General features: G+C 41.0%; 3 protein-coding genes across 3 annotated transcripts; all 3 read left to right on the forward strand.

Moving 5' to 3' along the window:
• Positions 1-4,093: 4,093 nt before the first annotated feature.
• Positions 4,094-70,965, forward strand: LOC149298035 (myelin protein zero-like protein 3). Its single transcript, XM_089487897.1, has 4 exons — positions 4,094-4,142; positions 68,773-68,939; positions 69,986-70,196; positions 70,799-70,965. The coding sequence occupies exons 1-4, from the start codon at positions 4,094-4,096 to the stop codon at positions 70,963-70,965; spliced, it is 594 nt and encodes a 197-aa protein (XP_089344023.1).
• A 26,196-nt stretch (positions 70,966-97,161) lies between these two features.
• On the forward strand, positions 97,162-109,938 carry LOC149298036 (sodium channel regulatory subunit beta-2-like). Its single transcript, XM_089487996.1, has 5 exons — positions 97,162-97,228; positions 104,649-104,812; positions 108,818-109,028; positions 109,409-109,605; positions 109,915-109,938. Exons 1-5 carry the CDS (start codon positions 97,162-97,164, stop codon positions 109,936-109,938), a joined length of 663 nt encoding a protein of 220 aa, XP_089344122.1.
• A 6,806-nt stretch (positions 109,939-116,744) lies between these two features.
• Positions 116,745-130,527, forward strand: LOC149298037 (sodium channel regulatory subunit beta-4-like). Its single transcript, XM_089487898.1, has 5 exons — positions 116,745-116,859; positions 126,172-126,353; positions 129,548-129,791; positions 130,147-130,276; positions 130,443-130,527. Exons 1-5 carry the CDS (start codon positions 116,745-116,747, stop codon positions 130,525-130,527), a joined length of 756 nt encoding a protein of 251 aa, XP_089344024.1.
• The last annotated feature ends 2,041 nt before the right edge of the window (positions 130,528-132,568 follow it).

The following is a 132,568-nucleotide window of genomic DNA, read 5'->3' on the forward strand; positions in this document are numbered from 1 at the left end:
GAAATGAGACAGAACAACATAGCCAACTTAGCTGACAGTTGCCGCAAGGACAATTCAGAATTAGGGGGCCAAGAGAGAAAGAAACGCAGAACCAGAGACACATCCCAAGTAGAAGAATACCTGGGTCGAGGCGGCCGAGCAAACCGGATACCCTTAAGAAGACGGCAAATCAACGGATGCTTGCCCAGAGGGACCCCGTCAAATCCAACATGAGCCGCGGAGATCGCCGAACGATACAGGTTGACTGTCCTGTAAGCGCGTCCCAACTCAAACAAAGAGGTAAGAAACAGGATAACAGAGGTTAGAGGAGCTGAAAAGGGATCCAGACCCCGTTCCAAGCACCAAGCAGACCAAGCTTGCCAGGCTGCACCATAAGACTTGTGGGTACCTGGAGCCCACGCTCCGGCCAGGAGCCGCTGAGCCGAGACCGAAAGGCCGGCGGACTGTCCGGATTCCCGGAGACCAAACAAGCCAGGAGAGAAAGACTGCCGTCTAGAATCAACGGGTGAGGAGCCCCTGCAGGGTCCAGAAGAAGAGGAGGCCCGTGAGAACGGAGCAACCGCGGCACCTCTACCAGAAGGTCCAGGAGACTGGGGAACCAAGCCTGGGAGGGCCAAAAGGGAACCACGAGCACCAGAGTGACCTGTTGCCGGCGGACTTGAAGGAGTGTCCTGGGGATCATAGCGAACGGAGGAAAAGCATAATGTCGGCCTTCGGACCAATCCTGAAGAAAAGCGTCCACCGCCAGCGCGTCCGGATCCGGCCGCCAGCTGAAAAAGAGAGGGAGACGTGAATTCAACCGGGAAGCGAAAAGATCGATGCGGAGCGGACCCCAGAGCCCCATAATAGAGGAGAACACCCCCCATTCCAGGGTCCAGTCGCTGGCGTCGGAGAGGTAGCGCGAATTCCAATCCGCCACCACATTGGAAAGGCCGGGAATATACTCCGCCTGCAACGTGATGTTGCGCTCCAAGCAAAAGGACCATAGGTCTTTGGCCAAATCCGCCAGGATGGCCGACTGGGTGCCCCCCAGACAATTGATATAGCGCACTGCAGAGACATTGTCCATGCGCAGGCGGATACAAGAATTGATGTGATCCTTGGAAAAACTCCGTATGGCAAACGAGCCCGCCAAAAGCTCCAGGCAATTGATGTGGAGACCCGTCTCCATCCGGGACCAAGGACCGCCCGTGGAGATCTCGCCACATCGCGCGCCCCAACCGTGCAGGCTGGCGTCCGAATCGATTGACAGATCCGGGGCAGTGCCGAAAATTGCCTTGCCGTTCCAGGCGGACATGTTGGCCAACCACCAACGTAACTCCGCTATGGTAGAAACATCCAAGGTGACGAGATCCGCATAGGACGCCCCCGCGCGGAGATGATGGATCTTGAGGCGCTGCAGAGCCCTGTAATGGAGAGGGGCCGGAAAGATCGCCTGGATGGAGGCTGCCAGGAGGCCGATAATGCGGGCTAAGTGGCGCAGCGAAACTGACCGCAAACGTAGAACCCTCCGGATCTCCTTCTTGATGGAGTGGATCTTGGAGACTGGAAGGCGAAGAACACTGTCCACGGAGTCCACGACGAACCCCAGGAACTCCAGTCTTCTGGACGGGATGAGGTGAGACTTGTCCTCGTTGATGAGGAAACCCAACTGTTGGACCAACTCCAGCGTCCACTGGGTGTGCAGGTGGAGGATCTCCCTGTCCTGAGCCATGAGAAGCATATCGTCGAGATAAATAATCAGACGAACGCCCCGAGACCGCAGAAGTGCCACCACAGGCTTGAGCAGCTTGGTGAAGCACCAAGGAGCTGACGAAAGACCAAAGGGGAGACAAGTGAAACGCCAGGAGACATTGCGCCAGAGAAAATGAAGGAGATTCCTGGAGTGCTCCGCCACGGGAACCGTGAGATAAGCGTCCTTGAGATCTATTTTGACCATCCAGTCGTGCGACAACAGGAGATCCCGAAGGAGATGGATGCCCTCCATCTTGAAGTGGCGGTAGCGAACATAACCGTTGAGGTGACGGAGATTGATCACCGGACGAAGGCCTCCACCTTTTTTGCGCACGAGGAAGATATTGCTGAGGAAGCCTGGGGTGTCCGGGGGAACCCGTTCTATGGCGTTCTTCTCGGCCAGGGAGAGTATCTCGGCATCTACCAGCGCTGCATCGAGTCGGGAGAAGTGGAAAGGCCTCGGAAGGGAAGACATCTGGGGAGACCCGACCAGCTCGATGACATAACCCTTGACCGTCTGTAGCACCCATGCGTCGGAAGTGACAGCTTGCCAGATCTGTAAAAAATGGGTGAGTCTGCCCCCGACAGGATAACGGGAAAAATGGTGAGATAGAGAGGAACTTACCGGATGGACGGCGGGTAAACTGGGATCCACGATGACCTCTGGAGCGCCACGAGCGTCCGCGTTGTGGGAAGAACGGCTGTCTGCCGGAATAGGCGTCCTGAAACTGGGGCCGCTGAGAGTGGAATGGAGAATAGGAGCCTCGACTCGAGCGAACCGAGCCCGTGAAGGAGCGGCCGGACAGACGGCTCCTACCTCTGCCGGCCCTGGGGGAAACCCGAGGGTTAAAGACTTTCCTCATAGAGGATTGAGCCTTATCCAGAGCCGTGAAGGCCCCTACATAGCGCCCGAGGTCTTTAATAAAGGAATCCCCGAACAAGAGGCCCTGGGCCTCGCTACCCATCTCCGTAAGGGCCAAGTTTGACAATTTTGGCTCAATCTTAAACAGAATGGCTTTACGCCGTTCAATCGATAGGGAGGTATTTGTGTTGCCGGCAATGCATATCGCTCGTTGCATCCAGCCACGGAGAACCACAGGGTCTGGAGGGGAACCGGAGGCCACCCATTCTTCAATGATTTGGAACATCTTGGTCAAGGGACCGAAGATATCCAGCAGCTTATCCTGCGTGGCCCTAAGGGCTGATTCCAGGCCTTTACGGGGGTTCCACCCTGACTTAGCCAAAAATTGGACCATTTTAGGGTCAACAACAGGGGTATCACAGACCTTGCCCGGGATAATGGGTCGCGGGCATTCCGCGCGAAGCTTACTGCGCGAACTCTTGCTTAAGGGCTTACGCACCCTGGATTGCAAGTAGCGGGCCACATGGTCAGAAGGAACCCACTCGGCGGAGCGGGGATGATGGAGGTCCTCAGGGTCAAAATATGGCTCACCAAATTGATCAAGGACTGCCGTGTCCTGAGTTTTTGTAAGGGGATCTGACTGCGAGGAGCTAGCCTGCGCAGCAACCTCAGAAGGTGGTGCAGAATCATTAGTTAACTGCTCCTCCATACTGGAGTCAGATAAATCCCAAGCCTCCTCAACAGCATCTGAATCAGAGTCAGAAGAGCTAGAGGACAGTGCCCTGGCACTCCTCCACTTCCTCGCCTGTTCTGCCCGGCGGGTAAGGGCTCTTTTGCGTTTGTGTGGAACGCTATCATGGATGGCAAAATCATCATCTGTCTTAGAGGTTCTGGAGGCAGATATATTAGTATGGTGAGATTTAAAGGACACCTTCTTTCCCCCAGCTGACTTATGAGAAGGATCAGAGGGGGGATCAGGATTTTGCACAGACATAGGCAAGGATTTTTTAATGGCCTGAGTCAGAGAAGCTGACAAGGCCGTGGTCATAGAGGACATTGCAGAAGCAATGGCCATAGAAACAGAGTTATTCAATTCTGTGATAGGATCAACAGAAGGTAAATCAGCCATTTGATCCTCCCTGGGAGAGGAATCAATGTCGGACAACACCTCAGATGGGGGTTGTTGCCCAGCCATAGCAATAAAATATATAGGTATGGAATCAGGTAAATGGTAGGTATAAATGTATAACAGGGATATGCCCCTTTAAGAAAACGGCAAAGAAAAACGCAAGAGGAACAAACGAACGAAAACAAATGATCCTGCAGAGAGGAGAAAACGGAAGGAGCAAATAAATGCACGGCAAATACCGGACTCTCAACCCGAGGCTCCTAACCACCACACGACCGAGGACTAGAGTAAAAACCCGCGAAACGTCGTGGGAGGAGCCAGGAGTAGGAGTAGACGGACGAGAAGAAGAACGTCCGCGACGCACGAGGATGAAGGGGAAAACCCCGATCGACGGAAGCAAGCGCGACCGCCGAAAGGGTAAGAAAGAAAAACGAGCCGGCGAACCGTTACAAGAAAAAACCGCCGGCGACGCGACACACCGCACGAGGCACACAGTGGGAAGGAAGGGGAAAGGGAGAGGCAACCAGAAGGGCCTCTGAGCGCCCGGCCCGACCGGGAGCCCGGGAGCGGCAAGCCAGGGGGAAAAAACCACAGGTACACAACAAAGCAATAAAATAAAATAAAATAAATATAAGTGCACAATCGGCCAGACCACGGGAAAATCCCACCAGGGAAACCCGCAGTCCAGACCACCGATAAACACCAAAAGAATGCAATATACAATAATTAAATAAATAAATAAATAAAAATTAAATATAAAAGTAAAAGTAAGGCAATGATGTACTTATCTGCTGTCTGGGAGCAGCAAAGAAAGAGAGAGGATTTTGGGATGTGTGTCACCTTTTATGGGATGCATGTTATGTGGGAGGGGTTATTATATGTACACTCCTACTTGTTTTTTCTATTCACTGTTGTAGTTTTTCTTTGCTGCTGTGTGGGAGTAAAGAAAGGGTTAATGCACAATATGAGCCTCCGTGTCTTGACTTAAAATTAACAACCCTTTAACTAAGGGACACTGCCTAAAGAGTAGAGCCCAGATACTCTCCTATATTTTTGACAGCTTGTCTGAACTGAAAATTGATAAACTGGTATAAAAAGAGGACAGAGGCCTTGTTATATCCAGATACCTCTCAACTTAGTTAGAAATTTGGAGCACAGAGACTGGAAATTATCTTTGGTAAATGGCCACTTCACCTCCAGCTCAACATGTAATTACTCAAGAATTTATGGTAAATTTAATGGTGTAGTATTATAAAAAAAAATCAAGTAAGACATAGAGACAAACATGGCCCAGATTCGAGCTGAAGTACAAGATTTTTCAGTTATACTTACTAAACATGAAACCTTAATATAAAAAATCAAGAAGACATTAAAATTCTTCATGCTACAAATCTGGCTCTGGAGGAAAAAAAAAATAGAAGCTTAGAGCTCAAGATTACTGATCAGGAAGACCGAGTCCGTAGGAAGAACATCAGATTGAGAGGAATAACTGATCTAATTAAAAATGAGAACTGGGAAAAATACTTTAAAGACTTTATGACTATGTATATCTCAGAAGAAGAACTAGGCCCTTATCCATTCAAATGCTTTCACAGACCGCAGAAACCAAAAATGATCGAGCCAACCCATTCATCAGATTTAATAGTAAGATTTACTGGCTTTTACATCCAAATTGAAATTATGCAGGGGATAAAGAGCAACCTCCCTAAAAGGGACCCCTATGGGGAAATCCAAATTTTTTCAGATATCTCAGCAGCATCACGGCAAGCTAGAAGATCTTTTTCAGACCTTACTGTTATACTGAGGAACAACAATATTCTTTACAGATGGGGCTTCCCCACAGTATTAATAATTACTTATAGTGGGAACTTCCAGTACCAGCAAAATGTGTAAAAAAAAAAAAAGTTTATTATTTTGAGCAAGTGCTAAAATTTCTAAAAAAAATCTCAACATAGAAAGAGTTAAAACAAAAGCACTTCAAATACCCAAGGGGTGTCTAATTTAAAAAAAAATGGCTTGATGGGGTAAATTGGAGTGGCCGGGCTCAAAGATAGGGCATAGATACAGACTGACCAAAATAGAGAAAAAAAGCGCACTTCTCAAATGTGGGATTTTAAATCTCAAACAACCCGACAAACTCATGCATGTGGGGTATCACTGCACTCGGGAGATGTTGCTGAACACACATTGGGGGCATACCAGGAGCTATGAATTCATTCCTGAAGTACAATTTGTGTGGAAAAAAAATACAAAATTAAATTTTGGCAAAGGCAGGTGATAGAATCTCATGCATAAAAGGGTTAAAATACCACCATTTGAAATACTTTGTGGTGTCTAGTTTTCAAAAATATATGGTTTGATGGGGTAAATTGAAGTAGTCGGCTTCAAAGATGTTCCAAAGAGGAGATAGAGGCAGATTGACCAAATGACCACCTGAATTACGCATGTCCCAAAAGTAGCCTTTTACCAGCCAATTTACCAGCGATGCGCACAGACAACTTCCGTCTCTCCCCTCTGCTTCCGCTGGGGCTTCTGACAGAGAATCGAGGTCTGCAGAGGATCATCCTCTCTGTCAGCCTCCGTTACTACCATTCACTTTCGCTGGGGCTTCTATGAAGCTGCAGTGAAAGTGCCTGTCAGCAACAGAGGTTCACAAAACACCAGGGAGTAGGGAGAGAGGCAGAGCGGTGTATGAGAGGGGGGAGGAGTCAGAGGGGTGTATGGGAGCCACCCTCCCATACACCACTCTGGCTCCTCCCCCCCATACACCACTCTGCCTCTCTACCCGGCTCCCTGGTGTCTTGTGAACCTCCGTTGTTGACAGGAGGCAGAGTGGTGTGTGGGAGGGGGGAGAGAGGCAGAGTGGTGTATGGGAAGGGGGAGGAGGCAGAGTTGTGAATGGGAGGGGGGAGGAGGCAGAGTGGTGTATGGTGAAGGGGGAGGAGGCAGAGTGGTGTATGGGAGGGGGAGGAGGCAGAGTGGTAAATGGGAGGGGGAGGAGGCAGAGTGGTGTATGGGTGAGTTATAGTGGTGTAGGGGGGTATAATGAATTTCAGGGTAGCAGAGTGGTGTATGGGGGTGTAATGAATTTCAGGGAGACAAAGTGGTATATCTGGGGGAGTTAGAGTGGTGTATAGGGGAAGGTAGAGTGGTGAATCACGGAGTATAATGAATTTCAGGGTGGTGCAGGGCATTTATGAGGGGCGGATTGGCATATCAGGGAGCACAGTGGCATATAGGGAGGTATAAGGCATAAATGGGTGCGAGTGGCATATTGGAAGTTATAAGGCATATCAGGGGGCACGGTGTCATATAGGGGGTATAGGGCATATCGATATTAGGCATATCAGGGGGCATAAGACATATCTGGGGGTAAAAGGTATATCAGGGGGCTCAGTTGCATATCACTGGCATATAAGGAGGATAAGGCATATCGGGGGCACAGTGGCATATCGGGGGCACAGTGGCATATCGGGGGCACAGTGGAATCTCTGGCATATAGGAGGTATAAGGCATATCTGGGGGCAGAGTGGCAAGCTGGGGCTCAGATGTGCATAACTGGGGGCAGTTTGGTAAATAAAAGAAAATATAAACAAGGCATTTTTCTCATAGTTTTTATTAAATATGAACATATGAATTACATATTAACATATGAATTAATATTTACTTATAACTTTGTATTAAAACCTAGTTTGAGAAACACTGTGTTTGGGTTCTTGTAGCTTTTATTATTATGTCAGTAAAATAAGAAGGTGAATAGAGAAATGCCATTGTGATAAAGAGATGAAAGTGTAAATTGTAAGTTTTTTATCACATTATTTTAAATAAAAAACATTTTGCATTTTTTTATCTGATTAATCGAAAAAATAATCAGCCAACTAATCAATTATTCAAATAATCGTTAGTTGCAGCCCTAGTCTAAACGATGTGCTTTAACAATTCCCGGCAAGGGAGATTGTTAAAGCACAGCGTGCAGACGTGCCGGCAGCGGAGGTTGTTTACGCGCATCACGGTGAACGTCTGCACGATGCGTTTTACCCCCAGCGGGGGACATCTACGCAATACGGCGCTTCCGCTGAGTGCCAGCACCGGGAGTTGTATACGCGTATTGCGTAGATATCCCCCTCTGGCCCCGCAAGACACCCAGGAGTCTGCTCTGGTAAGTCGGGGGGGGGGCAGAGTGGCAGCATATCTCGAGGGGGGGAGGACAGAGTGGCAGCATATCTCGAGGGGGGAGGACAGAGTGGCAGCATATCTCGAGGGGGGGAAGACAGAGTGGCAGCATATCTCGAGGGGGGGAGGACAGAGTGGCAGCATATCTCGAGGGGGGAGGACAGAGTGGCAGCATATCTCGAGGGGGGAAGACAGAGTGGCAGCATATCTCGAGGGGGGGAGGACAGAGTGGCAGCATATCTCGAGGGGGGGAGGACAGAGTGGCAGCATATCTCGAGGGGGGGAGGACAGAGTGGCAGCATATCTCGGGGGTGGGGGGACAAAGTGGCAGCATATCTTGGGGGTGGGGGGGACAGAGTGGCAGCATATCTATTACAAAACGTTTTCCTTAAAAAAGCACCAAACTTTTAGGGTGCGGCCTATATTCGGGTGCGGCCAATATGTTGGTGTCTGTCAGTATATTGCTATATGTGTGTATGTCAGTATGTTACTGTATGTGTGTAAGTACTGTCTGTCTACTGAAAAGTCTATAGTCTATATTTTCTAAAGACTGTAACTCAGGTACCTGGTAATTTGAGTGTGGCTACATCTGGCCTTTTAAGGGTTAAAAAGTGCAGGCTAAGCCCGGAGCCTGGAGGAGTCATTTGGGAGCAGAGCAGGGGAACATGCTGCCAGACTGCCTTTAAGACAGTTGCATTTAAAATGGTAGGTGGACAAGCTGGCCAAAAGTAGTAAGCGAAACTACAAGGTTTAGTAAGTGTTGAGAAGAGCAAGATTTTTTTGTTTATTTTTTTATATAACATTGCCAAGGAGTGTGCAAACTACTGTGTGGTTATGTCAAAATTTCAGACACCATGTCAGCCTTAGTGATGGCTTGACACAATATATATATATGTAGTTATACATAAGGTTGGAGTCAGTGTATGTGTTGGTGTTGAATAGTGTGAGCATGTATGAGAGAGTGTGGTGTTAGTGTGTGTGTGCATATGATGTTGTGTGTGTTACTGTATTGCATTAGTATGAGTATGTATATCTGCATGTAATGTTATAGTGTGTATATTGGTGTATGGGGATAGCACGTCTATGCATGACTGTATCGTGTCAGCATGTGTGTGTTATTATAAGCTGTTAGAGTTTGTAAGTGTATTGTGTTAGCATGTCTGGGTGTGTCTCAGTGTATGACGTCATCTTTTTTTTATGTTTATGTGTGAGCATATGGTGTTGGAGTGTCAAGGGTTATCTTAGGTTGACACCATGGAGGGGGAGAGAAAGAGCAGGAGAGAGAAAGAATATGTGTGTATGTAAGTACTGTGTTAGAGTGAGTGGGTCTTAATGCAAATCTTTTTTCTAAATTAGTATTCCAATTTTAGGGGGTCATCTTGTAATCAGGGTCTTTTTATAAGCAAGCAAAATACGGTACTTACTGTCTTGACCTGTAAACACAATGTGTAATAAGTTATTTAATTTTCATAGAATTTCATGGAATGTGATCGTAAGTAATCGTTGATAGCCTCCTAAGCGTCCAGGCAGATTTTGACATCTGAGGAGGCCCCTACAGCAGATCTCATTGTTGCTGAATGCCTCCTCATTGAGGCATTACAGTAACACTGTTTGGTCACTTTCTACACCTTTTTAAAGTCATGATGTGCCAGGCATGTCAATCACCAACGGGATGTTTTTCAGTGACAATTGTCGTAAAGGAGTTAAATACAGAAAATCCAATAGGAGAAAGCATTTATTACTTACAACATCAAAAAACAAGATTGTCAACCCCCTCAGTCCCCTATAGACGTTATCAGTACGTCCATAAAACGCATTTCAAGAAACACATATGGACATACTGGGACACATCCCTGCCACTTCATGGGAGATCAGGCTGTACTCCCCCCTGCCAGCATTCTGCTGCCTGATCTCATGTAACAGCTGCGGTGCAAACACCGGAAAACTGTTACATTTTGAAATGCCCGATTGCGTGATTGTGTATTCCCTTCCGGGTCGCGTCACTGCTGAGGATTTCCGCTCGCTACGATGAGGCACAGATCACAGACATTATGAACTCTATGCAAGTCTGCGAGGACTTGCATAAAGATCACAGTGTCATCGGTGCAGGTGGAAAATTAGAGTTGCAATCCCATCATACCTAATGTAAAAATTCTACGGCTTTGTAAAGAATAATGTACACCGTATACTATGTTCTCTATAAGTGCCGGAAAAGTATGGAAATTCTAAATAAATTAGGTATTTCTTAAATCAGGACACCTGAATTGATAAACTTGGAGGAGATTTTCTAATACTTGCTTCCAGTACATGAAAATAATACATTTATTAATATTTAAATAATATATCAACTGGATACAATATGAAGAGAAAATACACTGCATTTGGTGTCAATTTTTAATGTCTATATTGTGCAAATTGCGTATACGATTTAATCTGTAACATAAGATAACATCACAGCAGCTTACCTGGTTTGAATAATAGTCATCCCATTCTTTTTTGTTTAGGCACTGTCCCTCCTGGTTGCAAATAGCTCCAGCTCTACATATGTCATATACAAAAGGTAAACAATTGTTTGTGTCACCGATCAGTTGACGCCCTGGAGCACATGGACAACAGCTGTTACTGGGCTGAAATATAACACGTGTTCTATATATGATGGTTTGCATATTTTGCGACACATGGACAACAGCTGTTACTGGGCTGAAATATAACACGTGTTCAATATATGATGGTTTGCATATGTCCCATCAAGTACTACCTGAAAACACCTGTCCTTGGTCCCTGCACACACATGTAATTTGGACTTCCTCTAGATCCACATGAAAAAAATGCCTTTTGTATAACAGTGTGGTTAAAGAAATTCACAGGACAGGCTATACCACTGGATGAATGCTCCTAATTTTACCCCAGGACTAAAAGTACCTGCTGGGCACGGTAAACCTTTACACCATCATCAGAGCAGTAGTGACCTATCGCAGAAATATTACATTGAGTTATATATTTACATGGCAGACTCAGGCAATATGAATCCTTTGTGGAACCTCTTCACCAATGTCTGTAGATGAGGGTGGTCTTGATTTTCTTTGTGGATTTATAGTTAACAGTAAGCAAGAAAGCAACAAAAGAGGTAAAGATCCTAAATAAAGCAAACTTGTGAAAACTAAATTTGGGAAAGCAATGAATGTTTCAAGACTGTATGAGACATTTTCCAGGCATAAGTTAATAGAAGACACATCTTGGAGCCTATATATAACCATACAAAAAAAGAAGAAACAAATTATTAATTAAAATAATAAATTATAATGCTCAAATTAAGGAATTTAATTGTGGCTTGATAATTAAATCTAAACTATTTTTCAATAGTAACCATGTAGGCACATTTAAGGACATCAATTATCACTAAAACTACTTTTTTGTTTTTGACTCAAAATTAGAGATATTACAGAAACTAGAAAAAATAGCATTGGTATTTTTTTACATGGGTATCTGGTTGTTTGTCTTTGTTGCAATTATTAGTGAACAGTTATTGATCAGAGCAGAAGAGCAAAAAAACAGACAAAAAAGAAAACATAACTTATGGATCTTTAGAGAACAGGATATATACCAGAGGGGATTTATTAGGGAACCTAAATTTTATCTAAACGTCCAGTATTTTATTTAGCCAGGTGCTATACAGTTTTAAATCTTCTACCAGATAAATCAATAGACCAACTCAAATCTCTTTCCATTGAGATCTAAAATAATAACTCTATAACTCTATACTGTGTCGACTGGTAAGGAGAATTTGATTTCCAATTTTTGGCAATAATTATTTAGGCAGACATTAAACAATGAATAGTCTCAAAAAAAGGAGGATTGATTCTGCAGACATAAAACAGAAAATAGAGGAGTTAGCCTCTGTAGTGTTTCCTTGGGTCATTGACCGAGGGAAAGACTTCATCTCTGTAATTTACACAGAAAGAGGGCTTGGCTGACCAGCGAGAGATAACAGTATGAAAAAAAATAATTACCAATTAAAATTAATTAAGTCTATCATAATATGCTGTAATATTACCATGTCATCTCTTGTTATGAACCACATTACATCATAACAAAGCCATAGGTTAGTATTGTGAAACCCATAAGGAAGAGAAAAAAAAAGGAACAATAATAATGTACTTAAAATTAATCAAATCTATCATAATATGCTGTGGTATCACCGTGTCACCTCCTATTGTGAAGCACATTTTATTAGTACATTTCATCAATTTAACCTTTTAAAGCTATTAGTTAGTATTGTAGAACTTAACTCTGTATATAAAAGTCTATAAAATCTTTTCAGTTATTCACATAACCATGTCTTCTCCGTGAGAAAAAAAAGAACATTATTAATGTACTTAAAATGAATTTCATCATCACACAGCCATAGGATAGCATTGGGAAACTCACAAAAAAAACCCCCACAGTAAAAGTGTGCTTAAAATTAATTTCATATACCGAGATATCCTATGATATCACCGTGTCTCCTCCTATTATGGAGCGCATTTCATCATTTGATCTTTTTTAAACCTGGAATTTATATTGTAAAACTTAAGTCAATAAAAATCTATATTTTTTTTCCCAATTGTCCTAACGCCTTGAATACTCCTATTACAGAACAATTAACTAAAAAAATAAAATAAAAAAATGAAGTACCAAAAATTAATTACATATAACATATTATACTGTGATATCACCATGTCACCTCCTATTATTAACCATTTTACATCATCGCATTTCATAGATTTGATCTATCTTAAACCATAAACTAGTGTTGTGAAACTCTCTAAAAAAAAAAAGAATGTCTTTAGAATTTTAACCTATATAAGGTGCTTGAGCCAATGTTTTTACTAATTTTTAAATTCATATTATTACTATTCATATACTAACCAAAGAATTTCATATACTAAGCATATTAAAATATTAAATAATTGCATATATAATTGATTTAACGTGATATTGAAATCATTGATAACATATAGGAACAGATCATATTTTATCTCCACCCGTGAAGATTGTAAGTGCTCAGTGCCTATAAGTATTCAAATTACCGTATTTGCACGATTATAAGACGACCCTCCCAAAATCTGAATATTTAGGAAAAAAAGAAAAAGTCTGAATATAACATTACCCTATAGGAAAAAAGTTTTACTAGTAAATGATAATTCATGTAAACTGTTTTTTTTTATAAAAGATTAAAAAACTATGATTATGAAAAATAAATATTTTTTGTTCTTATTTCCTTTTATATGCCACTGTGCCCCATGATATGCGTTTTAACCCTCTATATGCCACTGTGCCCCATAATATGCCTTTTAACCCCCTAAATGCCAAAGCAAAGGTATAAGGCATTTCAGGAGGCAGAGTGGCGTATAGAGGGTTAAAAGGCATTTCTGGAGGCAGAGTGGCATAAAAGGGGTTAAAACGCATATCTGGAGGCAGAGTGGCATTAAGGAGGTTAAAAGGCATATCATAGAGAACTCTGCCTACAGAAATGCCTTATGCCCCCCATTTAACACCCCCCCAAACTTACCGGCGCTTCTGACTCCCTAGTGTGTAGTCGGGGCAGAGGGTAGACGTCTACCCGATTCGCATTGGCAACTTCCGCTGCAGCCGGAAGGAGGACGCAGACAACCCCCGCTGCTAACGGCAACCCGCTGCCCCGACTACATGCCAGGGAGTCAGAAGCACCGGTAAGTTTGGGGGGGTGTTAAATGGGGTGCATAAGACAGGAGGATCCAGGTCCCCTGCAGCGCTGCGGGGGATCTGGAATAAGACGACCCCGATTATAAGACGAAGGGTATTTTTCAGAGCATTTGTTCTGAAAAACCCTCGTCTTATAATCGAGCAAATACGGTAAATAAAATCTCTGGTAAATTACTATACTAAGATTATATTGCACATTTTACTTAGTACCTAATAAATAGAGATATAGTATCATTAATATTTTAACCCATATAGTGTAAAGTCAGAAATTGTTACTAAATATTAATTGTAATTTATATTTTATATTAAATATTTATCTGAATAATTTCACTAAAATATAAAAAAGAAAGATATTTTTTCCCCCATTTATAAAGTGCTCCATGCATTCGTCTTCCTAATTATGTCTCTAGTATTTTAACCCACGTTGTATAAAGCACTGAAATCAATAATTTTGTTTATTTAATTACTCTGTAAAAAAAAAGAAAAAAAGATTCAATTTATAAAATACTCAGTGCCACTCATCTTCTCAATTTTAATACTAGCAAAATCCTATACTCTGCTTAATTATGACTCTAGTACCTGAATATAAAACTAATATAAACTGTAATTAACGTCTAATCAAATTAATTTCGTTAATCTGTAAAATTAAAATGTCCCATTAATAAGTGGACGGAGCCACTATCATCTCCACCCAAATAATAATTTCCCTTTTATAAAGTGCTCAGCATTTCATTTTTAATACTAATAAAATCTGATACTCCTATCGAGTATTTTACCTAATTGTATCTAATATTTTAACCCAGGTAGTGTAAAGTGCTTAAATATTATACCCACATAAATTACAATTCATATTTAATCAAATTAATTACTCTATGAAAAAAGTGCCTCATTAGAAGATGCAATACTTCATTAACAGACAAGAGAGAAAAAAATGTCACGCACTGAAAAATTAAATTCCATAGTACAATCTTTTCTTTTAAAGCATTAGGATCTTTCAGATGGTATGTATTGTCTCTGTAAAATACCAGGATTGCAGTAGGAAATGTCCATCTATATCTAATTTCATTTTTTCTAAGGGTTTGCATTACGTCACAAAACTTTCTTCTTAAATGTCAAGTTGCTAAAGAAAAATCTGGAAGTATTTTTAGTTAATTATACTGGTCTGAAATAGAATTCAAAATTCTTTTTTTTTAAAGCTAGAACAATATTTTTTTTTGTAAAGATTTGTGAATCTTATAATCACATCTTGTGGGAAGGAATCATCCACTCTCTTTGGTCTTTGTAGCCTGTGAAAGCTTTCCATATATTGTGATCCCAAATGTTCTGATTATGTGAAAGAACTAAAAAAATCCCTTCAAAAAAATCTCCATCTGATCATCTCAAACTGATTCTGGAATGCCTCTAAGGCAAATATTTTTATGCCTAGAGGGGTCTTCCAATTCATTCACTTTATTCTCTAGACAGTGGATTATTTTTTCAGTCAGACCATTTTAAGAATTGCAGATTAGTATTTTCTTCTTGTATCTTGTTAAGCTGTTTACCTGCAACTCTAGTACTTCTGCTAAGTGTTCCATTTCTTTCCTTAGTTCAGTAGAAGTTTTATCTATATCGTGTTTCAGTTTGTTATTTAACGAGTCCAGCATTTGGGCCAATGTCTGATGCAAAATCCCCTATGGGGAAATTTCTTCCTCAGATACATTCGAAATGTTAACTCCCATAGGTTCCAATGGTAAAGATTTTCTTGATTTTGTTGCATCTCCAGAATCTCCACTTATAGATTTCCTTGATCTTGTCATTTCCATATCTAGTTGTCTTGGTGAATAAAAATTACTGATAGGTGTCAGCCTCCATTCAGGCCGCGGAGCTGCTTCTCTCTAGTGTCCCCTTTCTCGCTAGAGTTCCCCCTTTGCTGTGATCTATTCCTGTATTTCCTTGAGCTCTGACATTTGCTTCTGACACTTTGATTCCAGTGCTGCTCTTAGCTTCAGTTTCCTTTATAAGGTGTGCCCCACCCGTTTGTTGTTTGTCTCAGTCTGCAGTTAAAAGGTATGTCCTTCTCTGTTCTGTGTTTAGATTCAATGTTACGTTTAAGCTTATTGTTTATTCAGTAGGCAGGGTTTACTGTTAGGACCCACCAAATATTGGAGTACTTTGGCGTAGTGGTGGGCTAAGCATTCTATGGCCATATGATGTGACGGAATTTCCAATTGTTATCACATAGTCCTAGGCTAGTTCCTGCATTAATGTTTGTCTGTCTCTTATGTACCTTTTCCCTGAATCATCGGAGGATTTTGGTTCCTCTCTCCTTTCCCCATGTCCCAATAAAGATGTCATATCCTTGCTTAAAGGAGAAGCATCTGAGGATCCCGGCTCCTCACTCCATCCCTTGTAGCCCTTGTTCCCTGTTCTTTTGTGGTGTCATGTATCATGTATGTCTTGTCTGGCTTTGTTTCTTGCTCGGTCTTCCTGTTCCTTGCTCTGTCCCCCTTGCTTGCTATGATCTGCTGTTACTCTGCTTAGCTTCTGCACTCCCAGCCTGCAGAATCCTGCACATTCATCTGGAGAGCTATGTCTCATGCCTGCTCTAAGGTGCCTGCAGGATATCACCACTTTTTGCTTTGTCCTGGACAACATCAGCTGCTATGTCAGGGCGCTGGTATGTGGCTGCACAACCCTAGATGCCCACCCGGGAGAGTGCAGTCACCTTGCACCGTGCAGTCACCCTGCACCAGGCCCTGTCCATCTCCGCTACTGCGCAATTTCTCCTGAACTCCATCTTTGGGCACTCTGGGTCATTACAGTCATCGGTATGGACCCAGTCCCTGACAATAGGTTTAGTTTTTTTCCAAGGATTTATCCTTCTATTTATTCCTTTTAGGTGTCATAGCGTCTTCAACAAATTAAAAAAAAATCCCTTTTATCCCGTGATTTTTAGTGTTATAGACCCATTGCATCTTTATCATACATATTCTGTTTCCTTTTTCATTTTATATAATATAATTATTTAGACAATTTCTTCAATTCATTCTTCAAGAGCATCATATTATGTTTTTTTGGTAAATAGTCTGTTTTTCTCTCCTGAGTCTCCTGACTTGAAATAATAATGGTGTCCTCCCTCCTGCACAGCACCATGTGCCAAATAGCTACCACCAGCCGACTGTTTAAAAACGGGTCATTGCAGACGACGAAGAGGGAAGGAAAGAAACCTCGGTTCAGATGGTATCTTCCCTATTACTTTGCACCAGATGTCTAGTTGCTACCACCAGCCGGAGACAAGAGCAATGAGCCTCCGTTCAGGGGAGCCTCGTTCGTACAGCTCACTACAGGTACTCACAGGTAGTTCAACAAGTAGGACCAGAGAGCTCTCGCAGCGAACGGCAGACTCTCACCACCGGAGCAGAACGCAGGGCGTGTGTGCACGTGCTTTCACATCATCACGTACTGAGATTTTTGTTTCTAAAGAGTCCACTTTTTATTTAAGGTTCCATTTACTTATTGAAGAGTTTTTATTTGTAGCACCAGAGTATTGGGTTTATCTTCATTAGTTTGAATCCTATTGGTAAGGCTATTCATTTCTTTTTTAATATCTTGAGCATTAGTAGCCATTTCGGTTTTTAATTTATTTATTATTGATCTCAAACCAGCACTAAGAATATCTGGAGTGATTTTATCTTGTTCCTTAGAGAGCTGAAAGTCTGGAGAATATTGTAAAGTTGATCGTTCGGTTTCAGATTTATCTGATTCTCTAGAGGTTTGTGGTGAAAAAGATTCATTTTTCTTGTTTTTCCCTTTGGTCTTCCACCTACTTTAATTTCTAAGGGGTTTCTGGAAGTCATTATAAACCAAAGTTGTTCAGCATTAAATAAAAACCATAAGTAAAATGTAAAAGAAGAGAAAAAGTCTTTATTAACGTTCTTGACTTCTTTTTTTAAATTCTTCCATTTATGCTCTTTATTTCTTCATCCCCTTCCTCACCTCTTCTTTTTTTATAAAGACCAAAAATAAAATGATCTTACCAGGTATTGAATAAATGAGGGAAAGAAAAGAGGAGAAAAGTAGATCATCATTGTTTTGGTGCTTCTCAGAGCTCCTTGTCTACAGTAGGGGTTACTTGCAGGTCTTATTTCGCCACCTCCTCCTCTTGCTATGCTCCATATGCACTGAATGGCTTCTCCAGACCTTTGGAGCACTGCTTTCCACGAGCAGGTCTCGGTCAGGTCGGACACGCCGAAAGTCAGCAGGAGGATCGCCCGCTTAGTCGACAGAGCTCTGAGGACACAGGAAAGTTCCGGCCACCACCCTTCTCAAAGGAGCTGCAGTGCTTTGTATCTTAGCCGGTTCCCATCAGCAACTCCTACCATCCGGTCAGTCAATCGACCCGCCTCTGAGCGTGGACACGCAGCTACATCGTAGTCTCGCCTCATCCGAGCGACTGGGGGGGGGGGGGGACACAAAAACATTGTAAGCCACTTCAGAATATGATGGTGCTATATAAATCAATAAATCATAGAAATAACAATACCAGAACATGGTTAATAGGGACAGTAATTGCTAACTACCTCTTCCTCCACCTTGCTTATGTCCAGAACTTTATTGCTAAACTTGTTGGGCCTCCATATAATCAGATACCCATTAAAACAATAACTATGCCCACTTTTAAGAGATGTGAAAATTCTGTCCATGTTACCTTTAAAGCTTTCCTGGTGGACGAATTCCTCAGATGCCCTTATTTCTGGCACAATTTTCTCCGTGTTCACAACTTTATTTTATATTCCAGGAGCAACAAGTTTCTGTTAAATAAATGGAAACTAAGCGATATGACGTAGCCTTTTTACACTGGCACCAAATGCAGAAAAAATACATTCTCTGCAGAGATCTCCACTGAAAATTTGATTTACATTGAAAGCTAATAAGGACCTTTCAGATATGCATGAAGCGGAAGGTACACCGAGCTTTTTTATTAGTAAATCATAGTCTTTGTTACATTTTCAGAACAATCGAGTAAGCAAATAGATTAATTATGAATAGCTTTCAAGAATGGCGGTCATTTTGTAAAGTTAGAAATAAAAAAAAAAAACAGTTGTCAGAAAGCATACCAGCTTGCCCCCCCCCATATGCCACAGCTAGTGAAATGGGAGAAGCATATGCCGCCAATCATGTTTAACTAGCGTTCCTCTTGCAAATCTTTACCAGCAGACAAGAGGATGTAATGAAAACCTAAAGGCATAGTTCTCATATTAGACCAGGGGCATCCAACATGTGGCCCGCGTGAGATCCGCAGGCAGGGGAACCGGGATTGCAGAATCGCAAGGGCCCTTCTGCTTTCCTGTGGGTTGCTCGCACAGCAGTGTCTTTTGTAAATACGGTAATAGATCCCTAAAAGCTTACCCAGCTTACGATTATAAGACGACCCCTCAAATTTTGGATCTTATTGGGGAAAAAAAGAAAAGGCCTGAATATAAGACGACCCTAATGGGAAAAAAATCAAAACCACTGTTTTTGTGTTTTTTTCTTTTTTCTTTCTCACCTGTCAGTGGGAATAGCAGATCTATATGTCCCATCAACATGTCCCATCAACTTGTCCCATCAACATGTCCCATCAACATGTCCCATGCTCCTCAGTCACGCTTAAAGGGGTCTGGGAATCATGGGAAATGTAGTTCACTAGGTTGTGCCCCTAATTGAACCAGCTATGCAAATCATTCCTACCTGACAGTCTATGCTCCTCTTCACAAATTGTGAACAGGAGCACAGACTGTCAGGTAGGACTGATTTGCATAGAATCATAGGCACAAAACGTAAAAAACGAAGCTGGGTCAGGTGAGAACAGCGCGACCCACGCATCTGTTATGGTCACAGCTTCCGATTCGGCCGCATCGGAGGATGCTGAAGCCGCGGATTACGGAGGCGGCGGCTGCTGCCGCGGATTACGGAGGCGGAGGCTGCCGCGGATACGGAGTCGGCGGCTCCCGCGAATACAGAAACGGCGACGGCTGCCGCGAATACAGAAGCGGCGGCGGCAGCTGCCGCGAATACAGAAGCGGCGGCGGTGGCTGCAGCTGATACGGCGGCGGCGGCTGCCGATGGAATTGTGAGGTATCGTGGGGGATGATCTGAGGCCTGATTACAAGACGACCTCGATTATAAGACGAGGTCGGTTTTTCAGAAGTTTTTTTCTGGAAAAAACCTCGTCTTATAATCGAGCAAATACGGTAATTATGTGCATTCTTTAATTTGTGTTTTTTTATTTTTTGATTGCTGTAATATTTGATTGTTTATATTGTCCATATATTTATATTGTATTGTGTAATTATTTTTGCTGTCTATATTTGTTAAAGCATATATTTTTATACCTATTTTTTCTTGTATCAGGGGGGCATAAGACATATCAGGGGGCACAGTGGCATAAAGGGGCTATAAGGCTTATCAGGGGGCACAGTGGCATAAAGGGGCCATAAGGCATATCAGGGGGCACAGTGGCATCTCAGTGGCTATAAGGCATATCAGGGGGCACAGTAGCATATAGGGGGGTAAAAGGCATATTAGGGGACAGAGTGGCATATCAGTGGAATATAGTGGGCTATAACGCATATCAGGGGGTATAAGGCATATCAGGGGACAGAGTGGCATATAGGAGGTATAAGGGGGCACAGCGACATAAAGAAGGGTATAAGGCATATATGGGGGCAGAGTAGCATATAGGGGGTATAAGGCAATTCTGTGGCAGAGAGGCAAGCTGGGGGTGAGATGTGCATAACTGGGCAAAAATGAATATTTACTAGTAAAGCTTTTTTTGGTATTTTTGGGGTTCTTGTTAAAATATATCTTTAATTATTATGTCAGTAAAATAAGAAGGCTAATCGTGAAATGCCATTGTGATTGAGATAAAAGTGTTAATGGCACATCTTAATGTAAATGATACGTTTTTATTTTAAATAAAGGAAAAATTTGCATTTTTTTTTTTTTACCCGATTAATCAAAAAAATAATCGGCCAACTAATCAATTATGCAAATAATCATTAGTTGCAGCCCTGTTATTTAATTTGGTTATACAATTTTGGTGTGTTACTTTTATTAAAAGTGTGGGTTTTTTATTTTTAAAGATGGGGGGGGCATTTTCTGTTTCGATCCAGAATTTTCATTTTGGTGCATCCCTAGAATAAATAGAACTATTTAATTTTTACATATCCAGAGACAAAACGCTCTCCTGAATTTGTAGTCACGTCAGAGGACAAAACTTTCCAGAAATTAGTGAGAAGCATTGTAAAGGATTTTAATTTGCATGTTTTATTAAAGGCCGTTTTTTCTCTCAGTGAAAAATGAGTGCGGCCCCCGAACATATACATTTCTAAAGGAATGGCCCGCTGCAGGAAAAACTTGGCCACCCCTGTATTAGACCATGCTTTTGCTTTATTGAGAGGGTGGTAGATTTGTGGAACATCCTACCGTATTTCCCCATGTATAAGACGCACATTAATGCTGGGGCCCAAATATGAAAAAAACATTCTTACATAAAGTTATTGAACTCAAGTTTTATTCATCGTAAAAGTTTATACTCATCATTCTCGTCACTCCCACCCATTAAGTGCCCCTAAATTAACCATAAAGACCCCATTAGCCATAACTACCCGTAAATTAACCCTAAAGACCCCATTAACCATAACTGCCCCTAAATTAACCCCAAAGACCCCATCAACAATAACTGCCCCTAAATTAACCCTAAAGACCCCATTAACCATAACTGCCCCTAAATTAACCCTAAACACCCCATTAACCATAACTGCCCCTCAATTAACCCCCACCTCCCCTAACTTTCAGCACCCCAAATATTAATTTTATACTTACTGTTAGATAAATTGCTGAGCAGTGCAGATGCGATAAGGGGCGGGGCCAATCAGTGTGACTGCAGGGAGGGACTGGGAGCTAGCAACTGCTGTGGGGGAGTTCGGGGCGGCATTTTTTGCAATTTACGACTACTGTATAATACGCATCCAGTTTTTAGACAAATGCGGCCCGCGAGACCTTGAGGTGCGGCCCGTGTGAGATTGGCAGCCACGGCAACCGAGATCACAAGGGCCCTGCTACTTACCTGTGGGAGGGTCTTTTGTACTGCACAGAGGAAGAGGAAACCAGCAGAGTCACGTGAATGTACTTGATATCACATGACTCTGCTCCAGTCCTACTTCCTCTTTGCAGTGCCAGAAAACACAGAGGGAGGCCGCGCCCCCTGCTGAAGTCTGTGAGCTGCATCGAGAGAGCTGGAGTGTAGGTAAGGGGGTGGGGAGGGTATTTGAATGAGTATGCGTGATTGAGGGAATGAATCTGTGAATGAATGAATGTGTGTGTGATAGCATGGATGTGTAAGTGTTGGAACCTAGGCATGATGAGACTGTGATTGCTGTTAGCAATCACACTCCTATAATGCCAAGTCAGCCAGTACATGCTGAAACCTGGCTAGCTGCCCCCCTTGTGTATTGATGCTGCCAGCAGTATGGGGTCTGCACATCCCTTACAGCCACCCTGTACCAGCATGTACTGGCTGACTTGGCATGATAGGATTGTGATTTGTCCAATTGTGGTTTGTTACTTACTTTTATTAAAAGTGTGGGTTTTTTAATTATTCTTAAAGTTGGGGGGTCATTTTAGGTTTCGGCTAAGTTTTGGTCCAGAATTTTCGTTTTGGTGCATCCCTAGAATAAATAGAACTATTTCATTTTTAATTATCCTGGGTTCACTTAGCGTATGTAATCACAAAACTTTCTAGGCCCAGAAATCAGTGAGAGGAAAAGTAAAGGTTTTGTGTCATTTACTTTTTTTTTATCTGCATATCTTATTAAAGGCAATATTTTCTCACATTGAAAAATGAGTGTGGCCCGCGCACGTATACAATTCTGGTGAAGTGGCCCACTGCAAAAAAACTTAGACACCCCTGGGTTAGACATTAAGCTAACCTGAGAATGAGAACTGGTTAAATTCTGAGTCTTTACAACTGGAAAACTGGCAGACTAGATGGACCAAATGGTCCTTATCTACTTTCAATTCGATGTTTCTGTAAATAATACATGGCACACATTATAGATACCAAGTAAACTTAACCTCTGCAGTATACTTAAATGTTTTATTTATTTTTAGTTTTTTGAAACATAGAAGGATAGAAACAGAATTTAACAGCAGTTAAGAACCATTCAACTCATGAAATCACTGAATTTCCTCATTGTACTAGCCTCTACCACCTCTGCTGGGAGTTTGTTCCATTTATGTACAACACTCTCAGTAATGTTAAATGTCCTTACGTTACATCTAAGCCTCTGACTCTTGTTTTAGACTATGACCTCTTGTTCTAGAATTTGCAAAAGGAATAAAATGTAAAGAGGTCACACAGTTATTATTAACAGTTGTGCATTAAGGTTCATATGATGGCTGGAATGTCCCTTTAAGACATAATCAACTGTGTTAACTCCACTTGTAACTTACTGAAATAATATTGTCGCAGAACCCCAATAGTGTACCAGTGATACCCAAGTAGATTATAATGGTACAAAATGGACATATTGGGGTTAAAGCTTACCATAAGCTACTTTGACATGATTTAGAACCAATGAGAGGCAACAAAAAAGTTTAGGGCTGCAACTAACGATTATTTTTTCGATTAATCGGATACAAAAATGCAAATTTTTCTTTTATTTAAAATAATGTAATAGAAAACTTACAATTTACACTTTCATCTCTTTATCACAATGGCATTTCTCTATTCACCTTCTTATTTTACTGACATAATAATAAAAGCTACAAGAACCCAAACACAGTGTTTCTCAAACTAGGTTTTAATACAAAGTCATTAGTAAATATTAATTCATATGTGAACTATTTTTCATATTTAATAAAAACTATGAGAAAAAAAGCCTTGTTTATATTTTCTTTTATTTACCAAACTGCCCCCAGTTATCCACATCTGACCCCCAGCTTGCCACTCTGCCCCCAGATATGCCTTATACCTCCTATATGCCAGATATTCCACTGTATATATGCCAGAGATTCCACTGTGCCCCCTAATATGCCACTGTACCCCCGATATGCCTTATACTTCTTATATGCCAGTGATATGCAACTGAGCCCCCTGATATACCTTATACCCCCCTGATATGCCTAATATCGATATGCCTTATACCCCCTATATGCCACTGTGCCTCCTGATATGCCTTATAAATTTCAATATGCCACTAGCCCCCATTTATGCCTTATACCTCCCTATATGCCACTGTGCACCCTGATATACCACTCCGCCCCCCATAAATGCCCTGCCACCCTGAAATTAATTATACTCCCTGATTCACCACTCTGCCTGCCCCAGATATGCCACAATGAAATTCAGAGCTCCCATACACTACTCTGCATCCTCCCCCCCTCCCATACACCACACTGCCTCTATCCCCAGCTCCCATACACCACTCTGCCTCCTGCCCCCTCCCATACACCACACTGCCTCTCTCCCCGGCTCTGTTATATTTGACGTTGCCTTCTAATCAGACCTCAAATAGATTGTTAAACTAAGGTCAAGGAGGTAGAGTTGTATATATGGGTATATAAGGCATATCTGGGAGGCAGAGTGGAAAATAGGGGGTTAAAAGGCATATGGGTGGGGTAGAATGGCTTATTAGGGAGGCAGAGTGGCATATAGGGAGTATAAAGCATTTCTGGGTAGGCAGATTGGCATATAACACATCTGGGGCAGATGTGCATAACTGGGGGCAAATAAATGGAAATAAAAACAAAAATGGTTTTTCAATCACAGTTTTATTCGGTCCCTAAACCCATTGAAAACAATGCATTTTGAGCCCGTACATGTATGGGCTTTGTCATTAAGGGGTTAACATGAAAAAAATAGTTTAGATGTAAATTAATATTTACTAGTAAAACCTTTTTCCTATCGGGTAGTCTTATATTCAGGTTTTTTTCTTGTTTTCCTAAATTAATATTCAAATTTTTTGGACAATAAGGCTTAGTGCATTATTGTGGTTATACCCTAGGGAAAATCCTATTTTATAGATCATGGGTGTCCAACCTCATGATTGCCAGCCTTCCAGCTGCTGCAGGACTACATCTCCCATTCTCCTCAGCCAGCCCCCTTAGCTGAAAGAGCATTATGGAAGATGTAGTCCTGCAGCATCTTTGTCACACTTACTCCTCTACTACAGTCAAAGGACATGGAATTATAGGCAGTATTTAGTGAATACCCATATTATATCATTCTCACACAGAAACAAAGAACAATTATAGAATTAAGATGTGCACCCAAGATGTGCAAACAGGCATATAAACATTTAAAGTGCTTCAGTCAGGGGTCCTTTAAGGTGCTTTACATTACTTCTGTTAACGACAAGACTGTTTCTTACCCATAGTACATTTTGGGACAAAGGCTTTCTTTCAGTGTTGCTGTTTAGCTCTAATTCTCTTCTTTCTCATTGTGTGCAACTACACACATTATTGTTTGTTTTTTTAGGACAAGCAGGACTTTCTTTAGATACCATTATTTTTATCATATCACCTAATATATGATAGAAATACTACAAAAAAATGATAAAATATGGTGATTTTTTGTTAAACAAATTACTCTCTCACTTTTTTGAAAAATCTTTTACTTATCTGCAAAAACTAACGAAAGAACCTGCTAAGTAGACTCTACTATTTGTCCTGAGCTTTGAAGTACCCAATGTTTTTATGGGTTTTTTTGCGCTTTTTTTCTACACATTATGGGGCAATAAGTACCAGTACTGTTTTGCCATTTCAAACCCATTTTTTCCCAAAGCTGGTCATTCTGCCCCATGTGCTATTTTGGGTATCTTTGAAGCTGGCCAATGCAATTTACCCCATCAAATTATACATTTTTTTAAACTAGGCACCCTATGGGCATTTATAATGCCAATATTTTATTCAAATCTCCGTTTATTAAAAAAAAGTAACATTGCATAGTTCAAAATAGGGCTGCAACAACTAATCAATAAAATCGATAATAATCAATAATGAAAATCGTTGCCAACAAATTTCATTATCGATTAGTTGAATCGATTTTTATCGATTATAAAATGAGGGTTTCTGAAAAATACCCCTCTTCATATAATCCGTTTCAGTGACGCACAGCAGCAGTTCGTACTTACCCGCCCCTTCCTTCTGCCAGAACCACATGGCTGTGACACTCATCTAACTAAGTAGAAAATTAATATTTGGGCTGCTGAAAGTTAGGGGAGGTGGGGGTTAATTTAGGGGCAGTTATAGTTAATGGGGTGTTTAGGGTTAACTTAGGGGCAGTTATTGTTAATGGGGTGTTTAGGGTTAACTTAGGGGCAGTTATAGTTAATGGGGTGTTTAGGGTTAATTTAGGGGCAGTTATAGTTAATGGGGTCTTCTCTTCAGGATTAATTTAATGCTGAGGACTGAGGGTTAATTTAATTAATTTAATAAAGTTAACTTAAGGTGCAGTTAGAGGTAAAGGGGGGCAAACTGAGGGGAATCTAAATCCTGTGGGCAGTGAAGATTAATCCTGTATTTATTTATAAAAGTATTGTGTCTGTGAACGAGTCTGCAAATCCTATGAGTGCACTATGGCATATCAGGGGGGTATACGGCATACCTGGGGAGGATGGAGTTATAAGGCATATAGGGTATATAAGGCATATGTGTGGAGGGCAGTGTGGCATGTTACTTTATTAAATAATTTTAAATAAATGAAAAATTTAATTTTTTTATCCGATTAATCGAAAAAATAATCAGTCAACTAATCGATTATGAAAATAATCGTTAGTTGCAGCCCTAATATATATATATATATATATATATATATATATATATATATACACACACACACATTACCATATTTTTTATTTTATTTTTTTTACTAATCACACTGTGATTAGTGAGCTGGGCTCCATTGACTTTGCATGGTTGAATGCAATGACCTGCATTCAACCTGCAGGAGGAGCTCAAGAGTCATTTTTTTGTGGGGAGGGCTTTCCTACCCAGATCCACGGTCAGCCCCACTTGTGAGGCTTCCATGGATGCTGAAAATCCGCCGTTGTCATTGTTGCATTGCACCGCAAGCCCGTACATGTACGGGTGTTGTCGTTAAGGTGTTAAAGTCCTTTGCAGTTTTTCTGTTACAGTTTGAAATGCCCGATCGCAGGGAGGAGAGTGAGAAACCATGTTTCTCATTAGGAGGGTGCTGAGCAGGCCCAAATGAAACATACGGCAACTAAAGCAAAACGAGAAAATTTCACGCTTGTAAACTATAATGCACACAGTCCAGTTTGTGCACTGTAATGTCCAGAAAACCACAAAAAAACACTATGCATGTGGGGTATTTCCATAATCAGGAGAGGCTGCTGCACAATTTAGGCTGGATTTCTCTGCCGTAACGCACAACCTGTACAAAAATCCTAAGAATACTACAAAATACTTAGTGTTGGTGAAAAAAGCACAGGAAATAATTTCTGCGGCCACCTTTGACAACAATTGGTGGCCAAATAACTGCATGAAGAATGCCCAAATACCCCTGATAGGATAGTCATGTTTGTCTGCTTTAGATATATATATATCCTTTTGTGGGTATTTTTGGTTTATTTGTTTAAAATTACAGTTGCAGTCCTATCATACCTAATGTAAAAATTCTATGGCTTCGTAAAAAATAATGTACACCTGATAGTATGTTGCCCATAAGTGCTGGGAAAGTATGGAAATTCTATATAAATGAGGTATTTCTAAAATCAGGACACCTGAATTGATAAATTTGGATGGGATTTCCTGTCACTTTACCTGATTTTGTGAGATTTCAGAAAGGATTCAGAAGAAAAAAATCAAAATTTCTCATCCTAAATTTTCTGCTAATTATCTAACTATGTTATCAAAAGAAAGCTCTATCTCTCCTTGAAAAAACAATATTATAATATGGGATTTAAGGGGTTAAAGTGCTGTATGCATTTCTGTTAAGCTGCTTGTTGTTTATTTCCAAGAATTACTGTATTTGCTCAATTATAAGACAAGTTCTGAAAAACATCCCTTGTCTTATATTGGAGGTCGTCTTATAATCTGACCTCAGATAGGAGTCTGACTACAAGACTAAGATCCAGATCCCCCGCAACGCTGCAGGGGACCTGGATCCTCCTCTCTGGCAGCCGGTGGACGCCTGTGCGATGCGCGTAGGTATCGGAGGTTGTCTGTGTGCAACCCGCAAACGTTCACAGGCTGCCGGTTGTGCACATACAACCTCCGCTGCTGCCGTCACTTCCGCAACGGCTTCTATGGGAGAAGACTGGCATGACAAGACCTTCTGTCATAGAGGCCGGGGCAGAAGTGCCGGCAGCAGCAGCGGAGGTTGTCTGCGTGCATCGCACAGACCTCCACAAGCTGCCCCCACTAGACACCAGGGAGTCTGAAGCATGGGGGACAAGTCTAGGTTTGTATTGGTAAGTTGGGGCGTGGGGGGTAAGTAAGAGTGGCATGGGGTATAATAGTTTTCTGGAGGCAGAGTGGCATAAGGGGGGATTAAAAGGCATGTCAGGGAGACAGAGTGGCATATAGGGGGTATAAGGCATATCTGGGAGTGCAGAGTGGCACATAAAAGGAAACAAAAAATAATTTTTCTTAATCAGTTTTTATTAAACATAGAAAAATAGTTTCCATGTGAATCAATATTTACTAGTACAACATTTTTTTCCTATAGGGTAGTCTTATATTCAGGCTTTTTTCTTTTTTTCCTAAATTAATATTCACATTTTGGAGGGTCGTCTAAATTAATATTCAAAAAATGTTTTGGGGGGGGTCGTCGTATAATCGGGATGGTCTTATAATTGAACAAATACGGTATTTGGTGAGGTTTCAGGGAAACTTTAATAGATTTTATAACATCCATATGTAGGAATGAACAGGGCCGGCCCAAGACATAATGCCGCCTGGGGCGAAGTTTAAAATGCCGCCCCCCCATTATCTACCCTTCCTATTATCTACCCTATCCCCCCCCACTTTGTACTTACCTTTCAGTCTCCCTGCTCGTTCTCGGTGCTGGCTTGTAATGCTGAGCGCCGGAAATTACGTCATCTTCTGGCGCTCAGCATTACAAGCCAGCACCGAGACTGAGCTAGAGGGCTCGCAGAGGAGAGAGAGAGGGGCGCCGAGCGGGTAAGAGATAACCACTCGGCGCCCCTCTCTCTCCTCCACGTTAAAAAAAAAAAGGCTTGGGGAGGCAAAGTGCCACCCCTTCAAAAGTGCCGCCTGGGGCAATTGCCCCACTCTGCTCCATGGTAGGGCCGGCCCCGGGAATGACTATAATCTCAAGTTTACCTTTAACATACAGGAAAATAATATGTAATTTTTTAAGCTTGTAATTTTCCAGCAGACTCTGGAGTTAAAAAAACAAACAAAAAAAAAACCTTCCATATTGGTTCAGAGGTATAGACATTGGTCTGTTCCTAAAACGTGCTAAAGTGTTAGGCGGTAAAGTAGCAGAGAGGGATGCACCGATATATATATATATAGATGCGCCGAAAAGGGCATTATCGTCTAAATGCGGAAATAATAATTTTTAAAAAACGGCCGAAAATAATTGTCCGCAGGGGCCAGGCTGCTTACCTGCGCGTTGATCGCACACACTGTGAGAACAGCATCTCCTGTACCGGCCAGGAGAACTGGAACCCAGCACATCACATGACTCTGCACCCTTCCTTCTTCCCCTGGGGCGGGACAAGAGAAGTTGCAGAGGGAAGCAGCTAGGACCCTGCAGAAGAGTGAGAGATCTGCAGTTCAGGTAAGGGGGTGGGAGAGGGTGTATGAGCAAGTATGCATGAATGAATGTTTGTGAACAAGTGCGTGTGTTAGTATGGATGCGTAAGTGTGGGGGGGTAGCATGGCATAGGGAGGCTGTAATCACACTCCTATCATATCATATATATATGATATTGTTGATTTTTTTTGTCCAATTTTGGTGTGTTAACCACACTCTTAATAATAGTAAGTAACACACCAAAACTGGACAGAAAGACAGAAACTAACACACATATATATATATATATATATATATATATATAAATATAATCAGCAGGGCTGCAACAACGAATCGATAAAATCGATAATAATAATATTATTAATTTTTTTTTACGCCTCAGCGTAAGTGAAGGGCAGTAACGGAGGCTGTCTGTGCGCATCGTTTAGACCCCCACCGGCTGACAGAGGATCATCTTCTCTGTCAGCCGGTGGGGGGTCTGCATCGCACAGACAGCCTCCGTTACTCACCTTCACTTACGCTGAGGCTTCTATGAAGCTGCAGTGAAAGTTCCTGTCAGTAACGGAGCCGGGTAGAGAGGCAGAGCGGTGTATGGGAGGGGGGAGGAGTCAGAGGGGTGTATGGGAGCCACCCTCCCATACACCACTCTGGCTCCTCCCCCTTCCATTCGGCACTCTGCCTCTCTACACGGCTCCCTGGTGTCTTGTGAACCTCCGTGGCTGACAGGAGGCAGAGTGGAGTATGGAAGGGGGGAGGAGGCAAAGTGATGTATGGGAGGGGGAGGAGGCAGAGTGGAGTATGGGAGGGGGCAAAGTGGTATATGGGAGGGGGAAGGAGGCAAAGTGATGTATGGGAGGGGGAGGAGGCAGAGTGGAGTATGGGAGGGGGGAGGAGGCAGAGTGGTGTATGGGAGGGAGGAGGAGCCAAAGTGGTGTATGGGAGGGGGAGGAGCCAGAGTGGTGTATGGGAGGGGGAGGGGCCAGAGTGGTGTATGGGAGGGGGAGGAGCCAGAGTGGTGTATGGGTGAGTTATAGTGGTGTATGGGGGGTATTATGAATTTCAGGGCATATAGGGGGTATAAGGCATATTGATATTAGGCATATCAGGGGGGCATAAAACATATCTGGGGGTAAAAGGTATATCAGGGGGCTCAGTTGCATATCACTGGCATATAAGAGGTATCTGGTTTGCTGTCCTGAAGTGGAGCCGATCCCTTGATGAAGTTCCTGAGGTGGCTTTGGAACTTCATCAAGGAACTTCATCAAGGGATCGGCTCCACTTCAGGACAGCAAACCAGATGAGCTTGATATCTCTCTACTAAATGTGAGTGCATTACTGCATAGCACATATATTGATTGCAAAGGTATCACCCTATTAGATATTTCTTGTCTTGCATACACGTGGAGCCTAGGAATCAACACATATACCGAGGAGTGGTTTTGATATACGCGCTAAAAGCTTATCCACACTGTAAGTGCATTTATTGAAGCTTTGTGCCGGAGTTACATTGTTTTTACTGTATCACACTATATTTTTTCTTTTTCTTTTTTATTTTTATATGAGCTATTCGTGATCGCGGGTTTTTAAGCGCCCCTAGACAGAAGTCAAATTTGTATTCCCTTTTTCAACATTCCGTGGAGAGTGTTCGTAGGGTTGCAGCTATAGACCCGATCTCAAGAAAGGAAAGTATTTATTTTTCTTTCTCTTTCTTTATTCTCACTTTTTTGACACTTGGTTCCATTTTTTCACGTCCTATATAAGAGGTATAAGGCATATATGGGGGCAGAGTGGCAAGCTGGGGGTGAGATGTGCATAACCGGGGGCAGTTTGGTAAATAAAAAAAAATTTAAACACGGCTCTTTTCTCATCGTTTTTAATAAATATGAAAAATAGTTAACATATCAATTAATATTTACTAATAACTTTGTATTAAGACCTAGTTTGAGAAACACTGTGTTTGGGTTCTTGTAGCTTTTATTATTATTTCAGTAAAATAAGAAGGTGAATAGAGAAATGCCATTGTGATAAAGAGATGAAAGTGTAAATTGTACGTTTTTTATTACATTATTTTAAATTGAAAAAAAATTACATTTTTTTATCCGATTAATCGAAAAAATAATCGGCCAACTAATCGATTATTAAAATAATCGTTAGTTGCAGCCCTAATGTAAAGCACTTTAAAGGACCTCTGAATGAAGCACTTCAGTGGACATCCATAAAGCACCTTAAAGGACCTCTGACTGAAGCACTTTAAATGTTTCGATGCCTGTTTGCACATCTTGGGTGTGCCTTTCATTTTGTAAGTGATCTGGACTTTGTTTCCCTGTGAGATTTTGAAGATACTGTGCCATTGGTACCGCTCTTCAGTTTAGATTATCTAGTAAAGTACATCATTTTGACATGAGCCTGTTTGCACAATTCCCTTTGTGGGTGCACATAATATTATTTGTATTGGACATTCTACATTATTATTGTTTCTTTTCCGTTCTGTTTGCGTGTACAAAGATCTTAATGAGACACCTCAGGGTTTTCTCTGCAAAACATGTTTTATTTTTCTCATTATTTCCTACGGGCATTCACAACAAAACATCTATAATTTAGCTTAGTTTTGTCTGAAAATCACTTTTTATTTTCAAGCATTATATCCTATGGCCATTCCCCCCAATACTGTCAATTACTTGTCAATCCACAGAAAACAGCTATAATTCAACGTAATCTGAGTGACTGTACTAAAGGAATATGTGCCCCAATGATCTATATAAAATGTCTCATGGTTTTGTCTGAAAACTATGTAAAATACCTTTGATTCTTGCATGTGCCATCTGCACATCTTCACTCCAATAAGATATATATTTCCACTATTAGGTCCTTGCCTGATCACTTCATGTCCTGCTCAGGCTTGTCCTTTCTGCTGAAGTGAAGATCCCACCTTTTCCTGTGGGGGGTGGGCTCATTGATATGGCTGTGATTGATGGGTCCAACAACCTTTGAGGTTTTGTATTTTTCACGTGTGCTGACACCATTTTGATTTGTCAGTAGCAGTTACTGAGTGTTGAGGGTTGTCAGTCTGCGATAGTGATGGGAAGTTCGGATCATTAAAGTGAATCGGATCATTTCGATTCGTTCACTGAAATGATCCGATTCATGATCCGGATCTTCGGATCACTCAGTGTGTCTGCACGGAGTTACTGTTTTCCAGTAACTCCGTGCAGGCACACTAACGATTGGCCCCGCCCCTTTCATTATGAATCCTCCCCCCTGCCTCCAGTGATGTCAATGAAGGCAGAGAGTCGTTCAAAGATTCGGATCTTACAGGGATCCGAATCTTACAGTGATCCGGATCACTGTAAGATCCGGATCATTGTAAGATCCGGATCATTGTAAGATCCGGATCATTGTAAGATCCGGATCATTGTAAGATCCGGATCTTTGAACGACTCTCTGCCTTCATTGGCATTGTAATCATTCAGAGAATGTCACCATACTGTTATAAATAATACATTCATAATCACTGCCCCCAGGATTTACATTCCCCTTTACCTGCAACTGCACCTTAAGCTAACTTTATTAAATTAATTAAATTAACCCTCACCATTAAATTAACCCTAAACACCCCATCAACCATGACTGCCCTAAAATTAACCCTTAACACCCCATCAACCATGACTGCCCCTAAAATTAACCCTTAACACCCTATTAACCATAACTGCCCCCAAATTAACCCTAAACACCCCATTAAGCATAACTGCCCCAAATTAACCCTAAACACCTCATTAAGCATAAATGCCCCTAAATTAACACTAAAAACCCCATTAAGCATAACTGCCCCCAAATTAACCCTAAACACCTCATTAAGCATAACTGCCCCTAAATTAACACTAAAGACCCATTAAGCATAACTGCCCCCAAATTAACCCTAAACACCTCATTAAGCATAACTGCCCCTAAATTAACACTAAAGACCCCATTAAGCATAACTGCCCCTAAATTATCCTTAAACACCCCATTAAGCATAACTGCCCCTAAATTAACACTAAAGACCCCATTAAGCATAACTGCCCCTAAATTATCCTTAAACACCCCATTAAGCATAACTGCCCCCAAATTAACACTAAAGACCCCATCAACCATACCAATTTATTAGGTAATTTATCTGGAGTACATGCAATTAATTTAGGGGCAGTTATGGTTAATGGAGTATTTAGGGTTAATTTCAGGGGCCGTTGTGGTTAATGGGGTCTTTAGGGTTAATTTCAGGGGCCGTTATGGTTAATGGGATCTTTACGGTTAATTTCAGGGGCAGTTATGGTTGATGGGGTATAAGGGTTAATTTTATGCTGATGATTGAGGGTTAATTTAATTAATTTAATAAAGTTAACTGTAGGTGCAGTTATAGGTAAAGGGGGGCAAACTCAGGGGAATCTAAATCCTGGGGGCAGTGTGAACATTATTAATGTATTTATTTATAAAAGTATGGTATCAGTGATTTTCTCTGAATGATTCGAATCTCTGTAAGATTCGGATCCTTGTAAGATCCGGATCCCTGTAAGATTCGAATCATTCGACTCTTCGGTTCATTCGACTCTTCGGTTCATTCGACTCTTCGGTTCATTCGACTCTTCGGTTCATTCGACTCTTCGGATCATTCGACTCTTTGAACGAATCTCTGACTCTATGAGTCATCGTTCCTGTGAGAATTAATGAGCTGTAACCTGACCCCAGAGTGCTCTGCAGATGACTCACAGCTCTAGGATCAGGTTACAGCTGCATGATGATTCACAGACTGAACCGCTACAAACGAATCGTTCAGTCTAGTGAACCGACTCATCCGGATCACTAAAAAGAACCGGATCAAATGAACGATTCGTTCATGATCCGGACATCACTAGTCTGCGACAGTTAGTTAGCAGAGGCTGAGACTGATGCTTAATCATTGCTCATCTGCCATACTGCAAGTTAATGCAGAAAATGTAGTGGGGCAGATTGGAGAAGATGTAGTGTATTCATTATTAAAAGCTGTCTAGCACAGCAGACATTATTTGTGAGGGATCCATGTTTAAAGTGGGATTTGTTCTGTGGAAAAACAGGTCTTATAACTCTTATAATATGACAGCTAATTTCATCCCCATCACTATAATCAGCCATATTTCATGCTTTGTATGGTCATACTGTTAAATTCTGCAGATTCTGAATTACTGATATAAACAAACAGCCTGTTCTGTATAGCAGATAATAGTGGGGGGGAAATGCACTAATCACAACTTTATACCTCAATGCTGACATATGCAGAGAAAGCCCATATAAACAGAATGAGACGGAGATTATACCAAGGCAAGGCGTGTTGAGGAATGTTATATACCCTAACATTTGCACGGACTGTTACATTTTTAGTATATTTTTTCAATTTATTTGCTTATTTTAAATAAATAACCTGTTGCACTTTAACAGAAATGCATACATCCCTTTAAAAGGCCCTAATTTGAAGAAAAGCTGCAAAGCACTTAATAAGAAGCAATGTAAAGTAGGGCTGAAACAACTAATCGATAAAATCGATTTTTATCGATTATAAAAATTATAATCCGACCTCAAACAGAGATCGGATTATAACACTAGAATCCAGATCCCCCGCATCTGCCATACTGCAAGTTAATGCAGAAAATGTAGTGGGGCAGATTGGAGAAGATGTAGTGTATTCATTATTAAAAGCTGTCTAGCACAGCAGACATTATTTGTGAGGGATCCATGTTTAAAGTGGGATTTGAGCCACACAAGAGGTGTTTGTTCTGTGGAAAAACAGGTCTTTCGGCTGCCCGGTGAATGTAAATTATTGTTTGGTAATGCTTCCTTATTTCTTCATGTTCAGCGGAGGGGTTTATATCACCTTTCTTATCCCCCACCATAACATACATACAAAAAACGATAACTCATTAAAAATATTGATAACAAAATAAGGGATTTTACTGTACTAATACCCAGTTTGTTGTTTAAATAATAAATATTGTTCCTGAGTAGAATTTATTAAAATAGTTGCCCATTTACTTTACCAACCGAACCTCTAGTTTGTGGAAAAAACCAAAGTACCGTATTGGCTCGGATATAGGCCGCACCCTAAAGGTTTGGTGCAATTTTATAGAGAAAATACACATTCGTAGAAATAATAAAACAGTATTTTACCTAATACACAGGATTACATGTATTTTAACAATTTTGGTATCTATTAAGCAGTTAACCAACATAGGTTTTATACAGACATTTGGAAAACCATTTGAAGGTCCCTCGACCCTTAATTCATAATGCACCATAGAAATTCACCTGTGCCCCCAAAATATGCCACTCTGCCTCCCCAGATATGCTTTATGCCCCTAGAAATGCCACTCTGCCCCCCAGGTATGTCACTCTGCCCCTTGATATGCTTTATGCCCCCTAGAAATGCCACTCTGCTCCCTAGAAATGCCAATCTAATCCCTAGATATGCCACCCCCCAATTTACCAAAGCACCCCCAGACTCCCTGGTGTCTAGCAGGACTGGGCGGTGGGGGCTTCTATTATTAAAAAAAACAAATCTATTAATAGTGAAAATCAGTGAAAATGACCAATCTTATCACTATCGGTGGAGATAATGTGAATAAATAATTAATATTCAATATGTAGATGTTTGTAAACAGAGCAGCTAGTCTTGGAGAGGTGTGGAATTCCTCCTGACAAGGGAAAACCTATGGTGACAAGAAATTAACTAAAGAAAGACAAAATATTAAACAAGTAAAAAAAATGTTAAAGATACATTTGAAACAAAAAACATTAAAGACATACAATAATAGACAATTTTTTTATAAATACTAGGGTTAATATGCCCAACGAATATAGGGTTAATATGTCCACAGAATTGAAGTAAACACAATCAATAAACAATAGAAGAAAAAAAATTAATAACTCACTGCAGAATAAGTTATGCCTGGCCAGGCTGGTGCCAAATGCAGGACGCTTTTCGTTAATAAAACTTCCTCAGCTGCAAAGAAATGGAGCATAACTGACTCTACAGGGACGTTGTCTATTTATTCAAAAGTATCACGATACAAGACATGTACCGCAAGACTTACATAGTGTCACAGAGGGCATTGACGTTGTCTGAAAACTAGGAGGAAGTCTCACAATAAACAGAATATAATTCAAGACTTCCGTGGTGTCATGGTAACTATAGTAACCAACGCAGTGATTCGCATAGCGAGGCACAGCTTCGGAGACTAGGAGACCATGCGCTATCCAAGCTCCGCCCCTCATACACATTGGAAGCCGGTAGTCATAATAGATAAATATTATTTGAACAGATAATTTGATAAATACACCGAATAAATAAATAAATAAATACATCTACATAGACAAATAGGACTAATGGATTATGAGAGTATCGAATAAAATAGGGGTTGATCTTGAATAAACAAAACTTTATACGTACTTACAACCACAAATATACAGTATGCTGATCATCAAGATAAGTATTTATAATTCATTATCTGGTGATCAACATGTATGCAAGGTCAAAATTTATTTGTTTGTCTATATTAAGAAGCAAAAAAAATAGACAATAATTTATATAAATACAAATTAGTAGATAGACTGATTAAAATATAAATATACCAGATAGACCATTGATAGTTCTAGACTTTATATATAATCACAGTCACATATACAGAGTGTGCAAATCAGCAAATCAGAGTAAGACTCATTGTTTCACGATTAACAAACTATAAAATCATAATTCATTAGATCATCTGAATTATATACAACCAATATAAAAAATATATACAATTTTAATAAATATAATAAATATGATCAATAAATACATTGCATATAATGTGTGTATAATATATATATATATATATATACATAATTCATTCTCCCATAATTCTAATGTAGATATAAATATAATCAAATATACCAAATTGATCACTAGGGCTGCAACTAACGATTATTTTAATAATCGATTAGTTGGCCGATTATTTTGTCGATTAATCGATTAATCGGATAAAAAAATACATTATTTTAAATTGAAGAAAAATTGCAGTAAAAAACGTACAATTTACACTTTCATCTCTTTATTGCAATGGCCTCTCTCTATTCACCTTCTTATTTTACTGACATAATAATAAAAGCTACAAGAACCCAAACACAGTGTTTCTCAAACTAGGTTTTAATACAAAGTTATTAGTAAATATTAATTCATATGTTAACTATTTTTCATATTTAATAAAAACTGAGAAAAAAGCCTTGTTTAAATTTTTTTTATTTACCAAACTGCCCCCAGTTATGCACATCTGACCCCCAGCTTGCCACTCTGCCCCCATATATGCCTTATACCTCTTATATGCCAGATTCCGCTGTGCCCCTGATATGCCTTATACTCCTTATATGCCAGTGATATGCAACTGAGCCCTCTGATATACCTTTTACCCCCAGATTTGTTTTATGCCCCCCTGATATGCCTAATATCGATATGCCTTATACCCCCTATATGCCACTGAGCCCCCCTGATACCTTTTACCCCCAGATATGTTTATGCCCCCTGATATGCCTATATGCCCTGAAATTCATAATACCCCCCATACACCACTATAACTCACCCATACACCACTCTGGCTCCTCCCCCTCCCATACACCACTGCCTCCTCCCCCTCCCATACACCACTCTGGCTCCTCCCCCTCTCATACTCCACTCTGCATCCTCCCCCCTCCCATACATGACTTTGGCTCCTCCCCTCCCATACATCACTTTGCCTCCCCCCCTCCCATATACCACTCTGCCTCATCCCCCTCCCATACTCCACTCTGCCTCCTCCCATACTCCACTCTGCCTCCTCCCCTCCCATGCATCACTTTGGCTCCTCCCCCTCCCATACTCCACTCTGCCTCCTCCCCCCTCCCATACACCACTCTGGCTCCTCCCCCTCCCATATACCACTCTGCCTCCTCCCCCCTCCCATACTCTACTCTGCCTCCTGTGAACCTCCGTTGCTGACAAGACACCACGGAGCCGCGTAGAGAGGCATAGTGGCGTATGGGAGGGTGGCTCCCATACACCCCTCTGACTCCTCCCCCCTCCCATACACTGCTCTGCCTCTCTACCCGGCTCCGTTACTGAAGGCACTTTCACTGCAGCTTCATAGAAGCCTCAGTGTAAGTGAAGGTGAGTAACGGAGTCTGTCTGTGCGATGCAGACCCTCACCGGCTTACAGAGAGGATGATTCTCTGTCAGCCGGTGGGGGTCTGCATCGCACAGACAGACTCCGTTACTCACCTTCACTTACACTGAGGCTTCTATGAAGCTGCAGGGAAAGTGCCTTCAGTAACGGAGCCGGGTAGAGAGGCAGAGTGATGTATGGGAGGGGGGAGGAGGCAGATGGGAGGGGGGAGAGAGACGGAAGTGAGGAGAACCCAGGTCCCCTGCAGCGTTGCGGGGGATCTGGATTCTAGTGTTATAATCCGATCTCTGTTTGAGGTCGGATTATATAAAGAGAGGAGTTTTTCAGAGCATTTGCTCTGAAAAAAACCTCTTTTTTTTAATCGATAAAAATCTATTTGATTAATCGATAATGAAAATCGTTGACAACGATTTTCATTATCGATTATTATCGATTTTATCGATTAGTTGTTTCAGCCCTAGATCTCCTAACAAATAGTTTTTGGGAAATTAATAACAAAAAAAGGGAAGACTTCTTATATGGTAATAAAAAACAAAAAAGGAATGAGGACTTCAACTTTGCTTTTCTAACTCAGTATAATGACAAGGCGTATCATATTAAAAAAGCCATAAACAAATGTTGGCCCATACTCCAGGGTGATGTCATACTTCAAGACCACCTTCCACATTAACCGAAAATAATTTATAAGAAATTACACAATTTGAAAACCATTATAGCTCCCAGCGCTCTTCCAAAAGAAGACCCAAATAGAGATGAATCATTTTTATCATACAAACCCCTTGGTTTTTTTTCGATGTGGCAGATGCAAATTTTTAAACTTTCAAACTTTTAAAAAAGAGGGTTTAAATGTAGATTTCATTTAAGATATATATATATATTTATTGATTTTATATATTTATAATATTTATTTATTTATGATAATAAATTATTAATGAATTTAGTGATATTAATTTTATACATAAAATGTTGTAAAATATTTTTTTATATTAATAAATTATACAAATAATTATTTAATATGTTATTTAATAAATATAGATTTAATAATTTTATGAATTGAGATACAAACTTACATAATATATAATTAATAATATATAACATTTGTATTCTAATCATGTTCTTACTATAAATTATATCCTATTTAATACCAATGGCTATTTTTATATTCAATTAACTTTTTATATTAAATTTTTTACATTTAAAGAAATCGGCATTTATACTTATATTTATTTCTTATGCCTGTTATTACTCTTTTACACTTACCTGTCTGCACCTTCAATTTTATATATACTTTTAGAAATCATGTGTACACCTATATCTTCCTTTTTACCATGGCTGCTTTTTTAGTGTTTAGATTATAAATAATCCACTAACACTTTCAAACATTTCAATATCGTTTTATTAAAACCCCTTTGTTTCTCGTCCGGCACTTCGTTTTTCTTTTTCTACAAGCGGCTTGTCCCTATCCACACGATTGGAATAACGTCCGTGCGAGAAGAAGCATTTTCTTCAGCTTACGTGATGTGAACAAGAAAACTTTATTTACAACTACAATTGCCGCAACATCAGCCGGATCAGAGAGACGATAGAACGCACTGACGGGGCTGCAACAACGGGACGAAGCAACAGAACGACGTCACCACGTCATCAGGAAATGATTTAAAAACGGACTCTTACCCTGGGCTGTTTCATCTTACTTTTCTCCTGAGGAAGCCGTTTATTAATACGGCGAAACACGTTGAGAATTGATTTTACTGCATTTTATATTATCTTTATGATATCTTCGGATCCAGATTCACCTGTGGACGTTTGAATTTCGTTCGAATCTTAGGATTCACACACTTTATGGCTGGTTTTGCATAACATCATTTGTGTTATGCCACCAATTTTGTAAGTGCTTTTACTCTTTATCATTAAAACTTGGATAAACGATACTGCACCATTTGGGTCTTTGTCTATACATTTCCAGATTACAAGAAGAACTCAAGCCTTTTGGTCTTTATTGATGAGCTTCCCATACTGCTACACTTGTGAGTGCACTGCACACCTACACTATTAAGTGTATACATTTTTTACTGCACTATTATTGTTATCTTTGTTTTTTCCCATATGTACTTGCGCCCCAATTTTGTGAAGTCTATCTTATACACTGAAGGAGTGTTTTTTGTTTGGGAGCTGCAGAACGTGAAGGAGAAATTTTTATTTACCACTAATTTGTCACTCATTAAATTTTGGGGGGTGTCAAACCATCAATTTTATTTAGACCATAGATTTCAGAAGCCTCTTAAATAATCGCAAATTTCCTATTTAAAGACATCTCTCTTTTAACTCTACCTTTGTTGTGTATCTCTTAGAATATCCATGTGGTCTCCAATACGTTGGACGAACATGTAGAGCTTTTAAAAAACGTCTATATGAACATAGATATAATATCAAACGCGGATGTGATCAACATACAGTGTCTAAACACTTCAAAGACTTCCACCAGAAAGATGATTCATTGTTAATAGCGTTTGCAATAGAACAAGTGGTTTTAGGTCCTACATTTATCTTGCTGATTTGCATACTCTATATATGTGACTGATTATATATAAAGTTGAGTCAAGATCTATCAATTGTCTATCTGGTATATTTAGACTATAATCAGTCTACCTACTTATTCTTATTTGTATAATTTCTTATTTATTTTTTTGCTTCTTAATATAGACAAATAAATTAATTTTTACCTTGCATACATGTTGATCACCAGATAATGAATTATACATACATCTTGATGATCTGCATACTGTATTTGTGTGCTTGTAAAAGGTATAAAGTTTTGTTTATTCAAGATCAACCCCTATTTTATTCGATACTCTCATAATCCATTAGTCCTATTTGTCTATGTAGATATATTTATTTATTCAGTGTATTTATCAAATTATAATAAATATCTATTTATCTGTTCAAATAATATTTATCTATTACGACTACCGGCTCACAATGTGCATGAGGGGCAGAGCTTTGTCGGTTACTATAGTTACCATGACACCACGGAAGTCTCACATTATATTCCGTTTGTCAATGCCCTCTGTGACGCTACGGAAGTCTCGCAGTACGATGCCAGACACTGCAGCTAAAAGAACAACCACCCTACTGTGGCCACCAAGGTCCAGTTAATAGGAAACGTACGTTGTGACTAAGGCCAATATTAAAGTAAGAACCTTAAGCAATGACTTTGTGAAAATAGACACTGTGATTCGTATGCTGGTAGAAGAACCTACAGCTTAGGCACACACTATCTGCTTAATGCCAAAAGCCTTCATCCTTTGACCTATCCATGAATACTTTATAAAATGAACCTAGGTCACTGATGCCAAGCGCAGGTCTTAAATACAACAGAAGGCTCTTAGGTCAGGCATATAGCCATATCTGGGAAGTTTTTAAATGAGCTGACCACAAAACATAAAATATTAACCCAATAGCCCATTATGAAGATTCACGTTAGGGACTCTCCAAATGAGTTACTAAATGGCTGTAACATTCATGGAAACCTTGACTTGTAATTATTTACACTTAATTGAGTGTACCTGTGTTCACTCAATACCTTACTGTTAGTAAAACCACCAATTAAAAGTCATGTATGATCACAAGAGTATAACATAAGAAGGAGACAGCTTCAGACTCTGTGACCCTGAGAATATGCTCTTTCACCCTAAGGCCCTGATATAGTGGCAAAATACATAATGGTTCCCCGGAATGAACATAGCTGTATAGACTGCTTGAAATAATACAGTCTACATGGAGCATTCCAACTTGGTTCTCAAAGAAAAACTTGATTGTGTAGTGGTTCCTGAAATCCACCTGGTAAACTAATAGATCATCATCTCCATGAAAACATTTAGAGGTGCCCCATGTAAGCACCTACTTAAACTATGCATTTGATTTTCCTGCAGCTATATATATTAGCCTTTGGTGCACTGCTCCTGAGGAAAAGGCTTAAAAATGCTAGTGTAGTCACTGCCATCATTGTTGTTACTGTGAACATTACGTCTGTGCCCAAGTCTGATCCTTTTGAGCATCAGAAAACCATTTAACCACTGCAACCAAGACAAGCCACATGAGATGTGTTTTTGTGAGGGTCCCCCATGAAAACTAGGCCCTATGTTGGTTTGTAATCCATCACTTGTGTAAGTAGTATTGTTGCTGTCAGTTTACAGTCTTCCCCTACCTATAGTATACACCATCAATAAGCACCAATTGCTTTCCCAGTTTACCAGCAACCCACTATGACATGAATAGAAACAATGCACTCAAGTGCCCACAATGATTGACTGGAGTTCATCTCTTACTGAGATGATATAGAGTGGTGGAACTTCATTCTAGTAGTTCCTGATCATGGCAGCCTGTTTCCAATAGTCCTGGCTCTGCCAAACCAAAGGCTATAGCAGGAATGAGTACCTGCTCTATGAACTTGTGTGTGGGTCAGCACTCAACTGGTGGTACCTGTACTTACTGTACATTGGTGCATGCTGCCACGATTGCATTGCTGAGCAAATGTGTAACCAGAGGTCACGTGACTCTGGTTTGCTAAGGTGGCATTTGCTTTGCTTACATCTAAACAGAAGTGGTGAATAAGTCTACGTCTGCCTCTAAAATGACAAAAACTTTAATTTTACGCATATCAGATTAGCGTTTTTTATATGACATTTAAGCCTGCAGTAAGAAGTCTATAAGCTATCCACAATACATGTGTACTGTTGTGGTGGGCATCATTTTGTTGCCATAATTGTCGTTAGTGTCATCCTTACTGGGGTTCACTTTTTAATATTTCCTCACGTCTTATAAACAAGATTTTAAATAAAGCAACATCCAATTTAATAAACTCCTAGAGAAAAGTATTTTCACCTCTATTCGTTGAATTGAGTTCACTTGACACAACTCACATTGCACATCTCAACAAGCTAAATTAATGTTTACTAACATTTAAGTTCTGTCAACCTGATGCAAGTGAATGTTTAGAGTAAGGTGTGTCATGTTGGACACTGGCCAATTTTCTCTATCATGCGCGCAGTAGATAAGGGTAGAATCCAAACCCTGCCCTTAGTGTACATTGACCCTGTGCCAGCAGTGTGTGTGTGAGGGTATATTAAAGCCAATTATAACACAATAACAATGATTACTAGATTTGGGCACCAGGGGGCTCTTCGTGTTCGTCTTCGTGTTCGGGGGAAAAAAAATCTTCGTATTCCACGAATATTCGCCCGTTCCTGTCTTCTTTTCGGGCGAATATTCGTGGACATTCGTGGACATCGTTTCATCTTCGTTTTCTCCCGGCTGCATAGCAGGGGTTAATACGGGGCTAAGAACACATCGGAGCAGCAGCAGCAGATGCGTTCGCGCCGTGAAGGTACGTGTGTGCGACTCTATTGGTCACCGGAAGGGGGCTGGTCTGGCATCAACAAATGAATTGCAGAACTGCAGAATGCACTTCATTCGTTGATGGCAGGCAAGCCCCCGGCCGAAACGACCAATAGAGTTGCACACACGTACCTTCATGGTGCTATCCGAGGTGTACACAATACACATTGCCCGAAACTGAGGGCCAAGTTCCTCCGAGCAGTTGTCTTGTCTGAGACCTAGACAAATGCTCCAAGGAACTTGGCCTCCTTTTTATCATACAAAGTCACACATCCATAGATGTGTAATAAAAGAATAGGGATTATTTTACATTTTTAAATCGATTTTGGACCACTTTTAAATACATGCCTAACATTTGCTACCTATTTATAACGGCATACTTTGCAACAACCCAACTTTTACTGGACAGTACTGGAAAAAAGCAGGACTGTCCACAAAAATGTTGGGTGTGTTGGCAGGTATGCGAATGAAAAAATGTTGGACAAGAACTAAAAAATAGCTTAGGGTTGATGTACGGTTATGTTTATGTTTAAGATTATTAGCAGTGCACTGTTTTGGTTAAAGAAGTATTATGTCTAAATAATAATTTAATTTTAATGGGTGTTAAAAAAAAAATAGGGGTTTGTTTAATTTTATTTTAAAGTAATATTTTTATTATTATTTAGTTTATTATATTTATTTAATGTTGTAGTGCTACACTACCCAGCTATACCTACCTACGTGCACTAGCATACCTAGTTTAGCTAAATTTGATGGGACAGCACCGGAAAAATGCAGGACTGTCCACGAAAATGTTGGGTGTGTTGGCAGGTATGCGAATGGGAAAAATGTGGGACAAGAACTAAAAATAGCTTAGGGTTAATGTACGGTTATGTTTAAGAGTATTAGCAGTGCACTGTTTTGGTTAAAGATGTATTATCTCTAAATAATAATTTAATTTTAATGGTTTCACCCCAGGGCAAAGCATCCAAACAACTGTCAGTCCTAGACGTTAGGCAGCGGACTTCCAGAGCTCAGACACAAGGCCCTAGCGTAAGCTGGCTTTTTTTGGCTGCAAATCAATTCAAACAGAGTGTATGTTTTTAATCAGAAATACAAAAGAAACCTCCAAATATTTCAAATAGCCACAGAAGGTACACTTTTGTATAAAGGGGTGTGATTGGAGTCATGGATATGAAAAGTGGGTTCATGGAAACTTTTTATGCGACTGTGGCCAGTTTATACTATATATATATATACCGTATTTTCAAAAGTCGGGGGTCGTCTTATACGCCGTGTTTACTTACTTACAGAGCCGGACCGGAATCTCTAGGGGAGGGGCTAGCGGAGAAGCCGCCTCCCCTGGGCCGGTCTTCAGGGCCGCGCCGAGGTAGCTGCAAGATCGTGATCTCCCCAACTAGCCCTGATCAGCAGGCACCCGAACTCCCTCTAACTAGCCCAACATTAGGGAGCTCGAGGTCTGGCACTTCAGACCTCGGCTTCCGTGCTTCCTAATCAGTACGCGCCGGCTATTGATGCCGAGCGCGGGGATGACGTCATGTCCTGTCGCTCGGCATCAATTGCCGGCGCGTAGTGATGAGGGAGCAGTAACGCAGAGGTCTGAAATGACAGACCTCACGCTCCCACAACTGGATGGAAGACAGAAGATGAGAAAGGGGCAGTGTATGTGTCTATATGTTGGTGGGAGATGGTCAGTGTATGTGTATGGTCAGATGTGTGTAAGAGCAGTGTAGGTATTTGTGTATTTGTAAGCCGGTGTGTGTATATATATATATATATATATATATGTGTGTGTGTGTGTGTGTGTAAAGACAGGGGTGTGTGGTGAGGGCAGTGTATAAATGTGTATGTATGGACAGGCGTATGTTAGTATGTGTAGTAATATATATATATATGTGTGTGTGTGTGTAAGGGCAGTGTATGTATGTATATGTCTGTGTATGGACAGGTGTGTGTAAGGGCAGTGTATGTGTATATGTGTGTTTGTAAGCTGGTGTGTATATGTGTGTAAAGGAAGGGGTGTGTGAGGGCAGTGTATGTCTATACATGTGTGTGTGGACAGGCATATGTTAGGAGAGCTGACCCACCCAATCAAGCAGGCTTTGTATACAACAACCAGCCAATCACTGGTAAGGTACATCGCTTGCCATGATTGGCTGGTTGTTGTATACTGGGTAGAGGGGTAGTCTTATACGGCGAGTATAGCCCAAACTCTATATTTTAACTGGAAAAGTTGGGGGTGGTCTTATACGCCCAGTCGTCTTATACGCCGGAAAATACGGTATATATCAATGGGAGTTATGCTGTACCACCCTCAGTATCAAAGTGTGAATAACTCGCTGGGTTTGGGAAATTTTTTTAACTTTTTTATTAACGCAGCAGTTCCAATACCATGAATTTTCTTGTTATTTAGTTATCTACTCCGAATAACCTCTGTATAGATATAATGGGGGCACAATTTTCTGTTCTCGCCTCAGGTGAAAAATAGAGCTAGCTACGGCTTTGCCCCTCTCGCTCAGCTGCTTCATTAAAGTCATATTGACGGATGTAACTGACACATTTAGTGTAATGCTGCTAGAGGGCCAAAGGTATCACTGTTTGGGGACAAAGCTGGCACTGTGGGAATTGAGTGACATGATACATGGTGAAGTCGGGGGGGCCAAAAAAGTGGAAAATTATATATTGTGAGATGAGGAACAATAGAAAATAGTTCTGCCTGTCCTAGCATTGTAGGGTCTTCTGCACTGCTATTTATAGAAGTTATAAGGATAAATTATGTAACAGTAGTTCCCCCCCACTGCTATCCAGATGTAATCTTGGGTGCCTAGGTCATTGAATGAGACTAAGATTACATATACAGAAAACATAGCAAAACCTATATGTAAGTTTTGCGTTAAAATGCATTGCCTGGTCTTTGGAGAATTTCTTTCGAGAAAAGGTAAATTAGTGATTATGCTAAGTAAAGATTTATTTCTGTGTTGTTAGAATATATTTTGAGAGACTAATTCAGTTATTTCTAAATTCCCAGTGTGGTACCCGTACAAGCATTTAGCTTGGACACACAAGCGAATCCTGAGCTGGGGCGAATCTCCTAAGTGACATCTCTAAGTGAGGAGTTACAAGCAAAGAAGGAGTTAAAAAGCAAAAAGGAGTTAAAAAGCAAGAAGGAGGGTAAAGTATAAATCCTTGTGATTGCATATAATATATTTATATATATTTTGCGCCTTACTGTCTGTTTTTGCCAGTTATTGGAGCTATCCCCATTGCCAAGATGTCCTCCATGTTTGACAATGCGGTCAGGTGTACATCTTGCTCAATGTATGCAATCCTTGAGCAGCGCTTCGAGGGTGCATATTGCTGTGCGAGATGTGTGCGGGTTGCTCATTTGGAAGCACAAATCCTGAGTCTAGAGGAGCAACTGGCAACACTGAGATCTATTGACAACTTGGAGAGGAGTCTGCTGCTCACTGAGCAAGCTCTCTCGCAGGTAGAGGTGGGGGAGGATAGTGGGATGGAGGTACAGGACAGTCAGGCAGCTAGCTGGGTTACAGTTAGAAGGCGGGGTAGGGGGAAAAGCGCCAGGGAGGCTAGTCCTGATCTAGCACACCCCAACAAGTTTGCCCGGTTGGCAGATGAGGGGGATGTTAGTTCAGAGTTAGCAGTACTGCAGCAAGTCACTGCCTCTGACCACCAGAGGGGTGTCTGCTCCAGTAAGGAGGGAAGGAGGAGCGCAGGGCAGGCCAGACAGGTGCTGGTAGTGGGGGACTCAATTATTAGGGGGACAGACAGGGCGATCTGTCACAAAGACCGGGATCGCCGAACAGTGTGTTGTCTGCCTGGCGCTCGAGTTCGGCACATCGCGGATCGGGTTGACAGATTACTGGGAGGGGCTGGAGAAGACCCAGCAGTCATGGTGCACATTGGCACCAATGACAAAGTGAGAGGGAGGCGGAGTGTCCTTAAAAATGATTTCAGGGACTTAGGTAGCAATCTTAAGGCAAGGACCTCCAAGGTAGTATTTTCTGAAATATTACCTGTACCACGTGCCACACCAGAGAGGCAGCGGGAGATTAGGGAGCTAAACAAGTGGCTCAGAAGCTGGTGTAGGAAGGAGGGGTTTGGGTTCATGGAGAACTGGGCCGACTTCTCTGTCGGATACAGGCTCTACGGTAGGGACGGGCTGCACCTCAATGGGGAGGGTGCAGCTGTGCTTGGGGAGAAGATGGTCAGAAGGGTGGAGGAGTGTTTAAACTAGGGAAAGGGGGGGAGGGAAACTACAATATAGAAGGGGAAGATAGTGTAGATAGAGAGCTGGGGCTTATAAATGTACCTGGGGGTGGAGCAGAGGGAGGGGTTAGAATAGTTAATAGGGATAGGCTTCATAGGGAAAAAAACCATACACCTCTAAATTGTATGCTTACTAATGCCAGAAGTCTGACCAATAAAACTGACGAACTGGAGTTAATAATGTCTGAATAAAATTATGACATAGTGGGTATAACAGAGACATGGTTGGATGATAGCTATGACTGGGCGGTTAACAGGGGTATAGTCTATTCAGGAAGGATCGGAAAAAACGAAAAGGGGGAGGAGTTTGCCTTTATGTAAAGTCCAGCCTAAAGGCCACACTGCGGGAGAATATATGTGAGGGAAATGATAATGTGGAGTCATTATGGGTAGAAATATATGGAAAGAAAAATAATAAAATACTGATCGGGGTTTGCTATAAGCCACCAAATATAATGGAAGCAGCAGAAGATCAATTATTAAAGCAAATAAACAAGGCAGCTAATCACAATGAGGTGGTTATTATGGGGGACTTTAACTATCCCGACATAAACTGGGAAACCGAGACCTGTGAATCTCATAAAGGAAACCGGTTTCTGACCGGATAATTATCTGTCCCAAATGGTACAGGACCCGACCAGAGGGGGCGCCCTACTGGACTTAATATTAACCAACAGACCTGACAGAGTAACTAATGTGCAGGTCAGGGGACATCTAGGAAATAGTGATCACAATATGATGCATTATAACTTGTCCTTCAATAAGGGAACTCTTAGAGGAGCCACAAGAACTATGCACTTTAGGAGGGCAAAGTTTGATCAACTAAGAGAAGCCCTTAACACTGTAAATTGGGAAAATGTCCTCAAAAACAAGAGTACAGACGCTCAATGGGAGATTTTTAAGAATATCTTAAATTCTCACTGTGAAAGGTACATACCGTATGGGAATAAAAGAGTCAGGAACAAGAGAAAACCAATGTGGATAAATAAAAATGTAAAGGGGGCAATAAATGGCAAAAAAAAGGCATTTAAGCTACTAAAACAGGAAGGCAGTGAGGAAGCACTAAAAAGCTATCGGGAAAAAAATAAAATATGTAAAAATCAGATAAAAGCAGCAAAATTGGAGACAGAAAGACTCATTGCCAAAGAGAGTAAAACAAACCCCAAAATGTTCTTTAACTATATAAATAGTAAAAAGGTTAACAATGAAAGCGTTGGCCCCTTAAAAAGTAATGAGGGAGAAGTTATAGACGGGGATCAGGAAAAAGCTAATCTATTAAATATATTCTTCTCTGCTGTATTCACAGAGGAAAATGAAATGCCAGGTAATATACAGCAGGATGAGATAAATGCCCCAGTACATGTCGCCTGTCTAACCCAGGAAGAAGTGCAGTGCCGCCTAAAAAAATCAAAATAGACAAATCACCAGGTCCAGATGGCATTCACCCCCGCGTTCTAAGGGAGTTAAGTAATGTAATAGACAGACCCCTATTTCTAATATTCAAGGACTCTATAGTGACAGGGTCTGTTCCCCAGGACTGGCGCATAGCAAATGTTGTGCCAATATTCAAAAAGGGGACAAAAAGTGACCCGGGGAATTATAGGCCTGTTAGTTTAACTTCTGTTGTGTGTAAACTGTTTGAGGGTTTCCTAAGAGATGCTATTTTGGAGTATCTCAATGAAAATAAGTGTATGACTCCATATCAGCATGGGTTTACAAGGGATCGGTCCTGTCAAACTAACCTGATCAGCTTTTATGAGGAGGTGAGCTCAAGACTGGATCGGGGTGAATCGCTGGATGTCGTATATCTTGATTTTTCCAAAGCATTTGATACGGTGCCACATAAAAGGCTCGTACATAAAATGAGAATGCTTGGGCTGGGGGAGAATGTGTGTATGTGGGTAAGTAACTGGCTCAGTGATAGGAAACAGAGGGTGGTTATTAATGGTACATAGTCTGAGTGGGTGACTGTTGCTAGTGGGGTACCACAGGGGTCAGTTTTGGGTCCTATTCTTTTTAATATATTTATTAATGACCTTGTAGAGGGATTGCATAGTAAAGTATCAATCTTTGCAGACGATACTAAGCTCTGTAACGTGGTTAACACAATAGAGGACAGCACACGATTACAAATGGATCTGCATAGGTTGGAGGCTTGGGCTGGGATGTGGCAGATGAGGTTCAACACAGATAAATGTAAGGTTATGCACATGGGGAAGAAAAATCCAGGCTGGGAATATGTATTAAATGGGAAAACACTGGGGACGACTGACATGGAAAAGGACTTAGGAGTTTTAGTTAACAGTAAATTTACCTGTAGCGACCAGTGTCAGGCAGCTGCTGCTAAGGCAAATAAAATCATGGGGTGCATCAAAAGGGGCATAGATGCCCACGACAAGGAAATAATTCTACCCCTGTACAAGTCACTAGTCAGACCACACATGGAATACTGTGTACAGTACTGGGCACCAGTGTACAAGAAATATATAGTGGAGCTGGAGAGGGTTCAAAGACGGGCAACCAGAGTAATAAGGGGAATGGGAGGACTACAGTACCCAGAAAGATTATCAGAATTGGGGTTATTTAGTTTGGAAAAAAGACGGCTTAGGGGGGACTTAATAACTATGTATAAATATATAAGGGGACAGTACAGAGATCACTCCCAGGACCTATTTATACCCAGGACTGTATCTATAACAAGGGGACATCCTCTACGGCTGGAGGAAAGAAGGTTTCTACACCAGCACAGACGGGGGTTCTTTACAGTAAGAGCGGTGAGATTATGGAACTCTCTGCCAGAGGAAGTGGTGATGGTAAACTCAATAAAAGAGTTCAAAAGGAGCCTGGACGTGTTTCTTGAAAGCAATAATATTACAAGTTATGGATATTAGATTAATAGGGACAGAACGTTGATCCAGGGATTTATTCTGATTGCCATATTTGGAGTCGGGAAGGAATTTTCCCCCTGGTATGGGGCAATTGGCATCTGCTTCATAAGGGTTTTTTGCCTTCCTCTGGATCAACACAGTAGGGACACAATATGTATATAGGTTGAACTTGATGGACTTTGGTCTTTTTTCAACCTTATGAACTATGTTACTATGTTCCTACAGAGGGCCACTATCTATTAAAGAGAACAGTCAGGGTACAATATCTACTACTGCATCCTGGTTTTGTAGATTGGCATGGATTCTTTTGTCTGAGAGTCATGTGAGTGTGCTGTAGACTACCATTAGGTGTCATACATTGCTTAGCAGTGTTTTATTAAAATGATAAACAATAATCCCTCATGTACTACTCTTTTCCTTTGGTTGGCTTGTTAGGACGCAACACTGCCCTAACACTGATTTATGAATGGGACATACTAAAATAGTAGGAAAACACTCAGGACCCCAATGTAGAACCACACAGTGACCATTTAATAGCATTAGCCACTGGAATATGTATTTGTGCTGACTGTAGAAGTATGTATTTTGAACTAGTTCACCAGGCTAGTACAGCATACTCTTGTGTCAGCAGATGGCAGGCTTGTTCTGATGCCTAGAACCAGTCAAGCCACAGTAACAGAGCAGCTTTGTGTTTGAAACGTACGTTGAAAGGACTCATGGAGCCCTTGTTAAAGCAGAGCAGAGTGTTACCTTGTAATTTACTTTTTTAATCCAAAAGCAGAGAGAGATTAATCAGAATGCTTTCACTACATTTATTTTTTGTTCCATCCCTGCTCTTTTGCTGAAGGGGACATCCCAAGATATTTTGGACAATACAATGCTTCCAACTTTGTGGTAACAGTTTGGGGAAGGCCCTTTTTTATTCTAGCATGACTGTTCCCCAATGCACAAATCAAGACCCATAAAGACATGGTTGGATGGGTTCGGTGGGGTTGAGGTCAGGGCTCTCTGCAGCCAGTCAAGTTTTCCCACATCGAACACCTTTGGGATGAACTGGAACAGAGATTGTGAGCCAGATCTTCTCATTCAACAGCCTGACCTCACAAATGCTCTACTCAAAGGCGCAAAAATTCCCACAGAAACTCTCTAAAATCAGAAGAGTGGAAGCTGTTATAGCTGCAAAGGGGGACCAACTACATATTAATGTCTGTGTATTTAGAATGTGATATCATCAAAGTCCCTGTTGGTCTAATGGTCAGCTGTCCCAATACCATATAGTGTAGGTCTAACTGTTTCTTATTATGAGGTTTATAGTTATGTCACCTCTCGAAATTTGCTGTTTAAGGAGAAATATTTTGCTGCCTATAACATTTTATGATATCTAGTAGAAATAAGTACTTTGTCTTTGTCTTGTACGGTAAGATCAGAACAGGGGTTTGCAGAAAACTGAAGAAAGTTGGTAATTATAGATGTGTGGAAAACAATTTAATGGGTGTTTTCTGGTTACCTGGCTGGTGCATTTAGGGCCTTTATCGTTGTGCTGAAAACTAGGAAGTTATAGATTGCATGTACACATGCTACTCTAAAGCATTACATTCAGCACTAGCCCTGATACAAGAATATTTCCTGTGCTCCTTCCCCACTTGGTCTTCAAACACATACTCTGAGGGGTAGAAGGGGATGCAACTCTTTTCTCCAGTGGGATATCTGGGCACAGATCTGTTTGTTGCTCCCATACAACACTGTCAATGATGTCATGATGATGACACAGTAATCACAGTGCCAATTCAATGGTATTTTGATTTGTTAGAACTAAAAAAATAGCAGATGCGTGAAAAGTCCAACCAAAAGGAGAACCCTTTACAATTTCTACTAGAGCAATGTCAGACAATGAGCTGTTTCAATATTTTGAAGAGATCAAACTCTATATTATAACACATTTTCTTTTTCCATGTTTTAGTGTACCCACACAAATTCTGTTTTTTTCAAATACAGGTAGAGTTTTAATCTTTATGCCACTCTTGTTTTAGTCTTTCATTTAGTGTGAATAACAAAATAAAAAATATATTTTTTTAAATTTTACTTTTTCCACAAATTAAATGCCACTAATAACAAATACCCCCAATCATGTCCAGCAACATCCCCTGAGTAGAACACTATCTTACATACTACGTTATTTCTACTTAACTCTGAGCTTTGGATTGGGGCAAATTTATTATTTTTAATGTATATTTCTAGTGGGAGGAGTAAGAGGTGCATGGGAACCTATTTTTAATTTTATTCTGTTTTAATAAATTTTCTTAACTTTTAGAGTTTTTTGACTGGAGATCCCTTGGGGGTCTTTAAAGAAGTGGATCTCTCTGGAACTTGATGGCACCCCTTATGGTGTCATGGTGACATCACTGCAGTCAGTTTATGACTTTTTAATTTTATTTCATTTTTATTTTTTAAATGTCTCCATCTTTTCACTTTGATCCCTACTGCTGCTAATCACAGAGCTCCATTGCCCTGCCCCCTGTTCTTTATTGGGACCAATGGAGGAAACTGTAAAATTTGGCATGAAAATGCATTCGTACACAAACTAAGTCTAGTCCTAAGGTCACAAAGTAATAGTAATAATCAAAATATCCAAACTGAACCTTTCAACTCCATGATACCACTAAGCATTATAAAGGGCCAATTTCTACAATTAGGGCTGAACTGACTCTCCATCCACAGTTCATTGTTAAGGTTTAAAGAGGAGAAGGGGATTATATTTTGTGACCAATAATTTGCCAGGTATGTCACAAAAAATGGTCCTTCGGGACTTAACATATCTGGTATATCAATGGTTACAATTGCTCACGCATCACCAGAAAAATGCTCCCTTAAATACTAAACATTTTTTTTAATTTTTGAACTTTTGGTTTATGGGGAGTGAACATTTTTTTTTAGATTTTTCATATTTCTAATGGGAGAGTTATTAGGTGTTTGCACCTATTTTTACATGTTTTCATCTTTTTTTATGATTATTTTTTTACTTTTTAAAACTTTTTGGAAATCCCTTTGGGGTTGCAAGTAGTTAGCAGCAGTGACTGCAATAAAGCCTTGCCTGATGCGCAGAAGAGGAGAGTTTTGTTTGAGGCCTGGAAGCAGCACAGCTGGCTATGCACTAAAGAGACAATCTAAGGTTGGTTTAGTTTAGACCCTGATTAGTAAGGGGCATCTATGTTAGTAAGAGCTCAGATGAATTATGCTTTTGTTTGTAGGGATTTTTGGGATGTATGGTCCTGTTACTAACTGCTGACGTGGATTAACAATAAACTGTGGCTGTATAATTCAGCAAGACTGTGGCTTTAATATCCTAGATATCCTGTTTGCAAGGAATTGGTACCCTGTGTGGGTGCAGGATCACACCCCTTATGATGTTATTACGACATCACTGTCGTCCGTTCATTTACTATTTGTTTTATACTTTCTATTGTTTGAAGAGGGAGAAGCTCTATAGCTGTGTACTTCTGATCACAGTACCTGTATCATTCTAACGCCCCCTCATCAAAGGTCCCAGGAAGGTCTGGATAGACCCTCTGAAATTGTTTTACACTTGTTGTTGTTTCTAGCATCGCCATTATATTGGCTCCTGCTAACAGAGGAAACTCCAGGCTGTCTAATGACCGTCAGATCTACTATCAGGGTACAGGGATTGTGTATATCCTATGGTCACAAAAGGAGTTTGGTTACATTAAAATTAGTAGTGATTTTTTAATATATTTTTTTTTTTTTACTTATGGTGGAAGAGCTATGGGGCAGTCTTTTAGAAAATGTTTATTTTACTTTTTCATTTTTTTGCACTGTTCCCAGTATGGCCCGAGATCATTTGGGGATCTCTCACACATGTTACATGTCAGTGATGTCACTTGCCTCTGAATAAACTTTTTTTTTTTTTTTACTTCATTTACTTCCTTTTTCCCCCTTTATTTAAAAAAAAAAAAATCTGTTTGGGCTGATCACAATTAATGCAATCAACCAACAGAGGGAGCAATGGGATAGCCCAGCATGGTCTAGAACAGGGGCGTCCAACATGTGGCCCTCGAGGTGCGGCCCGCGTGAGATCGGTAGCCAGGATCACAAGAGCCCTGCTTCTTACTTGTGGGTCTATTCTCTGCTCCAGTCCTGCTTCCTCTGTGGGGAAAACGAGGGAGGCCGCGCCCCCTGCTGAAGTCTGTGAGCGGCATCGAGAGCTGTAGAGCAGGTAAAGGGGGTGGGGTAGGTTGTGTGAATGAGTATGCATGATTGAGGGAATGAATCTGTGAATGAATGAATTTGTGTGTGTGTGATAGCATGGATGTGTAAGTGCTGGAACCTAGGCATGATGGGACTGTGATTGCTGTTAGCAATCACACTCCTATCATGCCAAGTCAGCCAGTACATGCTGAAACCTGGCTAGCTGCCCCCCTTGTGTATTGATGCTGCCAGCAGTATGGGGTCTGCACTTACAGCCACCCTGTACCAGCATGTATTGGCTGACTTGGGATGATAGGAGTGTGATTGCTAACAGCAATCTGCTAACAGCAATCACAGTCCCATCATTTACTGGTTGCCTGGGTATAAAAAGAGTGTGTTTGCTGTTAGCAATCACACTCCTATCATGCCAAGTCAACCAGTACATGCTGAAACCTGGCTAGCTGCCCCCCTTGTGTATTGATGCTGCCAGCAGTATGGGGTCTGCACTTACAGCCACTCTGTACCAGCATGTACTGGCTGACTTGGGATGATAGGAGTGTGATTGCTAACAGCAATCACAGTCCCATCATGCCTAGGTTCCAGCATTCACTGGTTGCCTGGGTATAAAAAGTGTGTTTGTTGATTTTTTTTGTCCAATTGTGGTGTGTTACTTTTAATAAAAGTGTGGTTACACACTAAAATTGGACAAAAAATACAATGCCCAGCCAACCAGTACATGCTGGAATCTGGGTATGCCTGAGATTGCTGTTAACAATCATAATATATAATTTTTTTGTACAATTTTTGTGTGTAACTTACTTTTATTAAGTGTGTGGGGGAGTCACTTTCAGTTTCGGCTAAGTGAACCCTGAATTTTCGGTTTTGGTCCAGAGTTTTCATTTTAGTGCATCCCTAAAATAAATAGAACTATTTTATTTTTACTTATCCAGAATCCTGACTTTGTAGGCCCAGAAATCCCAGAAATCAGTGAGAGGAAAAGTAAAGGTTTTGTGTCATTTACTTTATTTTAATCTGCATATCTTATTAAAGGCCATATTTTCTCTCAGTGAAAAATGAGTGCGGCCCTCGCACGTATACAATTCTGATGAAGTGGCCCACTGCAGAAAAAACTTGGACACCCCTGGTCTAGAAAGACACTGCTGAGGCTCTCCAGTCGTCAAGTGAATTTCCAGTGGGTGTCAGCACCTACCAGAAGGGAATGCCATATCACGTGATCAGATATTACTTGAATGACAGCGTAGCGGCGAGCACCATTACACATGAGCAGTCAACAGCAATGCTGGCTTCTCCTGACAAGGGAGAGTGCATGCAGTTGATAGACATCCTGATCTCTCGTGTAGCGGCAGGGTTAGGCCGTACCTGTATTTTCTAATGGGCTTCTTTCCACAAGTTTTAAGGACGTACAGGTACATTCTAAGAGGACTGAAAGGGTTAATATGATTTGATCAGCTAAAGGCTATTTCTATTTCTACTGACAAAAGTGCCCTAAACAAATTTTGTTCGTACACCAAATGTAAACAAACACAAAATAATTTTCTCTTTAGTGTGCTAAAATATATCCTGTTGTGTCTTGAATTCTTTAGAAATAATAGGTGTCATCAGGGAACTGAAATAATATGAATACATTTTTTACTACATGTTTTTTTCTCTACTAAATTTGTCAATTGAAATTCTGTGAGCCTGAACACATTAAATGGGTACTTGCAGTTTGCTGCAATGCAGTCTCAAGAGATAAACCGGCAGGCAATGCTCTTCTGTATCCTGGTTAAGGGGACACATTTACATTTCATACAGGGAAGAAAAATATACAAGGAAGAAGTATTGAACATCATTTGGTATATAAACTACAGTTGGGTGTGTCACAATTAATAATAATTATAACAGCTAGACCAAGATGTAATTTCGGCATATACACCATCCTTTTCCTGACAGCATGAAGCTATTGAGTCGGTGCAGCAGTCGGAAAATCAGGTTCATCCTGTTCGGAGATGATTAGTGGAAAACTCCATAAAACACCAACTCATTGTGATCACCAACTCATTGTAGGCACTCAAAGTTGTTAGCACAGTTTGCCTCATCCGGCTATGTTCCCTACAGGAAGTTTCATGTGTTTCAGCTTTGGCTTTAAATCTATTTCAGGTTGAGAATAGCTGGACCAGCTTTAATTTGTCAACTTAATCATCTTGTACAAACTAATTACAACATTAAAAACCTTCCTGTTTGCAATAGCGAAGTGCTGGAATTGAAAAACACTGTTCTAATTACCGTATTTGCTCGATTATAAGACGACCCTGATTATAAGACGACCCCCCAAAATCTGAATATTAACTTAGGAAAAAAAGAAAAAGCCTGAATATAAGACGACCCTAAAGGAAAAAAGTTTTACCAGTAAATGTTAATTCATGTAAACTATTTTTTTTAATAAAAGCTATGATTGAGAAAAATATTTTTTTTGTTTTTATTTCTTGTATTTTCCAACCTGTCCCCCAGTTACGCACATCTGCCCCCAGGCTTGCCACTCCAATATGGCACTGTGGCCCATGATATGCCTTTTAACCCTCTATATGCCACTGTGCCCCATGGTATGCCTTTTGACCCCCTATGTGCCACTCTGCCTCCAGAAATGCCTTATACCCCTATATGCCACTCTGCCTCCAGAAATGCCTTATACCCCTATATCCCATTCTGGCATTTAGGGGGTTAAAATGCATATTATGGGGCAGAGTGGCATATAGGGAGGTATAAGGCATTTCAGGAGGCAGAGTGGCATTAAGGGAGTTAAAAGGCATTGTATAGAGCACTCTGCCTCCAGAAATGCCTTATACCCCTATATGCCACTCTGGCATTTAGGGGGTTAAAATGCATATTATGGGGCAGAGTGGCATATAGGTGTATAAGGCATTTCAGGAGGCAGAGTGCTCTATTAAATGCCCCCTTAACGCCACTCCAGAAATGCCCTATGCCCCCATTTAACACACACACACACACACACACACTCTCCCCTCCCCTCCCCTCTCAGCCCTCTCTTACCGGTGCTTCCAGCCGGGGCAGCGGGTTGACGTCGCCTTCTGCTGCAGCCGGAAGGAGGTGGAGTTGGCAGCGGGGGTTTGTATCCGTCCGTCGCGTATACTTTCCCCGGCTGTCAGAGATCAGAGTTCCCCGCACCGGTGCGGGGAACTCTGATCTCTGACAGTCGGGGAAGGTTTGCGCGACGGACGCAGACAACCCCCGCTGCTAGCCACACCTCCTTCCGGCTGCAGCGGACGTTGTCTACGCGGATCGCGTAGACGTCAACCCGCTGCCCCGGCAATACAGCAGGAAGCACCGGTAAGTGTGTGTATGATGGGGGGGGGGTGAGACAGGAGGATCCAGGTCCCCTGCAGCGGTGCGGGGGATCTGGATCTTAGTCTCCTAATCAGACTCTATTTGAGGTCTGATTAGAAGACGACCCCGATTAGAAGACGAGGGGTATTTTTCAGAGCATTTGCTCTGAAAAAAACCTCGTCTTATAATCGAGCAAATACGGTAAGTGTTTTCAGAATACTGAAAAAAATTGCAACATACAGCAGACGTAAGTTAATGTACTTCACTAATCCAATTTGAGGTCTTTACTAACCTTAGCAAAATGTATGTTACTTCTACAGAATGAATATATGCTGAAGATCCAACATTCACTGGCACAGAGTCTTGTTATTACAACTAAGGGAAAATATTCAGGCAGTGCCATATAGCAATTGTACTATAATGGCTACCTAGAGCGCCATAAACCAGCAGGACGCATGGTCCAATGGTTGTCGTCAGTGGCGACTCAAGAAACAATATATAGGGAGTGCACACAAGATACCACAGTCAAACTGGGGGGGCATTAATAATTTCCACCATTAAATCATACCACTGAAAACACACACACACACATATATATATATTGCCAAAAGTAATGTGCTATGGAATGATACTTTTGTTATTGGACAATACAATACTTGATCATTCAACATGGGAAGCCTGAAGCCACAATTCAGTACGACTAATCCTTGAAATCCTTTAAACACAATACCTTAACTTTTCCACTAAATGATTTCAGGGCCTAATATTAGTCCCTGCTGCCGATATATATATAAATATATATATAAATATTAGACCCTGCTGCCGATAGGAGGTATAGATCAACACATTAACACACAAACCCAGCTTTGCATGTATAGATCAATTGAAATTCACTTGTGATCTCAGCACTGAATGTATATATCAAATAAACAGAATCAGACATACAAATCCTGTATTTGCAGGTATACAATAATAATATATGAAATGTAGCATTGCAGGTATAGATCAAATAAATACATGGAAACAGCATTGCAGATATTAATCAACTGAGCAAGACATACAAACCCTGTATTTGCAGGTATACATAAATAATGTATGGAAACATAGCATAGCAGATATGGATCTACAGAAGAACACACAAACCAAGCTTTGCAGGTACAGATCAATTGGAATTCACATAAAAACACGGCGTTTTCCCCACAGAGGATCACAGGTTGCACACCCCAACCACGCTGCCCACATAGAACCTGGCCAGCACCCAGATAACACACATAAGATTTGCCATCTTTGTCCCATATACACCCTGCCTGTGCCATCCTGTTCCCCAAGGCTCAAACATCCTACTAGTGCCATCTTTGCCCTTCCACAATTATACATCTATGATACACACAATCACATTAACTCATGCTCTCCCTCATTTAGACAAATCATCCACATATTAACTCATGCTCTCCCTCATTCAGACAAATCATCCACATATTAACTCATGCTCTCCCTCATTCAGACAATTCATCCATTTTAAGAAACTACACCCCTTGGAGCTTCAAATGAGGGGCTACATGTATTTCTAGGACAAAAGTTGAGTGCACAAATAATGATGGAATATGTCGCTTTGGCTTGAAAATATGTTTTTTCTAACCATAACGACATGTTCATTTGTGTCTTGCGCACTCCAGGTTTGTACTAGAAACACATGCAGCCCCTCATTTGATGCGCCAAGGGATGTCGTTTTTGCAAACGTGTACTTTTTGTGCCATAATTTAACTTCCTACGTGAGCAGTAATGCCACGTCAAGGCTTCAACCCTAATTACTGATCATTCACACGCCTTTCATATGTCCATTCACTCGCAGAAGCACACGCCATTCTTTCTATACATTTATTCACAGTAGCACACACCATTCTTTCCCCTTACAATCCCAAAGAAATCATGGTAAAGGGAGAAGAAAAAAATCACTTTTACAGCAAAAATAAGTTTTGCAGTAAAAATGCAAGGCGCTCCAGGGATGAGATGGTTACTCACGTACCACACAGGCTAAATGGCTGATTTTAATAATATTTGCAGTTCATCAGGATTTCAAAAATTGCCTCCCTCTACCGTTGGCTAAATTTAACCCCATGATCAAAGGGATCATAGGATTAAAAATTAGTATCGGCCATTTTTAAAAAGGGAATGTGACTTTTTATAGCTATATGATCGCTGTGGTAACATTGGCTACCACAGTGATCATTTAGCTAGAATACTTAAACTTTTTTTTTTTTTTTTAAATTTAAACTACTTTATGTTTAAATAATTTAATTTGGGGGTCTCTAGGCAATTTTGATCTTTTTTTATCTGCCTTTAGAGACCCCCAAATCATTTTTTTTACATTTTTATTTTTTTTAACTTAATATTTTTTATTCTTTTTTTACAATCTATATACCATTGGAAAGGTGAGGCGACTACCTTTCCAATGGTATATGTTGGGGGTATGTAGCTGCTTAGATGCCTGAGATACAGGCATCTAAGCAGCATGCCCCCATACCTCTTTAACTGACAATTGTCAGTTGTTAATAAAGTTGCGCGGTGACGTCATCGCGTCATTGCTCGAGACGTCACCGGGCAGATCGGGTGTCCCCGGTGATGCCCTTCAGTGTGAGGAGCAGATCGCCGGGGTAGGTGGTGATGGAGGTCCACAGACCTCCATCAAGGTAAGATAGTGCTAGTGACGGCATGGTGCCGTCGTTAGCACCTGACTGGGACTGCTAGCGACGGCACCATGCCGTCGTTAGCAGTCAAGGACTGTCCTGGGTAGTTCGGCGGGGGGGCAACAGGGGGGGCAAGGAATAACCTAGGGGGGGCAATTGCCCCCCCCTTGCCCCCCCTGTAGCGACGCCACTGGTTGTCGTTTATACAGAGAGGAGCCTAAAGCCATTGAATGCGGTTGAAGCATCTCCCACTCACTTCACGCCATGTGCCACATGGTAGCCAAGCCAAAACCTGGGTCTGGAAGGGAACTGAATTGAAGCCACTGACTGGAGCACTTACTGTGTGGCTGCAACCGCTTGATTGACATGCTAAGATATCCTTATTTACGTTTTGTATTTTCAGTGATTTGGGGAAAAGAGCGGTGATGGGTGGTATGTTTGATTTTATTTTGAAGTATTGGATGTTCCTGCGGGAAAAGGTAGTTGGTAATGGAAGGTAATGGAATTATGATCATATTACTAATGTGGTCTAGCTGGCTGGCTCACTCTACTGGAGTCAATCAACAGTATTTTTATACAATTTTGAAGAGGCAACACTCATGACTCTGTGTAAAAAGACAAAGGAAGTGAAAGAGCATCAGAACAGAACCCAGAATGTGATGGTGATATATTAATAATTAATATTAACATAGTTGATGGTAAATAAGTGTACATTTTTATATATTTTTTTTACATAATTCCTTGGAAACTGTCAAAACTATTATGTAGAAATTGCATAATATGTTTTTTTTTCAATTCAGTCCACTAGAACAACGTATAAGCCAAAACCAGAAAGGAAAAAGAAAGTGAAGAGGGAAGGGACTTGGCAATCCCCATTAAAAGAAATTTCCAAGATTAAGCTCCACAACACATTTTATTAAAAAATAATCAACGATACAGAAAAAATATCATACAGCAGTGTTACACCTTACTACGGCTGATGGGAGACCACATGAGGCTGCAGGAGCTAGTAGGTTAAAAATATCAAAAAATGTCTTACTTTGTCAGGTACACGACCACATTCCTTACAGCTTCACCATAAAAGTCACTACCTGCATAGGTGGCACCACCACATAAACAGATTATATAGACTTTTCTGTAGGTGAAGAAAATGACACATGATTCCATGATGCTTTTTACAGTGAAGCACAGTCCAAGAATATTTTCTAAATGTGAACATTCAGCCAATTTCTCTTTTATAAATGCACAGCTTAAGTATTTTTACGTGACGTTTTGGAACCGAGTGGTGCTACAAGCTTTATGATTATGATTACAATGTTGAGGTAGGACTGGCTGTGTAGGGTTACTGTAGCTAAGAGGACAGGTGAGATTACCGGGACATAACTTTGTGGCATACAGCTCTATATCCCAGAAATATAAAATACAAATACTTAAATCCTACCAGATAATTCAGAAACATGAAAAAGAGGAGACAGGGGCATGAAACCCTTTAAATTATCTTAAGTATATATAGTATCATAGGGTTAATTTTAAATTTTGAACCTTTGTATCCATTTTTCATACATGAAAATTAAACATTGTAACAGTACAGCCAAACCAATGACAATATACATTACCATGTACACCAGAAAGGCCTTCCATACATACACAGTTGTGATCAAAGGTTTGCATACCTTTGGAGAATTGGTAATCTATGTACCATTTTTAAAGAAAACATGAGTGAGCAGACAAACATTTCTTTTATTTCTTATGGGATATATTTCAACTGCAGGTTATAACAGAATGGCACAATCATAAAACAAAACTCAGCAACAAAGAAACAAATGAAACGACCCCTGTTCAAAAGTCTGAATATCCTTAGTTCTCGTTTAGCATCAATGACAGCATGCAGTTTTTTGTAATAGTTGTCTATGAGGCCCCAAATTCTTGCAGGTGGTATAGCTGCCCATTCTTCATGGCAAAAAGCCTCGAGGTCATGCAAAGTCTTTGGTCGTCTTGCATGAACCGCATGTTTGAGATCTCCCCAGAGTGGCTCGATGATATTAAGGTCAGGAGACTGTGATGGACGCTCAAGAACCTTCATCTTTTTCTGCTGTAACCACTGGAGATTCAACTTGGGCTTGTGCTTTGGATCATTGTCGAGCAAGAGCATCCAATGCGCAGCCTTCTAGCGAAAGAATGCAAATTGTCTGCCAGTATTTTCTGATAATACACTGCATTCATCTTGTCATCAATTGTCACAAGATTCCCTGTGCCTTTAGAGCTCACAGACCCCTAAAACATCAGTGAGCCACCACCATGCTTTACAGTCGGTTTGGTATTCTTTTTGCTATAGGCTTTGTTGACCCCTCTCCCTACACAGCACTTATGGTTGTGACCAACTTACAGTGTGTCAGAAGTTGTGAGGTGCGTCAAGGTGTTGTCAGCATGTTGTAACCGTGCTTTTTTTTTTTACAGCATTAGCGTAGTAAAGGCTTCTTTCTGGCAACTGGACCATGCAGCTCATTTTTGTTCAAGTATCGTTGTATTGCGCTCCTTTAAACAACCACACCGTCTTTTCCCAGAGCAGGCCGTATTTCTCCTGAGGTTACCTCTGGGTTTTTTTCTTTGTGTCCCGAACAATTCTTCTGGCAGTTTGCGTCAGAAATCTTTTTTGGTCTGTCTGACCTTGGCTTGGTATCAAGAGATCCCCGAATTTTCCACTTCCTAACAAGTGATTGAACAGTACTGACTGGCATTTTCAAGGCTTTGGATATCTTTTTATATCGTTTTCCATCTTTATAAAGTTCCATTACCTTGTCACTCAGGTGTTTTGACAGTTATTTTCTGCTCCCCATGGCTCAGTATCTGGCCTGTTTAGTGCATCCACATGAGAACTAACAAACTCATTGCCTAGTTATACACAGACACTAATTGTAATTGTAAAAAGCCACAGGTGTGGAAAATTAACCTTTAATTGCCATTTTAACCTGTATGTATCACCTTGTGTGTCTGTAACAAGGCCAAACACTCAAGGGTATATAAACTTTTGATCGGGGCCATTTGGGTGATATCTGTTATCATTATAATTTAAAAAGGAGCCAAACTATGTGATTATAAATGGCTTCATATGATCACTAGCCTTAACTAAAACACTTTTTTGCATGATCATATTTTCAAAATCAATGCCAAAAGTTCACAATTTCTGCCAGGGTATGAAAACTTTTGAGCATAAATGTAGATCAGCAAATTGTTCATCCAGACAACCCCCCCAAGCAGTCAGGGCATCTTTGTCTTCTATTGTCAGATGGTTATTTTAATTGCATAGCTCTGCTTCCTAAAACAAACATTTGTTGTAATGTATTGATCTGTATGTTAATATAGCATTCTATTAAAATAGTTATTTATATAGCTGTGCAACAATAAAACACTTTTAAATAATCTGTTAAGAGTTTCCTGTAGCCTAGCTGGGAGTGTTTATGTGCTGTATTGGATTTGAATGCAAACGGCGTTAATTGGTGTTCTATTGACTATGCTTTTTAGATGTATGTAAAAAGGGTGGGCAATTGATAACACATGAAGGACTGGATCAAGGATAGGTAAAGATATCCTTTAACTGGGATATCTCAGGCATTGTGCTATGACCGCCTTGCATAATAGTTAAAAGCACAGTTTGCAGTTCCAGTGGGCCCCACTAAAGAAGAATGCAGAGTAACCCCTTCTTTACTGAGGGTATTTACTTTTATTGCATTATTACATTCTCTGTCTTCAACCAGGATTCCCTTTTTTATTTTTTAGTGCACCCACACAAATTATATATATTTTTTGAAGGACAAATAGAGCAACCAGTTTAGTTGACCAAAATACCACAAAATATATTAATGTGTCTTGAACTGGATGCAGCCCACCATGCATAAGTTTTTCTATGGGTTTTGGAAGTTATGGGCACAGAATGGGACAACTCTTTGGGGAAAAATGTTTGGTGAAGCCTCTGTCTCATGTGTATGTTTTTGGAGCATAAACAAGCCGGGGTATTTCACTAGGAGCATTTGAAACTTCTCACGCAACCAGTTCCAATTCCTGGCAAAGAGAGACGTAACGCCAATTTCCAGAAAATAGTTGGGGGGCAATCCCCATATACATTTGGAAAAGAGACACAATAGAAATTTAAAGAGACCTCTCAATTATCATATACATTAAAAAGCATTTGGTGATTGGAATGCCTCTATAGATTAATGGGATATTTGAACATGGCTATTTATGTTACACATTAAGTGCCACATGGGCTTGCCAGGTCTGACCGTTAGTAAAGGTCGTATTCAGCTGCATATTTTGGCCTAGGGTGACAGGTCTAGACGACTCCTGTGCTGGGGCATCGTCAGGAACCCAGTCAATATGCCCAGATTTTTGCAATGGATTATATACGCTGGGTGCTGTATTCTTAACTAACCCAAGGATTTCTAGCTTCTTCCAGCACAATTACTGAACTGTATTTCAGGCTCCCCATTTCTGCAGGTACTTGCCAATGCCCCCAGCACATACGTGGAAAGGAGTCTCTGGCATGTCAGAAAGGCAGCAATAAAAATAATAAATGTGTGAAGGGTTAAAGGAAGTGTTAGACGCGGGACTGGATAACTGCTGGCATCTTGCGTATATTGGGTTAATTAATATGACATGTGGGTAGCCACCAGGCAGAGGCTGACCACTGGCCCGTTCCACTAGCTGTGTTCCAGGCTGCGCTGCCTACGAAGACCAAGAAGGGCAATACAAACTAAATCCATGTATCCATGAGGTAATACTGCTGGTGACGCAGAGCTGACTGAACGCACGTCTACCTGCTACCTGTCGGAACACGGTATGTTGGCGAAGCGTCACTTCCGGTTTACTACCTGAGACGATCACCTGCCTTCCGAAAGTACAAGTTCGAGCTGTCGACGAGTTTCGGGTAGGATGTGGATTTGGATCGTGACGCTTGCGCTGGGTAAGTGGATCGGAATTAGAGAAAACCATCGCCAATACATTCGGATTATTAGTAACTATCGCTCCCTTCTCGCGCTCGCCGCACCTGGACTTTATTGTAATGTCTCTCGCTTTTGGTCTTTCCTAACTTGGTCGGACTTCTTAGTGGTTTTTAAGCTCTGTTTGTGGCCTCCCCGGGTTAGTGAGGAATGTAGTGGAGATCCGCCCCATACAGTGTCCTGGTTCTGGGGTCCGCGGTGGGCAAATCCGGATTGAGGTCAGACAGAAGTCTTGATACATTCTCCCCAGCCGGGATTCTGCGGTAAGAAATGAGTGATTTCTGGCTACTGGAATATGCCCACCTCCAGCTGGGATAAAAGCCCGACAACTGCGGTTCAGCTCCCAGTGGCTGCCGAACGTATTTTGCTGTTCTTCATCTGAATTATGCTTTATACAGGGCCGGCTCTCTCCCTTTAGAGAATAAACAGTTCAGTCTTTTCCTCAACCCCTCTTCACATACCCCCCATCCTGGACAAACCCTAAATAGTCCCAGTGTAAATAGTGTGTGTGTGTGTGTATATATATATTTATTTATGCCACTGTATCAATGAATATATCCCTGTCCCCTAATGAGTCCCAGCATAGTGTCTGTATAATATATATGTGTGTGTGTATATATATATATTCCACTGTATCAATGAATATATCCCTCTCCCCCTGTCCCCTAACAAGTCCCAGCGTAGTGTCTGTGTGTGTGTATATATAGATATATATATATATATATATATATATATATTATACACACAGACTATATCCAATGAATATGGACTGTGTCCCGTAATAGTCCACCCCATTAGTGGCCGCAGAATGTAATCTCTGTTGCAGCTTCTGTCCCCTCTGTCTTGTCGCCTGCAATAATGATGCCATCTGTATTGGTGCCCAATCTGCTAATCACAGAGTCCACGACTGAGCTGTGTCATACAAAGCAGAACCCTGTCCTGGGTGCAGAGAGGTGTATTCACTAAAGCCTACTTGTCTGTAGAGTTTGAAGGAGATTTGTGGCTTAAACCCTGTGACTTCACTTACATGAGGAAGGTCCAAGCCCAATACATTTCTGCTCCCGGAATGGCTCTGTATAATGCATCTTTAACCCTTTGAGTTCCTAGGGTCGGGGCGCATTATTACATTTAGTCGGCAATCCTATACAGAGCTAAACCCTTTAACGCGGGAGACCTATGCATTGTTTGGAAGGAACCTACTTTAGGGTAAACTGTGTATACATGATATACTGGTAAAAATACATAAAATTCAGCCCCCTCGTATTTCCCCATCAATTTCAAAACCAATAGTAAAAGTAGTTTCAACAGAATAGTCTTCTTTAGAAGCCCCTGGTTGTTAATGTATCCAATAGATGAGGTGGTATTCCCATAGATTGCACACACAGCCCATGAAGTTGAGGTACACGGTATATAGGTAGGGGTTAAATTCTTAATGCTCAAGACAGACTCTTCGCAGAAGATGTAACCTTTCTGTCTTGAGGACTACAATGCATTTTCATAATTATTGTAGCTGAGAGTGATAGGAGTTGAAGTTAAAAACGTTTTCTACCTACTTGGCTGAGTGCTTGGGTAGCTCTTTGGGTGAAAGGGTTAAATCTGACAGGTATGGTGTATTATGCATTGTACAGGGCCTGCTCAGACCTTGTCGTGTTGGGCCTTCATAATGAATAAAGGAGTGAGTTGAAACCACAACTTTCTTACAAACTCTCCATTTAGTGAATAAACCCTCCAGTGTCTCACACTGACCCTACCGCCTTGCATTAACGTTTTGAAACAAAGTGTTTCTAGTAAGCGACCGGTATGTGGATCTGTGAATAAAAAGGCACTCTATTATGCCATAAAAGGTGATCTTCTTTATAAGTATTAGGCTATTAAAAAGTAACTACCATGTTGGAAGCGACAATATTGGATCTGCGACAAAAACTTCCGGAAATCTGCTCATTCCTTTTTAATGCGTCGTATAATACCACAAGTCTAGATGTTGTACCCGTCGTGTCTGTGGCCCCCTTTTTCAATCGCCCTCTACAGTTGCATTGTCTGATCTCGCAAATGGAAAAGGCTTTGTTGTTCCATATTTCCTCCACTCCCAAGAATTATACACCCCAAAAACTGCCCATGGCCGGAATCCAAAAAGCTTTAATTAGAAGTGAGTTTAGGACTAATTATACTTCTATGTAACTAGCGTAGGCTGCTTATGGCTTTGGCACGTAGACTAAATTGTGAACATTAACACTAGCAGACAATATTACATAACAGCATTCATTCCTCCTGTATGAGTCCCTGATACATCCCGGTTGAAAGTCCAAATAATATAGAAATAAACCCAAATCTTTCAAAGGAAACGTAAAACTCAACTCTGTTATTTTCTGTTGATCTGCAGGGCTGCGGGGTGTGTTGTGCATGCAGATTCGCATGGAAAATGCTGCTTATGGAGTGGTTGGAGGCTCCGTGAAACTCTGGTGCAGCTTCTCCTCACTCTATCCCATCTCTGAACATGTCTCGGTGGACTGGAGCTACCGCGTTCCAGATGGGGGTCCGACTGTAACTGTGAGTAGTCTGATGGGCCAGTGGGTGCAAAGTAGAAGAAAACATTGTTACAGATAAGAGTTTTTAATTTTCTGACGAGCAAGGATTTGTTTTATAGTCGTAATTTAAAAAAATGTATGCATTTTTGAAGAATTGGTTCTGCAAGTTTCCTTGACTTCTATACCCCCGCCGCGTTCCTAGATACACACAGGTGACCTGAAACAAAATATCACAAGGTAGGGTTATGTGCCAAAAGTATATCCACCTCACAATCTAAGAATATAATATTTTGTCCAAGTATGCCACCCTTTTTACATCTCTGGTGCTCCCGCTTTTGTGGGTTATACCCATACCCAACAACCTGCATCATCATCGTTGCTTGGGTCATAGTCCACAATGTCCTATTTGCCATATTTTTATTGTTTATTGAAATGAAATATTTATATCCATTTGTGTGGTTTTTTTTTATTTTATTTCTTTATTTATTGACACACGTTTCTTTTAAATGTCTAAAGGGTGAGTTGTTGGTGGCCTTCCTATATTTGTAAGGATCCCATGTGCATTAAAACAATGCCAGACTTCCCCTGCAGATAGAATGAATTCATTCTGAATGGCATCTCCCCTAGCTGATCGCAGGCACAGGGCATTAAGTGCAACCAACTTTGAGATGCTTGATGGATAATGGAATAAACAGTGTGACTGCTTTTGGTAGCAAATCATGCATAAGTGTCTTAATTCCCCATTCTTGTTATGTGTTCTGGCAATTCCAGTTTATGACAGTGATTCCGGTTACTGCTCCGGTATTAATATGTGACACATCCACTTAAAACTAATGACTACATCAATCCTCATGCTTGGTATGCCTATGGAAAATTAATATGCATTGAAATATACAGTCCTGCTAATTATGATCAATCTAGTGTATATTGAACCATTTGATTTAATTCATGTATGGCCTATGCTGTGAATAGAGAATAGTAGTTCTGTATAAACTGAATGAACATTTTAGGAAGTTACAAGCTTACCAAATTAAGGACTAACCGATAAACCTTTCTGCTCTCCTTTAGCTCTTACACTACCAGTCCGAAGCATACCCTATTTTGGATGGACCCTTCAAAGATCGTGTACAGTGGGAAGGAAATGTGAAATCTGGTGATGCCTCTATCTCACTGAGTGACCTGAGACTGACAGATAATGGCACTTTGTACTGCACAGTGCGAAATCCACCAGATGTCCATGGAAATGTTCCACAGACCAAGCTAACTGTCACCTTGGAGAGTACGTATACACGTAGGGCAAGAGGGGGCAGTTTAGTTACTCCCTTAAAATATTCGCAGTTGTGCTTTGGGTGATGAAGGGGACAGAAGAAAGTGTTGTGAAAATATTGGATACACGATTTTGAATATGCCTGCATCAGTGTTTTGTTGGTATTCAGGATTATACATAGCTGTACACCCAACATAAAGGTGAAGAGTTACCACCTACAAAGTGGTACCTTGTTAATTTTCAATGAGGTACACTTTAAACTAATGTGTCTATGATAAAACACCATGATGTAATCATACCGAAGAACTGCGGGTGGTCCTGCTGATGTTGGTGGGTGTAGGGAAGTGGGCAGGGAGTGGGCTTGCCACAACGCAGCTCCCGCGACCACACAGACACCCAAACGCAGACATAAACAAAGAGAGGCTCTGCCACGCCGACACACAAACCAGGACAGTCTCTGCCACATCAGGTATGGCTAAAACTCAATGGCTTACTCGGTTACGTCAGGAGAAAAATCCGAGAGTTACATATGCATGTCACAGCTTACAAATGCAAATGTTCCCTTTTGGGCATTTGAAATCAATATTAAATGTTCTCATTTGTGCATCCTGCAGGCATTCACTTCAAATTCAGCACAGCTATCCTGCTTTCAGCTTTGGTGTTCATCCCTTCAGCTCTGGTCTCATTGGTGCTGCTCATTAGGATGAACAAAGCCATTAAGAGGAGGAGATCTCGGACTCAGAAATGGAGGAAATCGCCTATTGAAGAATGCCGAGAGTGAGTGAGACTGTCTTATTTTGCAGATAATTTCATGTTTCCGTGTACGTCCTCTTTGAAAAAGTCTCTGAGTTCTTTGGGCTTCTTTGGTCTTCTTTTAAATGATATTCACTAACCTAGCATCTTCTGATTAGGGTCACTTGTTTGTCGTTTGTCACAATGTTTGCATATGTTTTTGTTTAAAATGAGCCTTGTCTACGTCTTTATAACTCGTGTAGATAACTGACAAACATTTATCTCCAGCTATTGTTCCAGGAGCGTAACACCAGAGAACAACCAATGGAAAATATCCTAAATATCTACTAAAAACTCCATCATTGTACTTGTCTCCTAAAAGTGTGTGTGTGTTGGGGGAGGGGGGGAGACACAGACCTCAACCACGTGGGTGAAGGGGGTTAAAAGTTGCCAAATGCCCCATCAGGATTCAAGACAGAAGCAAACAATCCTAAGATTTAGCTCAAGAAAAGGGGCCATGCAAAAATAAAAACATTAACCCCTTCGCGACCTTTGCCGGTTCAGGACCGTCATGACAGGAAGGTCACTAAATGACCTTTGACGGTCCTGAACCGTCAAAAAATTAAATAAGCTTAGAAAGTGATCAACGATCACTTTCTTCGCTTAAACGGCGTTACTGTAATGCCTCGATGTCGAGGCATTCAGTAACGCCGAGATCGGCATCGGGGGCCATGTCTGGCCCCTCCCTGGGGCGTCAACAGCCGCCATACATTGTATGGCGGCGGACGCCCGTTTTAAAAGCGTTCTAAACTTAAATGGTGTCGCTGGAATGCCTTGATCAGGAGGCATCCAGCGACACCAAACACTTACCTTTGGATGGGCTGTGACCGCTCCAGAGAGCGGTCACAGCCGCAGCTCCCGGTGATCTTCGCCATCAACAAGATGGCGGCGGCCCGGGAAAAAAAATAATAAAGAAGAAAGAGTTCGCTAGACGGTCTCCTGACCCTCTAGAGAACTCTGGCTCCACTTGCAGGTTGAATACAGGTACTGCATTCAACCATACAAGTCAATGGAGCCCAGCTTTCTAATCACAATGTGATTAGTAAAATATTCAAAAAAAAAATAAAAAATGAAAAAATAAAATAAAAAATGTGCTAACATTTAAAAATAATTATGCAGTGATGTCACTTGATGAACCATCCAGTACCAGCAAAATGTGTAAAAAAAAATATAAGTATTAAAAAAATAAAATAAAATAAAAAAATAAAGTTTATTATTTTGAGCAAGTGCTAAAATTTCTCAAAAATCTCAACAAAGAGTTAAAATAAAAGCACTTCAAATACCCAAGGGATGTCTAATATATATAAAAAAATGGCTGATGGGGTAAATTGGAGTGGCCGAGCTCAAAGATAGGGCATAGGTACAGACTGAACAAAATGGAGAAAAAAAAGCGCACTTCCCAAATGTGGCATTTTAAATCTCAAACAACCCGACAAACCCATGCATGTCGGGTATCACTGCACTCAGGAGATGTTCCTGAACACACATTGGGGGGTTGTTTGACAGTGACATATACCAGAACCTGTATATCTATAACTAAAGTACAATTTGTGTGGAAAAAAAAAATAAAAAAATTACTATTACAAAGTTTGACAAAGTGTAGTTCTATAATTGGTGCATGGAAAGGGTTAAAATAACAGCATTTGGAATACCCTGGGGTGTCTAGTTTTCAAAAATATATGGTTTGACAGGGTTAAATTGAGTTAACCAGCTTCAAAGATGTTCCAAAGAGGAGATGGAGGCAGTCTGACCAGATTTGTTAAAAAAGATTTGGAAATCATAAAACGCTGCTTGTACTTATTGCCCTATAACTTACAAAAAACAGCAAAAAAACATAAAAACATTGGGTATTTCTAAACTCAGGACAAGTAGTAGAATCTATTTAGCTAGTTTTTTTACTTGCTTTTTTAGGTGAGTAAAAGATTTTTCAAATAAAAGGCATAAAATGTTGGGGTTTTTTTCAATTTTTCACCGTGTTTTTTAATTTTTTTTATAGTAAATAAGATGATACGATCAAAATAATGGTATCTGAAGAAAGCCCATCTTGTCCTGAAAAAAACAATATATAACTTATGTGGGTACACTAAATGGGTGATGAGAAAATTACAGCTGAACACAAGCACCACAAAAGTGTCAAAACAGCCTCGGTCCCACAGGGTACAAAACGAAAAATGAGCCCGGTCCTTAAGGGGTTAAAAAAAAATAACCCTGGTTGTGTGGGAGCGCATGTATGTATTAGCACTCCGCTACAGATAGATTTTTATGCAGGGGGAGCTTGTAAATCACCTTGCAATCCCCTGTTGTTTTTCCAACACGTACTTAGATTAGTTGTCTGCTTTCTTTTTCAAAAGAAAACGCCATACACTCAACTCATGCATGTTCGCTTGCTGCCAGCTCGCAGTTTAGTAAATTGAAGCAGTATTTGCTCTTGATGGCATAAAAGGAACATCTATTCAGCTCCGAAGGGTATCTAAATGTGTACCTTACAATGGCCACAAAGCTGTAGAACTTAAAATTGTTATCTTTACTTTTATTTTAATGAGCTTGGTCTTTCTCAGATGAATGATCTCCAATAAAAGCTCTTTCCCAATTTCTTCAAATGAAGAAGTGTTGATGTTTTTGTGGGCTGTGTGCCTGAACACACCATTTAACTAACTCTATTTAAGAGTTGGCCCTAAGTCAACAGATATACATTTTCCAATGTATATGTATCGTGTGTGTGTGTGTATATATATATATATATATATAATTATTATTATTCCAATCACTATGTACATGGTTGCTCTTTGTTGGGATTCCATAGGGCCATATTGGATAGTTGGTACTATGCTATATTGTATATATTAGAATCTGAGTTCCATAATCGTTAGATAAAAGCATGATGCATATAATATAGAAAATGCATTTAGTTCACCGGGTGACACAAGCTGCTCCAGCCATCTGTGTATCATAAGGCAGAGTATCCAAGATGCAGATTAACCTTAACTATACCAAAGCTGCATAACAGAAAGTATATACCCCAATGCAAACTTTAAGCAGTCTTCCCAATTTTTTTTTTTACAGTCTTAAGGTCTCTAATGGATGGCTTGCAGAGCATCGCATAAATGGGTTTGACTTTTGCCGATATCAAGTAATTTTTTTGTGTATTACATTGTATGTAACAGTGCATCAAAGTTTCCTGTGTATGCTGGGCCATAAATAGCTGTATATTTTATTACCGGCAATGCATTGTAGGACCTCACTGTTGACCATCATAGCTATTTCCACCTACTTCCTTTCTTTTGTTTGTCACTTTGATGCATCTCATTTTGCATCTTTCTTTGCGTGATTTTGCAGTTGCAGATGTGGGGATAACACGGCAATCCAGGATCATCAATCAACCCCTGGCTGCTTAGCGCGCTGTTATCAATGTGGGGTGAGTTGTTTCTTCCATTTTTTTCCCTTGGTGTTGGTTGGTATCTTTGGTACCTGCATTGCAGCTGCCACGGTTGTCTACTGTTACACAGAGCAGCTTTTGTGTCATTAATTATTTAACACAGTTCCCAGGAGACCTTTTCCTAAAGCTGACGGCAAAACAAATTACTTCCAGTAATGGGGAGGAAAAGCTTTATCAAGTACAGTATAGTCATTATGGACGATACCTGCTGTTTCTGCAGTTTAATATTTAAGGGATGTCTCTTTTGAGGCAGAAAAGCACCTGGTTGATTTTGTAAAAGTTGTTGGTGTTGACCGTATTTATGGTTATCTCCAAGTAGAAAGGTAGGGAGTCCTTCAAAGAAAGTGGTATGAGCAATATCTTAAGGCACGGAAGGAAGATATGGCTATTTTTTTTTCTGTAGGCACCTCTGTATCCTGTTTCTTTATGAAAACAGTACTGAAGGCCTGTCAGGGCCAATATAGAGGAGCTGAAGCTTGTACACTATCCAAACTCATAAAGATGCTTGCGTAGTAGCCAATCTAATATGTGTATAGTCAAGCCTAGGACAGCAGACCTCGAGACTCTCTGTATCTGGCAGCTGCGCTTTGTAAATGCGCAACTTTATCAGAGACAATGTGAGGCTGTGTGATCAGTATTAAAGCCCACCGAGTCCCAGACACTGGTGTCATGCACAAGAGTGTGGGATCTGCTTATTATTTCTGCACTCTGTTCTCTTATTCTTTCTGCTGTCACTGATCCCTCTCCTCTCTGCTTTGTTAAAACAAGACTTACCTTGTTTTTGATTTTGGACCTCTCCGATGAGGTTTGATTTTCTGTATCTGGTGTAGGTTGCTTTATGTATACTATATTGTATGTTTTATGTCTTGCTTGTTTGCAATATATAATGTGTTTATGTACCATAGTAGCGTGATCGTATGCTTGAAAATGCATATGATGGCTGGAGTGTCCCTTTAAGAGACTTCTCCGGCTGGTTATTAGTGAGAGTTGGCTTGAGCAAGAAGATAACTGATCCATTAACTGGCGTCTGCAAAATCTATTAAGGGTAGAATAGATTGGTATTGAGGGCTTTGAACGTAAAGTAATCATGAATGCCAAGCAGATGAAAGAAGTCTGCAGAAGCACACTCAAATTTATGTATTCCTATTTAAGGTAAATATATTGGGTTTTAGACATACTCATCCTGTTGAAAAGCAACTGACGTTTTATTCCCATGATTCCTTTTCTAGGTTGGATTTTTTTGTTCCAGAGCTTATGTTACATAGAGTTACAGACACGCAAATATTCCCCATAGTTATTTCTGACCATGCTCCAGTGTGTCTTGACCTTAAACATAAGTCCCCCAGTCAGTTCTCCTTTAATTGGAGGTTTCCCTCCAATCTATTTCACTCAATTTTGGTCCTTTCTAGAACAGGAATGGCTTAATTATGTAGATGACAATTTTGAACGCGTGGATGATATTAATTTACTCTGGGAGGCTTCCAAGTTGATGTTACGGGGACATATTATTAATGTTGCGGGATGCAGAAGGGAGGCTGAGGAAAAGCGGTTCCACTTGAGTCAGGATCTTTCTAGGGCTTATTCTATGCTATACGCTACTCTGAGGAACAGATATTTCCGCTGGGAAGCTTTTGGCTAATTTAGCCAAGCAGTCCACTTTCAAAAAGCACTATATTACCCGCTTGAGGGGTCCTCCATTCTGCCACAGCCGGGTGGTAGGCCTTTCTCTGCTAGGGAGAGGGCACTTTTGCTGACTATATCGGCAGTTAGTAAGAGAGTCATTTTAGCCCAATGGATTCAATCCAGTCCACAGAGTCTAGATATGGCTCTGAGTCGGCTGGACTTTCTTTTTCGTATGTATTGGCTGGAGGCGACCCTGCATAGAGAGGTGAAGGATGAATCCTTTTTCAAAAAATGATCCGCGTTTATTGCTATTAAGGATGAAACTATTACGTTTAGACTCCAGATATTGCGTGGAGCCCCAACAATTCAATCGTTTCAGCCCTCTTGATCTGTATCTGCAGTGCTGTGGGTCATTATCTCTGTCCTTCTGTTGTCCTTCTATACTATTTCACTGGCTTGTATTGTGTGTTTTATTTTTTATTGCTGTGTTTGTTATCGCTGTTTGACTTTTGTATTTTTGTACTTTTGTTTTGGCTCGTCTACATTGTAAGTTTTTTATATGTACTATCCTCTGAATAAAAGTTTAAAAAAGGCAATACACCATAGCTTTTATGCCTTGCCAAGTGCTTAACATGGCTGATACAGAACCAAATATCTTTCACACATGATTTGCTGTATGTTTATGTTTACATTGTATGTCCTTTTGTGCAGGCGGTGGTGTACTGTTTAATGTTTGCTGTAAAGTGTAAATATTCACTGTGATTGAAACAGCTCACAGAAGGTCTTATCCAAAGTACTACATTTAGAATAATAATTCCTATGCATTTTGAATGTCCATGCCCCCCCCCCCGAAATAGTCATGCAACATGTAGGCCCATTCACGCTATTCAGATATATGTATAGCAATTGCCTGTGGACACTATACCAGGGAACATGTTGAAAGGCTTAATTGTCACAATCACGGAAAATGACTTGAATGGTATTGCCGTAAAGAATGAGCCTGGTATGGTGCTTGAGCAGGGAAGGTCACCTAAAAGTTTAGTACTGACAGCAATGGCCACCTCCAGGTCTGCAAGCACAGGAAGTTTATTGGTAGAAAATTATTTAGAACCAGCTGTTTGAGTACTGTATTTTATACTTAAGGTGGAAAATAAGCCCAATTCAAAGCTTCTGGGACCTTCATGGATATCAGGATATAGAAATGCTTTCTCCTCAAACATCCTCACCACCTTCTCTTAACATTACAAAATTAACGCACATTCTCATCTGAACAGATTAGGACAAGGCTACATTTTGTCAGACTTGGTCTAACTGGTGGCAGACAATCTCTTATCTCTGTTTATTTTATGATATTTACAGGAATATGATGATGACTGAAACAAATCTGTGCCGTTAAGAGATGTCTTTGAAGATCTTATGAATTTAAAGGACTCATGAAGAGGACACCAAGAAGGAAAAAAAACATGGAAGTCAGAAGCAATGGAAGACAGATATATTACCTGTGTTTCTTGTACTTGAGATCGGTCATACATGCAAACTATGATTTCTGAGTGTTTTTCTGGAGAAGAATTCTGAACGGCATCTTTTTTCCGCTCAGTTATTCTCAAAAGGGATTTTTTTTCCCTCAAGAATTATTAACTTTATTATGAATTGACCCCCCCCCCATGGCTACTTAAGATAGATGTTTTTTATTTAACTATATCCTATATTAAAATGATCTGAATATTGGAAGGGTTACCCTGGGGTCAAATGTTGCTAGGGACCCCAGTGCCTTAAATTACACAGACACAATGTGTTTTCTCAGTATTCTGATGTGGCTCCACAAAGACAGCATTTTTTTTGCACTATAGAATGCTTTTGATGTTGGATTTACACTGTGGTGCTGTGCATGAGTGTTTTGTCATTAATTTATACGTATGATAGAATTATATGAAATCAACCAATACATTCTGTTAATCTACTGCTTAATGACTACTGAAGTAGTCTGTAAATTTCCCTCCCTATAATTATATCTAGAATTAGATTTTTTATTTTATTTTTTTTACTAGCGTGTAAAATAACTTTTTTTTAACTGACTGCTGTTTGTAAATAAGACGCCGATAGTGTGCTGTTACAGGCAAATCCTCTGCATTCCACACCATTAAATATATTGTATTAAATGTGTGCTTCTGAATTCTGCAATCGGATTGAAAGTTAAGTGCAGAGGTAACTAAACTTTTGACTGTAGATAGACTTTTGCGTGTTCTACATGGGCTGCTGTTGCATGTTATGTGACCAAAAAAGGATTCTTAAAGGTTATACGAATTATACCTATTACAACTTATGACATGCATTTCCTTTCCTGCTGCCACCATAGTCTCTTATGAGGAACATCCCTCTCCAGATGACACCCTTTGGTATTGAGAAATGCAATGATCTCATGTTATACATAACTTCCAATGTACGTTACATTTCATACACAAGGTCCTACCAATCTGGGATATTTATATAAGCACTATACCTCACGTTTGGAGGACTGTTGGTGTTTCATTGGCTGCAGGCTTCTTAAAGTGAATAATCTGGATGCTGCTCTTGTGCAGTCTGCTCCTGCCTCTGTTTGACTGATTAGAGAGTACAGAAAACACAGCTGCATTCGAAAACCCAGTACAAAATTATGCCCAGGCTCTGTATCTCCTACAGCCTCCATGCCTTGGTATAGGTTTTTTTTTTGTTTTTTTTTGCCCTCTTTGCTAAAATATATACAGTATCTGCCTCCACCAAGTAACAGCAATGGCGGGAGGCTAAAAATCATTCCGTCATTGGACTCTTCTAGTCTCATCTTGCTGTATTCCACTATAGCTTGCCTTCTCCCCTCCTCAGTATAACTGTGTGGCATCTGTTATTGCTTGAGTTAACACTATCACCAGCCTTGTCTGATATAAGAAAATAAATGCAGTATAGATCCTCAATTTTCTACCATAGGTTATGTTTGATGTTTGCCATAAATCTAAATTTGATTCATATGATGCACAGGGATTTTTTGAGTGCTTTGTGACAGTTTCCATAGTAATCAGGCAAGCATTCATAGCCCACATACTATGTATTAAACATTGGGTTTATTCAGTTCTCTCTACTTTGATGTTTTTCTCAAGCATAATTGTTCACAAAAGAATGCGTGAGTACTTTCATATGCATTTTCTAAACGAATATAACAAACACTTACCTGAAGTGTCCAAAAAACTAAATCCCTCTTTCTTATACCACCTTCTCAGCCACACAGTGCTGTCCCTAAGTTCCTGCTGTCTCCCGGTGTAGTGCATGGTACAGAATTCCAGAGAATATTACATCGGAGGTTCTCTGCTTACGTTTCTGACCTACTGCCCTAAAATTATTTTTTAGGAACCCACCTGCCATTAACTTTGTATTGTGTTGGATCTCCCACCCCCCTGGAATCTGCAAAAATGGCGAACCTGAGCACCATACCTGGGAATTTTTGAGCTCTGGCTACCTGAAGGCAGGATGTCTCAAAACCCTGCTACCTCGATTCGGGATCCCAGCGACAGATTACCCTAATTAAATCCCTTACTGACAGAAACTCTCTAGTCTTCCTAACATTATGGTCCCTCATATATGATATGCAAGGATTTATACGTTAAACTCTTTTTGCCTTTTAACTCCTTCTTTGCTTGTTACTCCACTTAAGAGTTTTCACTTACGAATGATCACCACTATTTGCCTGTTCTATTCAGAATAAAAGTAGCAGAGCCTTCAAAAGCAATATATAACCAAAATAAAATGATACCACCCATTGCAACCGTTTCTCCAAGTGATTACAACTGTTTCTGCTCCATGGTAATTAATTACTGTCATGTGAAAACTGGATATAATTTACCTAATTCAGGGCTCTTTGAAGTCTGATAAGGGTATTCAGACTCGAATAGAGGGAGTGGGGGTTATTTACTAGAGAGCTGCATTAATTACAAATAATTTAGTGTTTTAGTTATATCATACGTGAGGAATAATGAACTAGAGGGATGTTTTACAGGTAAACAAGGAAAGGTTTGGCACGCTATGGATGTAAGGAATGACAGTGTAAGTGAAGTAAAGTTTAATACCAGGACAGTGAATATGGGCTTTTGGGAAGATTTTGTGGTGTAAGGAAATCTGAATAGAGAATCCAAGAGAAATTTCATATACTAAAGAGTGGAGGTCTAGATCCAGAAGAGTAGAAACCCTAATACTGAGCCCTGAGGTATCCCAGCAGACATCACTACATGGTGGTAGAGGAGGGGAGGGTAAAGGCATATTCTGAAAGGTAGAATTTGAATCAGGAGCGTTTTGGGGTGGTGCGTGATCTGGGATGACATGAGGACGTACCTGTCTCCCTGACAGGAGGAGCGATGGAGCAAGGGCGCAAGGTTGGAGAAGACTCGAGTTGGCGGGTCGGCGGTCGAAGTAAGCGCCATGTGAAGCCGCCTGTGCTCCTGTTCTTCTCCCTTCCGGTATCGTCCAGCGTAAGCGGACACAACAGAGCCTATTCCCCGCTCCCCCTCCTCTTTCCTTTAATTTTTTTTTTTTGTAAACTTTATATAGTTTGCAATCTACATCCAGACTTTAAGTAGACCTCAGACAAAAGCTCCGTGTGACACGTGGACTAAATACCGAGTAAATTAAAAAAAAAAAAGAGTACAAAGACGTAAAACAAGATAAAACATTAAAGAAATCAAGAAAGAAAGGCGCAAACTGGAGAAGTGTGAGTAGCCTAATAAGGCGATAAAAGTGTCTGTATATGATGTCCACAGGTCTTGTATATGATGTAAACGAGAAGGGGATAGTGCAAAGCGGTATAAACAAACATGGGAAAATATGGAAAAATTAATTTGGAAATTAAATCAAAAGTTAAGGCGGTTAGCAGTGGCTGGAGCTAAAGAGGTTGGAGGGTGGGGAACTAGGGAAGGAAATACGTTTTTTTGGGTTTTTTTTTTTTTTACACTAAACTGAAATGTTTTACACTAAACTGAAATTGAAAGGACAGGAAAGGAGAAAGAGTACGGGACGGGGAGGAGAGGTGAAAAAAAAATGGAGATTAAAATTTCAACCAGGTTAATTGCAAATAAGTGCAAACACCTGTAATCTCCTAAGTATATACTCAAACATACAAAGGAAAAAATAAGTGTATAATGGGTCCAAAGTAGGGCTGCAACGAACGATTATTTTAATAATCGATTAGTTGGCCGATTATTTTTTCGATTAATCGGATAAAAAAAATGCACATTTTTTTATTTAAAATAATGTAATAAAAAGACTTACAATTTACACTTTCATCTCTTTATCACAATTGCATTTCTCTATTCACCTTCTTATTTTACTGACATAATAAAAGCTACAAGAACCCAAACACAGTGTTTCTCAAACTAGGTTTTAAGTTATTAGTAAATATTAATTCATATGTTAACTATTTTTCTTATTTAATAAAAACTATGAGAAAAAAGCCTTGTTTATATTTTCTTTTATTTACCAAACTGCCCCCGGTTATGCACATCTGACCCCCAGCTTGCCACTCTGCCCCCAGATATGCCTTATACCTCCTATATGCCAGAGATTCCACTGTGCCCCCTGATATGCCACTGTGCCCCCAATATGCCTTATACTCCTTATATGCCAGTGATATGCAACTGAGCCCCCTGATATACCTTTTACCCCCAGATATGTCTTATGCCCCCCTGATATGCCTAATATCGATATGCCTTATACCCCCTATATGCCTTATAACTTCCAATATGCCACTCGCCCCCATTTATGCCTTATACCTCCCTATATGCCACTGTGCACCCTGATATGCCACTCCGCCCCCATAAATGCCCTGCACCACCCTGAAATTCATTATACTCCCTGATTCACCACATCACTCTGCCTCCTCCCCCCTCCCATACATCACTCTGCCTCTCTCCCCCCTCCCATACATCACTCTGCCTTCCCCCCCATACATCACTCTGCCTCTCCCCCCCCATACATCACTCTGCCTCCTCCCCCCTCCCATACACCACTTTGCCTCCTGTCAGCAACGGAGGTTTACAAGACACCAGGGAGTCGGGTAGAGAGGCAGAGTGGTGTATGGGAGAGGGAGGAGGCAGAGTGGCTCCCATACACCCCTCTGCCTCCTCTCCCCTCCCATACACCGCTCTGACTCTCTCCCGACTCCCTGGTGTTTTGTCACTGCAGCTTCATAGAAGCCTCAGCGTAAGTGAAGGGCAGTAACGGAGGCTGTCTGTGTGCATCACGCAGACCCCCACCAGCTGACAGAGAGGATGATCCTCTGCAGGAGACCTCGATTATCTGTCAGCCGGTGGGGGTCTGCACGATGTGCACAGATAGCCTCCGTTACTCACCTTCACTTCCACTGGGGCTTCTACATCATGTGATGCTGGTGCTGCATCGTAGGAGCCCCAGCGGAAGCGGAGGGGAGAGACGGAAGTTGTCTGTGCGCATCACACGGACACCCACCGGCTAACAGTGAGGGGAATCCAGGTCCCCTGCAGCGTTGCGGGGGATCTGGATTCTAGTGTTATAATCCAATCTCTGTTTGAGGTCGGATTATATAAGGAGAGGAGTTTTTCAGAGCATTTGCTCTGAAAAAAACCTCTTTTTACAATCGATAAAAATCGATTTGACTAATCGATAATGAAAATCGTTGTCAACGATTTTCATTATCGATTATTATCGATTTTATCGATTAGTTGTTTCAGCCCTTGTCCAAAGAAAAAGGAAAAAGAGAAAAAAAATGGAAAAAATAAGCCAATTATTGATTATTATTGCCCTAAGGAGCACAATCAAGAATTATTACAAATAAACCAAAGATTAACGCTGGGAGAGAGCAGGACACTGAACTCCAGCATAATGAAGAGGAACACCCTTCAATTCAGGGGCTAATTGATAACATGTACAAAAAAAATCAAAAGAGACATTGAAACAAGTACAACCGAAATTAAAGAGGATGTCTCTAAAATATTTGAAACATTAAAAACATCTGGGAATATAATAACAAAAGTAAAAGAGGACTGTAAAATACAGAGAATGCTATATTGAGTGCTAAGATTAAACTCCTAGAAAGTAAGATAACTGGAATTGATGACAGATTTCGTAGAAAGAATATAAGAATAAGAGGTATACCAGAGACAGTAACTCACAATCTGCTAGAACCATATTTATTGGAAATCCTACATATAATAATTGAAGATCAAATAATACGATATACACACCAATGGAAAAATTCTACAGATTAAGGAATCCAAGCCAAATAAACCAGGATCTACCTAGAGATGTTATTGTCAGATTCCATCTCCCCAGATATTTATTTTCCACTTTGGACTTCCAAATTTTAATAATAATCAGAAAAATTTAGTGCTATTAGCATGTAAGATTATTATAGTAAGAAACTGGACGTTAAAGGGAAGGGAAGTTAAAACGGGAAGAGATATATACGTAAATACAGTTTCAATATAAAATGGAAGAGGAATTTTACATTAGTAAAGATAAACAAAAAATATTAGCGATATTTGGACCCCGTGGATAACCCATGCACGTTCACATTAGCAAAAATACTTAAATAATAATATGGGAAAAGTAGAAGGAAAACAATACCTATATGTAATGAGGAGGATGAATGAGTATGGAGTATGGACAATGGAGTATGAATGAGATTAATTTTATAGAATAAGAACTACCTATATTCTTTTTTACTCCCTTGTATCTTCTTTCTTTTCCTTTTCCTTTCTTTTTTTTTTATTAGAGGGAGATGAAAATCGAATAAAAATGAGAATGTTTCTAGGATTAAGGGTTTATCATAAATTTAACTGTCCATTGTAGGAGTATTGTACAGTTATGTAATGTACACAATATGTTTTACAGTATGTATCTATTTGTGATAATAAAAAGAAAAAAAAAATTGAATCAGGCGAAGAGTTTGCAAAAGAGATGGGTTGTTGATAATATCAAAGACTGCAGAGAGGTCCAAGTGGATGAGGTAAGAGACACTGACAGCTAGTTTTATCCATTTCCAGTATGTATGCTGAAATGTTCTAAATGGCTTTTAAGAAGGTTCTATGCTTTGCTTTGCAGTTCTGTTTGTGTACGATGGTCCATTTAAGCACATGATATATAATGCTGTGTCTGTTTATATCTCTGGGGAAGCTGGCAGCTGTCCTTGGGATTAGCACTGGAATCTGATCTATCTAGGTCTTTTTACAGGAAGGTGAATCCTGATCGTTGTTCCCCTCCCCCATACACAGTGCCCTTGCTCTGTGTCTGATATTTTCTAATAATAGATTTGTCATATGCACAAAATCTGTTGACTCTCCTTTAATATATGCATCCCTCTTCAACTCATGGCTTAATCATTTTCTGGGTTTTTTTGTACTTGAATTTTAAGCACAACCAAGGACAACTGATGCTATGCCATATAAACATGGAATATTAATTCAGCATCTCCCAGCCTCCTTTTCTGAACAAATATTACATGACTGTTCCTATCATAGCACACTTATTTTTAGCCTGGTTCTACAATGTGTGTAAATAAATATAATGTTTTATACCTGCGAAGTGTCCACAGGGTTCCCATAATAAAACATCTGCAACATACATTTTAATGCGGGGGTGCAAATAGCTCCTCTGTAAGGACACCATAGAGATACAAGTATACCTGATATATACTGATCAACAAAGCACAAAAGGCCAAGCTTAACTCAATATGGATGGATAGTGTCCTAGATGAGTTACACAACAGTACACAATACTATTGTAACATTATCAAAACCCAAAACTGTGTCCGCCAGAACATCGAAGCCTTATCATAATTTATGCTCTAATTTGATTTCAAGGTCACCAGACCAAATGCAGACAGCAGAGCAGAGTTGTACCTCATATTCTGTCAGTAGAGCGGTTTTGATTCAAATACAATTTAAATATTGAACACTTTGAAATGCATATTCAAAAAATCAATGGCTGATTATAAAAGCATATAGGTCAAAAGCCAAGAGTAAAGTCTATGAAAAGTAATGGGACATGGAAAAGGATAAGAACAAAAACAGTCAATACAAAATATGATACCTTCCAATTTACAGGGGAGGAAAATATTATCTGAGCCCTGCTGATTTTGTACGTTTGCCCACTGACAAAGACATGATCAGTGTATAATTTTAATGGTAGGTTTATTTGAACAGTGAGAGACAGAATAACAACACAAAAATCCAGAACACATTTCAATTAAGTTATACATTGATTTGCATTTTACTCAGTAAAATAAGAATTTGATCCCCTATCAATCAGCAAGATGTCTGGCTCCCAGGTGTCTTTTATACAGGGAACGAGCTGAGATTAGGAGCACTCTCATAAAAGACACCTGTCCATACAAGCAATCAATCGATCAGATTCCAAACTCTCCACCATGACCAAGACCAAAGTGCTGTCCAAGGATGTCAGGGACAAGATTGCAGACCTACACAAGGCTGGAATGGGCAACAAGACCATCACCAAGCAGCATGGAGAGAATGGGACAACAGCTGGTGCGATTATTTGCAAATGGAAGAAACACAAAAAAAACTGTCAATCTCCGTCGGTCTGGGGCTCCATGCAAGATTTCACCTTCTGGAGTTTCAATGATCAGGAATCAGCCCAGAACTACATGGGAGGATCTTGTCAATTATCTCAAGGCAGCTGGGACCATAGTCACCAAGAAAACAATAACACTATGCTGTGAAGGACTGAAATCCTGCAGCGCCCGCAAGGTCCCCCTGCTCAAGAAAGCACATGTAAACGCTCGTCTGAAGATTGCCAGTGAACATCTGAATGATTCAGAGGAGAACTGGGTGAAAGTGTTGTGGTCAGAGGAGACCAAAATCTCTGTGTTTGGAGGGGGAGATGGAATACTGCCTATGACCCCAAGAACATCATCCCCACCATCAAACATGGAGATGGAAACATTATGCTTTGGGGGTATTTTTCTGCTAAGGGGACAGGACAACTTCACCGTTTCAAAGAGAATATGGATGGGGCCATGTACCGTCAAATCTTGGGTGAGAACCTCCTTGCCTCAGCCAGGGCATTGAAAATGGGTGGTGGATGGATATTCCAGCATGAGAATGACCCAAAACACATGGCCAAGGCAACACAGGAGTGGCTCAAGAAGAAGCACATTAAGGTCCTGGAGTGGCAACAAGGGTTTTGTCACCAAGTAGTAAGTCATGTTTGCAAAGAGGTCAAATACTTTTTTCACCGAGTAAAATGCAAATCAATATATAACCTATTTGAAATGCGTTATTCTAGATTTGCTTGTTGTTATTCTGTCTCTCACTGTTCAAGGAAGCCTACCATTAAAACTATAGACTGCTCATGTCTTTGTCAGTGGGCAAACGTACAAAATCAGCAGGGGATCAAATATGGTTTTCCTTTACTGTATATTTAATACTTGAAGAGCTCATTTTTGCATATCAAGTATCCTACACAGTAATTTCATTTATTTAACCCCTTCGTGACAAAGGCTGATTTTACTTTTTGTACCCTTCGTGACAATGGCCGTTTTAACATTTCTGCGCTGCTCGTGTTTAGCTGTAATTTTCTTCTTTCCCGTTTACTGAACCCACACACATTATATATTGTTTTTTTCAGGACAAGAAGGGCTTTCTTTAGATGAGATTGTTTTGATTGTATAATATTATTTACTATTAAAAAAAGTATAAAATTTGTTGAAAAAAATGACTGTTTCTAACTTTTAGTTGAAAAATCTTTTACTCATCTATAAAAGGTAATGAAAAAACCTGCTAAATAGATTCTACTATTTGTCCTGAGTTTAGAAATACCCAATGTTTTTTTGTTTTTTTCTACACATTATGGGGCAATAAGCACAGGTAGCGTTTTGCTATTTCAAACCCCATGTGCCATTTCGGGTACCTTTGAAGCCGACCAATGCAATTTACCCCATCAAGTCATATATTTTTGAAACTAGACAGCCCAGGGTATTCCAAATGCTAGTATTTTAACCCTTTCCAAGCACTAATTCTACCATTAGCCTTTGTCAAACTTTATGGTAGTAATTTTTTTTGCATTTGTTTTTTCACACACATTTTACTTCAGGTATGAATAAACAGGTTCTGGTATATGTCACTATCATAAAACACCCCAATATGTGTTTAGCAACATCTCCTGAGTACAGCGATACCTCACATGAATGATTTTGCCTGGCTGTTTGGGGGCAAAAGGGCCACATTTGGGGCATGCGCATTTTCAATGTTGAACTTTGGCGTTTGGCGATCAACTGCCCATGCCCTATTTGGTACATCTTTGAGCCGGGCCATTTCAGTATGCCCAATAAAGCTATATATTTTTGAAAACTGGACACCCCAGGGTATTTCAAATGCTAGTATTTTAACTCTTTCATTGCACCATATCTACCACCAGTCTTTGTCAAACTTTGTGGTAGTCATTTTTTTGCATTTGTTTTGTCACACACACTTTACTTCAGGTATGAATTAAAAGGTTCTGGTATATGTCACTATCACAAAACACCCCAATATGTGTTCGGCAACATCTCCTGAGTACAGCGATACCTCACATGAATGATTTTGCCTGGCTGTTTGGGGGCAAAAGGGCCACATTTGGGACATGCGCATTTTTCAATGTTGAACTTTGGCATTTGGGGATCCACTGCCCATGCCCTATTTGGTACATCTTTGAGCCGGGCCATTTCAGTGTGCCCAACAAAACCATATATTTTTGAAAACTAGACACACCAGGGTATTTTAAATGCTGGTATTTTAACTCTTTGGATGCACACATTTTACCACCAGAATTTTTTCAAAGTTTGCAGTAGTATTCTTTTGTGTGTATTTTTCCCCCACACACCTATGTTATGTATGAATTTACAGCTCCTGGTATATGCCGCTGTCACACGACACCCCAATATGTGTTCAGCAACATCTCCTGAGTACAGTGATACCCCACATGCATGGGTTTGTCATTTTTGGGGGGAACTAAAAGGCCACATTTGGTACGTGTGCATTTTTCTAATTGGAAATTAGATGTGTGGCCATCCTTTCCCCCGTGTTAATTGGGACATTGTTGAACCCGGCCAATTCAATTTACCCCATCAAACCATACATTTTTTTAAAGTAGACACCTAATGGGCATTTAATATGCCAGTATTTTAACTCTTTCCATGCGAGAATTGTTTTAAGCTAATGTGCTAATTTTAGGACTTGCTCACAAAAAATACATTTTTTATATATATATATTTTATTTTTTTTGCCTTTTTTTAAAAAAAATTTTTTTACTATTTTTTTCTAATTATTTATTTTATTTTATTTTTTAATTTATTTTTACTAATCACACTGTGATTAGAAAGCTGGGCTCCATTGACTTGCATGGTTGAATGTAGTACCTGTATTCAACCTGCAAGTGGAGCCAGAGTTCTCTAGAGGGTCTGGAGACCGTCTAGCGAACTTTTTCATCTTTATTATTTTTTTCCCGGGCCGGCACCATCTTGCTGATGGTGAAGATCACCGGTAGCGGCGGCTGTGACCGCTCTCCGGAGCGGTCACAGCCCATCCAGAGGTAAGTGTTTGGTGTCGCTGGATGCCTCCTGATCGAGGCATTCCAGCGACACCATTTAAGTTTAGGAGGTGATCGTTGATCGTCTCCTAAACGCTTTTAAAATGGGTGTCCGCCATTGTATGGCGGTTGTTGACGCCCCGGGGAGGGGCCAGACACGGCCCCTGGTGCCGATCGTGGCGTTGCTGAATGCCTCGAGGTCGAGGCATTACAGCAACGCCGTTTGGGTGCAGAAAGCGAACGTAGATCGCTTTCTGCACCCGTTTAAAGACGTGCCGGTTCTGGCACGTCATTTGTCGTAATCGACTTGTTTTTCCGTGCCGTTCCAGAACCGGCAATTCTCATTAAGGGGTTAATATATGTTATCACCTTACCTTGCAAAACTTTGAGAGGATATTGCTGGGAAATCCCATTATGTGTATCAGGTCATCTATGGCTGATGATGTTATGGAGTTATTATGCAAATACTGTGACTGTCTGTTTATGGTAATATTGCATTGCCTTGTACTTCCTGTTTCCTGTTCCAACCTCTGACCTGGATGCAGTTATGCAGTTCAACATGATTCCTCAAACCAACAGCTTACTGTGTCTTGATTTCTTTACATGAAACATGGTGTCAGAAGTGGCTAGATTCAGAACTGAGCCTCTTGTTTGGAGCACAGCAGCTTTGGGATACTGCACAGGTTTGTGAATTATAACCTAAGACTGTGCTTTGTGGATTTTCTGACATTTAAGAGCTCAGAGGCTTAAACATGGCAGCCATGAATTGCATACCTCCCCCTGAGGGCATGAGAATCAGTGGGGATTGGAGCAGCAATTGGGATACTTTCAGAGCTGAATTTGAAGATTATTCCCTGGCTACAGGGTTGAATGAGAAATCTGCAGCAGTGCAAGCAGCAACTCTGAGGAGAATCATGGGCAGTGAATGTAGGCATGTGTATAAGCACAATCTGAACCTCACAGTAGGGCAGCAAGAGAATGTTACAGCAATTTTAGATGCACTGGAAGTTTATTTCAAACCTGCTAAAAATGTCATATATGAAAGATATGTGTTTGGATGCTGCAAACAAGAAGAGGGAGAATCTCTTGATAACTTTGTAACACGCTTGAGAGAAAAGGCAGCAACTTGTGAATATGGTACACTAAGGGATGAATTAATAAGGGACAAAATTGTTCTCGGTATAGCTAGTGAGAGCACACGCAGGCGTCTCCTAAGAGAACGTGACTTAACTTTAAACACAGCCATTGAAACGTGCCGTACAGCGGAGCTCACTGACAGGCGTATGAAAGTTATGGACCAGGACAGACAGCAGACCGACAGCATAAATATTGCAATGCAGCGACACCACATAAGCAAACCGCAGCAACAACGCCGCCTGTTTAGCACAAATGCTGCCGACCCTACAGCGTGTAAATATTGTGGGACTCTGCATCAAAGAATTAAAGAGCAGTGTCCAGCTTATGGGAAGTCTTGTAGGTCTTGTGGCAGAACAAATCATTTTGCTAAAGTATGTTTGTCAAGTAAAAGACAGCCATCAATAGGAAAGTTACACACCATGGAGAATGCATCTGCATATGAGGAAGAACCACACACCGCTGAAATGATATACAGCAGTGAATTGATCGGCGCTGTGCAAACCAGAGGAAAGAAATGGTTTGTCACTTTAAATTTGAATAATAAGCCCCAATCCTGCCAGCTTGATTCAGGAGCAACATGTGATGTGATGTGCTTGAGAGACAAAATGAAGTTAGCACCAGAAGCACGTCTACTGCCAAGTGACACCAGACTAAAGTTATACTCAGGTGACCTTATGAAATCTTTGGGACTCTTCAAGACTGAATGTGTCATACGTGGACTAAGGCACAAGCTAGAGTTTGAAATTGTGGAAGCCTGCCAAAAGCCACTGTTATCCGGCTCAACCTGTGAGCGTCTAGGGCTGATACATTTCTCCATCCCTGCAGAGCTCAACGTGATGGACAATCAATTCAAAGGGCCCTTGACAAAACAACTTCTATTACAGGAATTTAGTGATGTTTTTACTGGACCTGTAGAATCTGTACCAGGGGAAGTTCATTTTGTCCTTGACGTGAGTGTCCCTCCAGTCCAATGTGCACCACGCAATGTGCCAGTAGCCATTAAGCAGGCAGTTAAGGCACAACTCGACCAGTATGAAGCTGATGGACATATTGCACCGGTGACTGAACCGACTGATTGGATAAGTAACATGGTGATTGTAAAGAAGCCTGATAAGCTAAGAATATGTATCGATCCCAAATTCTTGAATCTGGCACTGAGGCGATCCCACTACATCATGCCAACTCTTGAGGATGTTTTGTACAAGCTGCCTAAGGCACGTCTGTTCACACTTGTTGATGCCCGGGATGCATTTTTACAATGTAAATTGGATGATGCAAGTAGCTACATGACAACCTTCTGGACTCCCTGGGGCAGGAAAAGATGGCTCAAATTGCCTTTTGGAGTATCCGTTGCACCAGAGGTGTATCAACGAAAACAACATGAACTATTGGCTGGACTCAGTGGTATTGAACCAATAGCTGATGACATCCTTGTGGTTGGTTGTGGGGATACAGATGAGGAAGCAGAGCAAGATCATGATGGCAAACTGCTTGACCTGATGAATCGTTGTAGACAGGTGAAACTAAAACTTGGCGTGAAAAAACTGCAGTTCAAGGTCAAAGAGGTCCGCTTCCATGGACACATACTATCCTTGGAGGGTTTGAAGGCTGACCCGGACAAAATCAGAGCCATACTGGATATGCCTCAGCCGGCGAATGTGAAATCCCTACAGCGCTTCATAGGGTTTGTTACCTACCTAGCAAAATTCCTGCCGCATCTCTCAGAGGTTTGCGAGCCGTTGAGAAGGCTTCTGGACAAGGATGCAGTTTGGCATTGGCTTCCTAAGCATGATAATGCGGTGCAGGAGATCAAACGTTTGGTCACGGATACGCCTGTCCTGAAGTACTATGACGTTACAAAACCTGTAACTATTCAAAGTGACGCAAGCAAAAGTGGACTTGGGTGTTGCCTATTGCAAGCTGACCAGCCTATCGCTTTTGCTTCAAGGGCACTGACCCTTACTGAGCAAAACTACGCACAGATCGAAAAGGAATGTCTGAGTATTGTGTTTGCCTGCCAGCGCTTTCATCACTACCTCTATGGTCGTGACAAGATCACAGCAGAAACTGACCATAAGCCTCTGATATCAATCTTTAAGAAACCACTTTTGTGTGCACCCAAGCGCTTACAGAGCATGTTGCTCACATTACAAAACTATTGCCTAAATGTTGTCTATAAACCTGGACCTGAAATGTACATTAGTGACACTCTTAGCAGAGCTACAGCAGCGGGTGGTACACCTGAGTGTGCACAACACACAGTTTGCAATGTTCAGCTGCACCTGGATGACCTGTCGCAGATTAATCATTCAGACTATTTAAATGTCACAGACCAACGATTGCTTCAGATAAGACAGCACACAGAAATCGACGAGAGCTTGCAAGCACTTAAGTCTGTTGTTCTTTATGGTTGGCCAGATTCGAAAGCAGAGGTGCCATTAATTGTGAGAGAATACTGGACTTTCCGAGATGAAATCGGCATTCAGGATGGCGTACTGTACAAAGGGTCAAGGGTCATCATTCCAAGATCATTAAGATCGGAGATGCTGACACGTATACATGCCAGTCACATTGGTGGAGAAGCATGCTATAGGCAGGCACGAGATACCTTATACTGGCCCAACATGCAGAATGAGATTAGAGACTTTGTTAGTCGTTGTTCAGCATGCAATGAATATGCACAGGCACAACAGAAAGAACCCATGATGTCGCATGTGCTGCCCACCCGGCCTTGGCAAATTGTAAGCATGGATTTATTGAATTATGCAGGGCAAGATCTTCTAGTAATTGTTGATCACTATTCTGACTTTTGGGAGATTGAGCTCCTTCCCGATCTGTCTGCTGAAACTACGATCAAGCGTTGTAAAGCACAGTTTGCACGTCATGGACAGCCGGACAGGGTAATCTCGGATAATGGACCTCAATTTGCATGTGAGCAATTTAGACGGTTCTCTACAGATTGGGGGTTTGAGCATCTTACCTCTTCCCCACGGCACCCGCAAGCTAACGGCAAAGCGGAATCAGCTGTAAAGATAGTAAAGAATCTTTGCAAGAAGGCCAAGTATGATGGAAATGACCCATGGAAAGCCATTCTACATTGGAGGAACACCCCAACCGAAGGCATGGACAGTAGTCCTGCACAGCGCTTGATGTCGAGGAGACTGAAGACTTCACTGCCAGTGGCCAACAAATTACTTGAACAGGTGTACTGGAGAAACTGCGACGGAGGAAACAGCTCTCCAAACTGACATATGATGTCTCTGCCAAAGACTTACCTGAATTAAGTGTTGGAGAGCCAATCCGTATGAAGCCACTCCCTGGTGACAGGACTGGTCGCTGGAGACTGGGTACCTGTGTTCAGAGGGTTGCTCCTCGCTCATATCTTGTGGATGTGGAAGGCAGTCTCTACCGCCGCAATCGAATTGACCTGCGAGTGGCTGAACAACTCACCGAACAAACCTATGAACATCCTGCACGGGACCCTACCGAGGCGCTCAATGCCCCTAGTCCTACTGGACCACGTAAGCAAGGCAGAGACAATACTGCTGTCATATCAGAAGGATACGAGGATGACATAATGCAGCCGCATGTACCAGTATGTTCTTCTGTGCCAAACACACCAGCCAGGAACAATGGCAGCCCCTTATCAACGCCTTTTGGAGCTGAACAGCTTCCCCCAGGCAAAATCCCTGTGGCCCTGCGTAGTGGTCGAGTTTCAAGACCACCAGATAGACTCAATCTGTAGTGTATCTACCTGTAACACAGTATGTTATGTTTTAGACTGTTCAGGATCTGTTTTTGGTTAATTGCTTGCAAATTCTGTATTGAATGCAAAAAAGGGGAGATGTTATGGAGTTATTATGCAAATACTGTGACTGTCTGTTTATGGTAATATTGCATTGCCTTGTACTTCCTGTTTCCTGTTCCAACCTCTGACCTGGATGCAGTTATGCAGTTCAACATGATTCCTCAAACCAACAGCTTACTGTGTCTTGATTTCTTTACATGAAACAGATGATTGACTTGTTTTGTTGCTCTTATGAAAGGTGACTCTATTAACTCTGTGAGTGGCAGTAGAGTTGAGTCAATAACACAATTAAATATCTCCCCACACAACATTATTGGGCAGCCTCCACTCCAGCACACAACACCAGCTGCACTATTCTACAGAGTCTTGGAACATCAGGGTGGGACATATAGTAAAGATCCAATAGAGCACCTAGTTTAAGCCTCAATTAGAGTGATCAGTAATTGCCATGGTGATAGGGCTTTGATATATACAAAAACCTGCCAGATATGTATACATTGGGCAGCAACGTATTCCCAAGGGCATGCAGTCTCCCTGACAGAAAACAGGGGGCAGAGCACCCTCTCAGGGGATCAGGCCCCCTAGTGAACTGCTCAATGGGCCAGTCCAATGGGAGATCTAGGCCTGGGACAGTTCCAGAGGTAAATACCTCTCTGTCAATAGGAAAAGGTAATTAATCTTTCCTCATCTGACCTATTGTTAAATTGCTGATTCCTACTGCTCTGCTCTGGTATCCTTTGAAAGTAACAGCTGAATATTGGTCACAACACTATTGAGAGAGCTAGTGCACTGCATAGAAGGTAATCAAGTGATTTTGCAGGTTTTGGAAGCCGAAAAAAATGGAGGGGTGATCAAATCAATATAAGATGTGGAAGATAGTCCTATTGCTCTGGTCCCATAAAGTTTCTGGATCATTTAGCATGTTTATTTTAGGGCAATCGGACACATAAGCAGGCTAGGGGACAATCGCTTGTTCATAAAATTAAAGAGAAACATTTTGAAAACACTTTTAAATCTAGTTTTTAGTAGTTGGTGTGCGCAGAAATCCTATGTTGTGCAAATGCCTTTTTCCAATTAAAAAAGTATATTTTAAAATAATTTTGGCACAGCCTTTCTCATGGCTAGTAAAACTGTATTGTCATGTTTTCATATAATACTAATATAAATTTGAACTAATTTGTTCAGTTTGTTGTTCCATTCAATAAAACATCAAGGTAGGTTCCTCAATGTATCAACTTGTGTATATATATATATATATATATATATCTCAAAGAAATTACAAAAAAAACAAGAGTTTGTTTGGAAGGGTTGCTATGAAAAAAGCCGCTTCTCTGTAAAAAAAAAAAAAAAAAAAAATACGAACATGCCAGTAGTGCTTTGATTTCCAAAGCTGCATCTGAAAAAACCACAAGACCTCTGGAACAATGTCCTTCGTACAGACGAAACCAAAGTGGAGATGTTTGTCCATAATGCACAGCGCCGCACATCAGCACAAACAACTCGTACCAACTGTCAAGCACGTTGGTGGAGGGGTGATGATTTGGCTTGTGTTGCAGTCACGGGACCTGGGAACCTTGCAATCATCAAGTCGAGCAAGAACTCATCTGTATACCAGAGTATTCTAGAGTCAAATGTGAGGCCATCTGTCTGACAGCTGAAGCTTGGCCGAAATTGGGTCATGCAACAGGACAATGATCCCAAGTACACCAGCAAATCTACAACAGAATGGCTGGAAAAGAAAAAAAAGTCCAGACCTCATCATCTTTTATTAATATAGCGCCAACAATTTACGCAGAGCATACATAATACAATCTGTGGTGGAATTCTTTACAAAGTTGCTTCAGTTCATTGTGGTTTGCGGGCATTTGTTTATGCATAGCTCTCTTAAGGTCCCGCCACAGCAGGGGGTAATATATAAAAATAAAAAACAATGTTTGATAAGAATCTGGCTCCTAAATTTTTTGGCTCCACAAGGGTCGGTCTTAGTACCAGGCGGCCCAGGAGCAGAAGGAGGCGAGAGTGCACAAGGACTTTCCCTTCAGTCATCCACTATGTATAGGCAAGTGATGCTGATCGCCAGGATATGATGTCATACCTCAGCATTGAAGCCATATGCACCAAATGGAGGATTGAAGTAGAGGTTTGAACACCACAGGATTAAAGGATGAAAAAGAAGAGGGAGAAAGGTAATATATGGAGAGAAAGGGAGTAGAAGAAAAATAGAAAGGCAAAGAGCAACTAGAAAGAAGATAGACAGTGAGAAATGGAAAAGTTAATGAGAATGAAGAGAAATAGGGATACATAAAGAATACAAGAGAAAGAAGAGAGACAAACAAATAGGGGAGGGGTAATGAGAATTTGTATTTTAAAAGTGTGTGTATGTTAGGGCAAGTGTGTCCAAGGACCGGTAAGCATGGTGAGCTAGTATGATTGTGTGTAAGTACAAGTCTGAATGTGTATGTGTATGAGCAGACATTTGTAAAGCTCTCCATAGACAAACACTGGCAGTAGTAGAATAGGTCGTACTAAAGAGCTCAGTTACTTTAAACATGGCTCCGTTTGCTGGGATATCCAAAATCCTCACATAGGTGTAATGGTCAGGTGTCTCAACAGATCATTATTTGGCTCTTGTATGTGTGTGTGTGTAAGAGCATTATAGGTATTTGTTAGCAGTGTGTAAGGGCAGTGTACATGTATGTGTTTGTGTAAGGGCAGTGTACATGTATATGTGTGTTTATGGGCAGGTGTGTGTAAGGGCAGTGTATATGTGTGTGTGAAGGCAGTGTATGTGTATATATGTGTTTATGGGCAGGTGTGTGTGAAGGCAGTGTGTAAGGGTCCTGGGAGGGAGGCTAACATTACCCTTTTTTCATTAAAAAAAAAATCTCTGCTGCTGTGGACTACCCTTCCAACGAGACTCAGCCAGCATTATGGTGGACACCTGGCTGGCTGAGAATCATGGGAAGTTTTGTTCGCAGCTAGCATCTGCAGCTTTACTGTTGCTGCATTTCCCATGACACTCAGCCAACATCATGGAAGTAGTATGTCTGGCTGAGCCTCATGGGAATTCATTTCAATGTGTTGGTTATTTTTAATATGCGTGACTGCTGACAAAAATGAAGCGTGTTTTAAGTAGTGATGCAAGCGAGACATTGTAAGGTGCTATTGCTTGTATCGGTGAGTTCTGCGAGATTTTTTTAAAAAGTCTCCCTCGTTCACATTTTGAAATGTTGGGAGGTATGAAATCGCTATTTAACGTTGCATAAAAATATATTTTTTGAAATGCTGCTTATTCTTGGGAATCAGAGTTGTATGAAAATAAAAGGATCTCCTGCTGCTTTCCAATGCATGTGTTACATCCAGTTTACTTGTGTGTCTGTTTTTTTCCACCCTACCGCATCCTTTCAGAGAATCCACCAACCATAAAACCAAGTGTTCCCACCATCCACTCCCCCACTCTCACATCTCTGCTGCAGCCAGACATCCGGCCATATTGCGTGTACACAGTTATTAGATCGCTGCAGCAGTGTGGGGAAATTATACGATATAAATAAGAGCTTTACCAGGACAGGAATCGAAGATCCCCTCGCCCCTCCCAGGCCATGGGCAGGAGAAAGCACCTAGTACCCTGTGGGCCAAGCCTGGTAGCACTGGCACTCAGCCTCTTTGGTAAGTTCAATGGCCAGTTCTGCATGCACAGCTGGGTGCACATCTGTCGCAATGCAATAATACTCCGCATATCACTCACACAAACCTTGTCAGTGTCAGGGGGCATAAAGGGTTAAATACTTCTGTTTCATATACACATATGCAGCATCTCCTAATTTACATTTAATCCCAATTTATCTGTCTTTCAATTTTTTCAAACCCCTATATAAAAAATCCAGCAGCTAAATGTTCTCGCCCCTCTCATTCTATATATATATATATATATATATATATATATACACACACACACATACATGTATACAACACTGTGCATTATGAGAAAAAAATCCTGTTATCTCTAACATCGTCCCCATTTTAGTTGCTGTCGTCTCAAAGAGATTACAGATTATATGACTTGGTTGTGCACAATCATGACGTCTAATATTTAAATGTTGTAGCAATTAATCCTGTAACAAAAGACATCTTTGTTATCTAGAGGATAAGATAAAGGATAACCGGTGCGCTACAGAGAGGTATATAATTATCCAATTAAAAGATAGACATATAGGTTGTATACGTGCCACTTTTAAATGCATATTGTTATGGGATTGTGGCTGTAGGTATATGCTAGTGAGCGGCCTTATATGGAACAAGAGGAGAGGCTACGGGGAGGGTGTAATAAAAAGCTTCAATATATAGCATCATTACTGTAAGTAATACAATGTAATCTACGAAAAGAGGAGGATTGGAGACTTTGAAAAAAGGGTCAAACCTAAAAGGAGCAATTATTACACCTGCCCAAGTTTCATTCGGGAGTGGGCATTCTTATTGAGAAGTTCCAGCTCTGCCCCTGCCAATGTACACAAGACCCTTCTCATTCTCTTCCACCTGGTGGCTATATGTGGAATTCCAAGCACAAATGTTTCTGGCAGTGGCTTAAAGTTTTCATACAAGAGTACCAAGGAGTGGTGCATTTTAAATATATATATATATATATATATACACACACACACACGCCAATCAGCCATAACATTATGGCCACCAGCCTAATATTGCGTAGGTCCCCCTTTTGCCACCAAAACAGCCCTGACCTGTCAGGGCATGGATTCCACTAGACCTTGAAGGTGTGCTGCAATATCTAGCACAAAGGCGTTAGCAGCAGATGCTTTAAGTCTTGTAAGTTGCGAGGTGGGGCCTCCATGGATCGGACTTGTTTGTCCAGCACATCCCTCAGACGCTTGATTGGATTAAGATCCTTTTTTGCTTTGTGGCAGGGTGCATTATCCTGCTGAAATGGGCCATCAGGGAATAACGTGTCCATGAAACGGTGTACATGGTCTGCAACAATGCTTAGGTTGGTGGCACGTGTCAGGACCCAAGGTTTCCCAGCAGAACATTACCCAAAGCATCACACTGCCTCTGCCGGCTTACCTTCTAGTGCACCACGTGATGTAAAAGAAAACGTGATTCATCAGAACAGGCCACCGTCTTCCCTTGGTCCGTCTTCCAGTTCTTATGACTGGTCTGCAGCTACACAGCCCCATAGGCAACAAACTGCAATGGACTGTGTGTTCTGACACCACTGTAGCAATTTGAGCTACAGTAGCTTGTCTGCTGGATTTGACCACAAGGGCCATCCTTTGCCCCCACGTGCATCAATGAGCTTTGGCCGCCCATGACCCTGTCGCCCGTTCACTGCTTTTAATTCCTTGGACCACTTTTGTTACTGAAATTTGGGTACGAAAATGTTTACTTGTTCTGCCTAATATATCCCACTGACAGGCGCCATGATAACAAGAAGTTCACCTGTCAGTGGTCATAATGTTATGGCTGATCGGTGTATATTTATCATTTGTAGAGTCAGCAGAAATCTAATCATTATTCTCCACCTCTTCTCTGGAAGGCACTGCAGATCCCAAATGTTATTGAGATACAAAGCCAGTTTATGGGGAGTTGTAGCCGGACATTAGCCAGTATGAAGCAGGACTGTCTCTCCTCATCTTATGATGTTCAATGCAGAAACAGATCTAAAGACATGTTTAGATGTATAGGAGACTATGGGGAATAGATCAAACCTATATAATAGATATTATAGAAGTAATATTTTTTTAATTATTATCAACAGATTATGTAGGACTATTACAATGAAAGGCAATAGATTAGGTAGTGTTATTAAAATGAAAGAATACAAAATAACAATAATATCAGCGTCTGTAAAACGAACTAGTATAATCTAATAGTTTATTAGGAAGCTGAGGGGGGCTGAAACCCAATGTACGGCACTGCCTGGGAAGTGATGATTTGATTGTAACAAGGGACATAAATCAGTGGCCTGCAGATTGTGAAGCTGGAGAAAACAGATGGAATACTGGTTGTGGAATATTAGAAGGATAGATTGAATGCTTCCCTGAACATGCAAGAGAGTTGAAAGTTGAAAGAAGGAGGAACGAGATCGGGAATTCCAGAGAACCGGTGTGGCACAGATGAAGTCCTGGGGCCACAAGTGAAAGGAAGTGATGAACATTGAGTAGAGGCACAAGAGATGGCCAGAGCAGAGAGGGCAGTTAGGAGAGTATTTGAAGATGAGAACTGAGATAGGGTCATGGAACAGAACAGTTAAGAGCTTTTTAAGTAAAGGTCATGGAGAACAGTTAAGGGCTTTTTAAGTAAGGGTCAGAAGATTGAATTAGTCCGAAGGGCACAGGGAGCCACTGGGGGGACTGGTAGACTGTGGTGGCAGATGAACGATGGGAAAAGACAACCAGTTTGTCTGGTATGAGTAGGATAGCTGGTGACAATTTGTATAAAGAGCATTCTATGATATGTAGGGACTTCTTCTTACAGGTCATCCTGATGATTTATATTAGAAATGGTATTTTGAGTGAATAAGAGGTAACATGAGGTTTCCTCTGCTGGGAAATAAATAGTGATGTGGAGCTGTGTAGGTGACCTATAAATTATAAATATATCTCTGTATATTCTACGCATTATAGATGTTACTAATGCAGTCCTTACCTGAGTCAGCAGGAAACGCTTATTGATCATTTCATTATAGGATAAGTGTCCATTACATTAACAATTCTATTGCTGGGAGTTATAAAAAGTAGTAATATTGCAAGCCTCCACTAGAGGGCACTTAACCCCTTTCTTGCCAACAAAGCAGAAACTGCAATGTGACCCAGATTGTGCATCAGCCATATAGTGCAGAATATACCCGCAGTGCAGCAACCTCATCGAGCCAAGCGGACGGAAGGATGAAAACTTGAAACGGAGGGGGAGAAAAAAAAAAAAAGAGATAAATAAAAATTGATGGAGAGAAATGTAGAGAGGGAAGAAGCATCAGCAAATTCAGTAACATAAGTAGAATGTATCAATGGAAGGCAGGGTGACCAAAGGCAATGGGAGTTGTAATCAGTCTAATAGAACATCAAGTAACAATGTAAAGTATCTACTCTAGCAACAAACCCAGCATGTTATTGTTGTTATTATTGTTTTTTTTTATAGCACCATCATATTCCATATTTTATTTCAGATCAGCTATGCACAGTAGAATATGATTAGTTTGAAACCATGAAATGCTGCAGACCCTGATCCAAATGTACAATGAAATTGTAAGCTATGCTTGTATTAACCCTTCTTGGTCCAAAATCCAGACACCTGAGTTGGGGTGTGTGGCAAAGATCAAAGGATCTCACCAACCTGCCCATGATCGCCACAGAAAGCAAAGCAGGACAAGGGGGTAGCTACCTAAAGCTACCTAATATTGGGATTGTCCCCTGAAAACCTGGACTGGACTGAACACCAAGATTTATTAGCAGTGAAGGCTCTATCATAAAGACAATATAGGAGGCTTTCCAAAGGCCAAGTTGGTGGGGGCCCAACCAGCCTTTCTCCCCGGCTGCTCTTGGGCACTTCAAGCCGTGAAAATAGTCAGGGAAACCTCATGCCCTGTACACTGTTGCATGTATTTGGGGCCGGTATATGTATGTTAATAGCCAAGGGACCAGGATCTTAGCCAAATACTAATCGATCCCAACACTACTGAATGAGCATGTAGTGCAAATACCCCTTTTGGTTGTAATGCTCCACACGCCACATTTCCTGCTGTGTTGGGTCTTCCATGATGTTAGCCATTACATAGGTAACTGACATCTTTTGTTACATTTTGGCATCTCTAAAAATTTTAACTGGGGTTATAAATTCTGTGATGGAAACATAGAATTTGACAGTAGATAAGAACCATTTAGCCTATCCTGTCTGCCCAATTTTCCTGATGTAAAAACTCAAATACTATTTAGTCCTTGGCCATATGTCTATCCCATTCATGCTTCAATTCCCCCACTATTTTAGCATCTACCACTTCTGCTTGGAGGCTGCTCACTTATCTACCACTCCCTCAGTAAAGTTAAATTCCCTTACTTTACACCTAAATTGCTGTTTGCATAAGAAGCCTATGGCGCTTTTAATCATACAGACTATAAGTCCCTCGAGTGAAACATGTTACCCATGAGAGGTGGAGGAGAATAAATGCGAAGGCATAGACAGTGCAGTGCTTTGCAGCATCAGCAGTGGCGGAACTACCGGGGTCGCAGGGGTCGCGACTGCGACCGGGCCCTGGAGTTCTGCCACTCAGGGGGGCCCAAGCAGGGCCGGACTGGCCCACCGGGAAATTTCCCGGTGGGCCTGCAGATTCGTGGGCCCGGCGGCCGGCGGAGCGGGATTGGAAGGAGCGGGCTGGGCAGGGGGACAATTGCCGAAATCCAATCTAAACGGCCACTGTGTGCCGATGCGGCCGGCCGCGCCAGCACCCAGCGGCCGTGTGCGATGGCCGCCTAGTGATGGGAGCAGCGTGAGGGGTGAAGGCTCCGCCCCCTCGCACAGACCTTTCACCCCTCACGCTGCTCCCATCACTATGCGGCCATCAGATTGCTGGAAATCTAATTTAAACGGCTGATGCGTGCTGATGCTGCCGGCCGGAGCTACTTTAATACTTTATTTATTTATTTTTAATATGGCAAGCCTATCCGGCATATTAAATAAATAAAAAAAGAATTAAAGTAGTTCTGGCTGGCGGCATCAGCACGCATCGGCCGTTTAGATTTACATTTCCAGCAATCTGATGGCCGCCTAGTGATGATGAGACTGAGAGCAGCGTGAGGGGTGAAAGCTCCGCCCCCTCGCATTCAGACTGCTGGAGCACCGGATGTCATGTCAGTGACATCCTGTCAGCAGAGAGAACAGTGTGCAGCTACCAGAGGACGGAGGACAAGATGAAAAAGCCCCAAAGTGGAAGAAGTAGAAGGTCAGTAAACTAATTTATTGTTTGAACAAACTGTATAATATTTTTTGTATTTTTTAAAAACAAAAACAATCAGTATGTCTGTGTATGTAAGTGTGGGGGACAAACAACATAATGCTTTTTTAAATTATTATTTTTAAATGATTAAACAAAAAAAAATTCTCTGTGCCTGTATGTGTTCACAAGTTCAGCTCCCCAGTGCCACCTCTATCCCCTTTCAGCCCCCCATGTAATCTCTGTCCCCAATGAGCCCCTCCCAGTGTCACCCCTGTCCCCATTCAGCTCCCCAGTGTCACCTCTGTCCCCATTCAGGAGGCAGAGTGCCCCATGATATGCCTTTTAACCCCCTTTATGCCACTCTGTCTCCAGAAATGCCTTTTAACCCCCTATATGCCAGAGTGGCGTATAGGGGTATAAGGCATTTCTGGAGGCAGAGGGGCATATAGGGGGTTAAAAGGCATATCAGGGGGCAGAGTGGCAAGCCTGGGGCAGATGTGCATAGCTGGGGGGGGCAGGTTGGCAAATAAAAGGAAATAAAAACAAAAACCAAAAATGTAGCCTGAGAAGAGGGGGAGAGGGGGTAGATGGTGTGAGAGGGGGGTAGATTGGGTTGGGGGGGGCCTTAACAGATTCTCGCACCGGGGCCCTGAGGCTTCTAGTTACGCCCCTGAGCATCAGCACTATTCTGTAGCAGAACATTTCTTAATGTGAGACCCCCAAACACCTCCAACAGTATAGGTGTTCATTATTTCTGCAGAGAAATTCAGTCACAACACCCCATTGGTAATGCAAAACGCTTCTAAAAAATGTGCAGAGCTGCAGTCCCCCCAATGTATTTTTCAGAAATAACCTGTAGCCTAATTCTAGTCCACATCATTATTCCAAACTGCTGTTTGAAATTTTAATTGTTTGTACCAGGTTCATATTGTTCTTAAATACACAATTTGCTGTATTAGATGACATATATGACATCATATCTACAACTGGGTGGATCTTCTAAAATAGGCAACCCAAAGAAAGTAATCCTCACATAGATCTAGAGCTGACACAATTCTATACTGCAGGTAAATCCCCGAACATATGGTTCTATTATTACTCCTATACAGTATCTGCCTAATACTTGGTGTCCGCAGTATTGTGTTTTTCACATATCATGGAAATATAATTAATAACCAAAGGTGGACAGACTCGCCTATTTCTAGTTATATATAGACTGAGCAACAATCCCATAAGGTGCAATAAAGTGATCTTTAAATTGGGTCATATATGAACAGTGAATTATGAAGTCAGTAAACGGTGGTAACACAGCCCCATGGCGTAAAGTGCCCAAAGTGTCCTAGTTTGAGAGGGAACGCAGCCAAACTTACACCCCAGTGTGGAATAGCCTCATATAATATTTATAAGTAAATAATCTTCCTCCGTATGTTCACATCATCAGGTTTACTGATATACCTAGTATAATTGAACCAGATTTTCAAAATTATATCTATATACATTATAATGCTTCATTTATGTGATCTGAACTAGTTAGTGTTCTAGTATAACTAGGGAGTATTCCATCATATAAATTGGCTGATATTTATAATGTCATTGGCCAAGTGAACAACTTGTGCTTTAAAATGGTGAACGTTCTAGGGACCAGGAATAGACATTCAAGCCAGTTATTTGCTCTTTTAACTGGCAGCTCTAATTATTGTAAAGTTGGTAAGTTAAGGCCGCCTGGGTATAGAAAAGTTGACTAGTATTATAGTTCATCGCTTTACATTTTTTACACCAATTGTATTTCGGTTCTGTTATAAGGTATAAACGTAGTCACCACAATATATGATATGATGAAGTAAGTTTTGTATAATAAACATGCTCTAAATCACCCTAAAACAGAGATCACGCCTTTTCTCCTTGTTAAGCCTGCTCAAGACAAAAAAGGCTTTGTGGATTTTATACACCCCATGCTATTCATTTATTGTTCTACGCATATGATAAAAGTACACAATCTGCATATTCTACTTTAACACATAGAACGTCCCAGGTCGAATGTGCCCACTGCTGTTTTAACTGGCCATGTTGCGTTGCGTAGCAGTAACAGACTCTGCAATGGGTATGAATTGTTCTACTAGTCTACTAATCACTCTGTATGCCCAGCAACCGTGTCTGGAATGGAGATCTCCGTGCCTTCTGTGGTTCAAGCCCTGAACGGGACAGACATACGACTGCCCTGCTCCTTTAACTCCTGCTACAAGGTGGACAACAAACAGTTCTCCATGAATTGGACATACAGGGCTTGTGAGAACTGCAGCGAAGAGACGGTAAGAGTCATAAGGTTTTCGGGCAATCGCTGAATCATTATTGTGTTTTCTACTTTCACTACATTCTATCCAAAATATTGTCCCTTTCCCTTCTTTGTATATCATGTTACTGTCCCATCTGTAAGAAATGTTCATCATCTTAGTAATGCCCAGCCAAATACAACTATGAAGCATCATCCCAACTGTACATTATTTCTAGAGTCTTCCTAGCGCACCGTCACACTGCAAGACTGTGTGCTCTTGTGTTTCTCTGGCTTTGTACAGCACGGCTATACTGTTCCAGTGTGCGTCAGTCTGTTTTACTACTGCTCCCTCACCAGTGACCTCACGCATCTAATGCAAGGTCAGCATTATTTAATTTATTGCCTGAAGAAGAGACCTAGGAAGCTTGCAAGCCATTATACATCAGCTAGCCAATAAAGGTTTCATCGTCACCAAATTTGCTTTCTCTCTCTCTGGCTAGCACAGTATGACTCTATACCTTCGTTATTTGTGTACATCATTATCTATAATAACTGTGTTATTTCACAACACACCTGTGTCAAAAATGATTGAAATCATCACTGCACCTTCATGATATATCCCCAAAGTATGACCACGAAAAACAAAATCTGATTTGTCTCACTGTTACACATCTGTAGATTATTCACTGATGTATTAGTTATCAATACCAATATTCACTAGACTTTAATCCGGTCAAATTTAGCATTGAACCCAGTGGATGTCTTGAAATTCTGGAAGGTCAGTGAAGGACACACAGACAGCCCTGTGTATAAGGAACTTGCTACCAACCTTGTTTCAGAGACTTTTGCCAGTTCAGCTCCTGAGCCAAATTTCTACCAAAGGCAGATGGGATTCCATCCGTGAGCTGCCTTGGGATTCTGGAAGCTGGACCTGACACTTGCTGAGTTTTAGCTGACAATTTTAGTTTAGCGAGTTAATCCGCAACACTTTAGGTTAACACTACACAACATTCTATAGTGAGCCACCATTTTCTCTAATGCGATCTAGTACCGTACCTGGCAGTTTTATTGCGGTGTTACTTATGTAATTGACACATATAACAGCAGAGTGGAAGTCATTGGTATCCTCTGTGTGTAACGTTATGTCGAGTGGTATTCACATTAGCATCAGGGCTGGATGTCCATCCTTTTCCCCAGTATACATACAGTGAAGGAAAACAATTATTTGATCCCCTGCTGATTTTGTACATTTGCCCACTGACAAAGACATGATCAGTCTATAATTTTAATGGTAGGTTTATTTGAACAGTTAGAGACAGAACAACAAAAAAATCCAGAATAACACATTTCAAATAAATTATAAAATAATTAGCATTTCACTATGTATGTACTAGTATTTGATCCCCTATCAATCAGCAAGATGTCTGGCTCCCAGGTGTCTTTTATACGAGCTGAGATTAGGAGTACTCTCTTAAAGGGAGTGCTCCTAATGTAAGATTGGTACCTATATAAAAGGCACCTGTCCACAGAAGCAATCCATCAGATTCTAAACTCCCCACCATGGCCAAGACTAAAGAGCTGTCCAAGGATGTCAGGGACAAGATTGTAGACCTACACAAGGCTGGAATTGGCTACGAAACCATCGCCAAGCAGCTTGGTGAGAAGGTGACAACAGTTGGTGCGATTATTCGCAAATGGAAGAAACACAAAATAACTGGCCATCTCCCTTGGTCTGGGGCTCCATGCAAGATCTCACCTTGTGAAGTTTCAATGATCATGTGAACGGTGAGGAATCAGCACAGAACTACATGGGAGGATCTTGTCAATGATCTTAAGGCAGCTGGGACCATAGTTACCAAGAAAACAATTGGTAACACACTATTCCATAAAGAACTGAAGTCCTGCAGCGCCCTCAAGGTCCCCCTGCTCAAGAAAGCACATGTAAAGGCCCGTCTGAAGATTGCCAATGAACATCTGAATGATTCAGAGGAGAACTGGGTGAAAGTGTTGTGGTCAGATGAGACCAAAATCCAGCTATCTGGCATCAACTCAACTCACTGTGTCTGGAGGAGGAGGAGGAATGCTGCCTATGACCCCAAGAACACCATCCCCACATGAAGGTGAAAACATTATGCTTTGGGGATGTTTTTCTGCCAAAGGGACAGGACAACTTCACTGCATCAAGGGGACGATGGATGGGGCCATGTACCGTAAAATTTTGGGTGAGAACCTCCTTCCCTCAGCCAGACCATTAAAAATGGGTCGTGGATGGGTATTCCAGCATGACAATGAACCAAAACACACAGCCAAGGTAACAAAGAAGTGGCTCAAGAAGAAGCACAAGGAGTGTCCTAGCCAGTCTTCAGACCTTAATCCCACAGAAAATCTGTGGAGGGAGTTGAAGATTTGAGTTACCAAACGTCAGCCTCAAAACCTTTATGACTTGGAGAGGCTCTGCAAAGAGGAGTGGGACAAAATCCCTCCTGACATGTGTGCAAACCTGGGGGCCAACTACAAGAAACATCTGACCTCTGTGATTGCCTACAAGGGTTTTGCCAGCAAGTACTAAGTCAGGGGTGTCCAACCTGCGGCCCTCTAGCTGCTGCAGGACTACATCTCCCATAATGCTAAGGAGCTGGCTGAGTATGGGAGATGTAGTTCCGCAGCAGCTGGAGGGCCGCAGGTTGGACACCCCTGTACTAAGTCATGCTTTGGAAAGGGGTCAAATAGTTATTTCACTGAGTAAAATGCAAAGGAATTTATCAGTTATTTGAAATGTGTTATTCTTTGTCTCCCTTCTCCAATAAACCTACCATTAAAATTATAGACTGATCATGTCTTTGTCTGTGGGCAAACGTACAAAATTAGCAGGGGATCAAATATTGTTTTCCTTCATTGTACACTGTTCAGCAATAAGACATGGCGCGGGCCAATGTCATTCGATCATTGTCCTTGTAGGTGAGACATAGGCAGGAGCTACATGGAGGCTTAGCAAAGATGTGTGGGGCAGAGATATCAGCATATTTTTGACACCCTAATAAATTAGCAAGTGACCTGCCTATGGAGAATCCATAACCCTTTATGGTGTAATATAAATCTCACCTTGATCTTTACGCGTGGTCTTTACATAACCGTGCTATTGGACACCACCAGACAAAATGGAAAATGCTGAGAGGCCTATGATTATTATTATTATTATTATCCTATGATCATTTTTAATACAATTCATTCTGTGTGTAATTCCAGTAACTCTTTGCTACAGACAAGGGTTTCCAAGCAACATCTATTCCACCCATCTGTGGTCATTATAGAAGATCAAACCCTTATCAGCACAACTCGTCATAAAAGCAAGGGCATAATGAGCAGATCATCAATGCTTACAGTTAAAGGGGAGCCAGTTTTATTACTACTATCTTTATGTACACACAATTAGGCAGCTGCATATCTGTTGTGTGTTTTAGCTGTGTTCCCTCAGCCCAATCTACTAGACAAACACACTGACCTCTTAAAACACAAACTGCCTTGTGGTAAACAATAGATTGGCTCCATCTTAATCAACCAGTGAGACCTCTAGCTTTTCAATGGTAGAAAGGACCCCATTAGACAAGCACGATGTCGTTAGCATTGCAGAAAGAATCATCTCCGTTTGATATCATGATCAAGTAAGTTTATTGGAACAAAATAAAATATAAAAAATAAACTACATTACTCTATATAGCACTTTATGTGGGACCAGTATGGCAAAATATATATTTTGTGTTAAATCTGCAGAGATTTTTTGGTTTCATAAAACTTCTGCTTATTGCTATATTATTCTGCTTTACTTATTCTCAAACATAAAAATAGTCTGTTATCTCCATTAACCCTTTCTCTTACAACCAAAATATAACAAGTTCATATAACATTTAAAAAGTATCTTCTATTTTCTCTCACATCACACAAATTCCATATCTCCCTTTTAAAATTCCACACGTCTTCATCACTCCCTTTTTTTTCTCTTTTACTCTTTTCTCCCTTCCCTTCTTTCCTTGCCTGCCTACAGTTTATTCAGTTTGATAAGAAGATTATTAACCAGCACCTGGAGCGTTTTCAGAGCCGAGTGGAGTTTAAAGGGAACCCCAGTAAGAATGACTTATCTGTCACAATCAGAGATGTCCAACTCCAGGATGGTGGAGAATATCACTGTTATGTTTTGAACCCACCAGACCGTCATAAAGGCATAGGGAAAATCCGCTTGGAAGTCCTAACAGAGGGTGTGTGACAAGCTTTTTCCAGTTTGGTTTCTACCAATGCTGTTCATGTAGCATTTGTTTTACTTATGTATAATACAAAAAAGCCTGAGAGTTTGCCCATGTGTGACATGTTTGTGTGACATTGCTGTATTCATTAAACTGGGAGGTGAGTTGAACATTAATTTTCCTTTTGTTGAGTTTAGAGTTAGCTTTCTCATCTCTCTCTGATACCCCAATGGCATAAGCCCATGGATAGGATGGGATACCAGCGCTAAAGGCAACATTTCCTTTTGTTAGGCTAATACATGAAACTTGTTTTTTTTGTGTTATTTTGAGTAATCAGCGAAGGGATGGCCTTGTTTGACTGTGATTAATGTAACACGTAACTGTCTCCCTTTTAGTTCCCCCAGAGAGGGATTCCACCGTGGCGGTGCTGGTTGGAGCATCAGTGGGAGGATTCTTGGCCATTGTGATTCTCTTCCTTGTCATCTTGAAATGTGTCAGAAGGAAAAAGCAGCAAAATCTCAACTCTGATGATCAGAAAACGGAGGAGGAAGGGAAGACCGATGGGGAAGGGAACCCTGAAGGAGAACTTAAAGTACGTGAAACCGACTGAATGGGGAGACAGCATGGATAAGGAGAACGCAGAGAGTGGGTATGGGCACAAGTTGAAGGAGATAAATTATGGGTTTGTATGAAGGTGGCATGATATAGGAAGAGGAAGTTGGTCTGAAGGGAAGGTTAGATCACAGAATGACACATTTTGTAGACTGGCATTCCGTATAAAAGACTGTCTTTCTTACCTCTACTGAGCTTCTACCACCTAGATATTTGTGATTGTTATACTTTATAACCCTTTTCTCTGTCCTTCATATCTAAACCACCGTATTTCATTCTCTTCCAACAGGCATCCATCCCCGAGGTACCTTGACCTGCCCCATGGTCCCTGACATTCACATACAGTCTGATCCCGTTCTGATAGAAGAAGATGCTGCTCTTAGTAGGGATTACTCAAAATACTCTGGTAGACATTTTAAAGGATGAATCAATCTTAATAACTTGCATAAGGGGCCCATCTCCTGTTTTTGTGATTGACAGTGACATATTGAGGCAACTCTTGAATTTGACCCTGACAGAATGACAGCGTCTTCCTTGTGTGGCAAATATAACGACGACAGCGTTAGGAAGACCCTTTCCAGCATTGCACAAGGACACACAGAAAGCCCTATATATCCTATATCTGTGTGATACTGAGAAACCGGACGTTCATGTTCATGTGAGTGATATGGTCTGACTATGGGTGGCCCTGTGCTGAGAATGTGACATTGACATACCTTAGACATACCCATCATACCTGATCCTGACAGGGGGAGCGCCTTATCCAAACATGACTTTGGCTGACTGAGATGCCATTGCCTTTTGTGCGTTTCAATGACAGGTGGAGGAAGCCTATCTGTCATTGTCACTGAGCGTGCCACCAGCTCTGATATTGGTCAGGGTGAGCCTGATACAACCGGAGCATGGCAGTGTTAGGTACCTGCGAAATGATCATGGATTCTAATCAGACTCACTTGTTTTATTTGCTTTGAAGGGGTTGCTGAGCTAGAGAAGTTATTTCTAGCATGGAACTCATCAAAACCGATCTTTCTTAAGGTTCAGTCCCCTTGATGCCCAACCAATGCAGTTGATCTCTTGGCGCATGAGATCGTCGGGGATGGGACAGCATTGTTCATCTTATGGGAAGGGAGGTCTTGCAGTCTATATGGCAGAGCAACGCTATATTTAAGCAGTTTACCCATTATCTATGTTAAAGCCCAGCAAACATAAGCATTACTTTGAGCAACATCTCCTTAGCGTCTGGGGACATAACACATTATTATTATATTCCAGCTTGAAATAAATCTGTTTACATTAAAAAAACATTTTTGATTTATAGTACAATATCATAAGTTAATGTATAGTTAACTTACACGCCTACCTATCATTCTTTGTACATATAACCAGCTTTACTATTACGTTTATCTATGTCAGTATGTTACTATTTCAGCTACTTTAGGTATGAGTATACGGGTGTATACATTAAAGTGAGCAGCAGTCACCCTTACACATAAATATGCTTCATGTGCGGCAACAAATGTACCAAAGAAGGAGCTGTCCTTAGCATGTGACATTGATGGATCAAAGGCACCCATATACTGAATGTACGACAAAGACAGACAAAGGGAGCCTATTAGAAGTGACAATGACAGCTTGAAGAGTCACTCGTTAACACAAACTGCTAGTACCACGTGACAACACAATCTTTTGTAATTTTCATTATTAAGTGTTGTGTACAGTACAAGGGTCTCTCTGATAACTGCATATGTATATATATATATAGCCACTGCACGAAACAATGTTCCGCACTTTGTATTAATGAACGAACAGGAAAGTAACTCAGAATGAGCCGGGCACTGCTTATTAAAGTACTCGGATGATGGTGCCTATCGTTATTTCAGGTGAAATAAAACATTAATGTGTAAAGTTTGTTGTTGTGTGATGACACGTATTCATTTAACGTACCATATTACCTACACGCAGGTAGTCTTACAGACTCATAAACCGTCAATAATGTGCAGATGGACATAGAAGGGTTGAGTGGTTTGCACCTGGGGCGAGGCTGGGCATGGTCCCCGGTGCAGCCATGGGTGCGGGTTACCAGCAATAGCTAAAGGGTTTGGTTTAAGAGAAAGGAGAGACAACAAAAGAAAGGTAGTGAGATCGAATAAAGAGAAAAAAGAACAGAAAGGAGATGAGAGAGAAGAGAAAAAGTAACACAAGTAGGAGAAAAAAGGCAGGAAAGAAGAGCAAATTGAGAGGAAAGGAAACCTTTACCTATTACTTTTTTTGAAAAGCAAAAACCGGTCGCAGCTTTAGGGCTCTGTCAGTCTCAGCCTCCATCTTCTTACCAAAGAGCCTGCACCGACAGGACCATGGGCCATCTCCAATGTCTACAAGTCTCCAGCACATGCAAACCTCAACCTACTGTCTCCCACATCTCTCCTTCCATGTGTTCTGTGTGCAATCCCAGCCTTCGCTTACCCAAAGACTGCCGAGTGCCCCCTTACAGAATTTGTACTTACATGGCCACCAGCCCAGCATTTTCCAGGACATAAAGAGGTAAATCTGAGACCTGTGACATGCATTTTATTACTGGATTGTCCATGTGAAATCTGGACAGGTGGCAACCCTTACACACATGAAATGTTTCTGCTTCAAGGAGCCAACAGAGATCATGAGACAAAAGATTTTTTTCCATTAAAAGCTAGAAGATCAATACAAAAGTCCATAGAAATCAAGCACAAGGACAGAATTGACGTGCTTGTACAGCGTGCTCCAGCACAGAAGACAGCTGAAGTACTGACCATCGGAATTCTCAGAAACAGATTAGCTCACTGTAAATGCTTTTAATGTATTGATTGCCACACATCCGCTACACAAGCACAAAAATATCAGTAATGAGCATAAGGTACAGCATTCATAGAAACATGGAAAGCGACGGCAGATAAGAACCATTCAGCCCATCCAGTCTGCCCAACATCTGAATACTTTGCTTAGTCCCTGGCCATATCTTATATCTAAGCTAGATATACTTGCTTTAACGCCTCCACTGTATTAACATCTACCCCTTCTGCTGGAAGGCTATTCCATGCATCCACTCTTTTGGATAGTTTACCCTTCTTAATTCTTTCTTCCATTTATACACCATAGTATAACCTACATATGCCAGTTCAATAAAGGCCTTACAATTAAGTATACTATTTATTTATAGGGATGTTGTTTGCTGTCTGTATTATGTAGCTCCTGAAAGGTGTTATATTGGCGAGCATCTCAATGACATCTTGGCTCTGCTCCCACACTTCCTAGGTGTCCTCATAAGGCTGTGCCTTGAGAAGAAGAAACAAGTTTGGGCATAGTGCCTAGCCTAGCTTTTAGATGTGCCAACTCTTTCAATATAGAGTTTACAGTAATGTCAACACAGGGAAAGACAAGGTCATCTCTCTAACTACTCTCTAATATAGGATAGTGTTTCGAATAATACGCCATGCAATATTTTTGCAGCCTGACCACAATAATGGGCTACTTGCAGCGCCGCATCCGCTGTGGGCAGCAGCCCACTGAGCATTTGCCTGATGAGTCACTATGCATTTACTGAATGCTGCCAACGAGGGCTGATTTCTTATACCAGGTCACTTCATTTTGGGCCATCAATTAGCATTTCCTAGGTTTATGTCCCTTTATGCCTGAGACAGGTAGGCTGATTATAGCGAGCGTGTGTGTGGCTAAGGGTGATTGCAGCAGTACATGTTGTGTATGGCTGAGAGTGATGTATAATTTATACACAAAACTAAAAAGCAAAAGGCAGACTTTTCTAGTATTTTGTGATTGGTATACAAATGAAAAGGCTATAGGTGGTTTCAATAAATGACTTTCCAATGAATGAATTTACTAATGCTAAAAGCGGTTTTGGCAAACATTATCCTTTAAAGGGGATCTGTCATCTGAATGAAAATGTTATATGGGGTCTTAACTTTGAACGCAAATCCAGACTGATATTGGGCTCTTATATCAGTATATAACAGCACTTGTGGTACCAAATTATACAAAAAATTATAAAAACATCATCCAAAAAGTAAAAAATCCCACATGTCATTAATCCTCGTTAACCCCTTAAGGACAATGGGCGGTCCCTAAACCCATTGTAAACAATGCATCTTGAGCCCGTACATGTATGGGCTTTGTCATTAAGGGGTTAAAATAAAGCCTTTCAATAGTATCGCTCAGGTCGCAAATAACGCAAATAAAAAAGCCTAAACTTTCACATTTTTTTTTTCTATTACTGATCTTGAATGTTGAATTTACTTCTGTCTTGGAACATCGTTTTATTTTTAATTCTGTTTCTACTGTTTCCATACCAAATCAGAAACCTCTTGGCCATCATGTTTACTTTTAGGTTACATTCAAGTAATTGTTTGCTAAATATTTGATTATTGTTAAAGTACTGTTACATCAAGCCTCTCAATGTCAGATGAGCATTGTCAGGACACTCAGTAATTTAAACAATGTCACAAAGAACCATGTACTGGAAACATTTTATTATCATTTTTAACCTGCCAAAACACATTAGCACATTATAAATGTAGATGACTTAAAAGAGAGAGATTACGGATCTCACTCGTTAGAGCCCATCTAAAGCAAGTGGGGTAACTGGAATAAGCAGCTATCTGCAGTAAGATGGACCTGGTGTTTTATCAGAATAAAACTTACTGGGAGTTACAAAGCCAGACCGGCTGGAAGTCCATGTAAGCCACATTGCCATTGGGCACGTTGGAGGGCACACAAGGTTTAGAAAGCTCAAGAAGAAATATTGCCACGACTAGGGCCTAAGCTACCATTAAGCAGATGCTTGGTGCCCCTGTAGGAGACACAGGTTCCTCATCTAGTTATATCATTGTAATGTTTAGTTATTGTCTTCCTTAGATTATGATTATCCTATCCTACTTGTAGTTAGGATAGGACCTCAAAACCTCTTTACTTGGAGCTCATTAAAAACCTGGAGGTGTCCCTGGCTTTACCTAGTCTTGTAGATCTATAATAAAACAAGAAAAGTGAAGGGAAGCACTTACCCACAGAATGCACATCCTCTGGGTACTTACCCCTGCTATCAGACTCAATCTCTCTGTGCATCTTCCAAACTACCCCAGTCTCCCTCCCTGCACCTTCCAAACTACCCCAGTCTCCTTCCAAACTACCCCAGTCTCCCTCCCTGCACCTTCCAAACTACCCCAGTCTCCCTCCCTGTACCTTCCAAACTACCCCAGTCTCCCTGCCTGCACCTTCCAAACTACCCCAGTCTCCCTGCCTGCACCTTCCAAACTACCCCAGTCTCCTTCCCTGCACCTTCCAAACTACCCCAGTCTCCCTCCCTGCACCTTCCAAACTACCCCAGTCTCCCTGCCTGCACCTTCCAAACTACCCCAGTCTCCCTGCCTGCACCTTCCAAACTACCCCAGTCTCCTTCCCTGCACCTTCCAAACTACCCCAGTCTCCTTCCCTGCACCTTCCAAACTACCCCAGTCTCCTTCCCTGCACCTTCCCAACTACCCCAGTCTCCCTCCCTGTACCTTCCAAACTACCCCAGCCTCCATCCCTGCACCTTCCAAACGACCCCAGTCTCCTTCCCTGCACCTTCCAAACTACCCCAGTCTCCTTCCCTGCACCTTCCCAACTACCCCAGTCTCCCTCCCTGCACCTTCCAAACTACACCAGTCTCCCTCCCTGCACCTTCCAAACTACCGCAGTGTCCTTCCCTCCACCTTCCCAACTACCCGTCTCCTTGCCTGCACCTTCCCAGCTACCCCATCATCCAAATTACCCCAGTCTCCTTCCCTGCACCTTCCAAACTACCCCAGCCTCCATCCCTGCACCTTCCAAACGACCCCAGTCTCCTGCACCTTCCCAACTACCCCAGTCTCCTTCCCTGCATCTTCCCAACTACCCCAGTCTGATTCCCGCATCATCCAAACTACCCCAGTCTCCCTCCATGCTGGGCTGTATCGTAGGGGTTCTCTGGAAGTCTTCAGCCTGTCGGTTAGGTGCCGGCAGCTCCCGCCGCTCTTCTCTGCCGGTGTCCTAATCTGAAATGTCTCCGTGAACTTTCTCGCCTCTTCCCCGTGTCCCGCCAGCACTCGCCTCGCCCCTCCCACCTCCCCACTTTTTGTATGTGGGAGTAACGCTGCGGTACGGAGGGACTCCGGGGCTCTATTTTGTGATGCAGATCACCGGGGCTCGGATACTATGGCAGGTTCATTCCTGAACCCTCAGCATGTAACAATATTACCCAAATAACCCTCGTAAAGCTGCCTTTCGGTATTATGTTTAAGGATCCGCTCCGATGAACGCTAACGTGGATCCTTCATGTGTCCCGGATAATACCGGTATATATACACCACATATACGCATTACTACCGATAATAGACATTTAAAACAAATACACGGATGTCTAATCATTTTGGAAATATAGCGGGTATTTACTCATAATGTATACATTGCACCATACATTAAAGACCAAGATGTTAACAGAGGACAGTGGTAATAAGAACTATCTTAGTTGTATATTGAGTGTTCACATCATTTCATGTGTACTTAAATCCCATCATGCCCAGTCAGCGTTTCGATGTGTGTATAGACATAAAATAAGCCAAGCTTTGTCAGTTAAGGAGTAAAAAGATCATCACAGAGTATGTATATGTGTGCCATGTAGTATGTTTGCCATGCAGTATATGTGTGCCATGCATTAAATGTGTGCCATGTAGTATATGTGGGCCATGCTTTATATGTTTGTCATGCAGTATATGTGTGCCATACAGTATATGTGTGCCATGCAGTATATGTTTGCCTTGCAGTATATGTGACGTGCAGTATATATGTGCCATGCAGTGTGTGTGCCATGCAGTATATGTGCCATGCAGTATATGTGTGCCATGCAGTATATGTGACATGCAGTATATATGTGCCATGCAGTGTGTGTGCCATGCAGTATATGTGCCATGCAGTATGTGTGCCATGCAGTATATGTGACATGCAGTATATGTGACATGCAATATATATATCCCATGCAGTGTGTGTGACATGCAGTATATGTGACATGCAGTATATGTGTGCCATGTAGTATGCGTGCATTTATCGGTAGCGCACATGCTGCAGACTGCTGCTGACTCAGGCGAGCTGTATCATTATGCAGAGCACAGCATTTTTAGACTTTACAGCATATACCGGTACCGAGTCTCTACCCTCCTTCAGCGAGCAGAGGGTACAGTATGATGCTGCAGGAAGATGAAGAAGAAGCGGTGGGCGGGGCATCGGGAGTTTCTCCTCCCCCACCCCAGTAAAACTGCGGAGAGCAGCACTGTGTCCACACATGGGAAGCGGTCCAGAGGAGCTCACTGACAGAGGGAGTCAGGGACCGGGGAGGGGCAGGACACCCAAAGTGCAGGTCCGGGTCACCTGAGGACAGAAGAGTGACAGTGAGGTCCTCCTGAGAGAATGAGGAGCTGCACTCAGACGTACATACCCGTCTCTTCCAGTTAAATCACAGCATCCGAGGGGCTGCGTTATTGGTGGGGAGATTCACAAACGATACAAAATGTTCGCAGGAAAACAGTTACCCCAACGTAGCCGTGACCCTCTATGGCACCGCCACCCGCCACTTATGATCGTGATCCTGGGTAAGTGCTTTCAGTGCGCGGCCACCAAATAGGACTTTGTGGATGTTTAACAAGTGAATCGGAGGAAAGGTTTGTAACATGACATGAAAGGCCGTCTGATATGCGGGTGTTATAACTATACTGTGCTATAAATGTACTATACTGCACAGTACTATATATATGTGTGTGTGTGTGTGCGTGCATGCATGCAGATGTGCAGGGAAGCGTCTCTATGAATACATGCATGTCCTGGTCATTATAAAGTTATTTTCTGTGCCCTCTCCCTGCGCATTATTCTCTGCCCACTCCTATCTTAGAATGCACTTTGTGTATCTAAATTTAGCCAGACACGACAATAGCCCCCCCCACCACCACCATCACACTTACTAATCGCAGAACACTGCAGAGGTACTGCGGGACACCGGCTACACTCTGTGCTCTGCCCCTCGCACCGTGTTCTGGGGTTAAGGTGAGACATCCCATCTGCTCCATCATGACTCTAATCGGAGTGTCATGGTGTGGGGGGGGGGGGGAGCCGGACCACCTGAGCCGAATAGTGCTGCATTGCTGGATCAGTGACTCAGCACCATAGTCTGTAGGACATAACGCAGAACAAGTGATCAGCGAAGGGGAGAGCCGGCCAGGATGGGTTTAACTACCTGCCAACGCCGCAGCTATCACCTCTCACCGAGGATGCACTAACTCGTGGAATCGAATCAATCTATTTGCGCTATTGTAAGAATTGCGTTTATTGTGATATTTAATTTAAGAATAACCTTTAGCTGCCTCATCTTATCCATCATTTGCTTCGTCTTCCCCCAAACCTCTCAACCCTCCAGGACTGACCTTTTTGGATTGCCGTTAATGCGCACGGATTCCTCTCGTGCCCTGTAGGTGTAAGCAGTCGATTGTAGCTGCTTGTGTTTTATGCCACTGAGTATTAAACTGTCATAGAAACCGAGCGCGCCTCCCCGGACAGGTTTCTTCAAATGTAAGAATGCCATGTGAATCCAGTAAGCCTGGTATGTTTAGCGAGTGTACGTGTGTTGTATTGTTTAGTAAATATAATGTTTTTTGCTTCATCAATGGGTGAGCCTAGGGTTACTGGCACCTGGGTGCAGGGTTTCCTTGGCCCCCCCTTTTTGCTAGTCGTCATTAAATATTACAATAAGGTTGGCACTGTACTAAAGAAGTTAAAATAAGTACCGTATTTGCTTGATTATAAGACGACCCCCCAAAATCTGAATATTAATTTAGGGAAAAACCCTATAGGAAAAAGGTTTTACCAGTAAATGTTAATTCATGTAAACCATGTGAACTATTTTTTTTTTTTTTTAAATAAAAGCTATGATTGGGAAAAATATTTTGTTTTTATTTCCTTTTATTTTCCAACCGCCCCCCCCCCCAGTTATGCACATCTGCCCCCAGGCTTGCCACTCTGCCCCAGAAATGCCTTATACCCCCTATATGCCACTGTGCCCCATGATATGACTTTTAACCCTCTAAATACCACTGTGTCTCACCTATTTAATGTCTGATTATAAGACGAGGGGTATTTTTCAGAGAATTTGCTTTGAAAAAAACCTCGTCTTATAATCGTCAAATACAGTAATCTAATTAAATCAAATAACAGCAGCATCAATTTACAGACACAGATAAACTCTGCTGGACAATGCTGCCTCACTCATATTACAACAAGATATTAAAGGTGCAGTCTGAGGCGCCTGACACGCCAAGCTTAGGGTCATGTGACGTTACGTGACAGCGTTGCAGACCAGGGCGCATCCAGAGCCTTACCTCAGGAGGAAAATTGATGCTAAAAGACACACAGGCACTCACACTACCACACACACATTTGCACACCCATTCACACACTAACATACCCAGACACATACACACTACTGCACCCAGTGTCAGGCACTATTATACCCAGTCAAACACTAACATACCCATGCACAAAACCAGATACACACATACTAACATACCCAGTCACAGACACTATTATACCCAGACAAATCCCAACATACCCAGTCACAGACACTATTATACCCAGACAAATCCCAACATAACCAGTCACAGACACTATTATACCCAGACAAATCCCAACATACCCAGTCACAGACACTATTATACCCAGACAAATCCTAACATACCCAGTCACAGACACTATTATACCCAGACAAATCCCAACATACCCAGTCACAGACACTATTATACCCAGACAAATCCCAACATACCCAGTGACAGGCACTATTATACCCAGACACACACACTGACATAACCAGATACACACACACTAAAATACCCAGTCACAGACACTGTTATACCCAGTCAAACACTAACATACCCAGGCCCACACTGACAAAACCAGATACACACTAACATACCCAGTCACTGACACTGTAATACCCAGACGAACCCCAACATACCCAGACACACACACTGACATACCAAGACACATACTAACATACCCAGTCACAGACACTATTATACCCAGACACATACTAACATACCCAGACATACACATTAACATAACCAGATACACACACACTAACATACCCAGTCACAGACACTATTATACCCAGACACACACACTGACATAACCAGATACACACACACTAACATACCCAGTCACAAACACTATTATACCCAGACACATACTAACATACCCAGACACACACACTAACATAACCAGATACACACACACTAACATACCCAGTCACAGACACTATTATACCCAGACACACACACTGACATAACCAGATACACACACACTAACATACCCAGTCACAGACACTGTTATACCCAGACACATACTAACATACCCAGTGACAGGCACTATTATACCCAGACACACACACTGACATAACCAGATACACACTCACACTAAAATACCCAGTCACAGACACTGTAATACCCAGACAAACACATAAACACACATACTTACACACACAATTGCATACCAAAAGACATGGGCACAAAAACAGACACACAAGCTCACACTATCTATATATCATTGTTGAGTAATGCAGCTTATAATTAGCACACTTCTGTTTGTCCGATGCCTGGTACATTGCTTGTAGTGATGAGTAATGTTTCAGCGCTTCCTTTATGTCAGTTTTAGGTACTCAGTTTGCTGCTAGGATCATTTGTATGATATATCGGGAATTTTGTCTCCAGGTTTTGACAAGTAGCACACTGGATATGTCTTCAACTGAGGGCCGTTTGCAGTGATTTCTCTTTCATACTCACACACAGATCTCCTCTGATTAGTGACTGACAGTGGTGGGATATAATGTCCCATCCTTTGAATCTTTGGCATTTACTAAAGATGGAGTTGGCAGGAGAGTTGCAGTATCATCGTACTAACATCACGTTATAGAAGCATATAATGAAGGGTCAAGGTCTTCTGCTCCAAGAATAGCTTGGATGGCCCGTTATAAAGCAGTGAGATTCCTCAAAAGCCAAACGAATCAACTAAGCCTTGTGCAGGGCCAGCAAAGCCCTTGCTTCTGAGATATGTGCCATGGGTGGCCCTTTATAATGCATTGTGAATTTAAGGGGGTTTAAACCAAAACTCTTCTGCCAAGGCCTAAAACATCAGTGGAAATAATTAACTACCTGCTAGACCATCAAACATTGGGAGTTTAAGTGTAGAGTTGGCCCATCTTTAAATATATTAAGATTTTGAAGAGAGGGTGGGGGTTATTGAGATGCACACCGTGACTGCAGACAGCTTGTAGATTCAGCAGCAAATCATGTTAATTTATGTATTTTGGGCATTATACAGTGATACTCATACATTGATAAACTCTGACTGAGACTGGATTGTCGTAGAACAAAATAAAAATCACTTTAAATGTTAGACTGTAATTTCTTTGTATGTGTTAATTAACTTTTTTTTAACTATAATTGTCTTATATAAGCATACAGACATTTTGCATTTTTTTTTATTTCCTTGATGACTCAGCGTCAGTGCAGTAATCTGGAGAACGTGTATGCAGATATAGACCATCCCAGTTGTATTTGGTATACAAAAATACCAGTATGTGTATCAGCATGTGCCTACATTTGATTTTGTAATTGGGTTTTCATCTGGAAGGATTCATTTATTTTTGTGAGGCTTTTATTGGAAGGGGGATGTGAGGCTTCCGTCTACTTTTATCCCTTTCAGTACCCTGGACAGCTAACATCATTGCTGACGAATCATTATGTGGAGTTCAGCAAATAACAGGAATGCTTTCCGTTAAATTGTGCAATTTGAAAACTGAATAGAATAGTTGAATGTAAGTAAATTGAATGTAAAAAATATAATATAAATTAATATATTATAGGTAAGTACTTTAGGTAAGTAAAATGTATAATTAACGGAAAGGGAAGCAAAGCATTATGTGTCCATCAATTTTGTCATGATTAGAAGCAAGAACTTAATTAGCACAAACATGGAGGGCTGTGTTAGATGCCAGAAAGTTGGAAGTGTTATGATGTGGAAGAAGACAAACACGAGCTTTAGCCACACAGGGCGCCATGGCAACAGGGGCGCCTGCCTGGGACTTAAATCAAAACATTATTTAACAAGTTTTCAGCAACCGCTCGGCGCCCCTCACTCTCCGTGACTCCGTCGCGGTGCCGGCGTTTCATGCTGAGCGCCGCGGCAGAGCGGGAAGACGGACGCCTCCCGCTCGCACCGCAGGTAAGTGAGGATAATGAGAAGTAGGGAGAGGGGGTAGATAGTGAGAAGGGGCAGAGGGGGGTAGATAGTGAGAAGGGGCAGAGGGTGGTAGATAGTGAGAAGGGGCAGAGAGGGTAGATAGTGAGAAGGGGCAGAGGGGGGAAGGCAGTGAGAAGGGGCAGAGGTGGTAGATAGTGAGAAGGGGCAGAGGGGGGGAGATTTTTTCCTTTCTATTTTTTTGGGATGGGGGGCGCCAGAGGAGTAGTCCGCACAGGGCGCCAGAACACTTAAGGCCGGCTCTGCTCCCTAGGACCAAAAATTCTAAAGTTACTTTTTGAGCCATCATTCTTTAGCTCTCTAAGCTAAAGAAGGCCGTAGAGGAGGACACCCCTAGAGGAGGACACCTATAGAGGAGCAGAGAAACGTTCCAGGTTGTATCAGAAAGTGCAAGTGAAAGAAATAAAAAGCTTCGGCTTGTGTCCCAAAATCTTTAAAGCAGAAGTGTGAAGGGGCAACAGCCCTCTTACTAACCCTTCCCTGTGGTAGGGCTGGAGTAAAATTCTTACACACACACTGAGGTTTCAAACAACAACGCCCGCTGCTCCCTTAGAATATCAAAAGCAAAATAGTGACAGCTAAAGAAAGGTTGCAATCCCTGGGATGGAAGCTATTCAGTCGGCGTGTTTGAAATCCAACCTTCCCTGGATTAGATGTGGTATTCCACGAATGAGGCTTTGGATGAAAGTCACTTTACGGTTACATCTAATTTAGATTGTTAAAACTCCACTCCTCATACGATCAGCTCATGAAAACAATTTCTCGCTGATCACGTAATATCATTCTATGGGTCAGATCTTCAATATCTGCAAAGATTTGTTACCAGTCTCTTAAGATACACAGCAATCATAGTGCCAGATGGAACACAAAGTCTTGCTTACGGGATCACATTATCATTTATATCAAACTCAAAACAATCCAGGATGTGCTTAAACACGTACTAAAAACTAAAAAAAGAAAAATCTTCCATATTAATATCTCACATAACTTTATGGCAATGCATACGTTTCTACCATGCTTGCGGAAAACTCATCGGGATTTCACAAGCTCCTCTTCTTCACTGTGACATAGATAACCTTGACTTGGTACAGGGCGATCCAAAATCTATTTGAGACGTTCTCCATTCGCAAAATATTCCTGGAAACGGTTTGCAAGACTGTAGCAGTAACTGGGGCATATTTGACTACTTTTGTTGTCCATGGGTCCGGTGGGCCCCTGTCAGTGCTGCTCCATAAGTGCCTTATTTGCCACTGTTATATTAGAAGAGGAACCAAAATAAATTTGGTGATACATCACAGGTTCTCAAAAAAGCAAATACCATTTCTCAGCCTGTTAGTAAAATGGATCCTTCAGTTTCCCAAATCCTACAGTTCACAGTTTGGAACACTAAGTAAACTCATGTAGTGGCGTTTAAAGAATAAAGCTCAAAATGTTTGTATTTGGAAAAAATCTATAAATTAACTTTCTTTAATGCCTGATTATTCTGTCTCATAAAGGCATTTATCCCCTGTTGTTAAGTTACTGTTCTTCCTTCGTAGAAGCTGGTTCAGGCAAAAAGGAGAAATCTTGTACTTTTAAACCAAATCTTACTAAAACAATTACATTAATTGAAAAAGAAAAAGCATGATGTATAGGTACTTGACATTATTTATAGGTAAATGTAAAATATGTATAGGGGGCAGTTCCTCTTTAACACGGATAAACCCAGTCTGCATCAGTAGAATAAATAATATAAAACCACCAATGAATGGTTCCAATCCCGTGAAGGTAAGCTACTTAGATGGGTTGTTTGAAACCAAGACTTCCTGTGGTTAGTTATCGGGTCTGATAATAGTCATCCGACAATTCCTTACAGGCTTTACGATGGAAGTGGAACAAAAACACAGTTTTGTTGATTCTCTGCTGTTCCTGGGAATGCCAAAAACACTTGTTCTGGTTGGGGATTACCATCTCCTTAACCACTTTCAAATGAAGGCTGAAATGTAATGACATGTTGCTGTCACTTAATTTTCCTTTTAGTTTTGTTTGGATTATCCTTATAAAAACATATATTTTGCTCCTGAGCGATGCAATCAGTTGGTTGTTCCCAAAGGAACAAGGCTTTTAATGGGTAATTTATCTCTGGAAGGGCCAGCATCTTAATTAATGCCATGCTGCTGCATAATACAGTAAGCTTTCTCCATGCTGTGAAACTGACCTGGTCCTAGTTAAATTTAAATATTTTAATTTAGGACATAGGGTTGTTAAAACTTCTTAATCACACCAGTGCAAATTAATTTATAAAAACTTTAAAAAAATATTTCTGCTGGTTCTATACACATTATTGAGCCCTATAGAACAGCAACTAGAAAAGGGACTTCTTAGGAGGAAAGATATGCCTAGGGAGAGAGAAAGTGCCTGAAACTGGTGAAGAACGCGGTTGAACCAAAAAGCATCGATGCCCAGACCCGGACTGGCCATCCGGCACACTGGGTAAATGCCTCGTGGACCGCTGGCCGACATCACTCTATGCACATGAGATCTGCCTCTCCAGCTGTTCTGCCGGTCGCATGCTATGTGAGCAAAAAATATCCAGCATGTAACATGTAGCATGTGGACGTTCATATCCAGCCATCGCCCGTATTAATGCCATTGGGCATAGTGCCAGGCCTCCCCTTTGTCCCGAGTGAGGCCCTGTTAATGCCCAGTTACATCAGTACCCCAAGACAGTGCATGTTGTGTAACTTTGCAGGTAATAATAATAATGTTATCTAAGTTATTAAATTATACAGAGGAGTGTAGCATCCAATCAACCGCTTCACCGACTTGTTCTAGTAGGTTCTTTAAATGTATATTTTCAGGATCTTAAGGAAAAGCAGTTCAGTTGTGTTTTTCCTTATAATGTGTTCCTTTTAATAATATTGGATGTATTTTAAGGCCTGTTACTGCCAGTTGATCACACTCTCAGGAGATGGAGTTAACAGATCTCCAAGGGTCCCCTGTAGATGTTTGTCTTTGAAGCCAAGTTAAGTGTCTCCCTTGGGTGCGATGCTTCCTGTTAGATTTTCTTTTCTTAAGCCAAGTGCTAGAAGCTCGTTAATTATTGGATTGATTAAAAACAATCGTCCAATCAAGAAGATGTGAAAGTATGCAACAATACACTTGTGTAAGAAGGATGCTTGTTTATAATCTAGTTCCGTATATATATATATATTTATACTATTTATTTAGATGACTGTAAGCTCGTTTGAACGGGGCCCTCCTCACCTGTGGTCTCTGTTAGTCAATTTGTTATGTTACATACTACTTGTTATGTCCTGTCTACCCATTGTACAGCGCTACAGAATCTGTTGGCGCTATATAAAACAATAAATAATAATAATATTTGTTGTAACTTATGGAGGCTGGGATCTGTTGCAAACGATGGTAGAATTAGCATTATCAAGTAATTTTCTGTCCCAATTATATTTACCCCACCCTCACGAAGGCAGCCAACTTAACAACAAAGAAAAAAGCTAATGGGGAGAAATAATCACCCAAATCCTGCAAATCGTTTCCGATTGATCTTTAATGCTCTGTGCATTTGTGATGGTTATTATTGTAGTATTAATCTATTATTAATTCTGCTATCTGCATGGTTATTAATTATGTATCTACTCTGAGACTCTTACCTACATACGTTTTAGATAAAATAGGTTGGTAAATGTAATTATTATTTTCTTGTTTCCTTTGCCAATAATAAAATGTTTTATCATGTTTTAATCTAGTTATCGATGTTTATCAATTTATAAGATAGTGATACCCAAAAATGTAGGGCCAAAATGGGCTAAGCACAAGCTAGTGTGATCAGAGTTACCATTAAAGGGTGGTCCAACTGAAAAATAACTATTGTTATATAAGAATAATATACCATGTCGTTTACAGTAATGTATTATTTGTATTTATTGTTCCAATAAACTTGCTTTGTACTTTTTTGATTTACAGCCCATGTTAGCTAATCTACGTATTTATGTATGTTAGTGAATACTGCATTAGTCTGGCAACTAACTATACTCAACTGGGAGGGTTGGCAGCTGTACAGTAGGGTGAATATGATCCATCCCTTCCATTATAGTGCCTGTCTCATTTGAACGTTAGTCTAGTTATATGTTAGAAGCAAATGTCCCACGCGAATATACCCGGTAATTGTAATTGTTAATTCTGTCCCCAGCTGCATTCTTTGCTCAAACATGTTTCACGTTGGAGGTGACGGTTGGAAAGAATCCGCAGGTTTTGGCACGCAATGGAACAGATGTCCTTCTGCCCTGCATCTTCTCCTCCTGCTTTGGATTTGAAGATGTAACGTTCTCCTGGACGTACAAGACGTTCAACGACTCTTTCAAACCAGAGGATGTGAGCAACTAAATCTTCTGTCATTTACATTACACACCACCTGGGTCAATTAACAACATTAATATATAGTATATTAATGGTCTCCAACTTGAAAAACATTGGGAACCTGGCCAAGAGCTTAATTAACAATGGCTTGGGCATAGTCTTCCGATAGCTACAGCAGCAGAAAATATTTAGTCATTTTGAGGGGTATAATAGATACTGTTTATGTGGGGCGTTAACATTTTTATAATGAAAGATATTCTACAGCAATAGTTAGGGAGGTAATTAGGTATTTGATGGCGCTATATAAAACAATAAATAATAATAATAATATTGCATATATATGCAACGCATTGGCTTCTCATTCAGTACTAAATGCTGAATTAAGAGAAACAACGTGTTTTATTTACATTGGTACAATTGTGCTATTTCGGAATAAAATTAATATCTAACATAGGTTTGATATTTTTGGTCTATTACTGGGAAGCTGATGTCAGAGACAGTCAGGTAAGTCCATAAAAATACGACACATAATTCCCTCATATCTTTTTTTTTATTACGGAAATAAATCTGTTGGGAGGTTATGCTGGCCATGTGGCCAACTGGGGGGTCTATATAACAGTTTATTCAGGGTTCAGGGTTGTTGAGATGAATATCTTTCAATAACATGTATATTGTGGCTCTGAAAATATTAATGTAGGAGCATAGTTGTTATCACTGGTGGCCCAAGTAGTCTGTCCATTTTTTTCCTTTATCACTACCTTTAGTGCTCCTTTATTAGTATTTTTAATTGTCAGATGTGCTGTTGTTATATATGCCAGTAAACACTATTCTACTATTTATCAGTATATCTTACAGTCTGGAATAATCAAGGCATTAACCGGGTTGGTATTTTTTATTGAAAAGGTGACAACCCTGCTCAAAATGGATGTTCAATTTGAAATTTGGATAAATAAACTGCATAATAATATTCTGTTTTTGCTGCCTTTTATCCATACGGGTCATTGTGAATACCTATTATTAACTTGTGTTCACTCCATCTCCAACACATACTTTTGCCGGCCTTTCAAGGTCATGATTAGTTTCAGAGGAGCTTCCCGTTCGGAGGCCCTTTCAGTAAAGGCAACGGGTTCTGCACAGGGTGACAGAATTAGCATGCATTATTATACCTAAAGTTAGTGGTGGGCATCGTCTCCATGTTCTACAGCAGCACATACTTCTGTTTAAATAACTGGCTTTTCACATTCATAAAAAAGGTCACAAATTAAAACATAAAATCCAGTGTGATATCGAGGTTTATATGTTTTTAATACTGTATTTTTTGATGATTTTTTTATAATTTCTCCTGAACTATTTCAGTAAATTAAAAATATTGCAAAGGAATTAAAGTACATAAATAAAATAAATGTTTTTATTAGGGTTTAAGATAAGAAATATAGTATTTTAAGAAAATGGGAATGCTCTGCACCAGAAGCTAACACCATAGAATTATAGGTATATAAAGCAGACATGATTTCACATTGGGGCAAAATAGCCATTTGCCCCAACGCCTCGGGTGTCAAGGGTTCCTTGTTGCAGTGTAGTTTATGTATTTGCACTGCAGAGATGCAGTAGTCTCTGTGTTGGCTGATTTGGGTGCCCACTTGTTTCATGAGGTCCCTCTTCTGCAGAAGATTTATCTGTAGAGAGACCGACTCAAATTCTGTAGTTTGACCAGCGGAGTGTTTTTTTCTTACTTTCTGTCATATTACAGGATCAACAAGTAAGTCACATGCACTGTATGTTTGCGTGTGTATGCATGTATGTATGCAAAGGCATTATTCATATCATTGTAACAGTACGAGGACAGAAGCAGTACCTCAGCTTTCATGACAAATGTATGAATTATTTTTATAATGTTATATCTGATAGGTACCTGGTTAGACAAGGACATTCAGTTAGCTCACTCATGCAGCTTTTTGGACCAAAACCTATTTTGTCTGTAATTCCCTTCCTGTCTCTTTAAATATGATTCCTGAGGATGCCATGAGCCGAAGTTTTCTAATCCCAGGGCAAATTGTGGTGTGTACAAATACGAAAGTTAAAATGAAATAAGCACTCTACGTATGAAAATTTACCAAATCAACAATCATCTCCTAAGCTTGAAGGGTGTCGCTGAAATGCTTCGATAGTAAGGCATTCAGCGACACCCGAACACCCAGTCCAGGGGATACTGTGACCGCTCTGGATATAAAACCATTGGTACGTCTGTGGAGTGTTTGGATGCCAGAGGATTTTCTTTTTCTCCAAAAAAGCCAGAAATGCGGAAAAAGCGTGTCTGCACTTCTCTTTCTCCGTGAATCCACATGAGTTATTCTGGCCTCTTGGAGCACTTCTGTAAAAAAGCGGAGAGCCGTGCCGGTGGGAAACAGTTGACAGAGAAGGTAGGAAGACATCGTGAGAATGTGTGAGCGTATGAATGAAGAGTGAGAAAGATCAAGTATTTTGCTTTAGTAGATTTTGAAAAAGCAAGAAAATAACCATTATTACTGTAAAACCTTTTACTTAAGAGAAGGCAGAGTTTATGTTCTATATAATTTATTCCAAAGGAGCAAATTAGGGCTCATTTGCTGTAAAGTTCTATATCTAGGAATTATACACTTGACTGTAGCAAATCAAGGATCACAAGTGTTTCCGATCACATGTAGGGAGTTAGATACAGATCCCTGTACCTGCAATGTATCAAGAAGAGATGCGCCAACCAAGGGTATCCAAAGTATTTATATGAGGACAAGGCTTGTGAAGATCATCAATACATACAAGACATGGCGTGTTTCAATATCTTTTGATTGTAAATATACCACAGGGGTGTTAAAGGCTACAATTGAAATATTCGAATCATTTATTTAACCAGTCTTATTTAAATAGTCAATCTCTGCTTTATACCAAGAGAAATCGCATTCCAATCCCAAATTCCTTCCTGTCACGATACTCTTTATCACATACCTCGTTCCTGTCTTACCTCACCTACTCACCCTTTATTATTACCTAAGAAGAGTTAAATATATACTTTTGGTTGTTCAAACCAAGCAGACTAGGTGGGCTAGTATATTTTAAGCTGCCACTACATAAGTTTCAGTAGTTCTCATTAACCCTCTCAATGCTTCCTTCTTTCAGAAGTTCTCTTTTCATAGCCTTTGCTGTGCTGACCTTTATGTATCGCTTCCTTACAGCTATATAAAGGGACTCTGAAGAACAGGAAGTCAATCCCCAAAGCTGTAGATATTCCTTTAACAAATGAGCGGATGGAACGAGTGGAACTGATGGCCAGCGACGATGCCAAAGATTATAAACTGTCCTTACTGCTGAAGGAAGTGGATTTTCATGATGCTGGACGATATACCTGTATAGTGACCAACAAGAAGGAGAAAAACATGAGCCAGAATGCCACTTTAACACTTACTGTGGTGGAGAAATGTGAGTGTCTCCGTTCTGTCTGTTTAGGAAACGTCTTGAATTACCATAATAGAAAGCACAGAACATGCATTAATAGGGGTCAGCAATCAGGCACACCTTAATTACTGAATACCAGAAATGTACACTGCTTCAAATGTACAGGGTAACAGCATAGATGGGTATGGAGAGCAGACCCCCTGCATGAGATCCACCCAACAATTCGGGGCACCTATCTCAAAAAAATTGATATCTGTCCATTAATATTCATTGAAGCACACATATTTGTTATGTCTCTTACTAATCCTAACCCTCAACCATTTCCAATTTCCTCTAAATATATTGTTGCTCTCTTTTTCTATGACTTTGTCTTTAACAGTTGAAGTTGTGGATAACACACTCACTGTGATTATCGGGAGTGTTGTTGGGGGTGTCATTGGACTTCTTATCCTGATTCTTATCATAAAGAAGATTATTACCACCATCATCAAGAGGAATGAAGACAAGAAGTGAGTATTGTTGGCTGGGTGTAAGTGTGGTGAACAAACACAAGGAGAGGATAGATCAGGGATCAGCTTTTTAACAAGTGTTTACATCAGTATTTTGGAATTGATTGTGAAAATTATGTGGCAACGTGCAGGTGCATAGATCTTCCCAATTCTTTTGTATCTCCAGGAAGGACTGTCTTGTGAGCTCTTCTGTTAACGAGAATACAGATAATGCATCCAAGCCAGAGATGAAAGCTAAACCCAAAGCATGATCTCTGAAGATGGATCCAGAACAGGCCTGGGACTATATTGATGGACAATAAAAACCTAGTGCTTCTGTGATAAAAGGCATCTAGAAAGATAGCAAAACATCTTATACGATAATATAAAGCACCTTCTCCACTTAGTACTCTACATCATAACTAAGACGCAATAACATCCACAAAGGCATCTGTGTGGTTAATGCTCCTGTACAATTCTTTATAATGATCGATCTGTGTGTTTTACTCATATAAGACTGATAGGCATCAGTTCTAAAGATGTAACAGGAAAAGGGGGTTCACTAGAGTAGTATTGCAAAATGCTTGCACTACATTTAATGACGTGGGGTGTCACGTCTACTGGACACTACTTGCTGTCAATAGTTTTCTATGCATGGCAAATGAAGGGGAGAAAACAACAGGACAAAGGTTTGCTCAAAGAGCCTATAATCAGATGTGTTTTGTTAAGGGGAAGGGGACACCTTCCAAAATTTAGTTTAATACCAGTATCATTTAGATTGTCACCCTTTCACATTCTGTGTTTTGGTATTTGTATTAAATCATTAAATTGCTTAAAGCTGCTATTACTGCTAGAGGTTGGTAGACATAAGCAAAAATGATTTACATCCTTGGTTTAAAAAAAAAAAGTGTTTGCTAGACTTGTAGCCAGAAATTTGCGTAAATAAACTCAATCCCAATGGTTTGGGTGAGCGATGCTCGCATTCTTCGGGATTAGAGAGATTAAGGCTGCCAGAGCTGCTCCGTGGTGTATCTTTTAGCATCTAAACAGAAGTGTTAATTTATAAAGATTTGTTTACCGGTCCCCTTTTACAAGAGGGCAGCTGTGAAAATTTGCTTTATCCAAATACATTCTGAATATAGAAGTATGTATAATACACAAAAGTAGCCACAGTGTTTATTATCATGTAGATCCAAAGTTGGACTGTGCAATTCCACCGAACCAACAGTGCAGATTTTTAGGACCTCTACACATTCTAGTAAAAAAAAATGCATTCATACAAACATTTTTGCTCAAGTTAAATAGAAACAATTTGGAAGCAGATCTGCCCATTAGACATCATGAAGTATTTAATGGCAAAGATGCAAATTTAAAGTTTTTGGGTTTTTTATCAGACATTTATTTTCACGTATTTTAATGTGTTCATTTAACACCCATCATTCACCTTAAAGACAATACCTTCAATTTCAATGCCGTGTCAGCTTGTCCAATTTTATTTGCTGCATAGGATATATCTGCGGGTATACTTTTCACCCTTGCAGCGATCACTTGGTCACTGCTACTACTCTTATTATGAATGTAATAAAAACGTTATTACGTATTATCCGTAGTGGTGTATGTTAGCAGTTAACGCGTCCATCTTTACCACCATTTTGCGGCTTTTTTCACAGACCTGTTCAAAACCAAGATAAATGATTTGGGAATAAATTGTTAGGGCCGATTCTTATTGGGGAGCATTTACTCTTTTCATGGATATTTCAAGGATTAGGGAAGTTATGCCACTGGAGTGACCCTACCTAGGGGAAATGATATTAAATCAACATTTATCATATCCATGGGCAGCTACCTTGAAATTTTAAGATTATTTAAAAGGGAGGAAAGATACAGGGGAACCAAGGAATGGACCACTACCAGTGGTAGCAAGGATAGAAAAGAGCTACTCAACCAATCTGGAATGGCTAAATAATTTCACTTTTATCAGATAATTATAATGTAGATTATAGTTTTTCGATCTACTAATGTAGAAAAAAAAAACACAAATATATTCACCACCCTTTTAGTAATATTTGGGAGATGCTTTAATATAAGTGATATTTCCTTTTCAGGACACAGATTTTCATCATAACATTTATTAACATTAAAAAACTATTTACACTTCCAACCGTTTTTATATATGTACATGCAACAAATGAGCTGATGGATCTAGGACGTTGTGTCGGGTTTATATTTTTAAGATCTGGGGTATTGTGAAAATAAATTTATAGTGGTGTTCGAGTGGGCAGGTTAATAAATAGTAAAGTGTGGGAGGAGTAG

Source organism: Sceloporus occidentalis, unplaced genomic scaffold, assembly GCF_023333645.1.
Source record: "Sceloporus occidentalis isolate IW3139 unplaced genomic scaffold, rSceOcc1.0.p SCAF_35, whole genome shotgun sequence".
Taxonomy (NCBI): domain Eukaryota; kingdom Metazoa; phylum Chordata; class Lepidosauria; order Squamata; family Phrynosomatidae; genus Sceloporus; species Sceloporus occidentalis.

Bases quoted from the DNA above. Each gene is read 5' to 3' on its own strand.
- LOC149298036 (XM_089487996.1), top strand. From the start codon at position 97,162: ATGGGCAGGAGAAAGCACCTAGTACCCTGTGGGCCAAGCCTGGTAGCA. The intron at 104,813-108,817 runs GTAAGAGTCATA...GCCTGCCTACAG, and splicing joins AGAACTGCAGCGAAGAGACG to TTTATTCAGTTTGATAAGAA. The intron at 109,606-109,914 runs GTACGTGAAACC...CTCTTCCAACAG, and splicing joins ACCCTGAAGGAGAACTTAAA to GCATCCATCCCCGAGGTACC.
- LOC149298037 (XM_089487898.1), top strand. From the start codon at position 116,745: ATGCTGCAGACTGCTGCTGACTCAGGCGAGCTGTATCATTATGCAGAG. The intron at 116,860-126,171 runs GTACAGTATGAT...TTCTGTCCCCAG, and splicing joins CCTCCTTCAGCGAGCAGAGG to CTGCATTCTTTGCTCAAACA. The intron at 130,277-130,442 runs GTGAGTATTGTT...TTGTATCTCCAG, and splicing joins AAGAGGAATGAAGACAAGAA to GAAGGACTGTCTTGTGAGCT.
- LOC149298035 (XM_089487897.1), top strand. From the start codon at position 4,094: ATGAAGGGGAAAACCCCGATCGACGGAAGCAAGCGCGACCGCCGAAAG. The intron at 68,940-69,985 runs GTGAGTAGTCTG...GCTCTCCTTTAG, and splicing joins ATGGGGGTCCGACTGTAACT to CTCTTACACTACCAGTCCGA. The intron at 70,197-70,798 runs GTACGTATACAC...TGCATCCTGCAG, and splicing joins GCTAACTGTCACCTTGGAGA to GCATTCACTTCAAATTCAGC.